Consider the following 130,066-nt stretch of genomic DNA (forward strand, 5'->3'; position numbering starts at 1 on the left):
AGATGTGTGCGTGTACACACACCACACACACACACACACATACATATTGCTAGCTGTGACTAGAGAGTCCCATTGCTAATTTAATTTCTCTTATTTGTCCCCTTTTGCTTCCTTGAAATTCTTGAGTTCCTTTGTATTTCCATATTTGGTTTAAGCTCTTAGAATGAAGGAAACTCTGGGGTTCCCCTCTGAATCGTGTTGTAACATAGGTGCGTTGCTTGGGGAAGGGGCCATTTTAATCTTTATTTTTAAAATCTCTTTTTCCACAATATTTTGTGATTCACCTGTCCTTTATAAAGAAAAGGACCTTGGGGGCCCCTACTTTCTTCCTCTGTAGGAAGAAAGGTTTTAATTCTTTCATCTCCAAATTAAGTCCTAGCTTATACCACCAAAGTAGAAACTGACCTTGTTTGAGAGTCAGCCCCTGAAGCCAGATTTTTACAGATTGATAAGAATCACTGTGGTAGTATAATCATAATTGTGTTATCTTTCCCCCTTGACACAAGACACTTAGAGTAATAAGCATTTATTAAATGCCTACTGTGTGCAAAGCTGCAGATAAAAAGCCAAAACAGACCCATATCTCTAAGAATTTATACTCTACTTGACTTGAAGGTCCTGGGTACTTAGGTGGGGGTGGGGAGATAATACAGAAAAAAGAAGAGGTTGGAATTAGGACAAATCTGTCCTATTGTATACCATTTTGCTTAATACTGGCTCTACTGGAGGGATTTCTCATAGTTTTTTCTTTTGGTTGAGTGGACAAGGCTGGAATTTGTTCTGTGAAGTTTGGATTCAGTGAAAGAGCTACACTTGAGGACCTAGAGGGCCACATGTGGCCTTGAGGCCGGCCGCAGGTTCCCCACCACTAGTACAGAGATTGCTGGATTTAGAGTCAGATTTTAGAGACAGCTTAAATTGTAAACAGCTGTGAAGAGTTTCATACTTAATTACCATATTTGAGTTTTGCCATAAAGTGTTCACATTTCCATCAAAAATGTAAATGCCAGAGACATTCAAATGAGATTTTATACTTCATGAAGTTTAATTGGCACAAATCACTCAGCGTGTTGGGATTTTCAATGTTAAAAACAAAACAAAACAAAAAAAAAACCATGTTTATTTCTTTTTTTTAAAAAAGACAATAGGCGACAATTCATATCTCAATTAAATCATGTTGTTTTGGGGAATAGACCTTGGGGAATGGAGGGAAGGCTCAGGAAGGGTAGGGAGAAAAGCGAAGATGGATGTCTGAGCTAACTCTGCCCCCACGCCCTGCAAGAAGGGGATGGGGGATGGAGAGTTAGGCTGAGACTTTCTGCCCAGGCCCAGGGTTCAAATTCTGAGTGTTACTTATGTATTTTTGTAAACATGTGTGACCTTGAGCAAATTTGTCCTTATTCAACCTCTTCTTTTTAGTACCCTCCCATCAAGCGAAATATAAGCTCTTTGAGGTCAGGGGCTGTCTTCTGTCTCCAGCCTTGTGCAGAGTACACACTGAACAATTGTTGCTGAATTTCATTCAATTATTACAGAGTCTCTCTTTATGGGGGAAAAATGCTAACAGGCATTAATGTTAAGACAGCTTAATACATTATTCCTCTCGTGAATATTTTCAATTTTAAAGGGAACCTTGGGCAAAGAGCAGTGGGTAATTCAGCAATAACTCTCTAATGGTATAATTTCCATTTCTGAATGACCTGGGTTAAAGAGAGAAGTTTGGGGATAAAGGAGACTTTCTCTTAATAACACTAGCCTTCTTTCTTACTTATTTGGACAGCCCTCGATGGGCATTAGAGGTATGATATACTTAATGCAGCCATACCCATTAAAAATGGCCTTTAGCTATCTTTGCTGAGGTACGAGCAAGACAAATGGAGAAGTAGATGTGAATCTCTTTGTATTTGCATCATTTTTCGCATCCTCAATGAGTTTATTCATTAATGACCCCTTTGGAGCATGTGTTACTCAAACTAAATTGGAAGTGCCTATTTGGGCTTTTTAATTCCGTTTCAGTGGAGTAGAGGTTTACTTACTGGATGCAGAACTGGGCTAGGTAGGAGGCCCTGCAGAAGATACAAGGTTTAGATAGACATGCGCCCTGTTCCTAGTGAGCTTGCAGGTGGAAAGGGCAGTCCACAAAGTAATATATGAGAGGTGTGAAGTCTGAGGGAGAAAGGTCATTGCTGCGAGGGGGAAGTGGGGAAAGGCACCATGCAAGAGGAGGGACATTTGAGTGGCCTTTAAGGGATGGGTTGGAATGAAGTGGGGAAGTGGGAGGGAGGGTGTTCCCAGTGTAGGTACCTGCAGAAGCAGGACAATGGGGCACGTGCAGAGGCCAGCTGCTTGTGCAAGTTGTGTTGGAATGTAGGAAACCTGGAAGGGTGGCAGATGAGAGAGTGCTGGAAAGGAGAAGAGGGGATTTTGTTATACACATCTGTCAATTCTGTCTTTCCTGTGTCTCCAGGTCTACCGATACTTTCCTGGATTTGATTGGTTCTTCCTCGACCCCATAACTAGCAGTGGGATTAAATTTGCAAATGATGAAAAGTAAGTGGCCATTCTTTCTTCTGAAGTTTTCTTTTCTTCAGTGTGTCTTCTGGGCAAAGGAGGTGTGTTGGGAGGCAAGCTGAAGTATCTGGTTTTTTTACTGCCAACTGAATAATAAGGCTGTTGGTTACCAGGCAGAAGCCCCAACTTTTCACATGCTCTGGGTCTGTAATGGGAGTGTTTTAAAATCTCAGTATATTTTGCATTCCAGGTGGGTCCGTGGAGTGTCACCAAATCTTTCCTTTTTTTTTTTTCCTATTCCAGAATTCACATTTTAGTATGACTAATAAACTCACAGATGTGTGCCTTAAAGAATGAGAGGGGGATTACAAATGTCTTTTGTGCAGCTAGGTAGTGTAGTGGATGAGTGCCAGGCCTGGAGTCAGGAAGACTCATCCTTCTGAGTTCAAATCTGGCCTCATACACTTACTACCCATGTGACCCTTGGCAAGTCACTTTGCCCAGTCTGCCTCAGTTTCCTCATCTGTAAAATGAGCTGGAGAAGGAAATGGCAAACCATTCCAGCAAATGGGGTCATGAAGAGTTGGACATGACTGAAAAATAATTGAACAACAACAAACAGCTCCTTACACAGTAGCAGAGGCAAAGAGGGCTGGGCTTAGATGGGGGGGGGGAGAAAGACCCTGGGTTCTGATCCCACCTCTGACACTTCCCAGCTGTGTGGTTCTGTCAAGTTATTTAACCTCATTGTCCCATGGGCACTTCCTATTTTACTGCTAAGGCATAGACATTTGGATCTGTGCATTCCCAGAAAACAGTAGGTGTATGTAAATGAATTTACTTAAATTTTCAAAGTGTACAAGGTGTGCCTTGATTTGAATGAACCTGAGCTTTCAAAGTCCCAGTTTGGTCCTGAAGCCACCTTAGAGAATGAACCCAGTACCTAGTTTATTGCATTGCACACAGTAGGAGCTTAATAAATATTTGTTGAATTGAAAGTGAATCACCATTCAGAAAAGAGACAAATTACATGATTCTTCACATTTATGAAAGGCGTCATAAGAGAATTCTTTTAAATACCAATCTCCCCTCATGCCTTCTAAAGGGTTTATTTATATACTTTATAGTAGTCTATTTACACAGTATTTTTGAGGACCACATCTATTTTTAAAAAGAGGAGGCTTGCAGTAAATATCCATATTTTATTTCTTAAAAAAAAATTGTAGGGACTGATTTTGGTGAAGATTTTTGACACGATGATAAAGAGCACAAACCACTCAGCAAAGGTAGAAATTTCTTATTTGAAAGAGGACATAATAAAATAATATTGAATATATATGTAATCAATTTGCTTCGCAACCATATCCATTTAAATGAAATTCAATCCATAAAATGCCCTAACTACTTTTTAGTTAGTCCCACTGTCTACATCAGTACTTCTGTCTATTTATTTCCATTCACTTTCCTTTCGCATGGTCATAATTGTTGTTTATTCTGTTTTTTCTGGCTCTGCATTATTCCATAAAGTTCTTTCCATGTTTCCTTTTAACACATATACTTGCCAATCTTAATGACATTGTAGTATTGTATTACATTAATGTGCCAAATGTTATCCAGCCATTTCCCCTTTTGTTGGACATTTAAGTTGCTTACCATTTGTTGCAATTATATGTAGTTCCACTGTGATCTGAGAGTGGATAGCTCTTTGTTGTTGTTGTTTTTTGATAATATTTTGAAGGTATATTAACTTAGACTTTCTTTATCAAACTTATGAAATCTATTTCATGTTCTCTTAAAAAAAAGAGATTTAACAAACACTACAATGTAGACCCCAATAGCATTATTGAAACCAAAATGTCAAAATTCTCCTTCACAAAGAGCCAAATACTTATAAGAGTGAAACTTTCCTTGTCCTTTCCCTGTCTGGGTCACTAGGGGCTAGAATGCTTTCTTGTTTTAGTATCTATAACTTTGCTGTTGTTCTCATTTCAGTGTGAAATACATATCATGCTCCTTGCTTATTCTTCATGCTGAAGATGACCCCATCGTGCCATTCCATCTAGGAAGAAAGGTATGTGGGCCTGGTTGGTAGGTTGGGAGAGGGTAAAACAGGCGGGTTATTTGAAAGAATATGGGTCCCTCAGGTAGTCAATAAAGTTACCTTTGCTACTTATTGATAAAGAGTGGAGAAGATCAATGGATCCTGGGTTTAAAAGCTAGAAGGGTCTTAGAGGGCATCGAGTCCAAGCCTGTTGTTTTTCAGGTGAGGAAACTGGTGCAGGAGTGTTCAGCGACTTGTCCAGGGTCTCAGATGTAGCATTTGAACCTACATCCTCTGACTCCAGAGTCAGGACTCTTTCCCTGTACTGCCTAGTTTCAAGGGACCATTGTATAAATGATGATGTGCTTTAAGCTACCGAAATTAGAAGTTGGGTTGCTCTACTGTAGTTGCTATGCCAGTGAGCAGATTCTTTTTTTTTTTTCCTTTTTGGTGAGGCAGTCAGGGTTGAGTGACTTGCCCAGGGTCACACAGCTAGTAAGTGTCAAGTGTCTGAGGTCAGATTTAAACTCAGGTCTTCCTGATTCCAAGGCTGGAGTTCTACCCACTGCCCCACTTAGCTGCCTGAAGTGAGCAGATTCTTAAAGAAAAATGAGGCTTTAGGGGAAACTGTTTTCACTAAAATAGCAGCTATGTTTGGAATTGGTGTTGGACTGGAAATGGGCCCTACTATCTCCCCAGCAACATCCAAGAAGAAAGTGAATGGGAATAAATACAGAAAATTACTTATGTAGACTTAGTGGGAGTAACTAAAAAGTAGGTTAGAATATTTTATGGATTAAATTTAAATGGATATTGTGGCAAAGCAAATTTAATTGATCATATACATTCAATGTTATTTTACTATGTCCTTTTATAAATAAGGAATTTCTACTTTTGCTAGATGGTTTATGGACTATGGAAAAGGCTGATGATGTTAGAGTTTGATTTAAAAAATTGTATACACATATGTATCTATATATGTACATATGTATGTGTGTGTATCTATCTCTGTATCTTCAAGGAAATAATTGGCTGCTTGAGTGATGATTAAGAATAATTTAAGGGGCAGCTAGGTGGCAAAGTGGATAGAGCACCAGCCCTGGAGTCAGAAGGACATGAGTTCAAATTCGGCCTCAGGCACTTGACATTTACTAGCTATGTGTGACCCTGGGCAAGTCACTTAACCCCAATTGCCTCACCAGAAAGCAAAAAAAAAAAAAGAAAGAAAGAAAGAAAGAAAAGACTAATTTAAAAATGTTTATTTGGAGATCAGCATAACTGGTTCATCCACAAGGAAATCTAATTTTTATTACCAAAGCTGGGGCAGGCAAGAATGTAATTACAGTGCGCTATGGCAGAAGAGCTTCCCATTTGTTGGCTAGAGCTGAAGGGGGTTTAGTTTAATCTCTACTTTGTAAGTCATCCCCGATGAGGTGAGATGGACTCTCTCCTTTAATACCTCAAGCCAATGGGTGTAATTAGGGAGGATATTCTTATACGCAGGGTCTGTGCTATTATCACAAGAATGACACCTCAGAGGTTTGGTCTTATGGCTAGTTCATGATCCCTTCCTTCCTGGAGGAGAAATGTTTCTAACAGGAAAGAGTTGATTCTGAAATGGAATGGAAGAAGACAGAGCAGACGGGCATCTTCTCTAAATGTAAAGGCAAGGTGCCATAGCTCCAAATGAAGAGCAGACCTTATTATAGTGATAGCAGTCCAGCTTTGAATTCTCTAATGTTTTATCTTTCTTCCACAGTGCCCAAGGCATTTCCAAAGATCCTCTGTGGAATACTTAAGCACTCACTTCAAATGGTGCTTTGTTGGGCACTGTATGGAGCAAATTAAACAGACCAATGCTTTTTCTTTCAGCATTTAATGTAGGGGCAGACATGCTTGGGATCATAGATTTAGAGCTGGAAGGGACCTTGAAGGCTATCTAATTGGCCAAAACCCCTCATTTTATAGATGAAAAAGTGAGGCCAGTGACAAGACAAGTAACCAGCAAACACAGATTAAATACAACCACTGATATTAGAGGGGAGTTGAAACAGAATAATATCAACTGTACGCTAAAAAGAATTATTCTCCTACTCTTATGACTCTTTGGCTGGTGGGGTAACAGTGTGGAGAATCTTTTGTTACACCACAGATAGTCAAATCAACCTTTCTTATTGATCCTCAACATTTCAATGGAAGTTGAAGGCATGTTGGAGAAACTGAGTCAGATTAAAAAAAAGATTTCTTTTTAAATGCTCTTCTGAAGACATCATAGCAATTCACTAGCAGTGCTGGGAGTTTCTTGACTCCCATTTTAGTGTCCTCAGCAACAGGTTAAATTTCCTTCCCTTAACTTGATTGCTCTGTCCTTACCTGTTGGGATGTGGTGTGATGGAAAGGAGTGAGTGCTGATACATTTGGATTTGATTCTTGGCTTTACTACTTACTTAGCATGCTCTCATATTTAGAATAGGTTAGGTACCTTCCTATTTCCAAGGGAGAAAGAATTCAGAAGAATTAAGATGGTCATTCTGGGGAGTGCTTAGTACTCCCCAGAGAAACATACTTACTGTATAATTAGGAAGTTCTGTTGTTCTTAATAAAGTCATTGTTAAGAGCATTGCAGGGCCTAGGAAGATAACTCTCCACTACCTACTGTCTCTCGAACAAGTTGAGTTGCTGCGCTGTTGTGGCCTTACTCTTGTCTCATTTTCCGCTTCTCAGCTTTATAACATCGCTGCACCATCTCAGAGCTTCCGGGACTTCAAAGTCCAGTTTGTTCCATTTCATAGGGATCTTGGTTACAGACACAAGTACATATACAAGAGTCCTGAACTACCTCGGATATTGAGGTAAGAGAAAGCAATTGCAATGAGGTCTCTTCTCCATTGACTTCAGGTTGCAACCCAGCCAAGAAAGAAAACAATGGGAGCCCATCTAGCGAGAGGGCCATACCTGTTGTATGTAGTGGGGTTACTATGTTGTTTGGAACGTGATGACAATGTCATTGTCTGATTATCATATATAATAACTAAAATAACTGTAACCATAATAGATTCACATTGTTCCCTCTCTCATTTGATCCCTATGGCAGCCCTTTGAGAGAAATGGGTCAGGCATTTTTTGTCCTCATTTTACAGTTGAGCAAACTCATAACTGTAGAGATTGTGAAGTCCCTATTAAATAGAACAGCTAGTTAGTGGGACTAGAACCAAGGCCTCCTGCTTAACAATTGAGTGTGCTTTCCACTGAACTTCATCTCTGAGGATGAAAGGCATCCAAACATCGAGAACTCCCAAAGACCCTCGTGGCATGAGTGTGACATGTAATTATTTCAGGTTTTCATGGGGTATTGGGGCCTGATGATTGGGGCGAGATATCCCTGTAGTTGGTACATTTTTTCCCTCTCTTAAGTGCCTGTGTATGTTTTATCTGGCACTCAGGAAGAAGAGCAAGGAGAAATTTAATCCAAACAATTCCCAAAATGACTTATCCTTTGTGGTTTCACTCCCTCTCCTTTCCTGCTTCCCCTCTCTCCTGTCCTCTCCCTTCTTCCCTCCTGCCATCCCCTCTCTCCTCCCTTCCTCTCCTTTCCTCCCCATTTGTCTTGTTCAGTTGTGTCTGACTTGATGTGACCCTGTGGGCTGTACTGTCCATGGGGTTTTCTTGGTTTGCCATTTTCTCCTCCAACAGATTGAGGCAAATGGGGGTTAAGTGACTTGCTCAGAGTCACACAGCTTGTAAGTGTCTGAGATTGGATTTGAACTCGGGTTTTCTTGATTCCAGGCCCAGTACTCTATCCACTGAACCATCTAGCTACTTCCTCCACATGTAAGGTTTCTAGTTTCTTTCTCAACCCTTACAAGGTGTGCCTTTCTGCCCACATTGCCCTTTCCCTCTTTGGCTCTCTTTGCCAGCCTTTCCTGCTGGCTTCAGGCCATTTCCTGAAGTGTGATGCTCCCCTCTGACCACATTCCTGTGCCATTGGGGCAGACTTGTCCACTCAGTGTGCTGGCCCTCAGTACCAGGTACAGAAGTTCACTTCTGAGGTTGGAATGTAGATCAAGAGAAATGCTGAGCCATCAGTGAGAAAGAGCAGAACAGAATCTTATCAACCCAAGCAGGGACCTCTAGAACTGATTCAGGCTGCAGGGCTGGTAGAGAAGGGGGCTGGGCCTTTGAAGCCCTGGCAAAGGGACCAAAGACAAGTCTCAGGTGCCTTGTCTTGGCCCAGAAGCCTCACCTTTCTTATGCCTATCCTGGGAGCCTTTGATAGTTTTTTCAGCTGCTCTGATTTGACTTTTGAAATGACTTGTTTTGTTTGGGTCCCCACAAGAGAAAGAGCTAACAGTGGAGGTTGGTACCTTTTTAAAGCAACTTCATGCTCTGGAACAACTCGAAAATGGAAATGAAATTTCCTCTTCCCCTAGTTCCCTTCACCAACTTACCAGGAAGCTTTGAAACACAGGTCATTTGACCCACAGGCCTTTATGGTTTAACTTTTCCTGGAACTTGTTTCCAGAAGAGGTGGAACATCCTGGGCTTGAATTTTATTTAAAGCTTAAACTAGTTCAGTAAGGAGTCTGAAGATTTCAGAAGTCAAAGTAATTTCTTCTGGAAGTCTGGATTTCTTTGTTAGCTGTCATCCAGCCCCACATGATGTTATTTATGGAGGCATACACTGAAAATCGAAGAGAGGAAGCATTGAAAAGCTCCTGCTGTGTGCTAGGCACTGTGCTAAGGACCCTATGAGCTGGGTGTGCTATTATTACCATCATTTTACAGTTGAGGAAGCAGGAAAGCAGAGTTTAAGTGACTTGGCCAGGGTCTCACAGCTAGCAAGTGTCTGAGGCCAGACATTTGAACTTAGCCCTTCCTGACTCCAGGCCAGCACTCTTCTCTGCTTAGTCACCAGCTACCTTTTGTCCGGTTGGCACCTGAACTCGATTGCCTTGTATTTGTCTCACAAACTGATTATTTTCCTTTCGTCTAGGGAATTCCTGGGAAAATCAGACCATGAGCATCATCACGAGCTACGTCACTGAGGACTGGCTGTGTGAAAGCATGAAGATCTCTTCCCCCATCCTTTTCTTTTCCTTTGGATCAGTCCACAGTCCTGGAAACCGTCAGCAGCAGATGAGTCTAGCACTCCAGCATCCACATTGCTCAGGAACCCTGGCTTGTCATCAAGCTTGCCTGTGGAGGGGACTCAAAATGATATTAGTTGGTTTGTGTGGCCCTGGTAGGAGTGGGAGGAAGCTTATACAGAGCAACTCAATGTGACCCCGATGGACCCAAGGATCCAACCAAGTGGCTGAAAATAGGAACCTTTCTTGGAAATGTAGAGTGGTTGGATGGCGTGGTTTCTCTCCACCCCACAACTTGAGCTTTCTGTTAAGCATAAGTTGGCCATGGTGAACCTGCCATAACTTGGTTGATCCTACTTCTGTCTTGCTTTTTGGTGGATATTTTTTTTTTTTGATGATGGAGACTTTGTTCCCTACTCACTTCTTCTACAAGTTTAACTGTTAACTCAAGAAGGTGAAAGGGACTCTTGCTGTCTCAAAACAAGGACTTCAACCTCTTAACTAAAGGAAGTGGTAGGAGGAGACCTGAAAATGAAGGATTTATTTGCGGTTCTTCCTATCTCTCCCTGGTACACCCATAATGAACTTTGGATGGTTTATTATTATTTCTCACCCTAGGCTTACTTGCACTCCATGGCCACTATTCTCTTCTCTTGGTGGTACTTTTGCTAATTCACAAGACGACTTATGGTGATTATTATTTGTACTTCTCTCAGTTCATTTCTCCTCTATTTCTCTCTCCCATCCTTTTAACTAACCTGGGTCTAAACTGAGCATTTATTTAAAAATAAAATAGTGGTGGTGATCTGTCTTCCTTTTTCTCTGCAAACTTAGAAAAATCAACCACACTAAGCACTTTGAGGCAGAAAAGTTTGTACCTTGAACAACTTCCTTGAGACTACTTTGCCCTGTGGTCTTAGCTACAAGATTTAAAGGCAGAGTGAGCTTTCCCAGCTTAGTGCTGTCTACCTAAAAAAGCTGGGGCAGAACGTGGCTAGTGAATGTGAATGGAGTTTCCTGATGTCTTCCTTCGTTGGCCTTAGGCAAGACTCAACCCCTAATCCAAGTACATACTAGAAGTGCTCTCTATGGGGAAGGCTGTTCTACAGTGGGATAGGAATGTTCCAGATTGCACATCAAGTTTCCATGTCTTTGCATTTCTGGTCCCAAGGTGAAATCTTGTAGCCTAAGGCACAGAATGTCCATTCCTGCAGTTGTATATTGAGTAGCATGAGCACATAAGCATGCGTGGGAGTTCTAGTTACAGGTGCATAATGTCTATTTTTAATGAATTTTATGCCATAAAAAAGATGGAGTATAGTTTTGGCCCGTGTTACTTATGAGCTGTGTGCCACTGAAATGCTACTTATTGGAGTTATTTATTGCACTGATAGATGTATTATTTGGCTTTTTTTGTACAACCAAATCAACATTCCATGAGATGCTGTTGCTTTCATTAGACACCTATTAAATACAATTCAACTTTAAATAAGAATATTGTCAATCTTCCCCAATTAACAAAAGATCAGATTCTCCAAAGCATGAACCTGATACTGTTTGTCTGTCACCTACAGTTCCAATCATTAGGCCAGTATTGTGTATTGAACTTTAAAGTAAAATCTCTCAAAGAAAAAAAAATGCATAATTTTAATAAAGTTGCCTTTGGATCACTCCATTGCTGACTCTGCCCATTTTGTGCTTCAGTATTAAATACACGTTTAATTTCTAGGATTCATTCTATCTTATTACGTAACACCACCCTGGGTTGTTCCAAAGTACCTGCTGTAATACCTCATGGGAACAGGCTTAATTCCTTAGGCCCTTTTAGTGTCTGTGGGGTTCTTGAATCTTGATTTATTATTAGCACATTGGGCTTGTGTGGAAAGGGGCTTATTTTATTCCGGGGGCTCCAGTACAAACCACTTCCAGGCCAGAAGGTTCAATCTACTACTAGTGTACCTTGTGGGGATTTAAATTAAAGTAATCCTTGTGTTACAGTCATGTCCTATAGACAGCGTGACTTTGAATAGAGGAAAGGGGACTGAGGCTGTGGTGACAATTGACTAGACCTGGGGAACTATATATGGGAGTGGAAGGAGAAAGAAAAGTCATTAACAAACATCAGTGTAAAGCACCAGCCTGGAGCTAGCTCTCACACAGGTCTAGGCCTGGCTCTGCTTCTGCACAAATAAAGTGAGTAAGTTGGATGGACTTGTTCTCTAAGGTCACTTCCACTTTATAATTCTCCAAATCTATGTACCTATTAACCAGAAACATCCTAGCATTTCCTACAATATTTTCTTGGCTACAATGGCTTTTCATTTGTCATGGGCAATAATACCCACTTTACTACCATTCTTAATGTTTACCAAGAAATCACGGAGAAGTTTAAACTCAGAATGCAGAATGGTGTGGTCGAGTTTCACAAGTCTGAATGCTTCTACCTCTGCTTGCCAGTAATTTGGGGGGAAGGGGGAAGGAGGGGGTCCAATATGTCACCAACCCAGGTCCATGGTGGGCTTTGTTCTTAGAAATAAAGATACCATTGTGGCATTACTGCTTCTAGCAAGATCTGAGTAAAGCCTGAATAATCAAAAGATCAATTGTTCCATGTGTTAAATGGTCTGGGTTTCTTTGGATACAAAAAACTTCATTAGTTCATATTATGAATAATTCTTGATTCAACCTGCAGCTGTGTGAACAATTTTAAAACAAGGCGGACAAAGCAAGTGTAGACTTCACGTTTTAGAGCCCCCATGGCATCCTTCATTATCAAGTATGTATAGGGACTGAAGTGAAGGTGGGTTGGAAAGTTATTGGGAGGGGAGGGGCTGGGAACTGTTAATAGAATGAACACCCTTGAAAATACGGCATATTTTCTTCCAACATTATACAATACTTAATGATGCCTTAATCTCAAGGAGGCTCTTTGAATAACTAGTTTTCAAGTCACTGTCACAGCATCTCAGGCATTTGGCTGAATGTCAGAAGGGGCATGACTGAAAGGTGGGCACCTCACCACCCTGGGTGTCAGCTTTGAGAAAAAAAAGTGAGTTTTCTCTCCCTCTCCCCCCACCATGATTGGAGCAGGAGTAGGGCTGAAATTAACACTAAACACTACTAAATTCCACATTTTCCCACTTATGTTTGTGACAAAGTAGTGGCACACCTTCATTCTCCACTAAGCCATTCTTGGCTTCTCAATGAAGAAGAGAATGAGCCTGGCATCTTCAGGCTGGGCTGCTCGTCTCCCCAACCTAATTTCCTCCACTACCACCTCTAGGGGTGAATTTTTAGCTGTAGCCACTAAGCCAAAGCAATGCTATATAGGCGCATGCTATCCTCAATCGGTGTTCTTCCCTGGCAATTGCTGGCTATGCTGCACTCCGGAGTGGAACCGGTGAGGATGCTTAATTAATCCTTTGTGGCTGCTTTGTTTGTTACTAGGCATAACCCAGATGAACTGGTAGTGGAGTCTGAGAACAGTTAGGAAAGAACAGAGGGCACTGATCTAACAAATAGGGTTTTGATTATGCATTTAAAAAAACAAGCAGTCTAGAATGTGTCCAATTAACCATTGACATAATTGTTTAATCAGTTTCTCACACACAAGGATAGTAACAGTGATCCACTACAGACAAAGTGATTTCACACATACAGTGCTGGCTTCATGGAATACAGAATCTGTATACACAAGGGTTTGGATGTAGCCAGGGTGGAAAACATTAGGACTCTGCCCCAGGGCCAAGCCAGGGTTTGATTTCCCTCCTGAACCAACCCCAGTGAGTTCCTGGAACCACACTCCCCACCAGGCATTCCTGACTAAGGAAATGCCCCATTAGGAAAACCTCAATTGCCTAGCATACTGAGGGTCTGGCTTGTTAAATGGCTATTCAAAAACAAAGACATAGAGCCACAGTAAGGCAACAGCTATCCATGCACCCAACATGCAAGTAAGGAAGCCTCCAAGAAGAACAGTTTGACACTTAAGGAATTAAAATCCGAGTTTGATCCAAATAACTGCTTCTCTTTCCAATGATCCAAAAAGGCTAACTGCAGCTTTCCCCATACTTTTTTCTTTGTAGACTTTCACTACTTCGGAAAATTAATGAGTATGAGATCTACTCTGGAGTGTTGGCATAGCCAGGGAGGCCTGTCCCTTACCCTCCCCTCAAAGAACAGGACAATATACTTCCACGACCAACAGAGAATGCTTTGGTCTTGGTGGTTCAGCAAATATAACAACAAAGAAAGACACACTCCACATTTGCTTTCAAGTCACAATCTCCCCAGTTTTCAGTTCTTTATGCCACTCTATTATAATGTGGTGGAGAATAGCAGAGTAGGACCTAAATCAAGGACCCTCATATTTAGTTTGAAAAAGGTAGAACATTCAACCTTATCTCCTTTTCCACTATGGGAAAACACATAGTATGACCCAATTGCTCAGAAAATGGATTGAGGAGAAGCAAATCTTGTTTAGATAAAAGCCCAAAATGTGAGCCAACATAAGCTAGGGGTCCAGCTACCTCCTCAGGGAGTCCTCAGGACTTGCACTTGTCCTACTTGCACTGTCCTTAGTCAAAGCATAAGACATGTTCCACTACACCCAATGGAACAGGTAGCAGTTGATGGGTGTCTGGGTGGGGTTCAACAGTATTCAGACAAGTGTAATTTATTCATGGCAAATAGCTTGTTTATAGTAAGCTAAAAAGTCCCATTTTCAGTTGGTAAAGAAGGGAAAAAAATATAGTTTCAGTTCCTTATTATTTTTTCTTGAAAAAAATAAAACCAGGCTAACCTTCAGTTAAACAGTCTTGTCCTTAAAAGATGTATACAGTCTGTTTATACTACATGGTGCCATGTCCTTCATCTTGTTCTACTTTTGACATGTCTAGGAAATGTTAGCCCAGATTATAACCACCCAAATGTGGGCAAACTGCCAGAGAAAGGACTGGTAGCTGCACCACAGCAGTGATTTGGGGACCCAGGGGACCTCCATGTTTCCTTATTCGCTTTGCTGGCCTGAACTCACCTGAAGCTATAGCTCTACCTGTCTTTGTTTACTTGCAGGCTATGAGGGCAATGCTAAGAGAATGTGTGCACTTGGCAATAGCAAAGGTTTTACCTGCAAGAAGAACAAGTAAGAACTTTCTGCACTTTGATAAGTTCTAAGGACGTATTTTTGACCAACATGGACTCACTTTGTCCACCTTCAACTAGGAAGAGATGTAGGAAACAAGGAAAGTTGGGAAGTAGGGAATATTTAATGCTAATTAATGTTGAATTTCTAAAACCCCTACCCAACATTACTAACTCAATCTTTAAGGCAAATTACAGCTTAAGTCAGTAATGCCTTCCTGATGACAAAGGTTACATGATCACTACCCAGGTCCAGAGACGACTGGACTAAAACCATGGATCTGGGTTTCTGGGCGAGCTAGACACTGGAATAAAGTGTTCTATCTGTCAAGGAATGAAGAGTGCTTTTTGTAGACAACAGAGCCCGCCCTGCTTAGCAAAAGGCCTTCTTCCCTCAGAGCCCCAAATATCCCTGGTCTGCTAAATATCATTCTTTACATGTTGGCACCATGGGATTTGGCCAGAAGTGCACCTTTTAGTACTTTCTTTCTTTTTTTTTTAAAGAAAAAAAATGCTCCTTATTTTCTTCCTAGTCATGACCTTGATTTTTTTCAATGGAGTTGGCTTTAAAAAAATCCAGACATCAAAACAATTCTTGAGAGACAGAATTATTCCCCTCCCGTTCATTTATACACAAAGAAGAGAAGACTATGTAGACTATGAAATGCTATGGAGATATTAAAGGTTTCACGATCCTACAGGGTTGGGGGGGAGGGAGGAGAGCGTGTGTGCGTGTGTGTGTGTGTGTCTGTGTGTGTGTGTCTGTATGTGTGTGCATGTGTGTGACAAAGGGGACTGTAATAGTCCTGGATGATTTTTAAAGAAGCCTGACAACCATTGCTACATCTGACATGTACTTCCAAAACTTTTGCTGAAATGCACATTCTCACGTCTCATCAAACCCATTTTCATACAGATAACAGGCACTGCAAGGCAGAATCCCAGCACCTTGAAGTAAAGAATCCAAACCAGCTGGAAGACAGTGTGTGAGTCTTCTGGAGAGAGGGCCAGGACAGCAAGCACCCCAAGAACCATGCATACTAGCAAGCAGGACGGAGCTGGCAGAGTGGCCATCCCACCCCTGTAACTATCTAGCAAATGCTCATTTTACTGAGGAATTTTCTCCTCTCTTCATAAAGCTGCTTTTTGGGGGGGGGGAAGGAGGGGAAATAATAGAAAAGGGGCACAAATTCCCAAAGCACCCAGCACCTAAGCTACCTCACTAACTTGGAAGCACAGGCATAAATCATGCCCTCATTCTTCTCCCTCAAGCCATCAACACCACCATCACTTTCTTCTCTAAGAAACACTATTTTATAAAGACAAGCTCATCCACTGGTGGTAAAGTGACTGCAAACTGCATTTGGTGCAAAGTTAACGAGAAACCAGAAGCACTTTCATCTTGAATCCATGAGACTGCTGTTCCCAACAGCGCCCCACTGACAGGACGTGCTACTCCCTGGGGATGTTAGGGGGTGGGATCTTCACATCTGAGGGTTCAACACCCCATATCTCCCTGGCATATTCAGTGATTGTCCGGTCACTGGAAAACTTCCCAGAGCAAGCGATATTCTTGATGACTTTCTTTGTCCACTCTTTGGGATTCTGCAGAACAAAAGAGAAGTTAGAAAAACCCATCAGTACTGATAGACTATGGCTGCAAAGGTACACTACCTGACAATGGTCCTACAAGCTGTAATTGTGGCTCTCAAGGAAGTTTTCTGATAAGTGAGGAGACCCTAACTCCTATATTTACTAAATGGGCCCCCAGAATGAACCCAGGAAAGTGACCTAAAAGGGAAATATACTGCTATTGGAAGTAGTCTGCTTGGCTTGTCTAGCTTTATCAGCAGAGGGACTGGGAACAGTACCTGGAAACCTCAGGCAGGAGAAGCCTCTTAAAATGCACTCTCTTTCCCAAGTGGGGTCAGTCATAAAGAGTGAGACACAATTAAAAAATGACTGAACAACAACAATTTCCTGTGACCACAAATAATGAAGTTTGTATGTTACTATACAAAGGGATGAAGCTTTCTTCGGGATAAGAGACTTGAGTAAACTATTTACTAGGTCCACTCTGGGGCCTTTGGTACCTAATCCTACTAGCAGATCATGTCGCCATACTGCTTCCCCCTGACGACAAGTACAGTTTGTGGTCGCCCACAGGAGAGAAAAGCGTAGCTCGCTGCTCTTTGACATCAGTACTAGGCCCTAAATCTAATGGCACACAAGGCTGACGGCAAGCAGCGACAAACACTTTAAAGAAACATTTTTTAACAGAAATTGTCACCCAAAATACGACAGACATTAAAAAAAAATTCCGGCACAAAATCCAGTCAGACTCCACATTCACTGTCTCTACATTGTTTTTAAATCATTTTCATTCCCAATGTCAACCTGGTGGGCTTTTTAAACTCTCGACTTCAATTTCTAAAGCTTGGGGAGACTGACCAGGAAAGACACTAAGCAGCCAGAACCTCTGCTGCTAAGAAACCCCTTGTAGTGAGCCAAGTAACCCCGGCGAAGGAGGTCCTGGGGAAAACCCTAAGGCTTAAGAGACACACAGCACGTGATACTGGAAGGACAGCCATGGGGAAGGATTTGATTTGTTCTCCTTGGATCCAGAAGGAATAAGTAGGAGCAATACATAAAACGTCAAAGAGGCAGATTTTAGGTTCGTGTAAAGAAAACTTCCCACCAACCAGAGCCTTCCAACCAACAAGCCTACTTACTCTGTGCTAGGCATGGTGCTGGGTGCAAGGGATACCCATAAAAATGGAATGGACTGCTTTGGGGAGGCGATGGGTACCCTCTTCACTAGAGGAAGCCAAAGAAGACCTGGGCAACCGTGTCGTGAAGCAGACTCTTTCTTGGTTAGAACACATGGTCTATGAAGTTCTTCCTTCTGTCAGGCCTTTCCTCTGAGATTACTTCCCACTCTCTCTCTCTCTCTCTCTCTCTGAGAGAGAGAAAAAGAGTGTAAATACACATTCACACACATATTTATATGTGTGTGTGAAAAACTTGCAGGCATATGGCTGCTTGCCTGTTGCTCCCCCATTAGAACATGAGGTCCTTGACATCAGAGGTCACATTTTGCCTTTCCTCATATCTCAGGGTGCTTAGCACAGCCCCGGAACATAGTAGGTGCTTAATATGTGCTTGGTGACTGAACTTCACACTTCGTGGTTAAAACCGACACTGAATATGAGAACAGCAAATAAAGCGGGATGGTGTCCTAATCCCATGGCAGCCTTTCTAACGGCTTTCAGAAGTCATCTGGCCTACCTATCTACTGTGAACTCACTCCCATCTATCAATGCCATTCTTACTTCCTCTTACCCAATCTCACTTGCTTCTTCTACTGATCTCTAAGACAGGGAAAAAAGAATCTGAAAATAGCAACCACCCAGCAGTTTCCCCTAGACATTAACATAAAACAAGTCAAGTGGGAATAGAAAGGTGCAGCACAGCAATTGTTATTGAGCCTATTTGAATTTTGTGTTCATCACTTCAGGTGATGCATCTGCTTCCTAAATGGTTCTCCTTCCCTCTAATTTCTGTCCTTTCCAATTAACCTGTGATATCACTCACTTCCCTGCTGAAAAACAGAGAGCAGTTTCTCATTACTGCCTGGTCTAAATTCACAGTCCTGAATCTGGAACCCAAAGGCCCAATAGGAAAGGTGTCCAGTCCCAGGTTCTTCTACTCCCCCAAGTACACTGCCCAATCTAACTAGCCTAGATTTTTTTTTCTGACTCCCCAAGTCCATTCTTGCTTTTATGTCTTTGCTCGTGCTTTTTTCCTACTAGAAATGCTTTTTCTCAAGCCAAATTCCAAGTGTGAGGCCCAGATTACCTCCTTCACCAGTTCTCTTAGACTAACTGCAATTTAAGCTATTTCTTTTACTCTGAATTTCTGCAGCCACAAGCACTGCCCTGAATTGTTTTCTAGCAGTTTCATGTATGTAAATCTGCTTCCTTAATTAGATTTCAAGAGGAGAGAGACCATTTTTTCTTTCTTTTGTATATTTATAGTGCCTGGCATAGTGCTGGCAATACAGCAAGTACTTCATAAACAGTAAGTTAATAAAAAGTAAAAGAAGGAAATGCCCCTATGAGCATTTTCATGGCTACTTTGTGGTACAGGTTACTTAAAAAATCTAATGAAAATACACAAATTGAACTAGGGGAGAGTGGTTTCCAGCACTGCTACAGTACAGTATCTATAACCTCTTGTCATCATATCTACAAAAGCTCTAAGGATGAATATCGGCATTAACATCTTCTCTTTCGTCTAAGGACCAACAGCTAAGGTATTTACCATCTCAATCCTAACTCTTCAGTCTAAGGACATGTGGCAAATCTCCCTGCTGGGCTCAAAGTCAAGTTAAGAGAAAGAATCCCTGCTCCCAACCATGCCAAGAACAGAAGAGACCTGGGCTGCAGGGGAATGAAGGGAGAGTTTGCGCATCGCTATGGATACTACAAGTGGAATGGACAAGGGAGAGGGTAACAAGGTACAGAAAGCAGAGCTTTTGGCATTTACAATCTCAAATGGAACAATTAAGCTGATCATCTGCACCCAATTATTTAACTCAAGTCTCTGAAACATTCCCAAATGCTCTAGCAACCCTGCGTGGGGGCTACAATTTAGTTGTGAAAATATCATTTTAGAGAATCCTTTTTGAAAATGAAAGCAACACACAGCAAGAGAAAGATGGTTTGTTTCTGCCCTTGATGCCAGTCGCTGGCCAGAAGACTAGGCAAAGGGCCTCACGGGCCAGACCTCTCACAGAAACGTCTCCTGACAGACTGTACAATATTTGGTTGTGCTACCCTGCGGGAAGCCTGGCTTTCTGAGCATCTAATGCCCCTAAGTTCTCAGAGGACATATGCAGTATTACCCTATATAACTGGTCCACTTTTGCTTGGCATTCTATATAGGCTTCATAGTCAGCAAACACTTTAAACCTAAAAACAGAAAACAGATTGTGATTGGAATAAAGTTGAGTAAAGCGAAAAAAAATACTCAGGAGAAATTTTATTCTACAACAAGAGGGACATGGGTAAATAGACAGAAAAGATGCAATGCTTTGAATTTTTAACATTAATTCTACTAGTTAATACTCATATTTAGATTTGGGCTATGCAACATAACACAAACATACTAACACATTCTTAGGAGCCCATCTACTCCATTATCCCATCTACTAATTTTACATAATTAGGGGAGACTATGACTAAAATTTTCCCTCTAGGAGGGATTAAAGAAAGCAAAGGTCACTCCTACAATTTTTAAAAGCAAAGGTTCTTTAGCTGGGGTCCACAGACCCTGGTCTATGAAGAGATTTTGGGGGTCCATCCATTTAAATCTCTATTTTTTTTTAAATCTTTTTTTTTTTGACAAGGCAACTGGGGTTAAGTGACTTGCCCAGAGTCACACAGCTAGTGAGTGTTATGTGTCTGAGGCCGGATTTGAACTCAGGTCCTCCTGACTCCAGGGCCAGGGCTCTATCCACTGTGCCACCTAGCTGCCCCTAAATCTCTATTTTTACTAACCTCTAACTGAAATTTAGCATTTCCTTCAATAAAAATTTTTTTCAAAGAAACACTGTTTAGACAAAGGGATCAGGACACAAAAAAACCAAGAGCCCCTACATTTAAAGCTAAGATACTCAGACTGCTGCTTATAATTAGGCCCTTAGTTCGTTTCAACAAAATTTAATTTCAGTTGTCATTACATTTACATCTATTACTATAATTGATCTTTATAATAAGCCTTTGGGGTAGGCAGGGAGCTGTTGCAATAATCCCCATTTCAGTGATAAGGAAATGGAGTGAAAAGGATGTGTTCTGACTTAGGTAAGGTCTCTAGACAAGCTGTACCTGGACAGGAGAGGAGGCAGGGGAAAAAGGAGGAAAAGCTGTTATCTATGAGGGTTTATGGGCATGACAGACAGCACTTTGACTAGAAGTTGGGTCATTTATTCCCTGGACCAAGTGCTCTGCCTCTCTCAGAGCTACAACTGTGTACTGACATTTACTCATCCTCCAAAATCACATATCAATTATTACTGAATTAGTCTTTACTGGCACCAAGTTTAGCTCCCCTTCTGGCAGTTTGAGGTTTGTTTATATATATGTATGTATGTATGTATGTATGTATATGAAGGGAGAGACAATGGAGGGAAAGATAAAGCTTTTTCATGAAAATTCATCTTTAGGTGGTGCAGTAGATAGAGCACTAGGTCTGGAGTCAGGAAAATTTGAGTTCAAAGTCAGCCTTATATACTTACTAGCTGTGTGACCCTGGGAAAGTCACTTAAACTCTTTTTTTTTTTGCCTCAGTTTCCTCAACTGTAAAACAGAGATAATAATTGCACCTCTATCTCAGGGTTGTTATGAAGATCAAATAAGGTAGTATTTGAAAATGTTTACTCAGTGTCTGGCATATAGTAGATGCTATATAAATGCTTATTCCTTTCTTTTTTTTACCCCTCAATATTTTGTTAAGTGTCAAAACAGATACAAATAAGCACCAGAGCAGAAGTCAGGAGGACCTGAGTTCAAATCCGGCCTCAGACCAAACACTTGACACTTACTAGCTGTGTGACCCTGGGCAAGCCACTTAACCCCAATTGCCTAAAAACAAACAAACAAACAAACAAACAAACAAACAAAAAAACAAAAAAACAGATACAGATAGAATGAGCTACAGATATACAAAAAAAGAAGTATTTCGCATTCAGTGGGTTATACTTGGACTGCAAATCAAGGAAATTTCTAGACAAGTGTGAAACAAAAGCTAATTTTCTACCTGTCGTGATACATTAGCATGTTCACAATATCCTTAAAGCAGTCAGGATCCTTAGGAGAGAAAAATCCACTGCTGATCTGGTCAATCACTTGCTTTAGCTCTGGGATCCGGTCATAGTAATCCTTGGCATTGTACCTGCAGAGGAAGTAAGTACAAATATTCCTGATGTTGACATATGAGTAGATTATGGGTGATGGGCCCATAACCAAATATGAGATCTCTTCCTCAATCCAGTAAGTGAACTTTTACTAAGTGAACATACCTAGGTTTGTGATGCAACGTTTACCAGTATTTCCTCCTCTTTTGCAAACTTTTATCAATTAAGGAACAAACTTTTATTAAGTTCCTACTATGTTCCTACTAGGTCCTATGGTCCTACTAGGCTTCATGCAGAAGGTGGTGCTTGAGTTGAGTCTTACAGGAAGGGAGGGCTTCTAGGTGGCTGAGGTGAGGGGAAAGTATACTGAGCCCCCGGGGCTGCCAGTGCAAAGGCACAGAACAGAGGGGAGCCAGATGGGCTAGTTGTATGTGTGGGAAAGGGGAAGTGTCTACATTTGTGTTTCCTTTGTGATATTTATGTACTGTGGTCTTTACTCTAACCAGAATCCAAGGAAAAGGAGCTCTGATAACCCCACATATTGCATAGGTAATAATTTTTTATATTATTCAAAAGTCATATTGTGTTCATCTCTGAGCCTTACCGTGAAGCTGCTTCTGCTCAAAAGTCTTTACTGGATTCATTTAAAAGACTAAGCCAAATTCAAATTCTTCTGCCTGTCAAGACCCTACACAATCTGGCATAATTTTACCAAATATAATGTCCCAAAGGACTTAACTCTTTCATCTCTGAAACAGAGTTCCTGGCTCCCTTTAGGACTCACTGTCCCTATTGCTGAGTTCCTCAGATGGCCTGCTGCATCGGGATAGACTGGTTTTAGGAGTTTCCCATTACTCCTCAGGTCATCCCTTCACCAGCTGTCTTCCCCTTCCCCCCACCCCTTTCCTGGTATAGAAACAAAATCAAAAAAATATATCAATCCTGCCACTGCTACTAGAAAAGGTATGACTATCCACTCCACTAAGGCTCCACTCACATCAATAAACCTTTCCAAACTAAAATGTCCCTCCCTAACACTCTCCTATATTTATTGTCTCCCTCTATTAGAATGTAAGCTTCTAGGGGCAGCTAGGTGATACAATGGATAGAGCGTTGGTCCTGAAGTCAGGAAGACCATGAGTTCAAATCCAGCCTCAGACATTTACCAGCTGGGTGACTCTGGGCAAGTCATTCAACTTCTGTGGCCTCAGTTTCCTCAACTGTAAAATGGGAGTAATAAAAGCACTTACTTCCCAGGGTTGTTGGAAAGAACAAATGAAATTTTTATAAAACTCTTAGCACAGTGTCTGATACATAGTAGGTGCTATATAAATGCTTTTTCCCTTCTCTTCCTCCCTTCCCCTTGAAGGCAAGGAATGTCCTCCATTTTGTCTTCGTATGCCCAGCAAAGCACTGTACTTGGCACACACTAAGTATTTAATAAATTTATATTTCATTCATTCATTGCCATATTCTATTCCCTACCACGTATATTCAACGTTCTGCCCAAACTGTACTGCAAACATACTCTGCATTCTCTTACCCCTCCCTCACCTGTTGAATTTCACCTATCTTTTAGATGGGTACCATCTAACTCAAATGCCACCTCTTTCATAAACCTTCTCTGATTCCTCCCCACTGGTAACAACCTTTTCCCGCACAAACTTAACAAAACACTTTGCTTAACATGTGTCTAAAGTGCTTATCACATAGTGTTATTGATCATATTCACCTGTACATGTATTCATTCTATCCTTATAGAATGTTGGCTCCATGAGAACAGGGACTATTCCTTATCTACACTCTGTCTCTTCTCCAATGACCAACAAAATACACTGCAAGCAGGAACTTACTGTTTGTAAAATTTAATTCTCAAGCTCAAGCAGTATCCAACTACATCAATGACCTAGAACTATAAAAACAGCAAAGATGCCATGCTTTATGGAACAAATAAAAGAAAATGGAGGAATAATTACTAAGCAATGGAGATGCACATACCCTTTCTTGTCCATGGCCTCCACATCTTCCACCCTCATACCAAAGATGAAAAGATTCTCTTCCCCAGCCTCTTCAGCCATCTCCACATTAGCACCATCCATGGTTCCAATAGTGAGGGCTCCATTCAGCATAAATTTCATGTTCCCTGTGCCTGAGGCCTCTGTGCCAGCTGTGGAGATTTGCTGTGACAGGTCAGCTGAAGGGATCACTGTGAGATGAGATGAAAAAGGGCAACATAAAACAAGATGAGTTCATTCAGCCATTCTTTAATCCTGGCTCTATCAAACTTAGTTTATCAGTCACTCCTAGGTCTGCCAGAGAAATAATCTACCAAAACCAATGTTGAACAAAAAGAATTTATTTCCTTAGTTTATAGAGGGAACTAGATTTCTAAAGTTTTTTAGTCCATCAGCAAAAATGTAAAAAAAAGGTGGATTCCCAGATGCCCAGAGGGCCCATTTAAATAGATAATATAAGATGATATCCCTTAGCAGAGTGATACTAGGGAAATACAAAGGGGATGCAGGGAGAGATGGCAGTCCAACACAGAATGGTTTTTGTTCATTGGCATTTTCCATGATGTGGCAGCTAGAGAGTTACCATCAGATCTTGTAGTTTTTATCCCCAGAGTGCTCTTAATTAGAATTTTCCATGATCTAGATGATAGAATAGCTCACTCTACTTTACAGCTTCTCTTCAACATGCTGGTAAGAATTGTTCTTTTGGCCTTTTGTCTTCCCCAGTAAGACATCTTAGTCTGATGTCATTGCTATTCAAGTTTGACAAATAAAAAGACAAAGGGAGCAGTTTACAATGTATCACTGCTTTTCATTGTATTATTGGTAATATTGATATAAAGAACAGCCAAGTCCAGCCCTTTCTCAAAGGAGAAAAAGCTAGGTTTGTAGGCCTGGAAGAATCACGGTCATTCCTAATGGCACAAGTAAGACTATGTCCAAGAGCTTCCCTAAGAAGTTTCTTTGAGAACATTATGACAAATCATTAATATTACTATTTAGAGAGTTATGTGAAGAATAAAAGAATATTTAGGCAGAACTCTGAATCCTAAACTATTACTACTACCATTCTATATATAGGATTGCCGTACATTTACTACTATATAAAGCAGAGATGGACACAGGAGAATTGAAAGAGAGGGAAAAATTAGACAGAGACTAGTTCATAATCTGAATGAGTTCCTTTATTTAGGGAGCCTGCAAAATTGCAACTAGCAGCTTATACTTAGTGAGCTTATAGCCAAGTGAAGCACCTGGGATAACTTAAGAATTTGGGGAATTCAAACCCCAGTTCAACCCCTTACTGGATGGTGCAAGTCACCTGCCTGCCAAATACCTGTCTTCGTATTAGGAAAACTAGGATTTACGTTTGAGATCTAGAGCCTTCATCAACCTGGAAGAAGTCTGGAAGGGCATTCCAAGGTCAGCATGCACACAGCTGACGCACATTCCTGCAATAGCTCATAAGAGAAATCTCAAAATTTTCAACACTCCTTCAATCCCAGTTGCAGACATATAAGAACCACTACTAGTGGCTGCCAAAATCAGAAGTAGCAGGTGAGGCCAGATACTTTAAGAAGAAAAGAAGCATCTAATCTCTGTGAAAAGTCAAAAGCAGTTATACTAACCCCAGGGGAGGTTACAAAGAAGGAATGAGAGGGATTTCAAAGAACTCTGCAAAACGAAGTGATGTCCTATATATTAAATACATTTTCTCAGTAAGAAACCGTATGGTTTTTCTATATATAAAGCAAGCCAGGTCAGACCTGACTGAGTTTTCCATTCCTGAATTCAAAAAGGAGGAGAATATTTTAGTAAGTTTCCATTCAGTATGAAACACAGTAGTAACTCAAAGCTATTAGGCACACGCCTGCCATATTGCCTTTGATTGCGGCTTCCTCCCATGGGGAGGGATGCCAGTGACACAGGTCCAACAGAGACAGACTAAAATCAAAGACTGGGGAGTGGGGAGGGAAGAAAAACTGGGAAAAATTCAGAGAGGAGGGAAAGGAGAAGTAAGGGATAAGCTTGAAGGGTAAGAGACAGGAAAAAGAAAGCCATGAGATAAGGGGAAGGCAGTGCTAAGACAGCCTGAAGATGCCTATCCCCCGTGGCCATCAAGTTCTCCTTCCTTCCCTCTGCTTCCTGGCTTCATTCAAGCCCCAGATAAAAGTCCACCTTGGACAGGAAGCCCTTCCAAGTTCTTCTTAATTCTAGTGCCTTCCTTCTTGATTGTTTCCAGTTTATCCAGGATAGAGCTTGTTTGTACCTAGTTGTTTGCATGTGAGCTCCCCGACTGCACTGAGAGCTCCTTGGGAGCCAAGAATGTCGTTGTACCTTTTTCAGCAAAGGAGACTCGATAATTCTCTAAGAAGATCACTTTAAGCCTGTCTCCTACAACTGGATCCTGATTGACGACATTACCAATGGATGTAACCAACTTGATGATCATCTTAGCCATGTGATAACCAGGAGCAGCCTGAAAACAGAAAATGATTAGATAGATATAAAAATACATGGAAGGCTAGAGGTCATTTAAGAGTGAGAAAAATAAGAAAATAATATTATTAGTTTATCAGGATAAATGCTCACAAACTAATACTTTTCTCTTGTAGGAGAGTTATTATTAACTGCTATTGAAATTAACTGAAACATTAAGTATGCCCTGATGAAATCACCTCATGTTATTACTCGACTTTTATGATAAGAATTTACAGCCTGAACCAGCCAAAATTTTTGCATTTGAAAACAGCCAATAAGTATGCTGGTGCACATAACTAATAAGCACCATTTATTACAGTAATGATTTGCATTTTTCAAAGGAAAATGATACCACATCCTCTCCCTTTCCTTATTCCAGGAGACAGTATAGGTTGGGGTTCCTTTTTCTCAAACTCATCCAAAACCGATCAGCAATGGCTTTTAAAAAAAGACTGAAGTACTCAATTTCTGAACCTATCACTTCCAGTTCAATCTGAATACTTAAGAAACCATTGATTACTTGACAGTCCTTCCAATCTCATAATATGCTGCTTCTACATCCATGCATTTCCCAATCAATCTTATTTCCAGTACCTTCCTCTATTGATTATTTTCTACTTATCTTGTATGTAGCTTGTTTGTACATACTGGTTATGTTGTTTCGTCCATTAGATTGTTAAGTTCCTCAAGGGCAGAGACTGTCTTTTGCCTTTCTTTCTATCCCTAATGCTCAGCACAGTGCCTGGCACATAAAAGTACTTTCAAATGTTTACTGATTATTGGATACAAATATCCACATAGAAAGAGTTTTGCATTTCTTGAGGTAAAAGTGAGGCAACTTCTTAGCCACAAGGCTCATATGATTTCTATCAAACTACTCCAGACCTACAGTTATTTGAAAAATAAATCCAATACTTCAATGTATTACATACTGTAAACCTTCAAAAACACATATAAACAGCCACAGGAATATTGAGCATTTTTTGATCTTAACTATTTCACCTCTAACACCAATCTCACATTTCTCAGGGAACATCAATTTCTTTACATTTGTTTATTCAATTTGTTTTCTCTACCTCATGAATTCCTTTTAGGAGTTTGGAAAGATAAGAAAGACAGACAAACAAACAAACAAATAGGAGGCCATCAGGCTGCCCAGGCCACAGAGTAAACAAAAAGCCACCAAACTAAACTTATATCAAGCAATGGTCTTATTGGGTCAGGAAGACCTGGGTTCAAGGTCTGACAGTGATTAGCCGTGTGACAAAGGACAAGTCACTTGATTGCTCTGAGCCTTATTTTCTTCCTTTGCAAAATGAGGCTAAAATAATAACAGTTACCTAATTCACAGAGTTACGGAGAGGTTCAAATGATATAATGTATGGAAAGTACTTTGTGAACTTTAGAAGATAAATGTTAATATTTATCTGTCTTTTTAAAAAAAAATTTTAAAAATTAAAAAAAAAAAACAAAAAACCAAACTCCCACCACCAAGGTCTCACTCTCTCTCATCTGGGCTCTGGCAATGCTTTTCTAATTGATCTCCCTGCCTCAAATCTCTCTCAATTACAAAGCATTCTGCACACCACTGCTAAAGTAATATGGCCTCCAGAATAGAGTCAAAACTGGTTAGCCTCCAGAATTAGGCTTTAATCCACTCTTGCCTCCTGCTACATCCTCCTGCTACATCCCAGCCCAACTATTATTCCCTGACTCCCAAATGTACCTTCTGTTTTCCCTGTTTTTGCTCCCTCTTGCTAGAACGCCCTTTCTCTGTCCCAATCTCCACCTGCCGAAAACCCACTCATCCAGAGCCAGCTCAAATGCCACCTCCGCCATGAAGCCTACTTCTTCCCCTCTAAATAGATGTAAGCCACCAGAGCTTACAGCATCTCTATTATGCTTTGTGTGATGGATGCTGATTGTGTACTTGCCATAATATGTATAAAGTGCTTAGCATGGTGCCTGGCACATGGTAGGCACTTACAAAGGATTACTCGCTTTCCGTCCTATCCTTCATCACAACGTAAGCTCCAGGAGCTGAGGGCTATGTTATTTTTATTTTTTATTCAATGAACAATCTAGCAAAACGCCTTAACGTCATAACACCTAAATAGCTAATGAACTGAAACAATACTACAAGGAAAAACCTCACAGAAATGATGACTATTTAATATACTTAAAGCCTATAGGATGTTCATCCAAGTCATTACATTGAGTCAAACAACAAATCACATCTCCTACGCTGATACCCTCAAATTCTAACAACCTGCTTAAGAATCTTAGGGAAAAAGAGGACTGCAGATTTCAGAGTCTAATGACATCAAGTAGGACCTCCTTAAATTGGCATCTTTCAAGGCTATAACATTTCATAAAGTGCTACGCTTTTAATGGATACTTTCCCTAGGAATGATTGCAAAACTGGTAGAAGGTTGTATTTATCTTATGCACAGATATAAAGTATATCAGAAGTTTGCAGAACCAGTAGGTGTATTTGTAATCTCTATTTTAGTCCACTGAGCTTTCCTGAAATAGCTTATATTATATAACCTAAGTACTATACACATTTAAAAATATAAAAAGATGGATTAAAGGGCAAATACAGCTTAATTTCCAATTGATAAGACAGCCACACCCTATACTTTGTGTCCATTTTCCAAATACTCAAGAGAAAGGGATGACTGAATTGTAAGAATGCTATAGTATGCATTTGCAAATGATTTGATCTGAGCAATTTAGAGGAGGAAATAACAAAGAGAAAAGAGAGTAGTATTTGCTCTAGCGTAAATGATCTAAATGTCCACGGTATAGCAAGCAAATAAATAGCCCAGGCTTGATCACCCTAAGTTAGCTATCCATGGGTAAAAAACAGTAAGTAAGCGGGTCCAAAGTTGAACTGCACTGCTACAGTGTCCTGCCATTGTTTATGTGTGTGATATAGCGGCAGTTAGGAAATTACAGACTAGGATTCCTTTATCAGAAGTTCTGTCAAAAGCCTCCTTCTTCTGATTGTGGAAGTAGGAATAAAAAAAAGGAAGGCGAGGTGCATTTAAAATTTTTTTTAAGTTATCCTGAATTATAAATCCAGGAGACAAAAATTGGCAGAGATGCTAATATCCTATTTCTATAAAGTCACGAGGTCCACATATGATTCACATGAATAATATGCTGAGGCCCTTAAAAAATGCACAAGTATGATTACTGATCCACTATCACAGATCAGCTACAAGAGACTTTAGCAGGCCTCTGGTTGGTTGCTGAATGACTGAACAAAGTATTTAATAAATGCTTGCTATTTGCAAAGCTCTGTGCTAAGAGCTAGGGACACCCAGAGAAAAGTAAGAAAGCCCTGCTCTCAAAGAACTCACATTCTAATAGAGGAGACAATCCATATGGAAGGTTTCAGCGGCAAATCAGATGGAAAGGTCTCATGGTCCATAGGGTACAAGATGGTACAAGATGGTAGTGATGAGGATGGGAGTTGAATCCCAGAAAGGAAAAACCCTGGATTTTCCCACATGGCCAAGTCTCTGGCGTTCACCTGAAGCTCTGGCCTTTCATTGTGGCTATACCCAATCTCCCAATTTTATTACCCTTAACCTAGCCTAGCCCTCCCTATGGCCCTGGGTCATTTCCCACACTTAATCCTAGTTAGGCTCCATTGTCCAGGTCCTAGGAGTTTGGTTCACCCCAGTTTACTGGCCACTCCCATCCAGATCTCTTTAGACCCCTCCTCCAGTCACCCCAAACTACTTGGCCACTCCTAGATCCCTCCCACAGTCTTTCTGTATATAAGGTCCATCTTGTCTCCATTAAGATGCTTAGATTCTTAAAATCTAGCCACTGGTCAGATTCTTATAATCTAGCCAATAGCTTACTAATGTTCAGACTCCGTAAGAGTCTGCCCAATATGATGGATGTTCTAATAAACCTTGTCTTTGGCTGAAAGAAGGCTTGGGTCGAATTCTTTCGAGCAGGACCCGTGTGTTGTGATTTTGGGGTCCAAGGACCCCCAAACCCTTAAAGTGCTTCAGTAGTGCTTCTTCATTAACATCATTTTCACTGATAAAATTATATCACTTTCTGATGCTTAACCATTTGACAGGCTCAAGGACTTTGGTGGCAAGAACTTTCTTAGATTCTGGAGTTGCCGCCCAGAATGATGGCTGTGAGGGCTGGGCTAAAAGCAGGACGGGTGGTCTGGGGGGTGGAGGGGTGGCAGCTCCAGGGACTTCTGTATTCATCTGACTGTTGTAGCTGCTGCTGGTGAGGAGGAAAGAGGAAAGAGATTTCTCTCCTCCGAGATAGCTACAAAGGCTGGTCTGGAAACATTTCAGGTGATTTAGGGGATACTACTATTCCCAATGCTCTTGGACTCAGGACCTCAGGCTGTTTCCACTGAGGTCTGAGGGAAGACGGTGGTCAAGGTAGTGGTAATGGTGGTTCAATTAGCCTGACACATGATGAGTTAACTATACATCCATATCTATATCTTTAAACAACATTCTCTTTTCCTTCTCATTAGAATTGCCCTTCCGTGTCTTTAGAATCTCACATTTTCCTAGGCTGACTTCCTCTGAAGATGCTTGCTATTTGTGTCATCTCTGGTAAGTCGATGAACTTCCCTCACCTGTAAAATGGGGGGATTGGGTTAGATGCCTCTGAGGTCCCATCCAGTGCTAAATCTATGATCTTAAGAATTTTAATTAATGAGATCCTGCCTATCTTTCCTCTGAACTTTTTAAAATCTGCTCTTCCCAAATCTAGAGTACCTGTCAAAACTATGTCTTTAACAGAAACTCTAAGAGGGCATGGTCACATCTCCTTCCCCTGAGGGTCCCATCATTTCCAACCCAGCAATCAGTTAATGACCCTTGAAAGGTCACAGAAAACAAAAGAAGCACTGCCTCTTGGGACTGGAGAAGAGCAAACGTGTTGATTTTCTTTCTTCTTTTCTTTTTAAATTTAATATTTTATTTTCCCCCAATTACATGGAAAAACAATTTTTGACATTTTAAAAACTGAATTCCAAATTCTCTCCCTCCCTCTCCACCCCCCTTATTGAGAAGGTAAACAATTTGATATAATTTATACACGTATAATTATGCAAAACATATTTCCACGTTAGTCATGTTATAAAAGAAAACATAGACCAAAATAAAAACCAAGAAAAATTTTAAAAGTATGCTTCAATCTGTATTCAGACTCCATCAGTTCTTTCTTGGGGGGTGGATAGCATTTTTCATCACTAGTCCTTCAAAGTTGTCTTGGATAAATGTGGTGATGTTCAAAAAAGTAAAGTGAACATAGGATACAAAATTCAAATTAATTTTTATGTGCTGATATTGTATAAAGTGCTATTAAAGGGATTGTGAATGAACATCCAGAAATGGAGTGATCATTAATAATGAGTATGGTTTTACCAAGAAACCAGCCATGATAGACTAACCTCATGTCCTTTCTTGACAGGGTATAAGACTGATGAGAAGCCATGTTGCGTAATGGATAGAAGGCTGCCTCAAAGCCAGGACGACTTGGATTCAAGTCTTCCCTCTAACACATCCTGGCTGGGAGACCATGGGCAGGTCATCTAACCTCTAACTACTCAACACAACCAAGAGATGCTCACCTCCCTAATGAGGGAATTTCCTTATATACAAGTTTTCTATACCAATGAGATCCCCGGTCTGGTCTCTGTGCTCTTAGTAGTCTAAACATCAAAGGAATACTGTAGATATAAGGGATCATAGATTTAAAGTTGGAAGGGATCATTTAGTCTAATCCCTACATTTTAAACATGAGGAAACTGAGGCCCAAAAAGGGTAAATGGCTCTCCCAAGGTCATCTAAGTAGCAAGTCAAAAGGCCAGGATTTGAATGCAGGTCCTGGGTCTCTTAAATTTAGCAGCCTTTCCCCTAAACCACACTGCCTCCTACGAAGTATGTAACAAAGGCATTCATGCTATTCCTGTAGGAAAAGACAGAGAAATATCTGCAGCAAAGTTGGAGCTAGCTAAATGATACATAAAGAGCATTCATTAAGGGCTTGATGTCACCTTGCCAAGGGGCCTCTAATGGAGTGCCCAAGGGATCTGTGCTTGGCTGTTTACTATTCAATGACTTGGATAAAGACATGAGGGGGGAAAAGACCACTATGGCACATCTGGGAAACAAGTGAAGAGACAAGCTAGGATTCAAAAAGAGCTTGACAGTCTCTGGCATTGAGTTGAATCGAAGATGAAATTTAAGAGACATCAATGTACACTCGGGTGCAAAAAATTCATTTCACAAGAATAAGACAAGGGATAGTTTGCCTAGAGAGCAATCTGACTGAAAAATAACTGGGGGAGGTTTAATAGACTTCAGGTTCAATGATATAGAAGTCACTAAGATGCACTGGAAGATAAATTTTTTAGCCACAGTAACTCTAGGAGACCATATATTAAGGCAGTAGATATTGCACAGACAAGCCATCCAACTAACATACAAAAGGATTATAATCTTTCCATCAAGGAAGCAAAGAGGTACAAATTCTACCAACATATATTTATGAAACTATAAGAAAGACACCTTACCTTTCCCCCGATCATGACAGTCCTTGGGACAAAGGATTTGCCTGGGTCTTTCCTTATTCCTACAGGGTTAACAAAGAAGGTTAAAATGGGACAATTACTTTAAAAAATCACTTCGTGGTACACTTGATTGATAAAGCCTTTTCTTCACTCCAATATACTTTAAATATCTAACAACAGAGGAAAACAACAAAATGGTATGACTAGAGAAGAAAGGATGGTTCTTCAATGTAGATGAAACATAAAATATGGCACAGTAATTGCAACTTAACTTGCTCAGAAAAATAATTTTCTTCCCCATTAGTGAAAAGTATACGCATTTCCTTTTTTTTCCTGTGTACAACCGAGGTTATTAACAATTGTTAATATTTAAGAGATAAATATAAAGACAGCCACCAAGAATACAGATTACATGTGAAATTTTTCTGAGTGGATCATTTTAACAACTTTAAAAAGATTTGGTCATAAACCTCTCATGAGAAACTCAAAGTAATTTGGGGGATGTTCAACATTACCTGAAAGCCCTTGAATAGACTGAAGGAGAATATTGCCACTGCCATTAAAAGCTCTATCACTAAACTATAATGGGATCACACATTTATAGCTGTAAAGGAACTTACTGGTCACTGAATCTGACTTTTTCATTTTATTTTATTTTTTTATTTTTTGACCTCCCCATTTTATTATTATTATTATTATTATTATTATCATTATTATTATTATTATTGGGGGGGCTAGGCAATAAGGTTAAGTGAGTTGCCCAGGATCACACAGCTAGTAAGTGTTATGTGTCTGAGGTTGGGATTTGAATTCAGGTCCTCCTGAATCCAGGGCCGGTACTCTATCCACCGTGCCACCTAGCTGCCCTGACCTCTTCATTTTAAATTAGGGTTCAGAGTACTGACCTGCTCACTGCCATACAGATAATAATTGATACAACCAGGATTTGCACTCAAACTCTCTGACTCCACATTTAAAGAATAATATTTAGAATCACATAATCCAATAATTTGTTTATACCTGCAAAGGCTCTTAGAGATAATTCCCTCATTTCAAAGATGAAGAAACTAAAGCCCAAGAAGCTAAGTGAATTGTTGTGGCTAATGTGGATAACAAGCAGAAGAGCCAAGACCAGAATTCAGCCCAGCTTCCTCATTTCTGGTTCTTTTCACAAGGTCACTGCGTGGGTATCTTAAATCCACCAATTAAAAAATAAAGATAAGCCGATCTCAGTTTCTCAGGCCCTATTCCATCGGCTTCAACCTGGGCTGAGGGAAGAGAACAGCCTTCACTATCCTCACCAACCATCAAGCTAGAAGTGGATGAAGGCCACATGCCAGTGACAGAAGGAAGATGTTTAATCATACAGCAAATCCACTGGATCAAGGAAAACATAACCTAAGGCCACCAGGAAACCTCAGCCATCAAAGCTGGATTGAGAAAACTACAATTCTTATCAGCAGCCAATGGGGATCAATGAAATGAAGGGCTGCGAGATCACTTCAGCCTTTAACAAGTCCACGTTAAGCAATGTCCCACATGCTTTTAACAGCTTTCCTTCAATATGTTACAATATAATGTTATAGTAAGACTTATAAAGCATTTTGTTTTTTTTTTAAATCTCATTTGATCCTAAGAGTTATGACAGATATTGTAATCCCTGTTTTATAGGTGAGGAAATAGGTTAAGGGAAGTTGTAATTTGCCCATGGACCCAAAGTTATTATAAAAGTGGGCTGTGTGGGGCAGCTAGGTGGCGCAGTGGATAGAGCACAGGCCCTGAAGTCAGGAGGACCTGAGTTCAAATCTGGCCACAGACCAAACATTTGACACTATCTGTGTGACCCTGAGCAAGTCACTTAACCCCAACTGCCAAAAAAAAAAGTGAGATGTGAACCTTCTTGCCTCAAAGTCTAGTCAGAGACCTATCTGTTACAGCTGACCCTGACCAATGTACCTTTTGTCATACTAAGTTTTTATATGTCAGTCTTCTTCATCAAATCTACTAAAGTATGCAATGTGATCTGTTTTATTTTAGTCCTTTTAATACCACCACCTAGCACTGTGCCTTAAAGATAGTAGGATAGAGCACTGGCCCTGGAGTTAGGAGGACCTGAGTTCAAATCTGACCTCAGACACTAACTAGCTGTGTGACCCTGGGCAAATCACTTAACCCTGACTGCCTCCAAAAATAGAAGACAGCAGGAGCTTAACTAATTGAACTGAAAATTACTCTGAACCTTCACAATAGACAATAAAGATTTCTTTATTTTTAGAAATATGTTATCAATTTCATTGAAGGGTTGTAAAGATTAACCCAACTTGTGGCAATTCTAAGGTATTTTACCAACAGAGAGCCAGTGGTCCCAAATAAGCTCCAAACAGTTGAGGGAGCCATGTCTACAAGACCAAGCTGCTGAAGGAATTCTATCTTTCTTACAAAGGTAATTTTCTTTATTTTTAATATGACTCCATCATATTTTATAGAGCCTGGTAAGCAAGGCTGGAAAAGTCTAAGTTAAGTACTTCTAAAGCTTAATAAACCAATTGTATATGGTTTTAAAAGAGAAAATGCCCTATAAAATTCAAATAGCTCTGAGAAGATTTCCTCACTGGCCTCACCCTGAATATGTCATGTTGGATCTCAATTTTAAGCCTATGCTCCTAGAATCCTCCTCACTGAAATCCTCCTCTTTCCCATCTATTGCAAGCCTTTATTCCAACCCTTACATTTTCAAGCACCCTTCCTGCTTGAAGCCTTTCCTGTCAGCTCCCATCCTTAATGATATTATTCCCTTTTCTCTGAATTCTCATGGTACTACTTACTGTCCAGATCATTTACATCTCAGGATCTGATTAAAATAAACACCTCGTGTTGTTAATGAATTATTTCACATGTGTAAGTTTCTGTAATTCTGACTAGATTTTTTTTAGTTCCTGAAGGCAGTAACTCTGTTTTACTTATTTTATATTCTCCTCAATGCACAGTAGTGCTAGGAACAAAGTAGGTATTCAATAAGTACTTTCTAAATGAATGTCTTGATAATTTTTTCAAGTTTTGTTTACATATTTTATCTAGAAAGCTGATATCTATTTATTGATAGATAGATAAAAACTTTCAGTTCAGGTCAAAATAAACTTAATTTTAGGAAAACAGAACATGTTCTTTGTTCCCCTATGAATCACTAAAAAGATCTGAGACCCACAAAAGTCGTATCTCACTTATGCCAAAAGACTCCATTCTACTAGTGGAGAAAAAGTAAGCACAACCATTCAACATTAAGGTAACAAGATTTGATATTTATTAATTAGAAAATGGTAATTTAATTTAAAAGACAATCTTTGACACAAAAGATCAAAAATATGAGGTAAAAAATTACCCTCCATTTCTCAGAAAGCTAACTTAAAACTGTGTAAACAACTATTAGCTGGCATTGGTGTAAGAAATAGCATAATTTCAATCTGGAACCTGATGTAGCAAAAAAAAAGGAATTGAATTTGGAGTGTGAATCCCAGATCTGTTACTGTGACCTTAGAGATGTTAATTTCCTAAACTGTGAAATGAGGTGGCTGGGCTACATGATAACTAAAATCTTTTCTAACCCTAGATACTATGACGCTAAAAGTGAAACACAAGTCTATTATCCCAAATTGCCCTCTCTTTGGTATGATCCACTGGTTGAGGGGAAATGACTGTTAGGCCACTATAAATGAACTATAAGAGAGAAGAATAGTAGAGGAACGACAAAATGAAATGAGAACTGAAGAGGCATAGGAAATTGTTGGGAACAAAGGGGCCCTAGAAGGAGGAAAATAATGAAGTTTTTAAACTATCACAATCATGAAATAGTTAGTGCCCCACTGAAACCTGAAATGCTAAAGAAGTCAACACTTACGGTTGTAGAGTGTGATGATGTGTAAGCAGTTCAGCAGCTGCCTCTTGTACTCATGGATTCTCTTCACATGCACATCAAACATGGAAAAAGGATTGATTTTCACCTTGTATTCCTGCTCTAAGAAGGCAGAAAACTTCAATTTGTTTTCCTAGGGAAAAGAAAACATAAGGAAACATTTGACTTTTTCTTGATTTTCTTTTTGCCTGGCAAATATTATGATGTTGTCCAACAACAGCTTTAAGGATCTAAGGATATGCCAAGTACCCAGCTATTCCTGTTCCCTAAAGGAAAGCATTATTGATTCAGCTCAGACACAGCACTTTTTCCCATTTTGCTGGAAATCTAATGGGGATGGAAAAATTCATAGATAGTCAAAGAAGGGTAGGGGAGACAGAACACTGTAAGCCTTAAAAGATCAGAGCTGAGAGGAAAAGATTAGACCAGGAGTGGGGATCCTGAGGCCTCAAGGCCACACATGGCCCTTTGACTGATCAAAACTTCACAGAATAAATCCCCTTAACAAAAGGATTTGTTCTGTAAAACTTGGACTCAGTTAAAGGGCGGCAGGATCCCCACTCCTAGATTAGATCAAACAGCAAGTGGGAGAAAGAGGTGCCAAAATAAAAAGGAATCACTGAATGTAGAAAAGAGGGCAAGTACTAGAGAATGCAAAGAGTTAAGAGAAAGAAGAAGAAACAATAATGATCACTTTAAAACAAAGTATCACTAGCATTATGTTAAGTTAAACATTTGGGAAAAAGAAATCAACTTTGTACTATGAAATTTTTAAAATGGAAGAAACACCATCAGATACAAATCAATAAGGAAAGGAATTCTGTTGTATTTTACTTCAAGGTAGCTATACAGGGATTCAGTTTTTAGTTTAAAAGCCTTCAAATTACATAAATTCAGCTTTTTATTAACATTGCCAAAGGTCACACTGTCAGCAAGTTTTTAAGATAAAACCAGGCTACAGTAAGAGACTGTTAAGATACGCTTTTTAACCAACAAAGCACACAGCCTAAACTACTACTCTTCAGTGGTTTTCCATAGCTATGACACAATTTCACTTCAAAACAAAAGGTGTTTATACTACTCAATCTGACAAATATCAGAGGCATCTAGGTGGCAAAGTAGACAGAGCAATGGGTTTGGAGTCAGGAAGATCTGAGTTTTAATCCTGCCTCAGTTGCTTACTAGCTGTCTGACTCCAGGCAAGCCACTTAACCACTCCTAGTCTCAGTTTCCTCATCTGTAAAATGGGATGATAGCATCCGTGTGAGGTGTGAAAGATACAAAGACAAAACCAAAATGTCCCTGCCCTCAAGGAGCAGAGTTGCTCCTTCAAGGAGTTTGACCAGGGGGATTTATGCACAAAAGCAAGAAATTAAAAGACTATGTAGAGCAATACAAAGCAATTTCAAGAGGGAGACAGTATGAAAAACTATGAGGATAAGGAAAAGTCTTATGTAGAAGGTGACACCTGAGCCACGCTTTGAAGGGAGGAAGGGATTCTAAGAGATGGAAATGAGGATGGAGTGATACGCAAATATGGGAGAATTAACTGAAAAATCCCAGGAGAAGATGGAAAGTTATACCCTGGTAATAGCTAACAGTCCAGTCTGGATGGGAATGCAGAGAACATGAAAAAGAATAATATGAAACAAAAAAGAAACGGATAGGTGGGAGCCAGATTACAAATAACTTTTAGTCAAAGGTTAAGGAGTTTATTTTTCCCAGAGGCAAAAGGAAGCCAATGAAGAGCAGGGGAATGACATAGTCACACCTGTGCTTTAAAATATCAATTTGGCAGCTGTGTGGAGAATGGGTTGGAGAAGAGATTGGAAGTAGAGAGACAAGTAGGAAGCAACTCATTTGAGAGGCGATAAGGATCTGCACGAGGGTAGAGACTTCAGCAAAGGGAAAAGAAGCAGACAATTGCAAGATATGCTACAAAAGTAAAATAGGTAAACAGTAAAAAAAAAGTAATAAAAAAAAGTAAAATAAAATTTATTAACTGACTCTGGATACCAGTGGAAATTAAGGGAAAGGAAATAATCAAGAGTATTATTATTGTTAATCAAGACTATAGGATTACAAATCTGAGTGACTGGAAGGATGGTAGTGACTCAATAGAAACAGAAGTTTAGAAAAGGGGTGGATTCATTCATTCAACAAGTATTAATTAGAAATAAGAGAATAAATTTTTCAGCAAAGAACTGTTTTTGTGCAAGTGTTACATACCAAACTTATTCACCAATCTGCACGCAGTAGATACTTACTTTTATTTTTCTTTTTAAAACTGAATTAGACTGTTAACCATAGTCCACATGGAGTAATTCAATTGCTGAGTTTCAAATGCTCAATGTACTGATTTCACAACTGCTATATATGCTATAAATATTCTAGAGTTAGTTAGGAAAAAGGAATTGGGAGTTACAGAGTAATTTAGAGTGAGAAAATGCCAGGAAAACTTTGTTCACACCCCTATTACCTGTTTGATTTTGGCCACATCCCTGATGAATGCTTCATCATTGATCAATGGCAAAAGCTTCTTCAGCTGACTTAAATCAGTGAGAAAATCTTCCCCAATTTTCTAAGAAATGCAAAAAAAGCATTAGTTGCTAAGAGTGGCTGTGCCTTTTGATACACTGAAAAGGAATTCAGTGCCAACATGGCATTCCTATTAATGCTGTTGAAACAACCACTTTCGTTGAGGCATTTCCCTTATTTTCATATCCCTTTAAAAGCGCCCAGTCCAAGCTACTTAACTTGCTGACGCAGCAGGTGCTTCCACCCCCACTTTATAATCAATAATTAATGGAGGCTGAACTTTTCTCCCACATTTTAACAAAAGACTGTTAACATTACCATGTACTCAATGCTACAAACCTTAGAGCTAGTCACCATGTATACTATTAGTTCAAAAAAGCTGCCCAATTAAAAGATGAGAGATTTCTTTTCAGTTTCAGCTAAAGACCTGAAACAAAAAAGAACCTTCTCAACTGGAAGAATCACCAACGTCTAATCCTGCTGTATCCTAAACTGCACTCACTTCTACTGACCTGTGAGTCTTAAGGGTAAGCAATGTAAGGTCAACTCTGGTCCTCACCTCCACAATGACCTCTGCCAGACCTGGATTGCACAACAGTAGCCACCGTCTGGGAGTAATGCCATTTGTCTTGTTCTGGAACTTCTCTGGCTCCAGTTCATAAAAATCTTTAAAACTAAAAAATAAAGGAAATAGAGAAAGGTCATAGAGTGGCTTTGTTTGGAACAGGATAAACAAGATCTTTTAAGACCCCTTTTGCTTAAAAAAAAAAAATGGCTTCCAGAACTCAAACATACATAAAACACCTAAGACGGAACTTCTAAAATTATCACCCTCCATCAGCAGAGCACTTCATTTATGTATGTGCATAGGAACGGTCTGGCCAACGTACTTTGGCATGCATTCTTTATGCAGATGAAACAAATCTGGGAGGTAAGTAGGGCAGGAATGGTGAAAGAAAGATTTGACTGTGTATACGGAAGGTGAATTTTAGATTGAGTTCTTATTGTAAATACCAGTGGAATGTTGGATTCTCTAAATGAATTCAAAAGCATTATGGCAGGGCAGCTAGGTGGCGCAGTGGATAAAGCACCAGCCCTGAAGTCAGGAGGACCTGAGTTCAAATGCGGCCTCAGACCAAACACTTGACACTTACTAGCTGTGTGACCCTGGGTAAGTCACTTAACTCCAATTGCCTAAAAAAAAAAAAAACAACCAAAACAAAACAAAATCATTATGGCAGCACCATTCCTGTTCTCTAGATTAGCCCTCTAGTCCCTCTAGATAGCCTTCCTACTCAGCATTAGAACGTAAACTTCTTGGGGGCAAAGGAATTTTTTCTTTTTATACCTAGCACAGTGTCTTGCAAATAAGAGTCATTTAATAGATACTGAGTTGAGGTAAACATTGTTTTCAGGCAGGAAAAGAAATATGGAAAGGTTATGGGTTATGTTGGTATGGCATAGTGCAAAGTCTGAGGTATCTGGAGCTAGAAGATCTGGGTTCAAGTCTTGACTCTACTTACTATCTGGGTTTCCTAGAACAAGTCACTTTATTTCTATTAGTCTCAGTTTCCTCATTAATAAAATTAGAAGAAAAAAAGAGAAAAAAATAAAATTAGAATTAGTCTAGATTATTTCTAATGTCTCTTCCAGTGGGAAAGTTCTATGGTCTATTGAGAAAGACAACAAGTCTCTCACCTACCATTACTCCAGAACAATGTGAAACTAGCTGATGGTCTCAATTATTTGTGGATCAAATTCTAACGTTAGCCACTACCTTGACAGTGGCTTCCCTTATCCACTATCTCAAGAGAAACAAAGGAGGATAAGAGGAAAGGGTTGAAAGAATCCCTGCCTATCTGACGAGATGGTTTCTTTAAGTTTAAGGGTAGGGAGGTAAACTGCTGGTTAATGGAATACTTAGACCACTGTACCACAGCAACGTCATCTTAATGGAGAAATACAACAACTTTCATTGAGATTTAACCCTCAATGAAATGAAACTTTATGCCAATACCTAAACCTTGGATCTTCCTGACCTGTCTGCTCCACTTAATAGCAGACAGCTATACAAAAGGCCATATTTACCACACTGAACTAATTACGTGTTTCATGACGTCAATAGGCTGTTATATATGTAAAGTACATGGTTCAATATGGTATGGTATTCTTGGTGACAGGAGCAGGGCACAGAAGTGGATTAAGTCCTTTAGATTTCAAAGGCATGTGTCTGGATTTAAGTCTAAGTACATTCAATGGCACTCTCCAGGCACTCACACAGAATTCTTCACAATCTCTGAATGAATTCTTGCTACTCCGTTGACAGCATGGGACCCAATCACACAAAGGTTGGCCATGTTAATCCTTTTACAGTCTCCCTCCTCAATCACAGACATCCTCCTCAGTCGGTCCACATCCCCAGGAAACATGGCAGCCACATTCTGTCACCAAGGTATAAAGAAACATTAGTGGCTTCCCTCTCTGAATCCAGAGCTCATAAGGATGACTAAATATTCCCTTCCCCAGACACATAGAAAGGATTTTCTGCTTCTCCCGCCAAAATCACAGAGCACAGTGGAGAACAATGGCAGCAAATGCTCTCAAGTATCTTACTAGAGTTGCCCACATCACGCCAACCCAATACTAAATGCTACTAATTCTGTTTTCATCATTTCCTGGCACTAATAGAAAAAACAGACTTGAGACTAAAATTTTAAAGTATCTATATTTTGCTTTTTCATACACTATTGAATACTACAAGGTATAATGGTTAAAATACTAGGTTGTGAGTCAAGAAAGCCTGCTTCCAAATCCTCCCTTTGATATTTACTAGCTGTGTGACCCTAGATCAGGGATGAGGAACCTGTGGCCTCCAGGCCTCAGGCTCCCCACCCCTGCCCTAGAGAAACCATTTAATCTCTATATGTCTGAAGCAACTTCCTTAGACTTATCTACTAAGTTACTGACAGTAACTGACAGGTTACAATGTGTGCAGGGAGGCAGAGTCCATACTACAAGTGCTCCATGCGTTCAAAATCACACCGCCTTTACATATTATATAATATATGCAAGACAGAAGCCTGCTGCCAGTACAAGGAACAAAAACACAATTAGTACTGGACCATGTAGGTCCAGTTTTAATCAGTATGGGATTCCTTCCCTGGCTCCAGCAAAATAAAGAAACAAAAACTAACATACAACTTCCTAAACAGAGTTCCTACTTTAATTATTATGGCAGCCATTTCAGAATTCTACCGGTAGGTATGGAGTTGAATCAGAAGGTCTATAGCTAAGGGCAGCTGGGTGGCGCAGTGCACAGAGCACCGGCCTTGGAGTCAGGAGAACCAGAGTTCAAATCCAGCCTCAGGCACTTAACACTTACTAGCTGTGTGACCTTGGGCAAGTCACTTAACCCCACTGCCTAGCCCCCCCAAAAAAAAAAAAAAGGCTTGATCATTAACTAACTATCCCTAACAGTACTATGACATATACCCTAAATATACCATGGGGGCTAAAATAACCTATAGCCTTTTAAGTCATCTCTCAGAGTTCACTTAAAGGAGAATAAGTTGAAGATAATTCCCCACCAAGACTAAATCATATTATATTTTCCTTTCCCCATCCTCTCAGCATGAGGGGTGGCCTCATTCTTACATCCAAGTGCTTCTGATTAACAGCATAGATAATCTCCAGGTGTCTGGGCAGTAACTTCTCAAACATGGAGACAGGCCAGCGCTCCAGGGCCTCAGGCAGGACGGTGTGGTTGGTATAGGCACATGTCTTTTTGGTGATCTCCCAGGCCTAGAAGGAGATTAGAACACTTAAGTTAAATACAACTTTTTTTTTTTAAAGTCACCTCTTTCCTCAGCAGGGTAAGACAAACTAAAACTCAGGAGAGGAAGAGTGGAGACACAGATCCAACCTAAAAGTATGGAAAAACTGCCACTGTTGACAGCCTGCACTGTTGACATCCTGGGCAACACTGCCCTCTCCTGAAGGATAAAGAGTATAACAAGACCATACATCAAAACCGGCATTGTGATTACAGGACTGCAGCCATTTCAGAGAGAATACCCACAAATTTATGGCTGAGATGGGTTGTTTTGGTACTCTGTAAATATAGGAAAAATCCATGTATGACTTCACAGGGTGATCCCTTTTTTTCTAGGGGAAAAGTCAACCACAGGAGCTTCCAAGGCTACAATAAGTGGGTCACGAGATCCAAATATACTTTATTACTTACTCTCTGAGGTTTCTTCCTCTTAACTCTACACTAAGGAAAAAGATGCAAGAATCCCTGACTAATGTGCCAGAATCCTTCTCCACTCCCCAAATGATTATATTGTTTGCTCTCATCTTTCTACTACATGTGTACTACTCAATAAGCTTTCCTTCCTTTCATTCACAAGAAAAATTTAGGAACTTTTCTCAGAATGATCTTTACTGTCTTCTCATTGACCATTTCTCTTTCCCAATAACCTCTTATTTCAATTATAGTCCTTCCCAGGAAGGCAACAGAGCTACCTCCTATTTCACAGAATCGAGAGACAGTAATTGAGGAATTCACATAGAAATGTTAGTATGTGGATAAGCTAAAGTAATTGCGCTATACTTTTAGAACACAGAAAACACCAACTTTCTTTCCCTGACCCCCGGGGGGGGGGAAGGGGGACCCTTGCTCTTACCTTATCCCAATCCACCTTTTCAACATCCACTAGGATTCTCATGAGTTCTGGAATTGAGAGTGCTGGGTGGGTATCATTGAGCTGAATGGCAACCTGGAATTGAAATCAATAATTTTGGACTATATTCATATCTTTCCTCTACAGTTCAGCACAAGGACCACAACTGACACAATGTGAGTTACTGACAAGAACTTCTACAGTAGCAAATGAACCCAAGGTTGTCAGGGAGCCCAGGAAGGAGGTAAAAACTCAACATGACATCTATGACACTAATCTGTTACTTTTGCCAGGAATATGAGTTGGGGATTAAGGAGAAAAGAGCAGCTTTCTCCTCCTGGTAGCAATACCACTGTCTGGAAGGCAGTGTTTGGAGCTAGGACACAAGATGCTAAGTTGGAGCTGGAGGGGACCTCTGAGGTAATCGAAGCCAACCTCCTCATTTTACAGATGAGAAAACTCAGGAAGGTCAAGTGGGTGACCTCTAGTCACACAAGTGACAAGTGGCAGAACTGGGATTTGTATCTAGATCCTCGACTCCAAATCCAAAACTCATTCCACTGTATCACGAACCCCCCCCCAATTAAATACATATAAGAATAACGTGTTTTCTTGTTCAGTCGTTTTTCAGTTATGTCTGACTCTCTGTGATCCCTTTTGGGGTTTTCTTGGCAGAGATACTGAAGAGGTTTGCCATTTCCTTCTCCAGCTCATTTGATGAATGAGGAAACTGAGGTAAACAGGTTAAGTGACTTGCCCAGGGTCACAAAGTTAGTTAAGTGTCTGAGGCTGGATTTGAATGAAGAAGATGGAGTGTTCCTAACTCCAGGCCTGGCATCCTATCCACTGAGCCACCTAGCTGCCCCATATACAAGAACAGTGGATGCTGACAAGTTTCCTGTGAAGCCAATTTATCATCACTTTGATGCTGGTGAATGATTATCAATGAGAGGATGAATGAACATCTGTAGTATCTTATTCCTGTCTCTGAATGTTTAAGTAATATTCTATCTAAGACATAATTTCTTTAAAAAACAACAAGTAGAAAAAAGGCCAAGGAAATAATTTTCCCCCCTTAACCTCAGCTCCCCATTCCTATGACATGGGAATAGGAGGTTTCCAGGAAAGTAACAAAGTAGACAGAAGACTTTAGACAAAGAAGTAGGTTTCTGCATTTGTCCTAGTATTCAATAATAGACAATGAAACCATCACTATGGCGTGAACAGTCAACCTGAAGAATTGAGACTATAGACACATTACACTGTGCAAAGGACAAAGCTAAATACCAAACATAAATAAATAAATAAATGGCAGGGTTACAAAGAAGAATTTAGGCCCAAGCCGTACCTTGTCTGGGAAAGTTTCAAAACTGGTTCTCACTGGATCCCGGCAGCCAAACTTGGAAGACTTGAAGCGGCGAATGATATCTTGGAGAGTAGCAGCCACCACAAAGTATTCTTGCTTCAGTCGGAGCTCTTTTCCTTCAAAAAACTGTATAGAAAGAAGTCTACCTGTGATTTGGGCTCTGCTGAAGAGGCTGAGGCAAATGAAATGACCAGAGCTAAACTCTAGGGGAGCCAGGGACGAGTGGAAAGCCAGGCAATCACCATGCTGATAGGGACAATCATGGCAACAATGGATTTCCGTGTAATGCTTTAAAGTTTCCAAAGTATGTGACATATCTCACGTGAGCTGAACAACTCTGCAAGGTAATAATACCTCAGGTATTATCAGTCCGATTTTATGAACAAGAAACTTGCTAAGTCATGAAAATTGCTCAGGATCACACAGTGTCAGAGGCAGGATTTGAACAAAGAACTTCCTGATTCTAAGTCCAGCATTCTATCCACCCTGCCAGTGGTTTCCAAAGAGGGGAAAAATCCCAAGAAGGCCGAAGCCTGACCCCAAAGTCTATGTGATCAACTACTGGCAGGGTGGGAGGATGGATGGACTCTGACTTTCCCCAAAATACCTCACCTTGCAGCTGGTCTCCACAACTACCTTTACCTTGAAACTCTCCTTCACTGTGCCCTCTTCCTCTGCTGTGCAAGCTCCCAATCTTCCCCTTTCTGAGCCAGACCCAACACTGACCTGAAACCCACAGGAGAAACTGTGTAGGGACCCTTGGGAAAACTCACTCTCCTCCTGCCCCCCAGTTACCCCCTGGCTGCAGCAAATGCCTTTTGGAAGGCACAGTCAGCACTCTGGGGCAATGGTCTGGGGGAGTAAAGGCCTGCTCCCTCCCCCTTTTCATTCTGTAGGGGACGGAGTCTTACAGGATGAACAGGCAGGGACAGGTTGTGAGCAAATCATTTAACTCCTCTATGCCTCAGTTTCCTCATCAATAAAATGGCAGTTTTACACAAGTTACAACAGCACCTATCTCACAAGGTTGTTGTGAGGATGAAATGAGATAACACCCAAAAAGCACCTTGCAAAGCGCTATACAAATGCTAGCTGTTACTCTTATTATCTTTCCCTGCCCCAGCCCCTGAATTTATACTTCTCCCCAACTTCTCCACAAATGTCAAGGACACCACCATCCTCCCAGTCCCCTAACACTCACAAGCTCACTATGATCCCAGACTCCTCATTCTCGCTCACCTCAAACATCCATATCAGCTGCCTAATCTTGTCCTTTCCATCTCCCCCTCTCATATCTGCCTGTCTTCCCTGTACTCACACAACCACCAGCCAAGTTCAGGCCCTCATTATCATCCCTCACCTGAAATACTGAAAAGGCCTCCTACTCAGTCTCTATGCCCCAAGTCTCTCTCCCATTCCAACCCAACCTCAACACAGCTGGCAATGTGATTTTCTTAACGTGTGGGTCTGGCTGACCATGTCACTTCCCTATTCAATACATTCCAGTGGTTCCCTATGAACCTTAGGATCAAATACTATTTCATCTTTATCCTCTCCTTTCTAAATTTCAATTTTTGTTTTATAATGTACATAATAACTAACGTAATGGTACATGTACATCATTTAAAAATAAGCAAATATATGTGTACATGTTCAAAAATTTTACTGATAAGGGCATGCAATCAAAAAAGTTTAGAGACTACTATTGTTCCATACCATGCTGCCCCTGAGGCCAAAAACCTGCAAGGCTGGGAGGAGTTCCTCTGCCTCTTTTCCAAACCTTATGGTGGCTTGAAAACCCTTTAGGGCACCCACTCTAAACCCAAGAGGCTCCAAGACTCTTCTGACTGTTATTATCCTTTTTTTTTTTTTCCATCTGGGGTGGAAGTGTAAGGTTGGAGTTGGGAACAAACCTGCCAAATTCCCTGGTCAACCATAAAGTCTTTACAAGAAGTCAAGTACTTAACTAAGTTTTCTTCTCAGATCTACTACACATAGGAAAATAGAGCCATCAAATATTTAATATAATAACAATGAGTACTCTTTAAAAAAAAAAAACTCAACCACCACAAAGAGTACTCCAAATAGGGAGCCAGCTACTCTAAATAATTATATTAACAATCAAACAAACCAAATATTCGAATCTTCAAAACACTGTTTTAAAACGTGATGATCCTGTGGGGTAGAAGAAGCTTCAAAACACTGTTCTCTTCCTACCAAAAGCAGAACTTATATAGTAATAGGAAACTTGCACACATCAGTGATACCAGGGACAACTTACTTAATAAATGAAAGAAGTGGAGGCCAAATATTTTAGGAACTTGACCAAAGGTTAAAAATGGGTCAATACTAGGACCCAGAGCATAGGCGAAGAGCCATGGGTGCTTAGTTTTATGCTCTCCAAAAGCCTCAAAAAATAAAATAAAATAAAATAAAAAAGGCCCAACAAGAGCTACTTCAAAAAGAAATGAAAATATATGACAAATTGAGCTAGGAGAGGGAGAGAAGTTAGAACATGAGAGAAAACTTTAGGATGCTTACTGGTAGCACAAGTAAAGAGTCACAAAAGGCACAGCAAGGCCATATTGGTAACAACAATTTATCTTGTAAGAAAAAAAAAAGCCCACTCTAATAGACCTCTAGTTAGTATTAATGTGAGACTGACACCTATGAAAAGCACAAATTATTATTACATTCTTCTTCAAGGTCAGCAAATTCAAGGCCTGTTGACCTCTAAAGATTTTAAAACCTTGCATTTTCATTTTTATTCACTTGAAAGATGTGCAATGCTACCACCTTGATTTATCATAGACCTGTGATTTCATCAGTGTCACTTCCACTGACATAGATTAAAGTCTGTCTATACTTTATAGATTCAGTGTTGCCTGAGGGGTCAGAGAACCTAAGTGATTTACCCATGGACCTAGAGTTAGTTTATTTGAATCAAGGCCTTCCTGATTTCAATTTAGTTCTCTACAGTGCAATGCTGCTTGTATAATGCTAACAATTAATGTCTACATCATGCCACTAATATGTTTTAATGCTAATAAGAGTAAAAGAAATTACTACTCACATTATCATTTGGATACAAGACCCTGGAGATGTTTTCAGCCAGATTTCTATCCAGAACAGCTTGAATATAGTCACCCACATTAACTAGAGAAAAAGAAAGCTCATTAGCATATGTGTTAATTTTCTCAAAATACTAACAGGGCTTTATCAAATGAGGACATTACTTTCTACTAATTTCTATGTTCTTATAACAGTCTAAGCCAAAGAACCATTTCTGAATAGTATGCCATTCTAACTAAAAACTGATTTTTTTTGCCTTCCTCTCAGCCCCATCTTTAAAACAGGAAAGACTCTCTAGATCTTTGCTTAAAATTCTTGAAGGCAAGAGATCCCAATTAACTATAAATGATGAGCTCAAGCCAATCCTGATGACCATGATTTGTCTAGTTCTGTGAATCTGGTGTTTGGCAGGCCAAAGTATGAAGTAAAGTTGGGGGACTTCATTTGAAAAGAAATCATTTCTGAAGCACAAATAAATCCTCTCTCTACAATAGAACACAATAGGACTGATTCCCAACCTTTCTAGTTACACAGGCGCTGGGTAAACAGTCTTCTGGACCTCAAAATAAAGTCCACCTATCGATAACAAGCATAAAGAGAATAAAATGATGAACGTCTGGACTGATTCTGAAGACAACGTGGTAATAAATGGTTAAGTGGGCAAACATCTGGAACGACCCAATTATAACTAGGGATAGGGACCAGACCTGTGATTTCATTAGTAGTGAACTCCCAGGTAAGGAACTCCTCTCCAAATGCAGGCTGGCACCCTCTCTGCAACTTAGAGAGTTCCCTAAGGAGGTTAAGTGACTTGCGGTGGGTCACACGGCCAGAATGTGTTGGAGGCAGTATCTGAACACGGGTCTTCCTGGCTCCAAATCCGGCTCTCTATTCACTAAATTTGGACCAGGTGAAAACCAAAGGCTTTTTACCTCAAAGTATGATAGTCTAAAAAGATAAGTTAATTGCAAAAAGTATCATAGTGATAGAGAATTTCAGAGTTGGAAAGGATCACAGGGACCAAACTAAAAAAAGAATCCTCCCTACAAAATATCGAGTAAGTGAAATTGACTGAAGACCTCCAATAAGAGGGAACCCACTAACCCCCATGACAGCCAACTTTTGGCAAGAACTAACTGCTAGAAAGTAGTTCCTTACATAAAAGGCTAAATTTATTTATGTGCTTAGTTCTGCCCTCTGAGTCCAAACAGAACTAACTAATCCTTCTTTGTGACATCCTTTAAATACATAAAGATGGCTATCATGTCCACTTCCTCACCAAGTTTTTTTCTCCAAGTTAAATATCTGCAGTTCTTTCAATTGATCCCTCCTCTGCCACAGCCTCAGGGCCCTTCAAAATCATGCTGCTCTTCTCTGGATGTTCTCCAGAATCCTAACGTGCTTGCTAAACTACAATGCCTAAAACTGAACACAATACACTAGATATAGTCTGACTGGGACAGAAGATAAGCTATGTCTTTTTTAATGTAGCCTTAGATTGCATTAGCTTTGAGCTCATGGTTCACTAAAACCTCTAGATCTTTCTCAGATGAACTACTATCCTATCCTATATTTGTGAAATAGATTTTTCAAGCCCAAATATAAATTAGTTATTTATTTTACTTTTTCAAATATCTTCGTGAAAATTTAGTTGAGAAAACAAAACAAAAAACCAATACCACCTCCGTTTCTTTTATATACTTAAGCTAAACAGCCCAATTTACCAGAACACTGCTGTCTACCTCTTGCCAACATTTATTTCCACAATAACCAATGACCAATACCCAATACCCACACTCAAACAAATAGTTCCTGTAGACTGTGCCTTGGTAGGTACCCATAGCGCCAGCTTATGAATGTTAAAACTGTTTCTAACCATTCTACATGTTATTTTAAAGCAACAAAAGAATTTTAGGAACAAGATAAAAAATACTTTGTAAAAAGGTGCCCAGTTATTGCTTATATCTCAGGTCAGGAGGAAAAAGGAAAAGACAGTAATTATTGGTGAAATATGATTATAATGATATGACACTCACATTCTTGAAGGTTGAAATCATTGGGTGCCTTAGCAGACCACAGCCTCATCGTGTTAACAGTGTTATTTTTGTATCCTGGCACTGGGGTATCATAAGGCATTGCAAGCACCACCTGTAAAGCAGAAGTCACTCCTTGTTTTTCATTTTATCAAGTTTAAGAAGCAAGGTCAACAAAAAATACACTTCATTAATGACTTTTCTAATCCTGATGCTCTAGAGAGTTGATTTTTTTTATTTAATGGAGATGGGAAGTGACAAGAAAAGATACCAAAAAATGATAGTTTTGTTTCTGGAGATAAACATGCATTAACTTAAAATAAGCTTGACACAAAGGAGAGGGAGCTTGCTGAATTTAAAAAAATCGTGGACTCAGGAGTCTAATGTTGACGTAAATTTCTGTCGTCACATATTTTCACCCAGCTCTCCAGCTCCAATCTCAACTAGTTCTAAGTTTCCTGGGATCTTTAGTAAAAACTATGGAGAACAAAGTTCTAAGCAAATGGACAGATATATTCTGGGTACTGTCACATTACAAGCTTCAAAGATGTTCCTGCTAACCATCTAATTACAAAAACTTTTTTTTTTTTACTAAAAAGAAAAGATGACTAATCTGAAACACTATGAAGGCCTTCCAAAGGAAAACTGCCCTTTTCTCAATCTTAATAAATATTTACTGATTGACGTGGAACTGTTTTTTCTCTTTATAAGGAAGATTCAATTGGAGGGGAAGATCTCCAGAAAGAACTGTGATATGAAAACAAAAATGTAAATAAAACTAATTTTTAAAAAGATCACCAGTAAGATTAGCCAAAATTTCTGAAATCCTCCAAGGAAGTAAATGAAGATAAGTAATAGTTGAGGAACTGCATCACTGAGAGGTCAAATATGTTGATACATAATCATTTATGATAAGACTAACATTTATATAGATTTATAATCAAGAAAGCCATTTTCTCACCATAATCCTGTGAGGTAGTAGTTTATGTACCACTGAGGCTTGGGGAGGTATGGCAGCTCTACCCAAGTTCACACCATTAACAAATAACAAGCCAGGTCCTGAGTCTGGTTTTTTAACCCCAAGTCCAAGGCTCTTTTCAACTTTACAGCACTGAGCTCACCACAACAAGGCCTCCCCCATCACTAAGATGAGGTAGATATGTATTAGAATTCAACCACTACAGAATCCCCAAATTATACATTAATCTCTCAATAAGTATTTTGTGCTGAAGTTCCAGTGGACCTAATCTAATTTTCAATCTTCCCCCAAAGAATGAATTAAATATCTAGGTGCTCTGCCATGAAGTGGAGGCTATGAGACAGGAGAAGAATTTAAGGCTCATTACAAGTGACTTCATCATCACTTGTTCTGGGCAGCTTTTTAGGGGACGCTCCATTGGAAAGCTGACATCTACATTTATTTCCTTCCTACCTTCCTACCCCAACCTAAGATGAACCCTCTGTCTCTGCCAAAATACCATTTTCTCTATAAACTCCAACAATAAACTAGATAATATATACATAACTGCTGCTTTATCACTAGTATTCAACCCCTAATAAACTATAAAGAGGGGATTCCTTTGCATGTTGAACGACTGGCTTTGTCTCCGCTAAACATTTTCTTCTAAGTGAAAAAATGTCCACGTTACAAGAAAAAGAAAATGTTCCATCTGGCCTTTGGTGCTTTGAGCTAAACCCTACATGGCTGTAGCAGATCTCATAAAGCACACAGGGCTGCAGTACAATAAAACTATACAACTACATCTTTGTACCTGGTTCATTTAATTCGACTCTATCTGACTCTACTTTTCTCCTACTACTTGTAATACCTGAGTATCCAACCATTTCACACCATCTGCAGTATGCTCCACTCGGCCATAGAAATGCACAGGAAGCATGTATTCAGGACGGGCCTTTTCCCAAGGGTTGCCGTAACGTAGCCAATCATCAGCTTCTTCAACCTAAAACAAAACAAAAAACACTCAGCAATCATTTCAGTTCCTCGAAGAATGGAATTATCTTTATTGTGTCCTTTGTACCATACCTAGGGCATTGATACAAACCAAAAAAATCAAGACATACTGGTGAAGTTGCTTAAAATTGTATCGTAACAATTGGTTTTAAGAATGATCTTCTTCTATGGATTCTTGAAGAATCCAAAGATTTTTTTTTTCCTGTGTAGAATTCTGTGTTATCTACTCAATGTACCAAGATGGGTCTCAAAATAAATACTTAGATGAATCCATGAGCTCTTCAATGCAGGTACTCCCTCCAACAGTACTAATCCCAAGGTAAAAGTAAGTCTCCCCAAACCTACCAATAAATGAAAGTGGCAAGGCAGAATTTAATATGGCATAATATATTAAGTGATAGTATGCAGTAGTTGTTTTTTTTAAGGTAAATTTATACTGCTTGCAGAAAAAAAATAGGTCTACTTTGGGGGAAAAGTGAGTAGAGAACTGAGGAATTTAAAATCAATTATATTTTTAGGCAAAGATCTAATTCTTATTTCTTTAAGCATGACACATGGGGTACTATAAGGCCTAATGACATGCTGCTGGGAGGAAAGTGATATGGGATAATGATATTCAGAAAAATATAAGGAAAGGATGAAGTTTTTGTCCTCTCATGAGTACTAGTTCCTCTCCCTCCATTCTTCATGTGTCTCATCTGCTGAGTGGCTCTCGTCCATGTCTCTCTTTCTCTATGCCATCTATCCCTCTTGAGCTTTGTTCATGTTATATCGTAGGTGATTTGAGTTAAGAAAAATGTAATTTGACATGCTGCACATCCATAATGAACCATCTGTGGTGGCTGACTGAGAGCCAAGAGAAATCTAGAAATGCACATTTATTTTAGCAATTGAAAGGGGCTTTATAATGTAATGCTAACATTCTCTAAAAAGGGAGATGCAACAAGTGTCCCTTTAGAAACTTAATATCTTCAAAGGGTATTGAGGGATTTAAATAAGAAAAACAAAGGTCCTGAAAGGTTTTGTTCTGAAGGTTTTAAGGGTAAAGAAGAGGGAGGATAAAAAAACACTAAGGGACAGAGTAGAAAGAAGGGAAAGGAACTTGCTAATGCTCATAAGTGGGGTACATCAGAAGAACAGTATACAAACATGGAGGAAGGGGTGTTGGGTGGACATCTGATGAACCACATTCTTATCTGAAATGGACATAGTAGGCTTAAACAAACAAATGTACACACACACATACACAGAGTTGGAGGTGAAAATGTGCAAATTCAATGGGAAAGCAAGCAAGAATGACGGGAGGGGAGTACAGAATCAAGAGGGAGGATAAGAGGGGTGGGGCAATAGCAAAAAAAGCTTCCTGATTCTGAAAGGAGGGTGGTAGAGAGGGGCAGAGGGGAAGGTCTTTAAGAAAAGAACTAAAATTTGAGAATGAGGTTCATCAGTTGGGGAATGGCTGAACAAGTTGTGGTATATGAATGTAATAGTATACTACTGTCATAAGAAATAACAAAAGAAATGATTTCAGAGAATCCTTGGTAGTACTAAATGAATCATCTGAGTGAAGTAAGCAGACATAAAAGAAAAATTTATACAAGGGCAACAACACTGTAAAGAAAAACTTTTGAGTGACCAACCATGTATCACACAGAGGATATATGTTGAAGCATGTTAACCTACCGCCTAACAAAGAGGTGAGGTACTCAAAGTACAGGAAGAGACATATATATATTTGGATATAGCCACTGCATGGATTCGTTTTGCAAGGCAATCATTTTACTCCTCCCTAACTGATTCTCTATCACCCCACAGCAGCTGTTCCAAACCTGTCTCCCTCTCAAGTCTCACATATCACCATCCTCCCCTACCTTCTCAGCAGAGGACTCCAACTCGTACTAGGTTATTCCCAGGGAACTCCCTCTCCCTTACTCTACATTTCAAAAACTCTTGACATCATTTCATATTCTCTCTACTTCTACTCCAAGTCTCTGATAAAAAGGTGGCCTTGCTCCTTGGCAAAGCCAACCCCACTCTATGTACCCTTGGTTCTATCCCCTTCTTTGGCCTCCAGCAGACTGTACCTATAATCATCCCTTCCTCCTCAAATCATCATTATTTCCCTTTCTGTTGATTCATTCGATACTGCCTATAAACGCACCTAGGTATCCCTCTTCTCTTTAAAAAAACAAACAAACAAACAAACAACCTTGCTTTTGCCTAATATTCCCTCGATATATCATTTAGTATCTCTCTTCCCTTTCACAGAAAAGACTAGCTAAACTCATTCGATGGTTTCACTTACTGTTCCCCCCACTTTCTTCCAACCCCTCTGGCTTCCAAGCTCACCAAGAAACTGTTCCCTTCAAAGTTACCAATGAAATCTTTAAAATTTGTTTTAAATTATTATATGACCTTTACTATATGTACATATATATAATACATAATAAAATTAGTATACAAACACACACATATGAACAAGGATTCTTTTATACACAGCTTATTTTTTAAGCATATACTAAATTTATCATGATTCCTCTAACACTGCCCTACTTGTCATCTGTGCAGGAATTTCTCCTAAAATTCCTTCAGCTCTCTTCTATGTATTTTGTTTTTGTGGTTTCACTATACTACCTCCCTTCAAGCCAGCCCACCCACAAAAACAAAAATAAATGCTCTCATGTTACAAATGAGCATAGTCAAGGAAAATAGATTCACACAATTACCACGTCTCAAAATTTATGTTTCTTTCTGCACTTCCAGTCTATCGACTAGCTACCAAGAGTTGAGAAACATGATTCACCATTAGTCTCATGGGATCATTAATTACATCAATCACAGTTCCAAAATCTTTCAGAGTTGTCTCTCTTCCTAACATTTTAGTCATTATATAAATTTTTCTGGTTATGGGAACCTCACTCTGCCTCATTTCATATAAACTCTCCAAAGTTTCTCTGAATCCATCCCCGTTATCATTTCTTACAGCAAAATAATATTCCATAACACCCATATACTACCACATACCATAATTTGTTCATCTATCCCCATTTGGGAGCACCTACTTTATTTACAATTTCTTGCTACAAAAAAAAGTGCTGATAATATTTGTGTACACATGAGTCCTTTTCCTCTTTCTCTGATCTCTTTGGGTTATAAATCTAGCAGTGGTGTCACTGAGTAAACAGAAAGGTATGTTTAGTTTAGTGACTTCTGGGGTCCAGTTCTAAATTGCTTTCTAAAATGACTGGACCAACTGACAGGCCTACAGTTTCCCTAACAATTATAACCCTTTTTGTCATCTTTGACCATCTGATGTGTTTGAAGTTGAACTTCATAGTTGTTTTATTTTGCATTTCTCTTATTAATGATTTAGAGCATTTTTTTTTCACATGGATATTGACAGCTTGACTTTCTTTTGAGAAATGCCTATTCAGTGCCTTTGACACTTTTATCTATTCAGAAATGGCTCTTGTTCCATCATTTCATATGTGTGCATACACATGCATGTATGTATGTATATGTGTGCATGTATGCATGTGTGTATGTATGTACTGGATATCAGACATTTTTATCAGAGACATTTGAATGAAAGATGTTCCCCCTAGTTAACCACCATCTTTCTAATTCTAACTACTGATTTCATTTGTGCAAAAGTTTTTCAATTTTGTATGATCAATATGTCTTTTTTATCTCTCTATCCCCTGCTGGGTCAAGAATTTTTCCCCTATTTATAACTGTGCTCCTCTAATATGTTTATAATGCGACCTTACCTAAGTCATGTATCCATCTGGAGTTTATGGTGTTATATACTATGGGACATTTGTTTCTGAGATTGCTTTCCAACTTTCTCAGCAGTTTTGGTCAAATAGTGAGTCTTTATCCCTAAGGTTTTCAAACATTGTTATATTCAATTGCTTCAGGATCATGGGTAATTAACCTGTCCAAATAATCAACTTTTATGTTAGTTAAGCAGTACCAGATAGTTTCGACGATTACTGCTTTGTAGTTCAGTGTGAGATTGGATACTACTAGACTCCCTTCCTATTTTTTTTTCTCAATATTTTCCTTGAGGTTCTTGATCTTGTTGACCTCAAAATTAGTTTTCTTATAATTCTGTTTACTTCTATATAGTTAGCCTCTGATAATTTGATTGGGATGGCATGGAATTGGTAAATTAGAATAATACTATTATTTTATTATATTGACAAAGTCCAACCATGACCAATTAATATCGCTCCAATTACTTATTTCAGTAGAGTATTTTGAAGTGGTATTCATATAATTCCTATACCTTGGAAAGTGGATTCCCAGATATTTTATCCATCCTATAGATATTTTGAAAGGAATGTCTTTTTTGTTTTTTTAGCTCCTCTTAAGGGATTTTCTTAGTAATATACCAAAAGGCTGGAAATTTACATGGGTTTATTTGGTAACCTAGCACTTCACTAGTCTTAATTAATTTTAAGTGACTCTAGTGTTCTCTAAGTAAAATGATCATATTGACTACAAAAAGTGTTTTTTCTTCTATGTCTATGCTTAGTTTCTCAATTTCTTTTCCTTGTCTTATTGCTAGAGATAGCATTTCAAGAACTCTATAAAATATTACCAGGGACAATGCCATCCTTGCAATATCCTTGATTTTACTGAAAAGGCTTTTAGCCTTTCTTTACTACAAATAATGCTAGTTCTTGGGTTTTGATATATAATATTTATCACAGATCTATAAAATTAAGCAATGGTTCATTTACTCCTACGCTTTTAATGTTTAACATTAATAACATAATGCTTTAACATAAAAAAATCTTTTGTCAAGTCTATTTCTGCATCGACTGATATAAATCATGTCTTTATTATTTTTGTTATTAATATGGTCAATTATACACATATATTTCCTAAGATTAAACCAACTCTGCATGTAAAGTATAAATCCAACCTACTTATAGTACATATTTTTTAAAATATGTTGCTGTAGCCACTTTGCTAACATATTATTTAGCATTTTTATATTGATATTCATTAGAACTATAGTACTATCATTTTCTTTGCTTTACTGATTCCTCATTTATCTATCAAGACTACATTTCTCACAGAATGAATTGGTAGACTCTATTCTTTACAAACAATTTATATAATACTGTAATTGGCTATTCTTTCAATGTTTAAGAGAATTCATTAATAAATGTATCTAGTCCTAGGTTTTTTTTTAAATTTGAGAGTTCCTTTAGGGTTGTTCAATTAATATTTCTAGGATTGGGTTATCAAAATTCTGTATTTCTTGTTCTGTTAATCTAGGTATTTAATATGTTTGTAAAATAATCCAACCACTTCAGTTAGTTATCAATTTTGTCAGCATTTAATTGTGTATAAAAGTTCAAAATTTCCTTTATTTCTTCATTTGTCGTGATTTTTCCTTTTTTATATTGGTGATTTTTAAAACATCAGTTTAGCTATCTATTTATTATTTCTTTTTTGTTTGTTTGTTTTTGCTAGGCAATGGGGTTAAATGACTTGCCCAGGGTCACACAGCCACTAAGTGTCAAGTGTCTGAGGCCAGATTTGAACACAGGTGCTCCTGAATCCAGGGTCAGTGCTTTACTCACTGTGCCACCTAGCTGCCCCCTATTTATTATTTCTTTAAAGCTCCTAGTTTTATTTCAATTGTATTTCTTTTTTATTTTTAGAATTTACATTTTTATACTGAGTTTTAGAAAAAAATTTGTTCATTACCTAGGGGTTTTGTTAGTTGAATGTTCAATTCATTCATCTGTTCTTATAGATCCCCTCCCCTAAGGACTGCTTTGGTTGCATTACAGAAATTTTGGTATGTTAAAACATTATTGCTATTTATCACTGATTAAATTACCCACTGTTGCTATGATTTGTTTTTTGACCCACTAATTCCTTAGGAATATTTAGTCTACATTTAGGTTTGAATCTTTTCTTCAAATACCCTCTAATGACCATTTTCTTGCATCATTGTAAGTAAAACATATGTATAATACTTCTACTTTTTTATATTTTTATGAGATTCTTATGTCTCTGGCATGCAATCTTTTTTTTTTCAAAAGTGTCATATATAGTTGAGAAATACATATATTCTATTTCCATTCAGCTATCACCAGAAATCTATCATATTTAACTTTTCTAAATTTTTATTTAGGTTCTTAACGTCTTATTTATCTTTTTGTTAGACTTGTCTTAATTTTGAAAGAGGCAAACTGATGGCTCCAACTGAGTTTTGCTACTTATTTCTCCCTATAATTTGATTAACTTGTCCTTTAAGTATTGAGATCCTGTCATTTGGTGTACACATATTAAGTAGCAATATTATTTCACTATCTGAAGTTCCCTTAAATATAATGTCATTTTCCTGCTCTCTTAACATACTTATTTCTGCTGTTGCCTTGTCTGAAATGATTGCTACTCTTCCTTTTCTGAATTTGTTTGAAATATTAAGTTTTGCTCCAGCTTTTCATTCTGTATGTTGTGTGTCAAAATTATATTAATTTGTGTGTTTATAACAATAAGTTAGAAATCAAAATCCTACTCAATGTCTCCTCTGGACATGAAAGTGACTCTAAGTTTTCAAGGTTATACTTATAAATGCTAAAAAGCTATAAAGGTTTTGAGTACAAGTCTAGTGATGGATTTAACTGTTAATTATTCTGCTACTATGGGGACCTGAATTCAGAAAGAGTTAATAGCACAAAGTCCACAGGTGATGCATATTTTAGTTATACCCACTCCCAAAGATAATCTAAGAGGTTGGAGTCAGTAAACTACAATTTATTATTTACCTACTACTATGTACCAAGCACCGTGCTAAGCACTGGAGATACAAAAAGAGATAAAAGACAGTCCCTTTTCTCAAGAAGCTCACAGTCTAAAGGTGTGGTAAAGTTACAGAGGGGATGTAATTTGTCAGTGAAGGGAAAATCCATAGTGAGGAAACCACTTACATAACAAGGACCAAAAAAAAGGGAAATAATGAGAGAAGCATACTTCTGCTATACAGGTAAGGTATTAAGTGGATTCAAGATAGAAAGACTCAGAAAAAAACCAAGTTTTATATTTTGGAGTAGGAGAATAAGATTACCCAATGACACTCATGTATAAAGAACTTTGGTCAAAGAACGTGTTTTTCTTTATAATCTTGGAAATGACAATGAAGAGAAAAGGTCAGGAAGGGTATTATTATAGGCAACTGATCAAAATCTGTTTTTTCTTAACTGGTTAAAAAATTAGGCAGTAAATCTGAATAACAATTTCCTACTATTGCCATTAACTTATTTATTCAAATTACAATCCTTAGGAGCAAAGTCCAAACATAACTTCAATTCAGATTTCCAGTAGCTGAGTACTTTTTAAAAGGCCTTTCTAGGCTTAGGTGAGATAATAGTGATGCCCTATTTAAAATATTCCTTTTTAACATGTATAGTCTATACCAGATTGTATGCCATCTTGGGCAGGGGAGGGAGGGAGGGGGGCCCTAGGGAGAAAAAGATCTGGAACTCAAAATCTTATAAAAGTGAATGCTAAAAACTATTTTTACATGTAATTGGAAAAAATAAAATGCTATTAAAATAAATATTAAATAAAATTTACTAAATAAATATTAAAAATGAAATACTATTTAAAAAATAAAATAAAATATTCCTTGAAACTTTTTATCAAGGGTCTTACAACCTGCTATGCAGGCCAAAAACAGGTCCAATGCCTCATCATGAATTAACAGTGATTTATTTGGGGACTCTAACTTCTTTAGAGAATAACTTTAAGTCAGCTCAGTGAGTTACAATAGGATGTTAATGAAATAAAAACCATAATATTCAACTTTGGATATACCAGTTGCTTTACACAAAGAAAAATTGCTCATGACCAAAGCTTGCACCTTTAACTTCATAATAACACTGCGCTCCCACAGTACAGAACAGTTAACAATAAAATCCCAGGAAGATAATGGAAAACTACTTAAAGTCAATTATAGATAATTAAAATCCTGTTAATATAAAAAGGATGTATCACATTGCAGTCCAGTAATTTTACACGTAGGTATGAAAGGCATCTAAGTTTATATCCCAGAAAAGTTGCTACAATTTCCTTGGACTCTTTTCCACCCTTACTCACCAGGCTGGTATGCATCCTTGTTAAATACTATGCTCCTTCAACACCCGTTACTCCTAGTCAGGCATCAATAAAATGATCCATTCGTGATCCCTAACCAAACTGTCTGGTCTTCAACACAGATTCTAATTACAATTGGGAATGAACAATGAAAAAAGTTTTAGAGACTGGGTCATTTACCAGTTTCTAGCAATAACAACAGCATGTTGTTACTAACAGAAAAAAATGTAGTTGAGGTATGTGATATCAATTCTACTTTATTCCAGTTTCCTGTTTTTAGTTCAATTGGCCTGCAGTCACTCCAGGAAAACACTGAATCATTTTAGAAGCCAGATTGGGAAATATTGATTTCTCATTCACACAGGAGAGCAACACTAATAAAGGAATTAGATAAACTAAAAGTTTCCCATCTACCAACATACCTGCCAGCCGTTGATAATCTTCTGATTAAAAATGCCAAATTCGTAACGGATTCCATAACCATAGGCTGCCAGTCCCAATGTAGCCATTGAATCCAGGAAACAAGCTAAAAATGTAAGACAAAAAAAAATTATTATCAATTTATAAATGTCTACAGAAACTAAATTATTATATCTGGCTCCATGTCAAAGTTCAGACACTCAAAAGTAAACTATTTGCTTTCGGAAGGTATTCTTCAAGTAAGGGATATGTGTAACTACAGGGAGGTTGTACAGGAATTACAAAGGCTAAATAGATATTGGTGGCAGCACCTATAGACAAGAATAGGTTAAATTTTACCTCCTTTAGGCCTTAGTCTTCCTACCACCACCCTCCCCCCTGGTTCCTTCCAAACTTGCGTTCTTCACAGGATTTATAATCTAAGGAACTTGCTTCAAATCCCACTTCTGGTTCAGTTTCTTCATATGAAAATAAGCCAGTTAGATCAGGTGACCTTTAAATTTCATTTCAGTTCCATAGCCTATGATCTGTTGCCATACAAGAGGAAGATGAACAATCTGGGGATTCAAAAATAAAAATATTTTGGAACAAATGCTATTGCGTATCATTAGGCGTCGCCTAGCTCCAGAGTCTAAATGACTCAGCCTTTTTCTTGTAGTGCAAAGCAAAATCCAAAACAACTTCCTGGTGTAGATTTAGGGAGAGAAGGTCTTTTTTGCTGAATGGATGAATATCATCAGTATCATTTAGACTTTATATTGTAACTTATCACCCTCTTCAAATTCTAAATGCTATGATCTCTGAATTTTCTACCTAAAAACTTAAGAAACCTTGAATTCAAGAAGGCATGTGACAGTCTTTCATGACACGCTTGTGGTGAGATGGAAAAAATGTGAGCTGACATATATAGTACAGTTGGGTGAATTCTCAACTAGCTGAACAACCATTGCCCCAAACTGCTGATTGGTACACTGTGACCTTAGGCAACCTGACCAAGTTTGTTACTCAAAACATATCTTAGACAGTTACTGCCCACAGACAATAAACATGGACCCAGAACTGATTAGGAAGAGGAGATTAAGCGGGATTACACACAATGATCTCATACCGATCAATGTCACAAAAGCCCATCATTTTAATTTGAATAGACTCCTAATGGTGCTGCATGGCTGCAAATCATGGAATACCACAATCTCAAAAGAAGTATAGTTGCCAAGTGAGCCAAAGGGAAATGCAAGGTTACACATAGTAGATATAAGTAGACTGTGGAGCTGCTACCAATAATGATTTTGCAAGTGATAAGTGATTAAATCATCAACCTCATGTACTACCAGAAAAATTGGTGGTACTTTATATAGTGCAAGAGATAACAGAGGGCAAATCCAAGGGCAGTGCTCAAATTCAAGAGATTTTAAAAGAACAAAAGGAAGGCTTCCAGTCTGTTGGGTGGCTTCTTTATGGAGGATATGTAGGAAAAATAACAGAATCTCAAGGTTGGACAAGTCAAAGAATAAAGAAAAAGATACACAGAATGAAAAGGTGTGGGTAGGCTGTCATCTATACTAAATGAAGAACACATACTATTAAGATCAGAGATCCATTAATGTACTGAGGTTTAGATCAATTTGAAAGGTAGTTTTTAGCCTTTCTTTAGAGCAGGGAATAACTGAAGGAACCCTTGCAAAAGGTGGCACAAGAGCACAATATGTCCTTTCTCATGTCACTCTACAAAAGGAAATGTATTCTTGTATCTTTGGATATTCTTAAGAACCTTAAAGCACAAAACTGAAATCATATCACATTATAGCTGCAATCTCTGTTTCTATTTTCTTAAACTATTCCCACAAAAAGTCATTTTAAATTTTAAAAGATGAGGAAAACTCTGAGCACGCTATCTCAAAGGAAAACAGTATTGAAAGGAAATTGTATCCTTCGAAGGAAAGCTATGGTACCCCAAGACAATTTATTCAATTTATTCACTCAATAAACATTTATTAAGCACCTGTGCCAGGCATTGTGCTAAGTACTTTAAGTATCCGAACCCAGAAGTGTTGGGCTAACATGTAGGAATAGTACAAGATACTATTTCACTCTGTTACAGTAACCAACGGTTAAACTAGGTAAAAGCTGGTGTGAATAGACCTGAATGGTAGGGGAGTCAAGAACAAGTCTAAGGACACAAAGTCTGATGACAATGAACCAAGTGGCTAAATGGAACTGTGAATGCTGTTACTTCATTCCCTTCCCAATCTTTTTTTTGGTAGGGAGATGTGGCGACATTCTAAGGATTAGTGACTTCTCAGCTTGGAATTAGGTTGGACTAGAAAAGAGGAAAAAAGATAATGATGAAAAATTATAACTACTAGTAAGAGGTAAAGGGAACAAGATTTAGAAGGGAACCCATGGATAAACAACATCTGTGTAGAACTAACCTTTGCTCAAAGACAGGAGCACGGGTTATTCTGATATAGGTCCTATACATGAAACACTGACAAAGGTGCTGAATAAATGTGAACCTGTTTATGGCACTTACATGTACACTTTAAAGTCTGGACACTAGTTCGAGATAGTTATATTAAGAAATTGATTCCATAAACCAACTTAACGGAATCTTTGTTTTTTGTTGTTTTTCTAGTCCTATTCCTGACTATAAGTGTACAGATAAAAAGACATCAGCCCAAGCCTAAGCAGGCCCTCACCTCTATACAATTAATAATAAATTGGTGTAATTAGTCAACAAGTATGTTAAATGCTACTCTCTCTTCATCCTCTTTTGCCCATTCAACCAATGGTAATTGTAAAAGAGCCAAACATATAAAACCTTGTCTCCCCATCAATCACTGCCCAAGAATCCTTGAGAAGCAAAGGAAAATGATGAAACAGCATCAGCCTGTCAGAGACAGGACTTTTTCTGCATATAAAATGAAAGCTAGGAAGCTATTTAGCTACTGTCATCCTTGGAATTAGGCCCACACATTGTGCTTCACAGGGGCTGGGTCACTAGCTGAGCTTTGACCGCCCCGTCATCCCTTTCCAGGTGTGGGATGCATGCCTCTGAAGTGGGCCAAGAGCAGGATTCGAATCCGGCCTTGCCGCTTCCCGGCTGGGTTACGTCGGGCCGTTCAAGAACGCTTCTCAAACAAGGAAACATGGAGAAAATAAGCTACAATGTGCTTAGCCTTACCATCTATATTTTATTTGTTTGTATCTCCAAATATCCTTCCATAAACTTGGCTCCTAAAATTTAAGTTTTATGTGTTGGCTATTTTTCATTTTATTGGTGTGGCTACTGATTTGCCACAAATTGCTGATTTTGAAAGCATTTACGTCTAAATGGCCAGACAAGTTAATAGAGGAACTTGATCATCTCTTCTCCCCTAAAAGCCTCTGTGAATTTCCAGGCTAAATTAACATGCTGATGGTTATAAAATGAGAACAAATAGCAAATAAGGCAGGATATTCAGAACTATTAATGAAGTGACAAAAGGGAAGGAGGCCAAGAGGAATAATGGGAAAAGCTGAAAGTGGTTTAATAAATATACAAAGTCCCTAGTTCTGATGCTAAAGGTAATCATGAGTTATGCATGCCCAAGAAGTCCAGTCCCCACAGCTTTTGACCAGAGCTTTATATACTCAACAAAGTACTTAGACAAATACAGGTTTCCACTAAGTTACTCCTCAGCTTTAAGAGGGAAGGTCAAAGAACAACCCTCTAAGCCACCTCCTAAATTTTGCCAGCTATTACTACATGGGTACAGTCTGACACTTAACAGAGATTAGGATTTTGAGAAGAGCCAGTGCTTGACATGGTATGACGGAAGGATTAGCTTTCAAATATAAAGATGAAACTAGTGGCACCCTTAGCATATATTAATTTTTTAAAATTAGTGGCTTTGGGTTTGAGCTCAATCTCTTTCAATCAGTTCTTTGTATAACTAATTTGCAATATTGTCAACCAGCAAAAAATATAGTAACCAGAAAATAAAGATCTTCTCTATGTAAAACTAGTTAAGCATACATGGATTAATTAATCATGATTTTAGCCTCATAAGCCCTATACTCCTCCATTAGACTACTATTCTGATACTTCATTATGGCTTGGGGTGACACTGGGTTCTTGAATGCTAAGTCAACAGAGTGCAAACTCTGGAAAACCCTACCAAGCTGGACAGGCTTCACGTGAGGGCTTAACAAAGGACTTTTTTTCTCTAGTCTGAGAACCAACCTAAATTTGGACAGAACCATGACCACAAGGCTGGCAATTAAGTTTTCAACAACAACATCTTACATAGACTGTCTATTAAGGTGTTAAAAAATTGCAATCTATGTTGGTAGAGGAAGTACCCAGTATGAAATCATGGACCCTTGAAGTAATGAATTAAATCAATCAATAAATACTACTATATGTTATAACCAGCAGAATTAGGGGGTTCATATATAACACTGACAAAAAACCCACAGAAACTTATAATTACCTGCCAGTCTCCCCAATCCTCCATTACCAAGACCTGCATCTTCTTCTATTTCCTCAAGTTCTTCCAAGTCTAATCCCAACTGAAAATAAAGAGAAAGTTAAATTTAATATATAACCAAAAAAGGAAAAGAAGATAATTAATTCTAGTTATTTTAGACCAGAAAGGTCAATGTATTCCTTTCTTAGGTTTTGACTTTTTGTTAAAAATAATCCATCTTAATTTCACAGTCACTGTAAAGTTTCCATAGACATTTCCAAACATCATGGGCATTCAAATCAGGCATGCATTAGTATATAAAAAAAAGTAGCTGGAAGGTTAAGCCATTTATAATAGACAAAACATTATTTTAAAATGAAGCTGGTTTGTCAGATTCTATAGTTTCTTGTCTTCAAATGAACAATGCTAGTTCATACTGCGTCGATGATATACTTTTGTTTAAAAAAGTCAATAAGCTCCAAGCATTTTACCTTTACTATCTCATATGACCTCACACAGATGCAGGTATTACATCCTGCCCATCCCAAAGATAAAGCAACAAAGTCCCAAATTACAAGGTTATGCTCAAAGTTATGGTTGGTCATGGTGTAGAGACTTAGTATTTATTTTTTTCAGTTCAACAAGCCTTTTGTTTTTACACTGTCTATTCTTTGGGACTAAGATTGATTATTACAATTACTCAAGTTCAGCTTCCCTCTAGCACATTCCAGGCAAAGGGGACTGTGCAAAGGCAGGAGACAGGAGATGAACTGTTTTGTATGAGAAATAACAAGTAGGGTGGTTTGGCTGGAAAGAGCAGTGATGTAAAAACAAAAGGCAGTCACAACTTATTTAAAAGAAAAAAAGATTCTGGAAGTGGGGGAGGGGAGGTCAAAGAAAAATAAAGCCAGTGAAAACTGTCTTGCAAAAGCACAAGTCACAAATGAATGGATGTCCTAATTTTTAAAATCTACAACATGCTGACAAACCTCAAAAACAAAAATCACCTCCAAAGATTTCCCAGTACCTCACTCTCAATCCTATTCTCAATGTAGCACAGCATGGTGTATAGGGCCATGGACAGGCAGAAAAGACCTGATTCAAATCCCACCTCATAGATTTAAAAGTTTTGTGACCAAGGATAAGATATAACCTCCATGAGTCTGTTTTCTCACCCATAAAATGAAAATGATAATAGCACCTACCTTAAAGGAAAGTTGAGAGTATAAAAATGAGATAGTGCAAGTAAAGTGTTTAACATACTTTGTTAAATGTAAACTATTATCATTAAACCTGCAATACTTTCCATTTCACTAAACTGATAATGGAACATTTTCTCCTTTTACAAGACCTTTATATCCAATCAATTGTCAAGTCTCAGTCTTAGCATATCTCTAGCATCTTCTCTTGTTCACTGAGCCCTACTCTGGTTCAGGCCCTCATCATCTCTTACTAGGGCTACAGTGTCAGCCTTCTATCCGGTATTAATGCTTCCATTCTTTTACTGGTATTCATAGTTCCAGTTCCTCCAGTCTAAAATCTATCCTTCTCCCCAGAAGCCAAAATATCTTTCCAGAATTATTTCATATTATTCTCCTTCTCAAACTCTACATTCTTGCCAAACTGGTCCACATACTGCTCCCCAAATTTGGCATTCAATCTCAGACAACTGAACAGGCTGGGGACCCTCTCTAGTCGTCTATATCTGGATCCAGATGGCTCCGAAGGAGAAAGTGAGTCTGGTGACTTTTCACAGTCCTTCCTCATTTAAATACAATTCAATTGCAAGCCATGGCATCACCTTCCTGATGTCACTGTCCTCTTCAAGAATGAAAGACAAACAACAACAAATGGACAGGCTGCCCCCACTCTTGGAATAATTTTCTTCTTCACCTCTACCTATTAGAATCCTTTGGGGCTCAGCCCAGATACCAACTAAAAACTTCCCATGATGTTCTAGGTTTTAGTGTTCTCTTTCTCCTCAATTATTTACAGACTTTTTTTAATCCCTCAATTCAATGAAAAGTTTTTCATTCTCATATTTGCACCTCCAGCACCTAGCATAGTTCTTGGCAATAAAGTACTCTTTGTAAATGCTTAAGTATCTTTAACTTCGTGAAAAGCTACATCTTGACTCCTATGCCCTAATTATCAGGTCTTTCAATTTCAAAATTTACAGGGATTCTACCAAAGTCAAAGACCAAGAAAAAGGAAGTAAAAATAAGTTAAGTAGCTCAGGAAGAGAATAATATCTCTCCTAAATGACTTCAAATACTCTGAAGGCAGGGGCTGAATGTATTTGTATGTCCAGCCCCTAACAAAGTATTTAGCATATAACACATGCCTTAAAAATGTTGAGTTTTAAAAATGTAGAGTTGGGGAAAGATCACTAAAAGGAAAGAAAAGGAAAGAATTCTGACTGATGAACTGAAAAACTAATAGTACTTTTTTTAGAGTACAAATATCAGGAAAGACAGGAACCTGACAGAAGAATGCTGCATATGTTGTCAATTGCCTAACTACTTGTTTGTCTTTGTAACAAGGAAGAGTTCAATTGGTGAGAAGAGGGGCAGTATATTTGGAGATGATTGCCATAAAAATAAGTCGGCAAGAAAATTTATTTTAAAAAAATTTCTTGAATTAAATATGCCTATCACTGAAATTAAAGACCATGATGACTTATAAGATGATGTTTTTTATGGCATACATAATCAAACTTTGGGAATTTGTACTCACTATGTATAAAAGCAAATCTAGAATGAAGAAGGATAAAACTTCTAAAGTAGAAATGCTAGTGCTATGTTTAAAAAATACAAGACAAAGTAAAGTAACACTTTGGGAGAGAAAAAAATCTTTGGGGAGATAGGAAAATTGGACATTAAGTTACTTGTTTTTCTAACAACTACATCGAAGATAAAAATAATTTTTTTCTGCTTATACTTTGTTATGTTATGGCAGCAATGGCAATATGTTTTAATGCAAGATATGGTAAAAATCTAATATCATTCAGAAAGCTAATGAGATGCTTTAAACAGAAAAAAATCCTGTGAATTATTGGCGGTATTTTCCAAAGTGAAAATACCTTTAAAGGTAGTGTAATTTTAGCTTGACATTTTCCACATAAAGTTATCTGGAAATAGCATTTATGAGGCAGCACGAAATAATCAAGACTCCAGGTAAGTAAATTAGTGTAAACCCAGAATATGAAAGAATCTGAGCTAAATCTTGAAAACAGAACAATAAAAATACAGAAGGTAAGCAAGAATTGATTGAAGCAAGATTAAATCATAGGACCTAAGCAGATCTCAAAGCAGATCTGTCTGCTGATATTCACTGACATTAATAATAAAAAAAAATTTATATGTGGCCTTATGGTTTCTCATAAAGCATTCACATACATTATCTTGTTTGATCCTCACAACACACGGTAGGCAATGCAAGAATGATTACACCCCTTTTTACAAATAAAGGAACAGGATACAGAGAAGTGAAGCAATATGCTGAAGGTTACAAACCTTGTTAAATGGCAAAGCAGGAGCACAGGGTTCTTTTTACCACACCAATTCGATTTAATTCAATAAATAATTATTAAGCACCTACTATATGTTAGGTACAGTGCTAAGCACTGGGGACACAAAAAGAGACAAAAGACATTCCCTGTTTTCAAGGAGGAGATAATATGCAAACAAATATATATAAAGCAAGTTATATATAGGATAAATAGGAAATAATTAACAGAGGGAAGGCACTAGAATAAGAGGGGTTGGGCAAGGCTTCTTGCAGAAGGTAAGAAGGGAAGTCAGGGAAGTCAGTAGTTGAGTGGAGGAAGGTGAGCATTACTGGCATGAGGAACAGCCAAAGAAAATGCCTGGAGCCAAGAAAAGGAGTGTCTTCTTTGTGGAACAGCAAGGAGGCCAGGGTCACCAATGAGAAGTATGTGTCAGGGAATAAGGTATAAGACAACTGGGAAGGTAAGAGGGAACTAGGTTACGAAGGACTCACAGAGACAAACAGATGTATTTACTCCTGGAAGCAAGAGGAAGCCACTGGAATTTAATGAATAAGGGATGACAAGATCAGACTTGCATTTAAAGAAAATCACTTTGGAGGATGTTTTGGAGTGGGGAGATACTTGAGGCAGGCAGATTCACCAGCAGGCTATTTGCAATATTCTAGGAATGAGGTGATGAGGGCCTGCACCTGGGTAATGGCAGTGCCATTAGAGAGAATGGACACGTTTGAGAGATGTGGCAAAGGCAATCAATGGGCCTTGGCAGCAGCTTGGATATGAGGGGTGAGAGATAACAAGGAATCCAGGATGACTCCTAGGTTTTGAGCCTCAGGGACAGGAAGATAAGGTTGTTTTCTATAGTAACAGGGAAGCTGTATTGGGGGAGGGGGACAGGAGAAGAATTTAGGGGAAAGATAATGAGTTTTGATTTGGACATTTCCCATCAATCAGCAAGCCAAAGAAAGAAAATACTTCTCTGTACCAATAATTTGCTAATCCCTGTCTCTGCAAAATAGAAAGGCAAGCTCAATCCAGTGGAAAGTACCCCCAATTAAGGGTCAGAGGATCTAGGCTCACTATCTGGCTTACTACTGGGCAAGTCATTAGGCTCTGTGGATTTTTTGTTTCTTCATCCATAATGGCAGAGGCAAGAATTAGATGACTTCTACAATCCCTTCTGACTCTATATCTAAGATACTCTGACTGCAGGATCTCTAATACACAAGAAAAGGTGATGTGCTGGGTCAATCATTCCCTACCAGTTCTTAATTAGAGAACAAAAAGTATCCTCCCAAGACTCTAGACTCTGAACTCCTGCTCCTTCTCCAGCATATTCTACACTTCTCTGAAAACCCTGACTGGAAGCAGTCTTTAATTTCCTTGTAAACACAGGCCATGATGGAGGAAGGCCGAGAAGGGGGATGTAGTACAGCTGTGGGAGTTGGGGGGAAAGCTGCAGGTTTTTCACACTTGGGAAGAATTATGGCAGATAAAGCAATGGACTTGAAGTCAGGGAAGTCGTGGGTTCCAAAAGTTTTACAATCATGGATAAATAACTTAATTTCAGTTTTCTTATCTGTAAAATGGGATGACATACTAACAATTTCAATGAACTGCAGTGAAGAAAGAGCTTTATTAAGCACTTTATCAATTTATTAGTATTATAAAAAAGGAGGGCAACAGGAAGACTTCCCTCCCCCATATATACACACATAGACACCAATACCACTACCCTCTCCCCCAAAAAAATCTGCTCTGCAGATTTTTTCAAGTAGGAATCAACTGGGATCTAAAAGAAAAAACTCAACTGGGGTTTACAATATATGATTTTGAAATTTAAATGTTCCCTAAGAGAGTTATTCCTAATTCACAGCTATAAGTCCTGCAAGAATAGGTTTCATATAGGTTGAGAAGAGGGAAGTAACATTTTGGGGCTACAGCAAAAATCTGGGTGGGATCTGAGATTAAGGACAGTCAGAAGTCAGGATAAACATATCTATATTATCCATATTCACTGTGCTTACATTAGAATATATTGTCATCGCTACCATCCTTGATATCTATGGAGCAAGAGCCAAAGACAGGCAGAAAAGGGGGTTTGAAGAGGGACACTGCAGGGGCAGCTAGATGGCCCAGTGGATAGAGCACCGGCTCTGGAGTCAGGAGGACCTGAATTCAAATCCAGCCTCAGACACATAACACTTACTAGCTGTGTGGCCCTGGGGAAGTCACTCAAACCCAGTGCCTAGCAAAAAACAAAACAAAACAAAAACCAAAATAAAATAAAATAAAATAAAAAATAAAATAAAATAAAATCCTTTTGGGGCAGCTGGGTGGAACAGTGGATAGAGCACCGGCCCTCAAGTCAGGAGGACCTGAGTTCAAATTCGGCCTCAGACCAAATACTTAACATTTACTAGCTGTGTGACTCTGGGCAAGTCACTTAACCCCAATTGCCTAAAAATAAAAATAAATAAATAAATGAACAGGGACATTGCCCTCCTACCCTTCTTTGGTAGAGGATAGGGTATGGAATATTGCACAAAACATCAGACTTTTCTGATATGTTAGAGGAATTTTGAGGAATTTTTTCTTTTTTACTTTTTTATTCTTTATATATATATATATGTGTGTGTGTGTATGTGTGTATATATATATATATATATTTTGGGGGGGGGGGCTAGGCAATGGGGTTAAGTGACTTGCCCAGGGTCACACTACTAGTAAGTGTTATGTATCTGAGGCCAGATCTGAACTCAGGTCTTCCTGAATCCAGGGCTGGTGCTCTATCCACTGTGCCACCTAGCTGCCCCTATTCTTTATTATATAGTAAGAAATATGTGTGTAAAAATAAAAAATATAAACAGAAAAGATATATAAGATATATTTTATAAAAAAGGAAGATGGCAGAAACTTTCCCTACTTCAAAACTCTGCCTAGAGATCCAATTAAGTGCCAATGTCTGATTTTAAATATCAGAACTCTTTTAGAAGTCTATAAACCTAAGTCTTTCTCAATTCAACATTTCCTAGGCCAATCCAATCCATTATCTTGGTCACCCAAATCCACCCTTCTATCACAGAAAAAAGAATCCTATGTCTATGTCTCACTCAGCCTTCATTCCTCTTCTTTTTTACAATCAGTACAATATTTGGTTTGGGTATTTCCACATTTCCAGAAGAACCTAGATGTATGCTACTGAGGACGAGAACGACTCTGCCTGAAAAACAACATACCTGATAAATAGCTTCATCACAAGCATTCTGGAGACCCAAATTCACCATTGTATTCTGTAGAGTCCGGCCCATGTAGAATTCCAGGGAAAGATAATAAATGCGCTGGGGAAACAGAAAGAAAGTTGTGTTTATTTTAATCCTTATACCTAGAAGCCCTATGAGTCTTAATTATTTACTTTGATAATATGATTTCCATGTGAAAATTCAATTGGATTTCTGTGACTATTTGAGTTCCTCTTATTATGTTTAGGGAACTAAAAGGGATATAAAAATGACTAATAATACTTGCCCTTGTGAGTTTAATTCAGTTGTATGTGATGGTGAGGTGTTTTGGTTTTTTTTTTGGAGGGGGGAAGGAGGGAAGATGTATATGTATATGTATGTGTGTGTGTGTGTGTATGTGTGTATATGTATGTATGTATGTATACACACACACACACACACGCCTCCCCCAAAAGTAGAATTATACTCAAATATTCACAGAGGTACAAAATAATGTGACAGTTTGAAAGAAAAAAAGGAGGTGTCTCTGAGGCAAGGGTTTAGAATAAGATCCAAAAGAGAAGGCTACCAAAAAAGTGTAGCATCTGTGATCAGCTTGGAGAATGATTTTGGAAGGAAATGGCCAGGAGTTTAATCTGGAGGCTGTTTCAGTGGTTCAAATCGATCAATCAATCAATCAATATTTATTAAGCAACTACTATGTGCCAAGTATTGTGCTGAGCACTGGGGATACAAAAAGAGGCAAAAGACAGTCTCTGCCTTCCAGAAGCATACAATCTAATGGTGTGCACAATATGCAAATACGCAAATACACACACACACACACAGAGCAGACTATATAGAGGATAAGCAGGAAATAATTAATGGAAGGAAGGCACTAGAATTTAGAGTGATTTGGAAAAGCTTCCTGTACAGATAAGATTTTAGTTAGGACTTAAAGGAAGCGAGGGAAATCACTAGGCAGAGTTGGGGAGGGAGAACATTTCAGGCATGGGGGACAGCCAGAGAAAATGTCCAGAGCTGAGGGATGAAGGGTCTTATTCATGGAATAGCCAGCAGGCCCGTATCATTGGACTGAAGAATATGTGTCAGGGAGTAAGGTATAGGAAAACTGGAAAGGTAGGAGGGGCTAGGTTATGCAAGACTTTGAATGCAAAACAGAGATTTCTATATCTGATAAGGAGTCAACTGAATTTATTGATTGGGGGGTGGGGGAGAGGGAGGATTTGACATTTTCAGACATGAGCTTTAGGAAATTGCCTTTGGTGGCTGAATGGAGAAGGGTGAAAACTGAGGTGAGCTGACTCATCGGCAGGCTACTTGCAATAGTTCAGGCATGAGGTGATGAAAGCCAGCACTGGAGCGGTAGCAATGTCAGAGGAGAGGAAAAACAGATTTGAGAGATGTTGCAAAGGTGAAATCAACCGGCCTTGGCAACAGCTCGGATACGGGGAGTGAGAGATCAGGAATCCAGGACGACTCCTTGGTTGTGAACCTGAGGCACTGGGAGGATGGTGTTGCCCTCAACAGCAACATAGAAAGTGTTGGGGTGGGGGGTGGGGAGTTAGGGGGAATGATAATGAGTTCACTTTGGACATGTCTAAGATATCTACTGGATGTCCAGTTTGAGATGTGTGAAAGGCAACTGGAGATGTGAGACTAGAAGTCAGCAGAGAGGCTGGGCAGGATAGGTATATTTGAGAATCGCCAGCATGGAGAAGACATAACCAAGAATGGAGGGAAAAGAGACAACAGAGCACTGAGGGACACTTTCAGTTAGAGGGCATGCTCTGGATGAGGATCCAGCAAAGGACACTAAGCAGTAGTAGTCAGATATGTAGGAGGTGAACTAGGAGAGGGTGGTGTCCCAGAAAACTCAAGAAGAAGCGAGTATCAAGGAAGAGAGGGTGATCAACAGAGTCAAAGCTGCAGAGTCAAGGAGAACGATGACTAACAAAAGGCCCCTAGGTTTGGCGACTAAGAGATCAATGGTAACTTTGGAGAGAGTGGTTTTGTGTGGAATGATAAGGTTGGAAACTGACCTTAAAGGGTTAAGGGTCAGAAGAAAGTGAAAGGAGAAAAAATGGAGGCACCTATTGTAGATGGCCTTTTCAAGGAGTTTAACTACAATGAGCAGAAGAGATACAGAATAATAGTTAGCAGGGATGGAAGGCTCAATTGCTGTACAGTAGTTTCTGACTCTGTGATCCCATCTGGGGTTTTCTTGGCAAGAATACTGGGGTCGTCTGTCATGTTCTTCTCTAGCTAATTTTACAGATGAGGAGCTGAGGCAAATAGGGTTAAGCAACTCACCCAGGATCAGACGCTAGTAAGTGTCTGAGGCAGGATTTGAACTTAGGTCTTCCTGACGCCAGGGCTGGTGCTCTACCCACTGTGCTACCCAGCTGCCCCATGGAAGGATCAAGGGAAGGTTTTTCAGGGCAGGAGAGACTTAGGCATGTTTGTAGGCAGCAGGGAATCAGTCAATAGAGAGGAAGAGATTAAAGATAAGTCATAAAGTAAGGACAACAGAGGGAGAAATCTGTTGGAGAGGATGGGATGGAATGGAATGGATTGAGCAGGGAGAAGAATTAGTGTGAATAAGGAGAGAGGCCACTTCATTATGTGATTCAGGAATGGAGGAGGAGATAGTGGGACCCAGAAGTGGGAAGCTCACGACAAATTTGCCTCAATAAGATATCAGGCGAGATGACTTCACACATCTAACAGATATCACATTGCTTGCCTTCTCAATGGGTAGAGGAAGCACAGGAGAGACGAAGAGAATTTGAAGCTCAAAAGTTTTTAAAATAATGTTAAAATTAATACAGAGTTAAAAGGAAAAAAAGATATGAGGTAAGGTTCTCAGCTGAGAGGGTGAGTGGAAGGGCAGCATTTCAGAGGTATGAGGAAGGAAGAAAAAGTTTGAAAGAGTTGCTACAGAGAGCAGGATAGTGAGTTGACAAGGGAGGTATAGTAGGATTGCCTTGCAACAGTGAGGGCCCAGTTGAGGCTATACAACATAAATTTGTAGTGGACCCAGTCAGAACAGTTGCATGATTTTCTCCACCTTCATTCTGCAATGCATCTGTGTAGGAGAGAAGATGGTAAATGGTGAGAGTGATCAAAGGCTGAGGCTTGGCAAGCAGGAGGTGATGAGGGCCTGAATAAGACTGATAGCCATGTAAGTGGAGAGTGGACATTGGATGTTAGAGATGTTTTGGAAGTAATATGCAGGCCTTGAATGATGGGTAGAATTTCAAAAGGGAAGAAATGGAGGTTGAGGGATTAGAAAGAGACAGAGCCAGAAGGAAAAGAATTTGGTTGGAGCATAGGATCATAGATTTAGAGTTGGAAGGGACCTTCGGAATTAATGAATCTAAGCCATTAACCCCTACTTTGGAGATTAAACAGAGGCCCTTGAGAGATTAAGTGATCTGACCTATATTATACAGGTAAAAAGTTTCTGAGGCAGAATTTGAAACCAGATCCTCCTGATATCAAATCCAATGCCCTTACTACAGCACACTGTCTCTCAACCCATTCAATGCTGTCTCAACTAGGGTGATTTGTGTCCCTCTCTTTCCAAAAAGTTTTTACAGAAAACTAACCACAAACCCTAGAGACCTTCATCTTTTTATTTTCATCTTTAGGGCACATGAAAAAGAGCAGTAAGAAATAGTAAAAAAAAAGTAAGTAGTAAGTAGATAAGGCTAGAAAGGTAGGTTGGAGTCAGAAATGTCAATTAAGATTTTTCAGTTCACCATGGGAATCACTGAAGGCTTTTGAGAAGTTATAGATACCCTTGAAATTATATAGGATAGAGTGGAGAGGGAGAGACAGGCTGCTGCGGATAAGTCAAGAAAGATGAAAACTGAGAAACGACCATTGTACTTAGCATTCAGAAGGTGATCAGCGACTCTTAAGAAAGGAAGCCCAGTAAAGCAGTGAAGATAGAAGCTAGATTTCAAGGGGCTGAAGAGAATAGGCGGTAACAAGTAGAGGCAACAGGTACAGAATACTTTTTCAAGAAATTTGGTGGGAAAAGGGAGAACAAAGATATATGACAGGACCATAGCTGATGAAGTAAGAAAGGTCAATGGAAACCAGCAGAAAGCTAGGGCCTAAAGATGAAGGAGGACTGAAGAAGATACAGACAGTTCTCGCTTTACATAAATGGACAGTTCAGCAGAAAGTGATTTTATGCAATGCGATTTTGCCTGTGGGGAAGGAAACTGAGAAGAGAGGAAGGAAGGGGGCCAGCACACAATTCGAGGACATGTAGGGGCTGGAAACAGAAACTAGAGCAGCAGGAGTGGGGGAACACTCAGGGCTTAGGACCAGTCATGTGGGGCCTGGCCAGAACTAAGAGGAAGAACATCCAAGAAGCAGACACATGGGAGCCAGATATGGACACAGACAAGAGAGGACCCAGTAGCTGAAAGCAGAAGACAGACCTACAGGCAGATGGGTGGGTGGATGCGTGGAACAGGACAAAGGTCTCTTCTCTCTGCAGCAGAGGTCTCAAGTCATCAAGCCACCCCTAACCCCCCCCCCCCATACTCCCATGGCTGTCTCTCTACATGCCTATTCTTCTGCTTTCTTTTTGAGGTTTTTTTTTTTTAGGAGGGGGGAAAGCTGAGGAGAGAGCACAATATTGTAAAGTTAACATAGGTGTTTTTTTAGAATACAGATTTTCTTTCAGAATTCTTTACATAAAGTCAAATCTGCATGATGTGAATTTATGTAAAGCAAGAATTGTCTATTTATGAGAGATAGTACAAATGCTGGAGCAATGTCCCGAAGAATGCAATCAAAGAAGTTTTGTTTTTTTTCCATCTGATTTGGAAGAAGAAATAATGAGTGATGGACTGAGGTATTTTGAGGCATGTAGGAAGAGAGCAAGAAAGCTCGTGTGTATGTGTGTGTGTGTGTGTGTGTGTGTGTGTGTCTTATGTATGTATATATGTATATATACATGACCTTCCTTACTCTTTTCCTACATGCCTCAAAATACCTCAGTCCATGTGGGGGCCTGGCCCCCACATATATGTGTGTGTGTATAATACCCCATATTGCCTGAGTGAAGTAGGGCACTAGTTCAATTTCTAGGGAAGCTAGGGAAGGGAAAGAAAAGAAATATAGTTAGGGGTTTGAGATGAGAAGAAAAGGTTTGGAAAATGAGACGGGGAATTCATTAACTGTAGAGTACAAAGATTGCCAAGAAACTGCAAACACTTGGCTAAGGAAGGTTATGTAGCATAAACTTCTAATGACTGAAGTTATAACTTCGTGAGAAAGATGAGAGGGTGTGGGCAAGGAGTAGGAAGTCTCCTGGTGACTCACAGCATTCTTTTAAGATAGATTCCTGTGGATGGGATGTATTATTAGGATAGTATACTTTAGCAAAGTATTAGCTAACAGAGTCAGCTAGTCACAAATTTTAAAAATCTGATTGCCTAAGTCAGTACTCTCATATTTATGCTTTTCATTATTCTGGTTGCTGCCTATTTCCAGAGTGGCTGAAATTTTACTGGACCCCATTTAGGCTAGGTAAAACAGAGCTCCAGGGTGAACACAAGCTTCTTGTCTTGTGATGGCATGCCAAACCTTTTTTAGCTACTCAGTGGGCTGAACTGGAAATGTCCTTTAATGGAATGCTTTTCCATCTTGTCTCCTTGGCCTTTTCACAAGACCAATATTATAATGGGCTGTTTTGGATAAGCAACTACAGTATTATGTGCAGCTGTGAGATGTGAGATTATTATGTGATACGCTCATTAATCACTTTCAAAAGACTAACTTTCAAATTAAAAATAAAGAAACCCTGGGACACATTATCAATGCACTTTGATATAACTATAATTCATGAAATGATCTCATCAGCTCCCATGGATTTAATTACTATCTCTATGCTGATGATTCTCAAATCTACATACATATTTTGCCCCAACCTCTGTACTGATCTCCAATCTCCAATCTCCAAATGTCTTGCAGAGATCTTGAAATGGATGGCCCACAGACATATTAAACTAATTGAACTCATTATGTTTCCTTTTAAACTCTACCCAGCTCCTACCTTCCCTATTACTGTAGAGAACAACATCATTTTCCCAGTTCCTGAGACTCACAACCTAGGAGTCATCCTGGACTCTTCACTACCTCTCACCCCACACATCCAAGCTGTTGCCAAGGCTTGTCAATTTTACCTTTGCAACATCTCTTGAATTTGTTCCCTTCTTTCTTCTGGCACTTGCCACTACCCTGGTGCAGGCCTTAATCACCTCGTTCCTGGACTACTGCAATGGTCTGCCAGTAGGCTTGCCTGACACAAGTCTCTTCTCATTAGAATCCATCCTCCATTCAGTTACCAAAGTGATTTTCCTACAGTGCAAGTCCAATTATATTACCCTCTTAATCAATAAATTCTAGTGTGTCCCTATGGCTCCCAGGATCAAATATAAAATGCTCTATGTAGCATTCAAAGTCCTTCATAACCTGGCCCCTTCTTACCTTTCCAGTCTTCCCACACCTTATTCCCTACCACATATAATGACACTGTTACTTCGAACCAGTCATACTATCCTCCTGGCTGTTCCACAAACAAGACACTTCATCTCTTAGTTTGGGGCATTTTCTCTGGCTGTCCCCCATATCTGGGATGCTCTTCCCTTTCCACTCTGACTACTGACCTCCCTGGATTCTTCTGAGACCCAATTAAAATCTCATCTTCTACAAGAAGCCTGTCCCAACCTCCTCTTAATTCTAGTGACTTTTCTCTGCTAATTATTTCCTATTATTCTGTAGATGGCTTGCTTTGTATATATTTGTTTACACGTTGTCTCCTCCATTAGATTGTAAGCTTAAGGCAGGGGCTGTCTTTTGCCTCTTTTTGTATCCCCAGTGTTTAGTGCCTGACACATAACAGGCAGTTAAATGCTTGTGGAGTGAGCAAATGAATGAATGAATAAATTCATGGATGGATGAAGTGCTATGCCCATCACATTTGATGGATCCTGTATGGAAGGGTATGGATAAGGTTTTGATCTGTACTCATGGAGGGAGTCGACCAATACCAGTGAGACTCAGTAATGAATTGTTTTTCTTTTTATATATGAAAGATGCTCTGTATATTAACACAGTATCTTTTTCCCCTCTGGCTCATCATCCATATCACGCTTCCAAACTGCAAGTGTTTCCCAAAGTTCTATGCTGAACCGTCTTTTCTTCTCCCACCATACATTCGTGGTAATCTCATCTGCTCCTATGGTTAAACTATGATCTCTATGCAGAGGATTCTCAGATCTATATATTCACCTTCAGTCTCTCCCCCAAGCTTCGGTCTCATATCACCAATTGCCTCTTGAACTGGATGGGCCAGAGACATTTTAAACTTAACACATCTAAAACTGGCCTCACTATCTTTACATTAAGTTTCCATTCCCTTGTCATTTTTACCTCTGTAATATTTCTTATATGCCACCTTCTCTCCTTTGATACTGCCACCACCATGGACGTACTCATCACTTCACATCTAGACTATTGGAACAGACTGCCTCAAAGTCTGTCCCCACTCCAGCCAATCTGCCATTCAGTTGTCAAACTAATCTTCCCAAAGCCCAAGTCTGATCGTGTGCCCACCCTTTATTCAGTAAATTCCAGTGACTTCCTGTTACCTCTGAAATCAAATATAAAATTCTGTGTGGCTTTTAAAGCCCTCCATAATTTGGCCCCTTCCACCTTTCCAGTCTTCTTACACTACTCCCTTTTCCACAGACTGCAATCAAATGACACTGGCCTCCTTGCTGATGTTTGTATAAGACACTCCAATCTCCAGGCTCTGGGAATTTTCCCTGGTTGTCCTCCACGCCTGAACACACACACACACACACACACACACTCTCTCTCTCTCTCTCTCTTCTTCCTCCCTCCCTCTCTCTTCTTCCTCCCTCCCTCCCTCCCTAAGCTACCACCTAAGTTCAGGCTCCCATTCATTACCCCTTACCTAGATGATCCCAACAGAATCCTAATTGGGCTCACTGCCTCTAGTGTCTCACCACTCCAGTCCATCCTAAATGTTGCTGACAAAGGAATTTTCCTTAAGTACAGATTTGACTATGTCATTCTATTCAAAAAACTCCACTGGCTTCCTATTACTCTAGAATAAATATAAACTCCTTTGTTGAGCTTTGAGAGGCTTACACAACCTGTCTTTCCAACCTCAAAAGACATTCCTCCCCCTCCTGTACTCTGCCATCCAGCCATATTGGCCTTCACTGTGTTCCTCACTCCACGTCCCATCTCCAAGTCTTTGCATTGGCCATCCCCCATTCCTGGAATGTACTCCTTCCATACCTCTGCCTAATAGTGCCCCTCTCTTCCTTTAGGTTGCGGTTCAGGCACTATCATCTTCATAAAGGCTTTCCTGATCCCCCAACTGCTGGTGCCCTCCCTCCCAAACCACCTTAGATTTATCTACTTTGAATTTATTTGTTTTTATTGACTTTATAGTTATGCTGCATACATTTTCATATGTACTTCTGGCTTCCTGCATTAGAACAGTATGCTCATTGAAAGCAGGGTTCTGTTTCATTCCTTGTACTTACATCCCCAGGCCTAGCACAGTATACATAGTACATAGTAGGTGTTTAATAAATACTTGTTGATTGATTCCTCAAGAAAAAAATGAGGGCAAAAATTACTTCCTCCACTTTCTCCCCAGGATTCTTCATAATATTATGACATACTCAAGAAAACAATACCAGAAATGGAAACCAAATATACTAATTTTTTTTTTTTTTTGGCTAAGCAATGGGATGAAGTGACTTGCCAGGGTCACACAGCTAGTTAAGTGTCAAGTGTCTTGAGGCCAAATTTGAACTCAAGTTTTTCTGAATCTAGGGCTGGTGCTCTATCCACTGCGCCATCTAGCTGCCCCAAAGTATACTAAATTCAACCCAGAATTGTTTCCACTACAAAGACTGTAACACTTATATACTGTATTGAGATACAAAAACCAGTTCTAACTCTCAAATCAAATAAGCTATTTCTTCTTATGTGGGGAACAAAAGTCCTATCTTCACTCTGCTTCAAGTTGGTCAACATCTAAGTGGAGAAAGCAGTGTGACACAGTGGGAAAAGCACTGATTCTGCAGTAGAAGGTCCTGGGTTCAAATCCTATCTCTGCCACTTAATTGCCAGTGTGACATTGGGCAAGTATCTTACCTTCTCTGGGCCTGTTTCCTCATGTGCAAAATAGCAAGCTTGAACTAAACAAATAACTTCAAAGGTCCCTTCTAGCTCTAAATAAAGCAGCTCTAAATGCCTAACGATACACATAATGTCTAAGCCTAGAAGCTTGCTGGGATGGGTCTGACGAAGGAAAGTTGTTCTTCTTTTTACAGGTAAGGTTGAAAAAGGCAAAGGTCCAAGACTAGAAAAGTCATCCTATTTAAAGGGCAAATCACTTTAATCCCAGTGGTATATTCTGACAAAACAGGAGCATGTACTGATTATTGTCCTTTACACTTTAAGGTGAAGTGTTAGTAGAGCTGTTACAGGGCCCTAATTTGGGCAACTTGCAAGTGTAGCAAAAAATAACTAAACATGCCTACCAGCTCTTTCCATTCTATAATCTGGGAAGTGCGCCTTTGCTTTTCAGCTCTTGTCACAAGTTGGCAGCACTTGTCACTGATGACAGTTCTACATAACTTCAAATAGAATGGAAAAGTCCAGATTTACTCTGACAGCACTCCCCACTGAAAGTACCAGAAACGTAATGAGCACAGCTTCAATAGTAATAGAGTTGGCACAGAAGCACCCGCATAAAAGCGGGACAGGTGAACATGATGACAATATTAAATGGCCACACATCTCAACATTCATTGATTCTAACACTTCACTGAAAGTCATGATCATTACAAGTATTCAGATTCCTATCTTATCACAAGTCACACCTCCAAGAAGCCTTTGGTATTTTAACATCTTAGTTTCCAGGATCTATGAGTAAACACTATTGCAGTCAGACTGTCTTACAGTGATACAGGTAAAATGGCAGACTTGGAAAAGGAAAGTGTCATAGGAATCTTATGTAATAAATCAATTCAACTGCAGTGGAAATAAAACCTAAATCAATAAAGGCAGGAAGGCATAAAAACTATTATGCAAATGGGAAGTTACAGTTTTATTCAGAAATCAAGCAGATATACTTATTACATACATTTCTATTATAAACTGCACAGCTCAGAGTACTCCAGTGGATCTGTGATCCAACATGACAATGCAGATCACTATCTATCCATCTCTGCCCATCCTATGTGACTTTTGTCCATGTCCAACCATGAGTCTATCCAGTGTGCTGAGATCCTTTCTCATTTTGAAGTGAAATTTTGAGGCTACCAAAGAAACACATTTAATAGTTATCTCTCTTGCTGTCACCTAATGACCAGCTCATCTTCTCTTTCATTCATACATTTCTTTGATGACATTCTTCATTCTACTTCACTGATGTAATTCCTTATTTGTAATCCGTTGTAGCGGGCTCACCTCCAACATAGGCCTCTCCACTGTCTTCTGGTGATTTTATACTCAATTTCAATTCCACTGAGGCTATAATACTCCATTATTCTCAGCCAAACATAACCACACCAGGTGACTCTCAGTATTATAAAGATGGGCCATTGTTTCAAGAAGAAGCTTAGGTGTTAATAAAAGTTTTGCAATCTCCCCAAAATAATTCAGCTTATTCTCCTCTCCTCTAGTTCAATTCTGCACCCAACACATAGTGCATTTGCAAATGTTAATATAAGATACACACACAGATACATACATACATACATATATACATACACACACACAGAGGCACATATGTCCTATCGATTATCCATTCAACTATATATCATAGTCTGGACAATAGGCATATTTCATCCACTTGGTTTTTCCTGTGTGGATAGTTAGACCATACACTTTCAAAGAGTTCTGGATATTATCCAGAAAAATTCAGTAGTGTTCTGGGGTTTGATGTAATCTGCACAATGTCATCACCAAATAGGACCAACTGGAGGAACATGGCATGGTATGGTGAAAAAGCGCCGCCTTTTGGGTCACAGGACTTGGGTTTAAACCCTACCTCTGATGAGTCCTACATGTGTGACCTAAAAGCTAGTCACTTAACTTCCTTGAGTCTCAGTTTCCTCACCTATAAAATGGGCAAATTAGATGGCCTTTACAGTACCTTTCAGCTCTAGATCTATGATCCTATGTATATCCTCCCTCAGAAATTCATATTATATTGAAAATAAAAATTGCTGTAATTTAGAAGCAAATAGTTGTTTCTGTTTAAAGGAATTTAGCAATATATGTGATGAGTGCTGGACTTTTGAACAAAACCAAAGTATTTATGGCTCCAGTTCCATGTCAGTTAGCCTCAAAGGAGAAACCCAATTCAAGCTTGAAAAATACAGCCTTATGGAAAACAAATACTTAAAATTAAATCCAATTATTAGAATTTTACCTTTAAAAAAATCAAATCTACTTTCCAGAATCTCAGGGCAAATATAGGACCTACATTATCTTTTAAATAATGAATGTAATTTTAAAACTCAACTGAAAGTAGAAGAAAATAAGAAAAATATGTTTTTCTAAAGTGGAAGAAAACAGAAAAAATAGTTTCTACAGTGAACCCTAAACACAAGTAACAGATGCTCTCTTATACTATTTGACTTTAATATTCCATAGCAAAATATCTCATCATGTAATAATTACCTACAAATCAAATACATCAAATCTCCATGAGGATATATGCAATGATGCACAAGCTAGATCTACTAATAGAGAAGTAGTATGACAGCAGAAATAGCACAGCAATAAGGGGCAGAAGACTTCCAGCTTTACTACTAAGATGACTAATCTCATAATGAAATAACAATCCCTTGTCTGTAGAGCAATTCTATGATACTGTGAATATCTACATGCTCACAATTACCCCCAAGTACTCAAATTAACAAAACAGACCACTAGAATTAAAAATATGGTCATATGATATACCCTCTCTATACCAGTAGCTCTCATCCCCCTAACTGCTACTCCCTGGAAAGCACACATTTACTAGTCCTCCCATCTCTCACTAATGATCTCATTTGCTTGGTATGGAAAGGGAGTGGGAAGTCGAAAGACCAGCATTCACTTAATGCCTCTGAATCTTAGTTTTCTCATACATATAAAAATAAGGATACATTTCTGGCTCTACAGCAAATTTTCAGTGGTTCACAGACAACCTATTTTTTTTTTCTAAAATGGAACTAAACATTTTCATACCTTTAACAGATTAGACTGCAAGTTCCTAGAAGGTAGAGACTTCTCCATTTTTTTTTATCCCCAATGCCATGTAATACCCCACACAGAGTTAATATATGTTTATTGAATTGGGTATAATTGGGTGAAATTTCCACACTAATGTGGAGTAATACAAATGAGTGTAAACAATGTTTTTCCAACAGATATGTTCAATAACACAAAAAAGGTGAAAAGCTAAGTGATAGAGCAACATAAAATCTTTACTAACAGAAGAATGACACATAACTTTTTGAAAACAACTTAAGCATTTCTGAAATCTAACAATGGTACTGGAGTTTAAAAAAGCAAACAGCCAATCCATTTTTCTTTCTATGACTGAGATGAATAGGGTTTATGGGAATTAAGACACTCTTCTCCCTCTCCTGAAAAAGTTTAAAATGAGATGTTTTGTTTTGCTGAAAACACAAAACATGTTAAAGGAAAAGAAGAGACTTTTGTCCCTTGGAGGAGCAAAACAAAAAACAAAGATAAAAGTAACTGATTTTACTATAAACTAATAAAGAAAAGCCTGAGGTAAATAATGACATTGTTGCACAGTGAAAACCAAAATTTCCAATAACACTATTAACATGACTTTTAAATCATGTGCTTAAGTGTGAAATTTATGGAATTTCAATCACTTTTCAAGACCAAAAAAAAAAAAAACCCCAAAATTCAAAAACTTATAACTCCAAAAGCAACCAGATTAAATATTAAAGGTTACTAGACTAGCTTTTAATTATTTCTCTAATGATGATAAGCACCTCACTAGTATCTACTGTATTTATAAAACTGTCTAAAACAAAAATCAAAATACCAACACTCACCTCCTATTTCCTTACACATTTCCCTTCCCCCAAAGAAATTCTATCCTTTAAATGAGAAAATCCTTCCATTTTGTGTCATATTTGAGTGCATCAGCAGACAGTAAAATTCAGGTTGTTTGGGACTAATTTGAGGCCATATATACTACTCTGCAAAATGCATATGAATATAGTAAATGTTATTTTAATAATCATACTACATTTGATTTGAAATTCCATAAGTTTTTTTACATTGTCTTTCTAACTATACTCATCAGGGAGGCACAAAGAAATGTTATAATAGTGTGGTATTGTCATTTGGAGCATACTATACCATCGGTGTAAAACTTGAATAGAAATGAGGGTGATTAATCCTTACCTAAGGAACTTTGCAGGCCACATACTGATTTAATTTTAAAATGTAATGTTATCCCTAAATCAAACTGCCTACCATTTTCGGAAGAGGGATGTGGAGGGAGGGAGAAAAATCTGGAACTTGAAATCTTGTAAAAATGAATGCTAAAAGTTGTCTTGACATATAATTGGGGAAAAAAATAAAATACTATTTTAAAATGTAATGTTATCTATGTTTTATTGCATTTTTATTTATTTTGTTAAATATTTCCCAATTACATTTTAATCTGGTTTCTCCCACTCAGGAGAGTAGCAGGTTACAGTGTTTGACTCTTCTATTGTAGAACAATGAACAGAAAAAGGAAACAAGCATTTGGGTAATAGATCATAGATCTCTGACAATGAGATATGATATAGAAGAGATGAGGCACTTCAAATATCCAGACATTTGCTGAACTTCTCTCTGCCAAAAACAAAGGAGCTAGTACTTTTTTGACTTAACAATGACAAACTGTATCCCTCAAAAATGAAGGAAATCAACCAGGGAAAATTATATTCTAATTCTGTTCTAGATCTGATTCTCACAAAGAAGGTATTATGACGAAAATGATGAGAACCTTAGAGGAATGTAACTGCTTCACCTTAGGTTTGTGACTGAAAAAAAAAAAAAAGAAACAGTCTTGACATGCACCCTAGATTTGGGGAGGGCAGATGTCAGAGTTCAGAAAATGTTTAAGTGTGATCCAATGGACTACAGGAAAGATTAAATCACAGGGATGGTAAACTTCTTTAAGCACAAGGAAGAATTCTGACAAGGAAGGAGCAAAAGGGAGAGTTGTTTAAAGAGCCAGCTATGATATACAAGGAACTCATCAACTTACATAATAAAAACATATGTACAGAAAGGTAGAGAAACAAAGACTGGTAAAAGAACACAAACACAAAAGTTTTCATGGCCCTATAAAGAATGGCATCAGGAGTACAGAAAAAGCTGAGATTAGCCAGAAAACTGCAAACAAGAAAAAGGGGGTAGACAGAATAATAATAGTGTATAGGGAAAAAAGAGAGTAGTCTGGACTATATGGAATAACAAATCCAGCTAAAAGAACACTGATATCCAAGATAAGCAAAAAAGATGCATCCCCTGATAAGTTCAAGTCACCAGGCCCAGATGAACTATATCCCAGAGTACTGAAAGAACAAACAGATTCGATGGCAGAGTCACTGTCAATGACCTTGCAAAGATCACAATTGGACAGGCATCACAGAACAGAAAAAACCCATGTTCCAGTTTTCAATAAAGGGCAGAGAGTAGTAAGCCTGACTTCAAATGCCAGCAAAATTCTAGCTCATATTATTCAATTAAATTCAACAGACATGTATTAAGCACTGACTACGTGCAAGGCACTATTACTAAACATCTAGAATGAGATTCTCTAGAAAATGAGCACTGCGATATCACAGAGACCATGCATGACTTCATTAACAAGAGGTCAAATCCCAGCTTGACTTGAAGACGAGATGAAAAAATGTTACCTTCCTCCTTTCACTGGAGGATAATGGCTATGGGACATTGTTTATACCATTAGAGTCAGTTGATATGTTGGTTAGTTCTGCTATTTTTCTCCTCTTTATTTTTGTTATAACGGATAGCTTTTCAAAAAGCAGAAACCAGGTCAAACTAACTTTATTTTCTTTTAGGACAGGGTTATTAGACTGATAGATCAAAAAACCCAATATAATTTACCTGAATTTCAGTAAAACATTTACAAATTGTTCCTGCTATTCTTGTAGAAAAGATAAAAGGGTTAAGTGCTAGATAGCAGCACAGGTAAACAGATCTATAACTGATTGAATAACCAAACTTAAGGTAAAGTCATTATTAATGGTCAGGAATTTATGAGGAGGTTTTGAGAGGAGAGTCTTAGAGATCTGTGCTGGGCCCTTCAAGGTTTTAATGTTTTTGTGTTTGTTTGTTTTTTTAATAATCACCTGAAAACATAGAAGGCTATCATATCTGGAGATGGCATCAAGCTAAGTGGGAGGGATAGTGAACAATAACATCCTCTTAACATTTAAGAGCTATAAAAAAAAATGGAATGGTTTGCCCCAGGGGGTAGGAGCTCCCCTCACTATAAATCTTCAAGCAAAAGTTACTTGGTAAATATCTCAGACAGGGAATATGAACATATGAGACATTCCATATGATCCCCTTATACAAAGAGATTCTTGTTCAAGTACAGGTTGGACTAGACAGCGTCTGAAATATTTCCAATCTGATGTTGTCTAACTTTATAATCTGACAAACAATCATCAGTTACGATCTACAATCCCAATGTAATTTTAAAATCTCACTTCTAAGCATTACTTTAATTTTCTAATTGATCTAATAAGCCTCTATATAGCAATAATCCTCTTTTAACTTCTCTCCCCAGCCTGTGGCCCCAAATCTCTGGGCTTCACACAGGATGGCCCCAATGGCTGCAATATACGCTCTCCTCATCTTCACCTCTTAGAATCCTAAATTTCTTTGAAAACTCAACTCAAATGTCACCTTTTCCATAAAGCCCTTCACACCCTTCTCCATAAGGTCCTTCCTGCACCATGCCACATCCTTCTCTCCCCAGTGGCTAGTATCTCCATCCAAATTTCCTTGTATTTATTTTGTATCTGCTTATATTTGTATATGTTGCCTTCCTGGACAGAATGTGAACGCAGCAACTGTTTCATTTTTGTCCATGTGTCCCCAGTGCTTAGCATAGTACCTGATGTACTGACGTACAAAGCGTGCTTAACAACTTGCTTATTGACTGACTGACCTTATCCCAGGCCTTTTCATTGAGAACTTAAAAGACCTCTTATGTATGTCTCTGGTTAAACAGTCTACCAACTGAATATAAGATTAAGCTCCTTGAGAACAAAGGCTCTTTTAAAAAAATTTTTAGGGGCAGCGAGGTGGCAAAGTGGATAGAGCACTGGCCCTGAAGTCAGGAGGACCTGAGTTCAAATGCGGCCTTAGACCAAACACCTGACACTTAACTAGCTGTGTGACCCTGGGCAAGTCTCTTAACCCCAATTGCCTAAAAAACAACAACAACAACAACAACAAAAAAAAACAAAACACTTTATATCCCTAGCACAATGTAATATGCTAAACGAATAAATTTACAATTAATAAATGTATAATGCTTAATAAACATTTACTGAATGAAACTGCTAACTCAGTATTTAAGCACTCCAACAATGTTCATGAAAAACAGTAATATTCACCTAGAAGAATTCCAATAAGGAATATGCCACAGCTATACTTACAAAGGAACAGGTCACCTATTTACATAAACATAGCAAGATTCCACCTTTCATTCAACCTGCTTGGAAGCACAACTAGATTGAGTCTTAGGAACCTCTTCTTTCTCCCCAAGATATTTCAAACAGGATCTTCTCCCTTTATTTAACCAAATTTAACATTCATAACACTCATTTAATCTCCAAATAGTTTTGAAAGAGGGAAAAATAGCTAGAAATCAGTTAAAGGATGAAGGATCCAATCTGTTTTATATGCACCTATACTTTTTAGTTCTGGAACATTCCCAACTTCTCTACACCTACAGGCACCTCCAAAGAGAATATCCGAAGAAACTTAAGCTTCACTACATAGAAGGAAGACCATTTTACGGTGCAGATCGTGACAAGTCTTTATGAAATGCTTATGTATCCAGTTCTGAGTTAGTCAGCCTATGCTGGGGAGAAAAATCTAGAATCCTAGACAACAGTCTGCATTGAAAACACCTCAAGGTTTTAGTAGACTGCAAGCTCAATATTAACCAAAAAGTAACAGCGCAGCAACGGAAACTAATTTGATCTTAGGCTACATTAAGAGGGGCAGAATATCCAAAAAAGGAGGTGATAGTACACTCTGCCTTGGTTAAAGTGCATCTGTGTTTTAGACAACATGTAGGAGGTCAAGTGCAAAGAAGAGCAACTGAAAACTGGAGCTCATGGCATGAGAGGTTCAGTTTAGTCTGGAAAAGAAAAGGCTTTAGGGGAAGTAACTGTCTGCAAGTATCCAAAGGGCCTTCATGGAAGCATGAATAGATTTATTTTGCTTGGCCCTACAACAATAGTTCTCAAAGGGTCTGATAGGAGGTTTGCTATTTAGAAGACAATAGTTCATATGCTATTGCAGGTAAAAGAAAATGTATGAATAATTTTAATATAAATTTTATTACTCAGCATACATAAGTACAGTACTCACAAAATAAATAAAACTTGCCTATTATACATGTACTATACACTAAACTTGAAACATATCAGACCTTGAGCTCACAAAGAAATCAACAATTATGGTTGCTCTTAATGAAGACAAAATAAGCACAGGTGATTACTCTGCCTTTCCATAGTGTTGCCAACTTAAACTTTCAGTGTGCTGTGTTTCCTTATGGAAAATACTACTGTGTTATGAGTAAAAAACATTTAAGAGACATCGCCATAGAAAGTAAAACTACTCAGAATCCAGAGACTATCACCCTCATTTTATGCATGGAAATACTTCCACTTCAAATTGTGGTAGATATCATCAAGGTTTTAATGTGCCTGTCTCCTCCAAAGTGTTAGTCTAGTCTGTTAGGAGCATGTTTTGTTTTTCTAAATCTCAGTTCTAAGAAGACAGCAGAATTTTGAAACTGAAATAGATTTTTCAAGATTTTGTCCCAGAGAAATCAAATCTATTTTTACTCTGATACTAAATATCTACCCTCTAGTCTCTGTTTCTAGTGAGAATTGTCACTTTCTATGCTATGTCCTATAAAATATCTAAATCCAAAGAGTCATGATTACGGAAATACAATTGTTCAGTCTTCTCTAACTTTTTTGTGACTCCATTTGGAGCTTTCTTAGCAGATACTGGATGATTTGCCATTTCCTTTTCCACTGATGCAGATGCAGAACTAAGGCAAACAGGGTTAAGGGACCTGCCCAGGGTCATACAGCCAGATTTGAACTCAAGAAGATGAGTCTTCCTGACTTCAGGCCCAGCACTCTATCCACTGCACCACCTAGCTGACCTTATGGAAATATACTTATCATTAACTGGTATGACAGTTCCCAACTAACTTAGAATGGTTGGTTTGTAATATGTCACAGTGTATTTATACCTAATGTGGTACTACATGTTTTCATCAGTCTTTCAACTCTTATATTAAACATTTCAACATTGGAGAAAGTCTCTAAAATAAAATGAAGTATTAGTTTTTATTATAGAAGATGATTCCACAAGAATCCAATAGAACAAAATGATTCCCACATTTTTGCTGGTTGAACAAACTTCCAGATTTCTACACTTGTTTTATCAAATATTCTCTAGGCAATTCACTTTGTGATGAAAAAGAAAAATATCTCTGCACCCTTATTCATTTTCTTTAAAAAAAAAACAACTTTGTTTAGAAACTGCATTATAATGTAGGGGGGTAACAAATGGTTTAAAGTTACTCTTCATACCAGAAACAAAATCAGGCACAATCATGGAAAAAATTATTTATGTTTTTGTCCCATTTGTAAAATGGTCTATTGTAAATGGCTAATACATTATCAAAAAGAACTTGGCAAGTTCAATAATACAGTAAAAAAAAATAGAACATATGTATCTTTTGTTCCATTCTAATAACCTTCAAAAAAGGTCACTGCAGACAGAAGTAACACTACTTATTAAGTGGGATGTGTGGTTTAATTAAAATACAAGTGAAATGTATTCCCTTCTCCTTCAAAATATTCCTAGGTACTCATTGGGGATCATAATTTTAACCAATATTCAGTAAGAAAGATTGTTTTCTAGAAATCACTAAAATGCTGCTGAAATATTCTGCAAGAAGCCCAATTACTTCTCTCAAGCAAATTATTTTAAATCTCAGCTCTTGTTCTAGCCCAGGGGTGGGGAACCTTCAGCCTGAGGCCACATGTGGCCTTCTAGGTCCTTGGGTGCAGCCTTTTGACTGATTCCAAGTTTTACCGAACAAATCCTTTTATCAAGGGGATTTGTTCTATGAAGTTTGAATTCAGTCAATGGGCTGCACTTGAGGACCTACAGGGCCACATGTGACTTTGAGGCCACAGGTTCCCCACTGCCGTTCTAACCTCTTAGAAAATGTTTCCAAACACTGACTCACAGAATTTTCGAACTGAAAAAGGTTTCAGAGATGGAATCTTTTTATGGATGAAGAAATTGAGTGGTACACAAAGAAGTCAAAGATCTGCTGAAGGTTGGCACCCAGTTAGCTAGGGACAAAGCTGGGTCTTCCACATTTCTTGCCTCTCAGTCCAGGGTCTGTCTCCTATACCACTTGGCTGATTATGACTATATTTTTTTTAATCACAGCTAGCATCTTCTTCTAGCCTTACTTATTTCCATTTGAGAGGCAAATTGCCATAGTAGATAAATGGACTTGAACTATGGAGACCTGGGTCCAAATTCAAGGCATTTGTGGAGAAGTCACACGCTCTCAGTCTGTTTCTTTATCTTTATAAAATGGAGATCAATCAATCAACAAGCATTTATTAAGTGTTGAGTTACCGTACTTACAATGTGTTAAACACTAGGTATACAAAGAAAAAGCAAAAACAGTCTGCCCTCAAGAAGCTTATAGTCTAACAAGAAAGACCGAAATCAGTATATGCAAAATATATGCAGAGTAGATAGAAGTAGTAACCTTAGAGGGAAAAACAATAATGACTGAGGGAGAGCTGGAAAGGCATTCTACAAAAGGTGATACTTGAGCTGAATCTTGAAAACAGATTCCAAAAGGTGGAGGAGGGGAGGGAAAGCATTACACGCATGGGACATAGGCAATGCAAAGACTCAGAGAGAGATTTAGTGTTAAGTGTGAGGTACTGCAAACAGGCCAGGATGGTTGGATTGTAAAGCTCATAGAGGGGATTAATAAGTAAAAACCTGGAAAGATAGAAAGGAGATAGGTTGTGAAGATCTTTAACAATATTTGCACTACCTACATGACACGGTTCTTGTAAGGAAAGTGCTTTGCAAATCTTAGAACACTTCATAAATTTTAAAGTATTCTGCCACGTGTAATCCTACAAATATTTGCCAGATCATCTGACTTGCCGAACAGCAGGTACACTAGAAAAATCTTCCTTAGACAATATTAACAAGAAAGTAGTAGATAGAACTAGTAAATAGTGAAGAGGCTGTGGAAAGATGGACACACACACACACACACACACACACACACACATTATTGGTGGAACTAGAAATTGGCCCAATTAATCTGGAATGTGGTAAGAAAATTCATATTGTTTGATCCATCAATCCCATTATCACTATATACCCTAAGAAGATTAAACACAGAGAAAGAAAAATATGGTATAAACAAAATATATGTAGCAGTACTTTTTGTGATAGAAAAAAAGGAGAAACAAAATGAGTATCCATCAATTCAGGAATATCTGAAAAAACTGCAATATGAATGTAATGGAATATTACTGTACTGTGCCATAAGAAACAATAAATATGATGAATTCAGAGAGATAGGGGACACCTTAAATAAATTAATTCTGAGGAAAATAAGCAAAAAAAACCCAATATCAATCTTAACAAAAAGGTACATTGATAGGAAGCCAAACTCTGAGTAACTGTAATAACTAAGTTTGGTCCTGGATAAGAGGCAATAAAACTTACCTCCCTTCTCATGGTGGGCACCTATGGTTATAGAGTGCTGCAATACACTATTAGATTAAGTCACTGTGTGGGTTGGATTTAATAGACTTCCTTTGTTACAATAATAAAAATAATAAAAAAGCTTATATTTGCATAGCTTTCAAGTTTACAAAGAGTTTTATATACATTACTTTATTCAAGCAAAATTTTCTCTGGAATAATCCTTAGAGTGTTGTTATGTGACTGACTACAAAGTATAAAATACTTTGAAATAATTTGAAAATAATTAAGGTCATAGTTGAACCCAAAAGGAAATGAAGGAAAGTGTGACGGATATAAGCAGGCTGCAGCATGTTTTCAAGAAAGAATTGTGCAGGGGAAGGAATATGAAAAATTTTATCAAATAAATGTATGTTCAGAAAAAAGGGTAGGTTGGTCCAAGGACTGACTGCTGTACGTTATCCCGTCAAATTCAGCAGTTCCAATTTCTGCAAATTGTCTTTAATCCCAAAGTTAATCTCTTTCCTGATTAGTTTTCATTCATCCTTAGTTTATTTTTAAAATATTTCAACTGTCAAAACTAAAAACCAAATTTCTCAAGGAATCATGCTGGAGAAAGAAATTGCATTTTTCTTTTCCTTCCACATCTCTTCTTATTCCTCGATTTCATGGTTTTACACACAATTGCTACAGTGGTATAGTTTACTAAACCAGGTCAATAAGACCTACAATGTCCTGCAGACTACTATTCACCACCTTTCAGCACATTAAGACTGCCCAGGTTTGGCTTCCTGTATACACACCCACAAACATTACAGCAAAAAAAAAAAAAAAACACCCAACCCAGAAGATTAATCCTGCCGTGAAGCACTTTGATAAGTCTTTTGCAGAGATTTCAGCAAGACTTGCTAAAACTGGATATCAGATAACTAAATAGATATTAGGACAAGAATAAAGAATCCTATCAACTTAGCTGTATAGTCCATCCCTACAGACCCCAGATATTCTGAAATGCATGTCAAAGTTGACATTTTTAAAAGAAACTTCCTGGGAGCAATGTCCTCTGTCAAGGAAGGGTGAATTATGAGATCACACAATTAAGGAAGTTCAACCCTTTCATTATACACAGATGTACCAAATGAGGTGCAGGGAGGTGATTTGCCCAAGGTCACACTGTAGTAAGTGGCAGAGCAGGGCTTTGAACCTAGGCCTTCTGCCTCCAAATACAGGGTTCTTCGTTACTTAGGCCCCTTCCAGCTCTACATCTATTTCCATAGGTCATTCTAGCTGTGCCTCAGAGGGAGCTACTGGGTTGTCTAGAGGAAGCAGTGGGGAGGTTCGGCTGGAGAGATAGAGGGAGGGAGGAAAGGGGGGAGTGGGTATCGAACCCTGAAAGCTACAGCTGAGCTGGGCTGGGCATCCAGAGTTTGCAGGATGGAAAAGCCCTGAGGTTGACCAGATAAGTGGAGGATCCAGGAGGGTGGAGGCAGTTTTGTGGCTAGCGGAGGAGACTGGGAGGTGGGGTACAGACCAGGGGAGCGATGCAGCACGGGGTGCGGGGGCAGTATAAGACGGAGGGAGGGGCGCAGGACCGGGGGAGGGGTGGAGGACGGGGCGGGGAGGTTATGCGGGACGGGTGCAGCACGGGGGTCAGTACAATACGGAAGCGGAGATGCAGGACACGGTAAGGTGGAGATGCCGGCTCGGGGTACGGGACGGAGAGGCTGCAGCACAGCGGGGCGGTGGAGGACATAGGGAGGGGCGCAAGACGGCAGTGGGGAGGAGACGCGAGGAGGGGGACTCACCTTGGGGTCCTTCTCGTAGTAGTACTGCTGCGTGCGGATCCAGCGGCCCACCAGGTGGTCGCGCACCGTGTGAGCCAGCGCGAAGAAATAGTCTCGGGGAGTGGCCACATTGCGGTCCTTGACCAGGGTGAAGTGGAGGTGCCGGTTGAAGCTCTTCCTCACCTCGGCCACGTCGCCCAGCCCGGCGATGCCCCGCACGCTGATCTGCTTCCGCTTTTCGCTGTCGGTCAGGGGCACGGCCATCGTGGTGGTTGCGGGCCCCGCCCGGCGGGGAGAAGGGACAACGGGCTCGGACGGACAAGGAAGAAGATGCTGCAGCGGCCACCGCAGCCAGCGATCTGAGGGCGACCTCCGAGAGACGGCACTGCGCCTGCGCAGCGCTCCAGGGAGGCGGGGAAGGGTAGAGCTGGGGGCGGGGCGAGAGCGGAGAGGGGTGGGGCGAGGGAGAGAAGGAGGCGGAGAGTAGGAGGGGACCCAGTAGCAGGAACCCAGGGGGAGGAGGGAGCTGCTCCTCCCTCCCTCCTCCATCTCCCCACCCCCACCCCCGCCCCCCAATCTGCGTTGGGTTTTGTTTGTTTTTAAAGCGGTTTATGACAGGGAGAAGCCACTTGGTCATGTGGATGGAGAGCTGGAGTGCCGCGGCCAGCTCTCTAAAACTATTAACTGCAGCAAATAATAATAGCTAACATTTTTGTAGTTAAGTAGTTTTTCTGTTGTTTCAGAATCTCCGTGACCCCATTTGGGGTTTTCTTGGCAGAGATACTGGAGAGGTTTGCCATTTGCTTCTCCAACTCATTTTACAGATGAGGAAACTGAAGCAAACAAGGTCAAGTGACTTGCCCAGGGTCACACAGCTAAGTGTCTGAGGCTAAATTTGAACTCACGAAGTTGAGTCTTCCAGACTTCAGACCTTACACCTAGCTGCCCTAGCTAGCATTTACATAGCTCTTTTTAAAGTTTGCAATATGCTTTACAAATATTTCATTTTATCCTGACAACTCTAGGAAGAAGGTGCTATTTTGCAGATGAGGAAGAGAATGAGAAAGTTAAGTGACTTGCCCTGATCAGATAGCGTCTTAGTGTCTGAGGCTGGATTTGAACTCAGATCATCCTGACTCTAAGTCCGGCCCTTTAAACCATTTCATCACTCAACTGCCTACCTGTATTGATAGAGGGAGTTTCCACTTCCAGGGTTATTGTGAGGATCAAATGAGAAAATATTTGTAAAGTGTTAAATGCTAACTATTTATTATGAAATGACAGAATCAGTTCCCATCTTATCCTTTATTGTGTAAGAAACATTGTGCAAGGCCAGTGGATAGGCTCTTAGATTTTGATTTTAGAGTTGGAAAGAATTGTAGTGGTCATGTAGTCCAGCCCCTGATTTTACAGAACAGGAAACAGAGGCACACTGTTTCAAAGTTTGCAAAGCACTTTACCAGTATTATCTCATTTGAGCCTCTCCAAAACCCCAGGAAACAAGAAACCCTGGGAAACCCTTGCCCAGGGTCACATAGGTAGTAAATGGCAAAAGAAGAATTTGGCCTTCTAATGTCTTCTAAAGAGCAGCTAGGTGGTTCCTGGAGTCAGGAAGACCTGAGTTCAAATTTGGGCTCAATAACTTACTAGCTGTGTGACCCTGGAGGCAAGTCCCTTAACCCTGTTTGCCTTAGTTTCCTCATCTGTAGCTGGAGAAGGAAATGGTAGATTGCTCCAATATCTTTGAGAAGAAAAGCCCAAATGGGGTCATAAAGAGTAGGACAGGACTGAAACAACTTGGCAATAAATGTTACAATATCATATTCAGATCTATTTTCTTTAGATACTCTAGAGAAAGTTAAAGGAAAGATCAGGACTCTTTTCCTTAGGAAATTCTTTTGGTGCATTTATTTAGCTGTCTAGACCTATCAGTTAGATAGAACTGGGAATAATTCAAGAAAGGTCGTTAGGTGGTACAGTGGATAGAGTGCTGGGCCTGGTTCAAATCCAGCCTCAGGCACTTACTAGCTGTATGACACTGGGCAAGTCACTTGACCTCTGTTTGCCTCAGTTTGCCTCCTCTGTAAAATGGGAAGAATAATAGCACCTCCCTCCTAGGTTGTTGCAAGGCTCAAATAAGATAATAACTGTAAAGACCTGAGTTCAAATCCAGCCTCAGACACTTGAGGCTTACTAGCTGTGTGACCATGGGCAAGTCACTTAACCTCAATTGCCTTACCAAAACAAAAATATTAGCTATTTATATAATAATTATTATCATTAGTGGCGCAGTAGATAGAGCACCAGCCTTGGAGTCAGGGGTCCTGAGTTCAAATCCAGTCTCAGACCAGACACTTGACACTTACTAGCTGTGTGACCCTGGGCAAGTCACTTAATCCCAATTGCCTTGCCAAAAGGAAAAAAAAAAGAAAGAAAAAAATAATTATTGTCATTATTGGATATCCCAGAGTGCTTCTGAATTGTGTAGTAATCTATAATCTATAGTAATCTAAAGCTAAAGCCTTAGCATCTGGGGCAGGGCCTTACAATCTAGTATAGTAGCCCATACCTCTATGGTATATTGGGCTGGGAGGTCTTAATGGAGATATACATAATAAAAGAAAGTGGACCAAATTTTGGTTCTTCCCTTTATAGTGCTACATACATAATAATAATAGTTCACAATTATATTGGCTCCGAGGTTTATGAAACCTTATTTTACTCACAGCTACTTTGAGGTAGTTCTTGCAAATGTTATTATCTCACTTTCTAGATGAAGAAACTAAGGAAGTGTGAAAGTCAGGATTCACAAATCCTTGAAGGGAACCTGAGAAAGACACCTACTCATCTCCTTGACTTCATCTCCTCTCTCTCTCTTCTGAATCTTCTGCAAGCTGGCTTCTAACCTCATCGTTTAACTGAAACTGTTGTCTCCAAAGTTGCCACTGATTGCCAAGTCTAATGGCCTTTTCTCAATTCTTTTGACCTCTACGAAATTTGACACTTTCTCTCCTGTCTAGGTTTTCATGTACCACTCTCTACTGTGTGACAGTTTCTTCTCAGGCTCCTTTGCTAGTCCTACCCACTGACCCCAGTGTCCCCCAAGGCTCTGTCCTGGGTTGTCTTCTCTTTTTCTTCTATACAATTGGCATAGCTCAAAAGAAATGTAAGATGTGCAAATTTAGAGACATCTCCACTTCAAATGTTTATATGGATTACTTGTGCCCAATCTGAAGTAAAGCCTTCTAAGCCAGTATTGATCTGATCAGCTACAGTCAGACAAGTCAATTTGGTCCTCTTTGAGAACAAAGAACAACCACCATCATTTCCTTTGGTGATTTAATTAGCTCCCATGGGTTCAATTATCAACTCTATGCAGATGATTCCTAGATCTCTATATCCTCATCCCTGAGCTTCAGTCCTGCCTTTTGGACAGCTCCAACTGGATAATTCTTTAGGCATCTCAAAGTCAACATGACCAAAACAGTACTCATTAGCTTTTCTTCAACCTTCCTTCTTCTGATCTCCTCTGTCACTGTTAAGAACACATCCTCTCCATCATACAGGCTCACAATCTTGATTTCATTCTCGACTCTTTACTATTACTCATTCCACATATCCAATCCATTGCCAATTCTTGCTGTTTCTACTTTCTAACAATCTCTCCTCTTCATCCCCTTCTCTCCTGTCACACAGCTGCCACCTGGTATAGGTTCATCACCTCTCACCTGCACTATTGCAAAGGCCTTCCAGTTGATCTCCCTGACCCAAGTCTCTCCCTGCTTCAATCTATTCTCTAGAGGTTCATTTACCAAGGTGATTTTCTAAATCATAAATCTGTCCATTACTCTGTCCTCCCACTATTACCTCCAGAATCAAATAGAAATTCCTCTGTTTGATATTTAAAGCTTTTTGTAATCTGATCCCTCCTGACTTTTGCAGCCTGCTAACACTTTTTTTTTTTTTGGTTAGGCAATGGGGTTAAGTGACTTGCTCAAGGTCACACAGCTAATAAGTGTAATGTGTCTGAGGCTGGATTTGAACTCAGGTCCCCCTGAATCCAGGGCCGGTGCTCTATCCACTGTGCCACCTGGCTGCCCCCTGCTAACACTTTCTTCCCTCCACATATATTGCTCTCCCGTGGCATGGGTCAGCTTGCTGTTTAGTCCACACAATACTCCATTTCCCTCTGTCTGCCTTTGGATTGGTTGCCCTGCCCTCCTCATGTCTGGAATGCTCTTCCTCCTTAACTCTCCCTCTCCAGATTGCAGATTTCCTTCAACTTGTTGTTATTGAGTCATTTCAGTCATATCCGACTCCAAGTGACCCTATTTGGGGTTTTCTTGGCAAAGATACTGAAGTAGTTTGCCATTCCCTTTTCCAGCTCATTTTACAGATGAGGAAACTGAAGCAAACAGGGTGACCCAATAAATTCCAACTTCTACTGAAGACCTTCCCCAGTCCCTCCAGCTTTAGAGCTTTTACTTTTGAGATTGCCTTGCCTATGCTTTTGTATGTACCTAGTTATTCACTTATTGCCTCCTCCATTAGAATATGGGCTTTGTAAGGGCAGGGACAGTTCTGTGTGCGTGTTTTTTCCTTTTAACATCTCCAAAACGAAAGCTTTTTGAACACAAGAATGAACAAGTCAGACATGCTTTCAGAATGTAAATTTAGCAATCGTGTGGAGAAGAGGAAGAGACTGGAGGCAAAAAGACCAATGAGGAGGTTATGTTAGGTGAGAGGCTTTGAAGGCCTGAATTACTGGTAGTTATATGTGGAGAGAAGGGGACAGATAAGACAGACAGGAAGCCTCGTGGAGAAAGAAGGAAGGATCATCTAAAAGAGAGGCTTCATGTCAAATTTAGAACTATCTCAGCACCCTCATTTAAGGGAAGATTATACAGGGTTGTCACTACGGAAGAGAGCCTTGTTGAGAGAGTACTAGCCAGCACTGACAAATTGTTCCTGGCATGCTTTTTGTCCCCTTTGACTACTGTCCTGGTTCTCCAATTGAAGATATCCCACATTCATACTCTACATACTCCCAAATCCCTGTAATCCTGTACATATCTGCTCCCCCCTACCCCCAAAGAAAAACCCCAGAACAAAAAACCAACCCTGACTTGTATTGCATTGTTCTATTTTGTCAGGGCATGTATTTGTCTCCCTAGGTGACAGCTAGCTATTTGATAAATTACCTGAATGAAGAAACCTCCTACAAAATAAATGATTTTATCTTGGGTCTCAAAGGAAAAATTCTCACACTAGAGAAGTGACTTAGCAGGAATTTCAGGCATTAGCCTGGCCGATAAGGGATATTGTGACTAGTCACACTCCTTAAAGTGGGCTGTAGCCCACCATGTATAAAAGCAGGCCTGACTACAGGTCAGGAAGCCCTCTGATACCTACTGTTGGTCCCATTTGCCTCACCATACAATATTGCTGGGTTCTTGTGATACATGGAAACTCCCTCAGAATGTATGAACTCTCTTTCCCTTTCTCTTTGGCTTATCTCCTGAGATCTTAGGTATGCTCTTTCTTTCTATATTGGATCATCTGGCACTGCCTCATTGTACCCCCCCACCCCCATAGTATCTAGCATAATTCTAAGTATGTAGTGAGTACTCAAGATTTTTTATTGACTTAATGAACCCAGTGACCAGTTAGAGATTATTCACTGATCATTATTACGTCAATTATTTCCCTCTAGTCAAAGTGATTAGTGTCTTCTATCCTCTCACCCCTAACAGCAACAAAAGTAAGACAACAATCAATAAATCAACAAGCATTTATTAAGCCCCTACCATGTTAGTCACTATGCTAAGCTCTGGAGATATGCAGGAAAAAATGACCCAGTCCTTGTCTCTAAGGCGCTTGTGTTCCATGGGGACTGGAGGTAGCAGTGGCACCAATACATGTACCCAGAGAGGTATAGTATAAGATAGGAAGTGACGGGAGTCAAGGAGTGATCCAAAGTGCTCCCAGGAAAATTTGAGGAAGGGGAGAAAACTTTCCTCTGGAAGAGATTTGGGAAGGGTACCCAGAAGAAAGACAAGATTCTAAAAGGCAAAGATGAGGATGGAATGCATTCCCAGAATGGGGAATTGATGACTTGTGGGAATGCATAAGTATGGGACATGGCATGCTGGGTTCAGGGAACAAATTAATATTTCAGTTTTTCCAGACTATGAAGGAAAGTGACATGAAATAAGGAGGTGATTAATATATGTTTATTGAATTGAATTGATATAAAACTGAATTAGATAACAGAGACAAGGGAAAGTTAGTCAAGGTAGGAGCTCCCACCCCCACCCCCACTTCCAAGGTACAGCATATCGGGGGCAGTAAAAAAGAGAAAGACAATTTTTGAAAATTAAAAAAATGTATAAATTTGCTTTTTTATTGCTAGAAAATTCTATTCTGTAGCACTTAGGTATTTATTTTGTGATAAGCAATAAATATTATGGACAACTAGGTGGCAGAGTGGACCTGGAATCAAGGAGACTTGAGTTCAAATCTAGCCTCAGACATTTACCAGCTGGGTGGTCCTGGCTAAGTCACTTAACCTGTTTGCCTCAGTTTCCTCATCTGTAAAATGAGCTGGAGAAGGAAATGGTAAACCACTCCAGCATCTTTGCCAAGAAAACCCCAAATGGGGTCACCAAGAGTTGAACATGACTGAAAAATGACTGAACAACAATAAGGCCTACAGTGAAGGCTCAGAATTTAGTGAACTTCTGAAGCAGAGGACATAATTTTTTTCTTTTTTTAAATTTTTAGTTAATTTGTTTTGAATTATCAAAATCACTTCCATAAGCTTTTGAGTTTTAAATTTTTCTCCTCCTCCCTCCGCACCTCCCTGCCCAAGACGGCATGTAATCTGATATAGGCTATACATATATTCCTATTAAACATATTTTCACATTAGTCGTGTTGTAGGTAAGAATTAGAACCAATAGGGGAAACCACCAGAAAGAGGAAACAAAACACAACAGAAGAAAAAAAATAGCAAATAGTATGCTTCAATCTGCATTCAAACTCCATAGTTCTTTCTTTGGATGTGGATCGCATTTTCCATCATGAGGCCTCTGGAGATGTCTTAGATCCTTGTATTGTTGAGAAGGGTTAAGTCTATCAATATTAGTCATTGCACATCGTGGCTGTTACTGTGTACAACGTTCTCCTGGTTCTGCTCATTTCACTCAGCATCAGACCATACAAGTCTTTCCAGGTTTTTCTGAAGTCAACCTGTTCATCATTTCTTATAGCACAATAATATTCCATTACATTCATATACCACAACTTGTTCAGCCATTTCCCAATTGGTGGGCATCCTCTCAATTTCCAATTCTTTGCCACTACATAAAGAGCTGCTATAAATATTTTTGGACATGTGAATTCTTTTCCCATTTATATAATCTCTCTGGGATATAGCCCTAGAAGTGCTATTGCAGGGTCAAAGGGTCTGCACATCTTTATAGCCCTTTGGGCATAGTTCCAAATTACTCTCCAGAATGGTTGGATCGTTTCACAACTCCACCAACAATGCATTAGTGTTCCAATTTTCCCACATCTTCTCCAATATTTATTATTTTCCTGTTTTGTCATGTTGGCCAATCTGATAGGTGTGGTGTGGTACCTCAGAGTTGTTTTGATTTGCATTTCTCTAATCAATAGTGATTTAGAGCATTTTTTCATATGACTATAGATGGCTTTAATTTCTTCATCTGAGAACTGCCTGTTCATATCCTTTTACCATTTATCAATTGGGGAATGACTTGTATTCTTATAAATTTGACTTAATTCTCTATATATTTTAGAAATGAGACCGTTATCAGAGAGACTGGTTGTAAAAATTCTTTCCTAATTTTCTACCTTCCTTCTAATCTTGGTTGCATTGGCTTTGTTTGTGCAAAAACTTTTCAATTTAATGTAATCAAAGTTATCCATTTTGCTTTTTGTAATGTTCTCTATCTCCTGTTTGGTCATGAATTCTTCTGTTCGCCATAGATCTGATAAGTAAACTATTCCTTTCTCTCCCAGTTTGCTTACAGTATCAGTCTTTATATCTAAATCATGAACCCATTTTGACTTTATTTTGGTATATGGTATGAGATTTTGATCTATGCCTAGTTTCTGCTATACTTTTTTAGAAGATGTAATTTTCAAACCTCATCTAGAGCACAAATGTCTTGCCTTAACTCTAATAGTAAGATAATATTTTTTAGTGTTGCAAGGGACCTTAAAGGTTATCTAGTCCAACCCCTGACTTTGTAGATAAAAAAACTGAAGCTCTGAAATGTACTATTAGACTGTGAGCTCCTTGAGGGCAAGGACTATCTTTTGCCTTTCTTTGTATTCCCAGTGCTTAGCACAGTGCTTGGCCCATTGTTGTCATCGTTCAGTCATTTTCAGTCATGTCCAACTCTTGGTGAACCATTTGGGGTTCTCTTGGCAAAGATACTGGAGTGGTTTGCCATTTTCTTCTCTAACTCTTTGCAGATGAGGAAACTGAGGCACACAAGGTTAAGGTACTATGGGTCACACAGCTAGTAAGTGTCTGAGGCCAGGTTTGAACTCAGATCTGCCTGACTCCAAGCCCGCCACTCTGTCCACTGTGCCACCTCCCTGCCCCTTGGCATATACTTACAGCTTAAGTAATGACTTGATGACTTAAATAATTTGCCCAAAGTTATGCAGGTAATAAGCCGCAGAGCTGGGATTTGAACCTAGCTCTCTCACTAAATCCAGTCCTTTTCCCACCATACCATGCTCCTGTATTTGGTTCCTTTAAGAAAAATTCGTGCATTTATCAAAGCATTTGAATTATTCATCAGAAGCAAAGCATTATATAAAATAGCAACAAAGTAGGGGGACAAGTAATACATGAGACAACATATAACTAGAATAATACAGTTGAGACAAAACTGTGCTGCTTGCCTAATTGCAAATCATTTACAATCCTGTTACTCTGATTAACAGATAATAATGCAAATTTTCCTGACAAGGTTATCACATGATTCCTCTTTACTTCCTTTAGAAAACTTAACAAGAGAGGTAAGGGGTATATACCTTATTTTTGGTCTCTGATTTTGGCCTCTTTTATGTAACCACATTGCCTACAATGGGATGTTCATTTTCCTTTAAAGTCCTAAAAGAAAAGTAATCATTCAGTATTTATTAAGTGTCCACTATGTGCCAGGCTTTGTCTTAAGTGCTGAGGATACAAGGAAAGGCAAAAAGACAGTCTCTATCCTTAGGGAGCTCACCATCTAAGGGGGGGTGGGAATCACTTGCAAACAATTATGTGCAAACAATGATACAGGATAAATGAGAAATATTCAACAGAGGGAAGGCTTGAGAATTAAGAGGGTTGGGAGGGTTTCCTGTAGAAAGTGGGATCTTAGTTGGGACTTAAAAGTTAAGTCAGGGAATCCAGCAGGCAGAGATAAGGAGGGAGAACATTCTGTACATAGGGGACAGGCAGTAAAAATGTCTTGTTTGAGAAGCAGCAAGGAAACCAGTGTCTCTCGATCACAGAGTACATGGGGATGAGGTGAGGTATTAGGGATAAGAAGACTAGAAATGTGGTGGGGGCTATATTATGAAGGGCTTTAAATGTCAAACAGATGATTTTATATTTGACCCTGGAAGTCATAAGGAACCACTGGAATTTGTTGAGTATGGAAGTGATATGGCTAGACCTGCTTGAGGAAGATCATTAGGTAGCTGAGGGGAGGATGAAGTGGAGTGGGGAGGTTTCTGGCAGGCAGATCAACCAGCAGTGAGTGCAGAAGTGAGGTGAATAGGACCTGTACCAGGGAGGTGGTAGCATCAGAGGAGAGAAGAAGGGATATGAGAGAAATGTGCCAAAGGTAAAAATCAGCAGGCCTTTGCAACAGATTGGATATGTGGGGTAAGAGAGAGTGAGGAGTTGAGGATTGAACCTAGGTTGTGAGCCTGGGGAACTGGAAGGATGGTGATCACCTAGACAGTAATAGGAAAGTTCAGAAGAATCTGTGGGGAAAGATAATGTGTTAGGTTTTGGACATGTTGAGTTCATCCAGTTCAAGATGTCTAATAGGCAGGTGGAGATGCAAGACTGGGGGTCAGCAGAGAGTTAGGACTAGCTAAGTAGATTTGAGAATTATCCACAGAGACAATAACTGAATCCATGGGAATTGATAAGATCATTAAGTGAAATAGTATGGAGGGAGAAGAGAGTCCAGGACAGAGCCTATGGGACACCTGTGGTTAGCAGGTGTGACTTAGATGGAGATCCATCAAAGGGGGTTAAGAAAGATCCATCTGATTGGTAGGAGGAGAACCAGGAGAGAGTGGGATCCCAAAAACTCAGTGAAAAGAAAGTATCAAGGCCCGTTCCTACCTTTTCAATTTTATCATATTCTAGTTTCATCCGAACACTCTACCACCTAGCTCCATTGACCTCCTTACTGTTCCTCACATACAACACTCCATCTCCTGAATCTATTCAGAAGGTAGTTTCCTCATCTGTAAAATGAGCTGGAAAAGGAAATGGCAAATCACTCCAGTATCTTTGTCAAGAAAACCCCTAATGGGGTCATGAAGAGTCTGGCATACATGACTGAAAAATGACTGAACAATAGCAAAATAGTAGTTTAGCAATTACATCTTCCAGTTCTTTCAGTATCTGAGGATTTGTTTTATCTGGTTACTTGAACTCATCAAGGGAAGCTAGACATTCTTTTATTATTTCCTTTTTTTTCATGGGCTTCAATTCCCTATTAACCATTTTTGTTCTCTTTTCCAATCCAAAGAAGAGAAAGCAGAAGTTAAGTAAGAGCTAAATAGTTCTGCTTTCTTCAAATTATCTGTTATCATTTTATCATCCCATCTGCCTGAAGAGCAAGCAGTCCTCTCCCTTCATAGAGACTTTTCTTTTTCCCAGCATAGCTAAAATTCCCCAAATCCTTCTTTGTTGTCCATTACATTGATGACCAGCTTAGTATTCTTGACTCTGTTCTTACAGGACCATGCCATACTTGTGTATTCATTCTCATTTACCTTCCCTTGCTTCTGTAGTCAGATGCAGCCACGTAACCCACTCATACTGGCAGTATAGTCTTTCTAAAAAAATTTTTTTATTTATTTTTAGTTTTGAACATTCACTTCTATAATTTTTTGAGTTTTAAATTTTCTCCCCTTTCCTCTCCTCCTCCCTCCAAGATGGCATGCAATCTGATATAGGCTCTACCTATACATTCATATTAACCATATTTTCCCATTTTTTCTCATAGTCCCTAAAATGCTGATTTTTAAATACATCATTGAAATTTACAAAGATGAAAACAAGAACAAAAACAAGAGTTTTTTTTCTCAAAGATTTTAACTGAAAAACTGCTGAAGACATTGGTAAAGATCCTTGGATTAGGTGACAGGTGGTGAAGAGATTATACCCTTATACCATTGTAGAAATCTATGATTTCTTTGGCAACAGTTCCTTCTTCTGTATCTGCATCTTTATCACCACAAGATTAAAGCCCAGAGGCTGTTCTTCCATTTGCTTTAATCATAAAGACTTATGTTTCTATAACAATTTAAAGTTCAAAAAGTGCTTTCTTAAAGGTGGATTCTCATATCTATTTAGCTAGTCCTCACTCTCTGCTGACCCCAGTCTTGCATCTCCACCTGCCTATTAGACATCTTGAACTGGATAAACTCAACATGTTCAAAACCTAACTCATTATCTTTCCCCACAGATTCATCTGAACTTTCCTATTATTGTCCAGGTGATCACCATCCTCCCAGTTCTCCCATGAACTGATGCTGAGTGTAGTGAGCAGAACCAGGAGAACATTGTACGCAGTAACAGCAACACTGTTCGATGACTGACTTTGTTAAACAGCTCTTCTCAGCAATGCAATGATCTAAGACAATTCCAAAAGACTCATGATGGAAAATGCTATCCACATTCACAGAAAGAATTGTGGAGTCTGAATGCAGATGGAAGCATACTATTTTTTCCTTTTTTTGTTTTTTCTTTCTTGTGATTTTTCCCCTTTGCCCTGACTCTTCTTTCACAACATGACTGATGTGGAAATATGTTTGATATGATTGTACACGAAGGAGGGGGAGAAATTTTAGAACTCACAATCTTATAAAAGTGAATGTTGAAAACTAAAAATAAATAAATATTTTTTAAAGTGCTTTCTTTATATCCTTTCTACACAGGGTATGTAAGTGAAAATGTTGCTATCCCTTTTTGGTAGATGACTAACTAATTGGTCAAGTGCCCATGATTACACACCTAGTGAATATCTGAAAAAGGATTTGAATCCAGTTTTTCTTACTTCAAATCTAGAGTGCTATCCACTACTCCACACTGCTCTAAACTAAGGAAGTAGTGAGCTTCTTAACTATGTGTAAGCAATTTTTTTAAAAATTGAAGACAGCCTTTAAGGTTATTAAAAGTCCTAAACATTGTTGATACAGATAAACTTATCAGTTGACATCAAGGTTAAAGTAGGTCTCTACTTCTGCAAGCATTCTTTATGTTCCCAGTACTATAAATAAATATACACACATATATGTATGTATATATATATCTATGATATACACACATACATAATTGTATATATATATACATATAATATAGCCAATGCATAGAGAATTGAGGGTTCCAAGTAAAACAGCCAGATTTGATTGAATAAGGCGAGGAACCAGATAAAACCAGATAAAAAGGAGCAAAATCAAGTGAGTATTATTGGCCATCTATGGAAATTGTCCTAGGAAATAATATGACCCAAGAAATAATTTGCAAAATGTGTAACTAGGTAATTATATCAATGATAGCTAGCATTCATATAGTGCTTTGAGGTTTGCAAAATCTTTTATGTGTACATCTCTTTAGAGCGTCACAACAGCCCTGTGAAGTAGGAGCTATTATTATCTTTATTATTTTATATATTTATATATTATATTTATATTATATATTTTATTTACATATCATTATATAGTTGTTTTATTTTATTTTATATATTTTATATGATTTTATATATTTTATTTTATATATATTTTATTTTATTTTATATATTTATATATCATTATTATCATTATTATTTTACAGATAATGAAACTAAAGCTGAGAAGTTGTGACTTGCCTAGGATCACCTATCTAGTAAGTATCTGAGGGAGTTTTTGAATTCCAATTTTCCTGTCTCTAAGTCCAGCAGTCAACCACCAGGAGAGGAGGGAGACAAGAGAAGGGAGAGCAGGGTTTGATAGATGGGATGGTAGACTGGGGGAGGTGGTGGTCAGGAGATATCATTGTAATTGCGGAAACTTTTGCTGATTGACAAGGAATATTAAAAAATAAGAGATTGGGAGAATAAGAATCTGTCAGCCTTTCTCCTGCACTACTAAGGAACAAATTGCTCTGATTCTAGCTAATACCTTGACTTTAGACAGAAATATCCCTAGAGTAGAAAGCAATTCATTAAACTTGACCAAAATACCCTTGAAGAATATCCAAATCCTTTCCTCTATCTTAATTTTATTTTCAGCACACAACCTTTTGATCCATAATTTGGTCTTCTGGGGAGAGCAATTACTAGGATTTTTGTACTTGGGGCAAGCAGCATGAAGTGTGCACTCAATGGAAGGGGCCAGTGGACAGATGGAGACTTGGGGAAAAACTACTGCTAGAGTGGCTGCCTTGATAGGGAAAGGAAGGAGGGGATTGGGAAAAGGAGATACAGGGTGGTGATTGCTATCTAGTAACTTCATCCTGGCTATGAAGGTGCTATGTTCTGTTGTTTCTATGATGCTGAAGAACTCCAGGTGTTGGCAGCACCCTCAAAATTCAGTTCTTTCTAAGTCTGGCACCTTCGAATAAGGTTCCAATCATTTTATCTTAGTTCTAGTTTATTAGGAAGGAATGTCCAGTGCAAAAGACATTCAATCTGAAATAAGGTGTGTGGCTCCAGAAACACTGGGCTTCCAAAAACAACTGACTGAAGTTTGGAGAAGGTCAAACTGTCACTGTTTGTTATGGTACTCATTTGCAAGAAGGAATTTACAACTTTACATAGTTTATATTGGCAGTGTTTCTCCATTTGTACTATCCAAAGGGATGTTACTCATTGCCCTAATGTTGGGGGAGAAAAACAAGTAGTTCACTGTTTAATGAAGCTCGTCCAGATCATGCTGTCTTACATGCAAGACATTAATTGGGTATACTATCTACTTCCCTGGAGAGATAGGGCTAATTAACCTAAGCAGGTGGGAAAATTTGGAAGTGGAAGAGATTCCCTGAAATTTCCCATTAAACTTCAGTGGGACAATGGCAGAAACAGAAGCTGAAAGTAGACATAAGGACATGACATTTCCTCATTCTTTAACTTCTAGGAAGCATACCTTCTCCCCCATCCACCTGCTATCCTTTTAGATTTTCCTGATTGCTGCCCTAACAGATAAACAGCTTCTTTCTGTTTTCCTTTGAATATTGCCCATGGCACACAAAGACTATAATACTCCACTGATCTCTCATCCTAAAATCCATAGCAATCTCTAGTCAGCCACAGATTTCCAGAATTTAAATCTATGTTCTCTCTAATTATTTCTATTAATTTTTTTTATGAAGAAAAACACAGTTTAGTAACAAATGAAGCCAATTGTGCTTTCCAAGATAGTGTAAATCTGGGAGTTACAGCTTAGGAAATTATAGTAAGAAAATGAAGAGATTTTGAATTTCTGTTTTTTATCATATTCTATCTCTAGGAAGAAAATGAGTGGGGTTAATTCTCTGAGCACATCATAATGTAATTGCCAGTTCAAATAGAAGAGGATTTAAAGTAACATTGGCACACATGCATTAAAAAAAATGTAACATTAGCCTTCTCATACTTAATGAAGTTTCCTTTTGGACCCATCTCTAGAGGTGTGCTGCAAAGGTACTAAGTCAAGTTGGAATCAACTGGACATCAGGGAAGTTAGCAAACCTATTTGTTTTAGCTATACTTTTTTATTATATAACCACTTTTATTTGCTAGTGTTGGTTTAATCCCTTAATGGAAAGTTCATTAAGAAAACAGACAACAGTTCTGGGCTTGATTTAAAAAGAAATATAATAAAGTATTTGTTAACATTCTTTTGGAGCAAGGCCATCATCTCTATCATATGTGGCTTTCAGTAGTACTGGAATTGATTGGTTTTGAAGAAAAACATATGAAGAAAACAAGTTACAACTTAGTATGTTGGAAAGAGAAGTCAGAATTTGGATCTGGAGTTAGAAGACATGACTTCTCTTTCATCCTCTGCTATTTATTACCTGTGCGACCTTGGAAAAGTCACTTAATTTTGTTAGTCCTACTTTTCCTCATCTGTAAAATGAAGGAATTGGCTTAGATCATCTTTAAATCCTAATTTAGATTTCTATCTATTCTAACCCTAAATTTTATGGCATATCTATGAATTAGGGGGAAAATAGAGCCTTCAGACTGGAAGAAAATAATGGGATGCAGTTGGACCAAAAATAAATGTTTTATAATGCCATCCATTTTTCGTAAAACTGCTACTATCCTAGAGATCTGAAATTTTCTTTTATAAATCCTCTGAAATCTCCTCTCCAATTCTTCTTTCTTGTGGTTCTTCCTATTGGTTCTAATTCTTTACAACATGAGTAATGTGAAAATATGTTTAATAGGAATGTGTATGTAGAGCCTATATCAGATTGCATGCTATCTTGGGGAGTGGGGAGGGGAGGGAAGGGGAGAAAATTTAAAACTCAAAAGCTTATGGAAGTGAATGTTGAAAACTAAAAATAAAATTAAGAAAAAATAAATTAAATAAATATAAATTAAATTTATAATATTTAAATTAATTATTTATAATATTTAAATTAATTTATTTAATAAATTAAAAATAATTAAATAAAAATAAAAATAAAATTAAGAAAAAAAAAGCTTCCAGAGCTTTGGAAGTCAGAAGACCTAGCTTATGTTCCTATCTCTTCCAATATTTGGTCTATAAAACTTTTTTTTCAATTAACAAACATTTATTTTTTTCTCTTTTCTACCCCCCACCAATGTAAAAAGAAGAAAATAAAAAGAAAACTCTTATAACAAATATTCATAGTCAATCAAAACAAATTCCCACATTGGTCATGTCCAAAAATGTGTGCCTCATTCTTCATCTTGAGTCCATTGCCTCTCTATCATAAAAGAGGTAGGAGCATGCTTCATCATATGTCCTCTGGAATCATGGCTAGTTGTTGCATTGATTAGAATTCCTAAGTTTTTCAAAGTTGTTTGTCTTGATAGCGTTGTTATCGTATAAATTTTTCTTTTGGTTCTGCTCACTTCCCTCTACATCAATTCAAACAAGCCTTTCCAGGTTTCTCTGAAAGTGACCCTTTCATAATTTCTTACAGCATATATTTCATTACATTCCTATATCAAATTATTCAGCCATTCCCCAATTGATGGGTACCCCATTAGTTTCCAGTTCTTTTCCACCACAAAAAGAGCAACTGTAAATATTTTTGTATATACAGTTCTTTTTCTTTTTATTTGATCTCTTTGAGGTAGAGGCCTAGGAGTAGTGGTATTTCTGGATCAAAGGGTATACACACTTAGTGACTTTGGGGACATAGTTCCAAATTGCTTTACAAAATGGCTGGAACAACTCAGCTTCCCCAGCAGTGGTTTAGTGTACCTGCTTTCCCATAGCTCTTCCAAATTTGCCATTTTCCATTTTTGTCACTGTGATCGCTATGAAGTAAAAGCCCAGAGCTGCTTTAATTTGCATGTCTCCAATTATTAGTGATTTGGAGCATTTTTTAATACAATTATTAATAGCTTGGATTTCTTCCTTTGAAAACTGCGTATCCTTTAACTATCCTTTAACCGTTTTCATGCCAAGGACAGCTCTTATTCTTGTAATTTGAATTAGTTCCTTATATTGCTTGGAAATTCAACCTTCATCAAAGCAACTTGTTGCAAATATTTTTTTCTCCAGTTAACTGTTTTTCTTATTTTAGCTGTATTGTCTACCAATGATTCTTTATATCACCTTTACTCTTCATCTAGTTCTAGCCTCTATGTTCCTCTGAATTCTGCCATATTTATCTTCAAAACCAGACTAACACATGGATGGTTTGTAAGTACTGTTAGTAATAATGAAATCATGTTTATAAAGAACCTCTGAGAAGATACTGTACAAGTACAGGACAGTATTAATAGCTCACCTCATCTACCCTGTATTTATTATGCCCTCCTTTCACTTATCTGGTATTATTCTGACCTTTGTATAGGCAAGGAGACTTATATGGTTGGACTTGCTCAGAACTATATAAATAATTTGTTTTTTAGATTTACAGGGTATAAGAAGAACTATATAATGTACTGCAGTTCTTAAACAAAAACCTTTTATCTACTAACAATAAAAACAGAAAAAGAAAGACCCATGGGCATTCACATGCTCAAAGGTCTGGAGGAAGTCCAGTTCACATTTTTTTGTTTTAATCATTGTGAGAAATAAGAGTTAAGTTTCCACATAAATAGATAAGAAATCAGCACAGACAGGCTAACTTCTCCATCCAGGCAGGGAATGGCAACACAATTGTAGGCACAAAATGCATGTTAAGGAGTGGGAATCACATGTATATAAAATATATGAACAGGGCATATAAGGAAGATTGTAACCCAGAAGGATGAGGACCAATCCTGATCCAGAAGGGAGAGTTAGGCAATTACTAACTATAAAGCTTGTTTTTGCTTCTGTACTCGGCACACTCTCTCCTTCAAAGGAGGTGTGCCCGCTTCTCATGAGAATCGAAAGGATGCACTTCAACCTCTTTAATAAAAAGTCTTTGAGACACCAGTCTTCGAAACTGAGTCTGGGGTCTTCTTTATAACAATCATTAACTTTAAATTTTAAAAAAAGTTATTGATTAATTATTTTAATTTTAATTAAGTAATAATTATTAATGATGGTATTAATTATTATAATTAATTATTGATAACATTTAAAAATATCATCTTCATTTCCAAATATATCTCTCTGTTCCCTTCCCATAGAACCTTCCCTTGAAATAAAGAATAAAAAAGAAAGGGAAAAAAAGTAGTTCAGCAAAACTAAACAACACACTGACCAAGTCTGACAGTACATACAATGTTCTGCACCTGTAGTTTCCCACCTTGTCAAAAAAAAAAAAATGAGAGAGAAACATTTTTAACTCTCTTCTCTCCTCTCTTCTTTGGGCTTGCTCATTATAATTACTCAGGGACCTTTCCTGAGGGACAGCAAAAAGGACAGCATGCATGGAGGGGGCTAATAAGTAATAAAGCTTGAAAGGTAGGATGGGGACAAATTGTGAAGAACTTTAAATGCCAAATAGATGTTTCTATGTTTGATCTTAGAGGCAAAAGAAAGTCACTGGAATTTTTCGAGTAGGAGTGGGGTGAGGGGGACATGGTTAGCCTTGAGATTTAGGAAAATCACTTTGGTGGCATTTGGCAGGATTCCTTGGTAATATCAGTCACGGCCTCAAGGAGCGTGTTGGGTTTAGAGGTCTTAGCTCCTGCTCTAGTGTAGGGGGTGGATGTTACCCTAGAAGTAGTTCTCTTGTTATTGCTGCCTTCCTCTTAGTGCTCTCTTGGTTGTCTCCAATTACACCATGTGACCAATGCCACAAATAAAAAAGGTCTATTGTTTTCATCAGTAGTTCTTCTGTGAAGCCCCTTTAATTACTAGCAATGGGCCATAACAATTGGTACCAGGAGTGAGGGAAGGGTGATGAGAGGAGAGTTTTAGACATCTTGATTTTCAGTCAAATGCTAGACACCTAGGTCGAATATTTAATGGTAGATGGAAATGCTCTAGATCTCAGGATACAGGATGGAGTAGGAGAGAGAGAGATTTGGAAGAGATGACCATAGAAATGGATGAAATTTCTAAAGGAGGAAGTTTGTGTAGAAAGGAGAGTACAAGAGGAAGAAGAGAAGCCATTGAAAGGTTCAGAAGTGGGAGTGGGAGTGCCTGAAACCAAAGAAATTCAGCAGCATTAGGAAACAGCCAGAGGAACAAACTACACATTGTGCAAATTGTACCTTTTGATTACAGGTATTCCTTGGTTAAAAGGATATTGGTAAATACTCTACATTGTCTGTTTTTTAGAGCTACTGCTAACCTTCCTTAAGAAGCCCAACTATCCAAGCTCTTATGTTTTATTTGAACAAGGTCCCTTCTTCAAAACTATTGAAGAAATTTGTAGGGAACTTGACCTACCTTCCCACTTAAAATTAACAATGAAGGAATGAAGCCTCTTTTTTTTTTCCTCTCCTACTCACATTTAAAACAACCAGAGCACAGATAACACAAATGTTGTATATGCTTTCTGTTTTGTAGAAACTTCATGAACATTATGCTAGAATTTTACCACAGCAAGAAAATTTGGCTAAAAAAAGTCAACCTACCTGTAATTTTGTGCAATTTTTCAGCTAAGAGATAACTACCTAATTTATTTATTCCTGAAACTATATCAACTGAGCTGGAGGTGGGGAGAAGGGGGTCCAAATTTTCCCTCCCTATTACACTTATATAGCAAACTTCCAATATATCTATAAACAAATTACTTTACACTGTATTAGAAGGTTTTGTTCCTCTACTTGATTTCCCTATTTCTTTTAACCCCACTATCATTTCCCCAGCCACTTAGGTTTAAAATCTAGGAATCACCCCATTGTTCCTTCTTGCTTGCCTGTCACCTTCCATGTTCAATCATTCATCATTCAATCCACATCTCTATAATGTTTTACAGAACTACCAGGAGCTCTACTGCAATGGTGATCATTTTTCTGGGGAGGCAGCAGTCTGTTAAATAGAGGGATTTGGGGCAATATTCTGAGCAATATCATCATTTCCCTTTGATCCTGCAGGAAGAGCTTGACTTTGGAAAGTTAGGAAGTAGGCTTTTGTTTTTGTTTTTTCCTCCAGCAGAAAATGACTAAAGAATGTGTCCAGCCTTGCACTAGTTGAGAGCTGACTTGTAATGTTAATGATCTCCCCATCTTATTTCATAAGGGAAGCCAATTTAATGCAAAAACTCCTTAGAATATAGTCTTTAAAGGCTAATAATAATTTTTTTAAGGTGATTGGGGTTAAGTGACTTGTCCAGGGTCACACAGTTAGTACGTGTCTGAGGCCAGATTTGAACTCAGGTCCTCCTGAATCCAGGGCTGGTGCTCTATCTACTCTATCATCAAGCTGCTCCTAAAGACTAATAATAATAATTAATAGCTAGCATTTTATAAAGTGCTTTAAGGTTTGCACAGCACTTTATAAATACCATCTCATTTGATCCCTACAACAACCCTGAGAAATAGGTGCTATTATTATTCCCATTTTACACATGATGAAACTGAAGCAGACAGAAGTTAAGTGACTTGCCCTGGTCACATAGCTAATAAATGTCTAAGGCAGGATTCAGACTCAGCTCTTCTTTACTCAATATCCAGCGTTCTAATATCCACTCTGAGAGTATTATCTGTATTGCAACTCTGAAAATATTGGGCTTGTGGAATACTACTGTGCTATAAGAAATGATGAGCTGGTTGGTTTTATTTATTTTTTTGTGAGGCAGTCGGGGGTCAAGGGACTTGCCCAGGGTCATACAGCTAGTGAGTATCATGTGTCTAAGGTGAGATTTGAACTCAGTTCCTCCTGACTCCAGGGCCAGTGCTCTATTCACTGTGCCACCTAGCTGTCCTGAGCTGGTTGATTTTAGAAAAACATGGAAAGAGTTTCATGAAACAATGAAAAATGAAATGAACAGTAACGAGAGAACATTGTACATAGTAACAAATGCTGTCTTCAGGACAGCTTTAAATGACTAATTCATCTTGAGTATCATAAATACTGAAATCAACAAAGGATCTATGAAGGAAGATGCTAGTTATTTACAGAGAAAGAACTGATAAATAAAAGTATGTATAATATGGTTTTACATATGTATATTTGCATATAAGTGCAGCCTTCTCTAGGGTGGGTGGGGAGGAAGGGAGAAAAAAAATGCACAGCAAAGAACAAAAGAAAACTTTAGAAAGATGCCCAGAAAAGTCAGGTAGCTTTGAAAACAATGTGTAGTATTTATTTTTTAAGTAAACAGTCTGAAGTGGAAATTCATGGTTTTATATTGAATCCTTTTTTTATGTTGTGTTGTGTAAATGGAAATGTTTTTTTTTGTCTTTTTTGTATTTAAGTTCAAAATGAATAAAAAATTAGAAAAAAAAAAGTGTTGAGGTCAAAGGGCCTTACTCTAAGAAAGCTATTGAGTAATAAAATTACACCTCTGGGATGACTATAGGATGCTTTATTTAGAAAAATCCCAGAGAAGCAGCAACCCCCCTCCCCAAGCTAATTGAGGTAACAGGTTCAGTAAAGTAGCAGGTTATAAAATTAACCCACAAAATCAATAGCATTTCTATACAGCAATAACAAAATCTGGGAAAAAATAATAGAAAAGAAGTTATGTTCAAAATAACAACAAAATGAATAAAATATCTCAAGAATTAGTCTTTGTAAGCTTACACAACACCTGCATAGTTACAAAGCATTCTTCTTTCTTTCTTTCTTTCTTTTGGCAAGGCAATTGGGGTTAAATGACTTGCCCAGGGTCACACAGCTAGTAAGTGTCAAGTGTCTGGTCTTTGAGATCGGATTTGAACTCAGGACTTCCTGACTCCAGGGCTGGTGCTCTAGCTACTGTGCCACCTAGCTGCCCTCAAAGCATTCAAAGAGAGAAAAAAAATCAAATAACTGGATAATTTAGTGCTCATGGCTGGTCCCTATAATAAAAATGACATATTACCTTAACTTGCAGATTTAGTGCTATACCAGTCAAATTATCAGGTGCTCTATAGAGGTAGGCAAAATAATAAAATTCATTTGAGAGAGCAGAAGATCTAGAAGCTTAAGGGGAATGAGGAGGGGAAAAAAGTAGGAATGAAGGAGAAGTAGCACTTCCAGAACTCAAATTACACTATTAGGACCAGCAGGTATCCACTGCCATAGGGCAGTTTGACTGCAGAGGACTTTCTTGCCAACTGGAGAGGACTGGAGCTAATCCTTCCAGACAACCTGTTTCCCCTTATCAGAGTAAGCTGCCAGCCAGACTTTCCCTTTTTATCTTTACTCCCCTCCACCTTTCTACTTTCTCTAGTCAGTCAGGTGCCGGAGATTGCTTAAGGCCACCTCTGCATTTAAAGTCACCTGGATCCAACACAATTGAAGAGCTGGGTTTTAGCCTTGGGGTAACTGTCCTCTCAGGTGAACCAATTAAGACTTCGTATCTCCCAGGAGTGGGGAACCTGCTGCCTGGAGGCCAAATGTGGCTTTCTAGGTCCTTGGGTGCAGCCTTTTGACTGAGTCCAAGTTTTACTGAACAAATCTTTTTATTAAGGGGATTTGTTCTGTGAAGTTTGGATTCAGTCAAAGCGCCGCACTTGAGGACCTAGAGGACCACATGTGGCCTCAAGGCCACAGGTTCTCTATCCTTGGCTCCAGGCACTGTGATAAGCATTGGGAATACAAAGAAAGGCCTGGAGGTCTGGCAAAGATGCAGAGAATCTGGGAAGCTGCTTCCAAGCTGTATAAGGGCAGTGCCTTGGAGAGACTGTGGCCTGTGGATAGACAGACATTCTGTAACTAGTTCCTTTTGGCTAACCGTATGTGGAAGAAGAGGATCTTTGGCTGTGGAATCATGGCAGCCCTAGCTACTGTTCTTTTGCCTCGTGTGATCTTTGGAGATGGATCTTAAAGAGTCTGTCATGGCAACCTGGTGAGAGACCATTCTGTGAAGGGAATGGAAGAGTCTCTGACTTTGGGAGTCTTCAAAGGTCAGGACAGTGAGCCACGAGAATCAGTGTCGGCTGGGTTTTGTAGCTATCCCTGCGTCAATCCTACGAAGATCAAGGAGCAACCTTTGGAAGTGGCCTTCAGGACTCCAGCCCAGACGTGGTTGAGACACATGTGTTCATCTGTTCATCGTGCTGTATCTGAATATGAACTTGGTGGGACCAATGCTGTATAGAAACTGAGCTAAATGTCAAGTTCACTCTTCCAGAGACTGAGGTGACATAGGGGACAGTATGTCCTGCAAGCATTAAGGGGGATGTCTGTATGTCTTTTCTTGCTCTGTCTTTGAAATAAATATTCCTTTGTAAAAGCTAGCATACATTAATCGGTTTACTTAAACAGGGCACTAGTCACAGGCCCTTAACAATGGGGGGGAGAACATAGCTGTCAGGGGCTGAATATGGAGGCAGTAGAAGAAACACCCCAATCCCTTTGGGTATCCTAGGACCCCAAAGGGAGGTGTAACCAGCCTGGCTCTGGAAGAGAGCCAGAGCAGATGCACTACAAGCACAAACATGATCCCTGCCCTAAAGGAGCTCATGAGCTAATGGAGATTACATGCAAACCAATATGTACATACAAAATATATACAGGGTAAATGGGAGATAATATGAGAAGAAAGGCACTGTGGGAGAGGGACCTAGAAAGATATCTTGTGATGTGAGATTTGAGCTGTCTTGAAGGAAGCTAAGAGGTGGATGTGGGAGGAGGAGGGACATTCTAGATGTGGGGGACAGACAGTGAAAAACATGCAGTTGGGAGACAATGTTATCTCTGAGAGACAGTAAGTAGGCCTGGGTAGTTGGATTGTAAAGTATGTAGAGGGGAGTAAATAATAAGATGGGAAGGAGCCAGCTGTGAAGGGCTTTTAAAGCTAAACCAAAAATTTTATATTCGATTCTTGAGATGATAGGGAACCACTGGAATTTCTTTAGTGTGTTTGTATGTGTAGTAACATGGTCAGATCTTTGGTTTTGAAAAATTAATTTGACAGCTGAATGGAGGGTAGACTGGAGTGGAGAGAGACTTGAGGCAGGTAGATCAGGCAGCAGGCTGTTGCAAGTCCAGTCATGTGGTGATAAGGGTTTGCATCAGGTGGTGGCAGAGTCATAGGAGAAAGGGGCAGCTATGAGAGATGTTACAAAGGTATTAAAAATAGGACTTGGCAGCAGATTGAATTTGAGGATGAGTGAGAGTAAAGAGTCAAAGATGGCAATGTAAGTTGTGAACATGGATGACTGGGAAGATGGTGGCATCCTTGACATTAATAGGCAAGTTTGGAAGAGGGAAAGGGGTTTGGGGGAAAGATAATGTTTCTGTTTTGGGCATATTGATTTGGAGATGCCTACAGGACATACTATTTGATATGTCCAATAAGCAATTATTGTTACAAGACTGGAGGTCCAAAGAGAGGTTAGGGCTGGATATCTGAGAATCATTTGCATAATATACAACTGTTGAAATAACGATGTGAGATAGAAAAGACTAGAAGAAGAAGGGAAGAGAATTCAGAACTGAGCTTTGGGAGGCACTCATGATTAATGGGCATGACCAGGAGGAAGATATAGCAAAAGACTGAGAAGAAGTGGTCAGAAAGGCTGGAGGAGAACCAGGAGAGAGCATTTTCATGAAAACCTATAGATGAGACAATAACAGAGAGAAAAGGATGATCAGTCCATATGGATCCCTTTATCTGCTATTTTGAGGAACTTAGTAGACAAAAGATAGTACTAACTACATCTTTCTAGTCCAAAGTCCACAAACCAAATCTGGATAGAGGTGTAATCACCTAACCTTGATAATTCTGTGTGTTTAAGTTAGCTGCTGGCATCCAAGCAATTAACTTCTTTGTATGCAGTTAGAGCCTACAATAAAAAACAATTAATTAATTTTTTTTGTTATTGTAAAGATAGTGAAACATGGGCTAGACAAGAAATAAATGAATTCTAAGCAAGTTGAATGGCTGGATCCAAAGAAACAGATAGAGCGCTGAGCCTGGAGTCAGGAAGATCTAAGTTCAAATCCAGTCTCAGACACTTACTAGCTCTGTGACCCTGGGCAAGTCATTTAACTTCTGTTTCCCTCATTTCCTCATCTGTAGAATGGGGATAATAACAGCACCTACTTCCCAGGGTTGTTATGAGTTGCAAATGAGATAATAATTGTAAAGTGCTTAGCACAGTGCCTGGCACATAACAAGTGCTACATTAATGTTAGTTATTATTATTAAAGTATTATGTAATCTTGGAAGGTCTCCATGGAGTAAGCCAGAGACCTGTGTTTGGCCCTATGATATTTATCATTTTTATCAGCGAGTTGGATAAAGGCAAAGATGCTATACTTATCAAATCTGAAGATGACCCATTTAGCTTGAGAAAGGACCTCAGTGTTTGGAACTTTATCTTGCCAGGTGATCTTCATAATCTTCCTATGACAATTCAAATGGAAGCAATTCAGTTTCCTGGCATGGTGCTGGTTATACTGTCCAAGTTTCACAGGCATACAACAATGAGGTCAGCACAACAGCCTGGAGACCTTTAGTTTGGTAGCAACCTAATACCTCTTCTCATTCACACTTTCCTTTGGAGCCTCCCAAACACTGAGCTAGCTCTGGCAATGTATGGGTCAACCTCATTGTCAATGTGTACATCCCTGAAAAGTACACTGCCATGCTAAGTGAACTTATCCATTGCTGCAACCAATGTGAAGATGATGCAGTGTTGGCTGATTGAGAACCTCTTGGTGTTGTCAGGTGTTGTGCCAAAATTAGCACAAGCAGCAGAGTTGATCCATACTCTATGGCATAATGCACTTGACTATGAAGTTAGGATTCAAAAAGAATTGGACAGGCTAGAAAGTTGGACCACAAATAATAGGATAAATTTTAGTAGGGAAAAATGTAAAATCTTACACTAGGATTCAAGAAATCAATTTCAAAGGCATATTATGGTGGAGGCATAGCTAGATAGCAATCTATCCAAAAAAGATCTGGGGGTTTTAGTGGACAGAAATCTGAGTCACAATGTGATATGACAATCGGGAATGCTAATAAAATCATAAACTGCATTAAGAAGGGGCATAATATCTAGCTCTGGGAAGATGATTGTCCGTCTATGCTCTGATGAGACGAGGAAAAACTTTCTAAAAATTAGAACTACCTAAAAGAGGAATAAACTGCCTTTTAAGGCAGTAAATTCTTCCTTACTGAAGGAAGACTTCCTTACTCATCAAGCAAAGACTCCATGACTATCTGCTGGATAGAAGGGATTCTTGTTCAGTACGGGTTGGACTAGATTGGCTTCTGGGGTCCTTCCCTAGTCCTAGGTTTTTTGATGCAAGGTCCCATGAGATCCATTTTTTGGACATTTTTGTTATGAACTTAATAGTCATTAACAAACATTTCACTACGTAAAGAAGAAAAATGGAATTGTGTATGAATTGTAAGCTTCCGTTACGTAGTTTTAAAGGCAGCTAGGTGGTGCAGTGGTTGGAGTGCCAGCCCTAGAGTCAGGACCTGAGTTCAAATGTGACCTCGGACACTTACTACTTGTGTGACCCTGGGCAAGTCACTTCACCCTTTTGGCCTCAGTTTCCTCATCTGTAAAATGAGCTGGAGAAGGAAATGGCAAGCCGCTCTAGTATCTCTGCCAAGAAAACCCCAAATGGAGCCATGAAGAGTCAACATGACTGAAAATCATGTAAGGAAGTCTTCCTTCAGTAAGGAAGAATCTACTACCTTAAAAGGCAGCTTATTCCTCTTTTAGGTAGCTCTAATTTTTAGAAAGATTTTCCTCATGTCAATTCTAAATCCACCTCTACCTTTTCCTAGTTCTACTCACTAGGGTCAAACAGAACATGTCTAATTCCTCTATCATTATCATGTCTTCCCTAAGTCTTTTCTTCTCCAGGATGAATATCCCCAGTTCCTTCCATCTATATTCTTATATGGCATGATCTCAAGACTCTGTCCCCCTTCCTCTCGCCATTCTGGCTACCCTCTTCTGACTGCTCTCTATCTTATCAATATCTTTCGTAAAATGCGACTCCCAGAACTGAACATAATACTCCATGTATAGTCTCATCAGAGCATAGAGGGACAATCATCTTCCCAGAGATAGACATTATGCCCCTTCTTAATGCAGTTTATGATTTTATTAGCATTCCCAATTGTCATATCACATTGTGACTCAGATTTCTGTCCACTAAAACCCCCATTCAGTGAAAACAACTAAACAATAGTTACCCTGTTTGTATCTCCTTCTGGTTTCTTTTTGTTTCGTGTATTTTAAGTGGTTTTTGGTGCTCTTTTCTTTTTCTTTTTTGTATCTCTATTATGACTCATTAACCAATCCCCACCACCAAGCCCTCCTTTATAATAAATAAGTATAGCTAAGCAAAACAAATGAGTACGTTGGCCATTTCTGAAAATAAATGTCTCATTCTGCACCTCTAGTTCATCATCTCTCTGTCAAGAGGCAGGAGGCATGTTTTACCAGCAGTCTTTTATAGTCTTTACTGGTCACATCTTTCTTGAGAGTTCTGAAGTCTTTCAGAATTGTTATCCTTTATAATATTGTGATCATAGTGTAAATTGTTCTGGTTTTGATTACACATCAGTTCGTACAAATATTACCAAGTTTCACAGAATCTGTAATATGAATTTCTTTTGACACAATAACATTTCATTATACCCATATGCTATGGTTTGTTCATTCATTTTCCCAATCTCACTGTTTCCAGCGCTTTTTTTTATAACAAAAAGTGCTATTATAATACATATGGGTCCTTTCCTTCTTTGGCCTCCTGGGAGACCCTCCAATTTTACGGATGAGAAAAATGAGAACCAGGGAGAAGTGACTTACCCATGCTCACATTGATAGCAGGTAACAGAGGTAGGATTAGAACCTAGGTCCTCCTACTCTAAATCTAGCGTTCTTTCCCACTGTACCATATTGCCTCCATGCTGCCAAGGTCTATAACTTGGGAGTATGAGTACTCCACTGCTGCAGGTCATAATCCCTTTATAATTTCTTAGATAGTCTTTAGGATTTGCTATATGTGAAAAATTCATCATTCATCCAGTCTAGTGATGATACTTCTGAACTTTCCTGGGCTCCTCTGTGGACAACAGACACACAGTTGGGCTTATTCTTAAAGCTTTTCTAGACAGGTATAACTTGCCAGAGCTGGTAGTCTACTGATCTAGCTTTCAGAAACTAGGTGCACTTCTAGACCATGATGAAGCATTAGAGGAGAGCTTTAGTGGAGCCTCAATAAATAATGCAATATATATTAAGTTAAAATCCTTTACAGACCAATTAAACATTTCCCTTCTCTTTCTTTCCCTTCCTTTCCATCTTCCTTTCTCCTTTTTTTCCCTTTCCCCTTCCTTTTCCTCTTTCCTTTTCTCCCTTCCCTCCCCTTCTCCCTTCCCTTCTCCCTCCTTTTCCCTTCTTTCTCCCCTTCTCCCTCCCCTTCTCCCTTCCCTACTCCCTTCCCTTCACTTCTCTTCCCTCTCCCAAGTTTACCCAGTTGTTATAGTCGAGTTTACAATTTGACAACCAGTAAAAAGAAGTCATCACAATGGAAATCATTAGTGTTGGCACAGAGAATTTTGTGGAAGGAAACTACTATTGCAGTAGGTTTCCCCATACCATCTGAGTAATAAAGTGGAAAATTGTAAACTAAAAGAGTTCTAAAATAAAATAAAGCAAAGGTTTGTCTTTCCTATTCCAAAGAACAGTGAAAGTAGAATGACTCAGAGATTTTACTGAAGCATGAATCATTCCATGACTTGTTTGATGACCTTCTCGGAAATGTTAATGCATTTTTCAAATGCTTTGAAATTAAACTTGGTGAAAATGCAAAAAAATCACAGTCAAATTTCTAGCTTGCTTTAAATTATCTTCCTTTCTTTTCCTCATCTAAAAATTTTCCTCAACATTTAATTAGTTGGCTATGGTGGGGGGAAGGGAACTGGAAGTCTTAGAAAGAAGTCAGGGTAAGATGGTTGTGCTTGTGTGGCAGGACTGTGTTAATTTCTCTATGACCTAGCATAGTAAAGGCTTACAATTTCAAATGACATTTAAGAGGAAAAACATCCAGGTGCCTACAAAGAGAAAATGCTTACAGACCACATCACCTTAAATCACTGAAGTTTCAGACTACAGCACCCTGAAACTGGAAGGACAAAATTTTAGGAGAGAATCATTGAATATATGATAATTATTCCACTTGTTTTGCAGTTTGCCTCAGTGAAAAATCATCATCTGGCTAGAATTCATTGGAACTCACACAAGCCTGCCTGTCCTAACAAGAGATATGAGGAAGCATAAGAGTTCACTTCATTAGCTTGGATTCTCACTATCTCCTTCCTGCCTTCCCTTTCCCCAAACCCAACCCCAATGCCCATCTTCAAACATACACTCTCTCTAAACACAAACACACCAGCTACACACACACACACACATACCCACAGATACTTTCTCCCTTTCTCCCTTCTCCCCTTCCCCAACTTCTCTATTGCCTTGCAATAGTTTTCTAAGCATGGAGCTCCCTGAGCATCATGAAAACTATACCTTAACACCTCTGTGCCTTCAACTACTTATCTTCATTGAAATTGTACAAGGAAGAAAGTATAGGCTGTGTTTGTTGTTTAATTGTATCTAACTCTTTGTGACCCCCATTTTGGGGTTTTCTTGGTAAGGAAGCTGGAGTGGTTTGCCATTTCCTTCTCCATCTCATTTTACAAATGAGGAAATTGAGGCAAACAGGGTTAAATAACTTGCCCAGGGTAACACAACAATAAGTGTCTGAGGCTGGATTTGAACTCATAAAGATGAGTCTTCCTTCAGTGCTCTACCTGCTGTACCACCTAACTGCTCCATAGGTTGTCTCTAGACTTTGTATAATAAAGACTGAAGCATCTAAGGAAGTATCATTTTGCAGTGAATAGATTATTGCATTTTATAGGCAGTAAACTTGAACTTAAGTCTTGACTCTGCCACTCATTCACTGTGTGACTTGGGGCAAATCACTTAACCTCTCAACCTTAGTTTCCTCATCTGTAGAAATAGAAATATTTGTACTATTTATCTCACAGGGTTGTTATGAGGTAAATTCAATTTATTTATTAAGTACCTACCACTCTAGTGTTTCATTGTGCCATGGAGGTGACCTTGAATGCTACCAGAACACTAGCTTTCATAGGGTTTGGACAATCTTTAATTTCTTAATGTAATTTGAAATATAGATTCAGACCTTGAGGTTCATTCAGATCAAGACTCATTAAAAACTACTAGGTAGGAGGATTCTGGGAAGATGGTAAAGTAGGTCAGAAAATTCCAGGCTCTCCAGATTTCCCCCCTAAATGAGTTAAAATCACGCCTCAGGACTAACAAAAAAATAAATAACAGTAGGGGCAGAACAGTGGTCCTCCTGGGACCATTGGAGAAGATCTGAAGAAAAATTCCAGGATGAAGTTTGGTCCCTGTGAAGAATAAACACCTCCAAGCTAGTTCAGCTTAAACAACAAGTGGGAAGCCCTGGGTTGGGAGGCTGCCTAGGCCCCAGCCTCAAGAACTTTTACCCCCGGGACAGTGAGAGGAGTTGGGTATCTGAGCTGGAGAAAATCAAGGGAACCTCTGCTGACAAGGAACGCCAGAACCAGCTGTGTTGCGTAGACATGGCTCTTGGTGAGAAGGAACAGCACATGCCAGGTGAGTGATGAAGCAGTGGGGCAGGACCACTGCTGGCTGTGGGCACTTACGGGAGGCTGGAGGTCTTGGTTTCAGTTCCAGGCCAGAGGGGAGAACTGAAGGAGGATCTGAGGCCAGAGGCTCCATCCCCTGTGCCCCAGGGCTAGAGGTGATTATAAAAAATAAGCTTCTACAAAAAACCAAAAAACAAAAAACAAAAAAAGAAAAAAACCACGAAGGCAAAGGAGAAAGAATTCAGCATAGAAGGTTACTATGGGAATAGAGAGACTGAGATTCATCTTCAGAGGAGGATACTAAAGCAAAGAAACCCTCTTCTGTCCTAAAGAGTAATGTCAAATGGTCACCCACCCAAAAAGAATTCATAGAAGAACTTAAAAAAGACTTTACAAACCAAATGAGAGAGATTGAGGAAAAACTCAAAGAAAAAATAAGAACAATCCAAGAAAAACAATTAGATTATCAAATGAAAGTCAACCAATTAGAAAAGGAGATCCAGAATCTTAAGGAAGAAAATGGCTCCTTGAAAATCAGAATTGGGCAAGGGGAAGCCTTCTCATAAGGGGAAGAAAAGTCATAAGAGATCAAGAAATAATAAAACAAAATATAAAGAATGAAAAAATAGAAGAGAATATGAAGCATCTCTTAAGAAAAACAACTGATCTGGAGAACAGATCAAGAAGAGAAAACATAAGAATAATCAGACTACCTGAAAGCTATGATTAAAAAAAGAATCTTGATATAATAATACAAGAAATAATTAAAGAAAATTGTCCTGAAGTATTGGAATAAGAGGGAAAAGTAGAAATAGAAAAAATCACCACCTGAAAAAGATCCTATGAGGAAAATCCACAGGAATATCATAGTCAGATTCTGAAACCCTTAACTCAAGGATAAAATATTATGAGCAACAAGAAAAAAACAATTTAAATATGGCAGTGCCACAATTAGAACTACACGAGACCTAGCAGTGATGACACTAAAAGACTACAGATCTTGGAATACTATATATCAAAGAGCGAAAGAATTGAGGTTCTGGCTGAAAATATCATACCCAGAAAAGCTAAGCATAATCCTGAATGAAAAAAAAAAACATGGATATTTAATGAATTGTCAGACTTTCAGGATTTTGTTAAAAAAACAAACAACCTGAATTTAATAGAACATTTGATATATAAGAGCCAAGAGAAATATAAGGTACATACCAAAGACTAATTACAAGAGACTCAGTAAAGACAGACTGTTTACCTTTTTTATGAGGAAATATAAAAGGTTTGTCTAAGATTGTTATTAGTAATTGGGTAGTTCATAAGGAAGTTTGGGGTAGACCTGAGAATGATATGATTTTAAAAAGTAAAACCATTTAGGAACAGCTAAAAAGAGTAATTATCTTATACAAGTGAGGTGTGAGAGGAAAAACCAACACAGAAGAATTAGATGGGAGAGGAGGGCTGCTAGTTCTGGAAACCTACTTTCATCAGGAATGGGTTCGGGTGAACAATACATATATATCTAGAAGAGTATAAAAGAGTTCTAAATTCAGAAAGAAATAAAATGCTAAATAAAATAAAATAGGGCGGGGGGAGAGGATAAGGGAGGGATCTTTAGAGGGGAAGTGAGGGAATAGGTTAAAGGGGGAGGTGGGTTAAGTAAAGTAATAGGAAGGCAAGGTAGTGGGAAGAAGTATAGGAGTCAGGAGGGATAGGAAATAAGAGATACGCACAAACAAAATAAAGCTCAGGAGTAGAATTTGTCAGGGAAAAAGGAGCAGGGGTGGTAATCATGATCTTGGACAAAGTTAAGGCTGAAAGACTAAAACAATTAGACAGTATAAGGTTGGAATATTGCTGTGGTGTAGGAAATGATGAGTTGGTGGATTTGGAAAAATATGGAAAGACTTGGACTTAGGAAGAAAGAGGTTATCTACCCTCAGAGAAACAGAGAACAAATAAGTAGAATACAGTCTTACTTAGATGCATATTAATGTATATGCCTATATATGAGTATGATTATAGATATCGAAGTATATGTATGCATAAGTGTATGTATGTACAGGTATATGTATGAATATGTATATTTTGTGTATATATGTATAAATATATGTATATGTGTCTATATACACATATACATTATATATTATATGTATTATATATGTGTCCATTCTTATATATGGACACATGTATATGTGAAGGAGGAAGGAGGAAAAAAGAGCAAAGTAAAAAGTACACAGCAGAGAACAAAAGAAAACTTACAAGGAAGTAAAGAAAAGATGGACAGCTCTCAGAACAATGCATAGTATTTATTATATAGGATTTCTTGAAATGGAAATTTATTGCCATATACTTTGAAGCCTCTCTCATGTTCTGCTCTGCACATGGAAATGCTCTTTTCCCCCCTTATTTTGTATTTAAGTTTAAAATAAAAAAAATTTACAAAAAAAACTCAAATCAACTAGGTACTTTCTTATTAACTGTCTTGCCCCCATCTATCTCAGGATACAGTTTTCTCTTAGCTATGTTTGTTTTATTCTTTTAGGGTTTGAACAGATTTTTCTTTAATAAAGACACAAAAGCAAAACAGAGATAAAGAAGTTCAGTTTTTTTTTATTATCTCTAATCAGCACACTGTCTCCAAACGATGGGTGTGCCTCTTTCCACTCTTCTTACTCTAAGCAAATCTTTTAAAACCGTCTTTCATTGTCCCAGTTTTTTTTTTTTAGAAACCTCAACTTTCTGGACTTTAGTCCTCTTAAAACTAGTCTTGAAGTTCCATCTCGATTCCATTATATTTGTCCTTATGTAGCTATGCTTCCATCTTTAGTACTTACTTCGACAAATCCATGACTTTATTGATGTGGGAGGTATTCTCTCCACAGGTACAGACTTTCTCATCCTATGCAGTTCTTGTCTATGGCTTTCCATAAATCTCCCAGAGAAGCTACTCAAAGTATTGAAGGCTTCTGTTTCCTTTTAATATTTCATGGATACCAGGGTAACACTCAGTTCATCTATCAGTTTTTACTTATTCTTGCTACATTTTTGGACCACCTTCTTTTTTGGTCTTCTATATCCCCAGCGATGTACTTAGCCATATTAAAAAATCTACTTACATCCATAATACATCTTTTTATTTTGCTTTGTGTTCTTAAAATTCTGATTTTTTTTGAGGTCAAAACATTTAACGATTCACAGTCATACAGCATCATCAGGAGAATATTGTTATCAAATAGATGGGCTTTGATGTCTAGAATAAGTTAGGGATTAGATATAACACGCAGTTTCCCATGTTCAATTCAGTCCCAAATCTTTGTATTTAATTCTGGGCCTAGTTCATTTTCCACTTATAATATCTGTCCAAGATAGAAATATTGAAGGACTAATTCAGACTGTTCATCCAATTGTACATCATAATTTGGACAATAGATATTTCTTATCCACTTGGCTCTTCCCATGTAGATTCCAAGGCTGATCTCTTCTGAGGGTGACTCTCACTGAGGAGACCTGCTGCATAATATCATTTGTAAATAAGAACATTTTGTTTTTTAGGCAATTGGGGTTAAGTGACTTGCCCAGGGTCACACAGCTAGTAAGTGTCAAGTGTTTGGTCTGAGGCTGGATTTGAACTCAGGTCCTCCTGACTTCAGGGCTGGTGCTCTATCCACTGTGCCACCTAGCTGCCCCTAAATAAGAACATCTTGAAAATTTTCTTATTTATAATCCCTTCTACTTGGATTCTGCATAAAACTTCCCTCCTCAACACTGGTGAACACCTTTGGCAATCAATCAATCAATAAACATTTATTACATAACCACTATGTACCAGGCACAGTGCTAAGCAAACACATATCTCCTTATTTTATTCCCCACTTCATACTCAGAGGCTTCCTGATAAAAATTATATACAGCTGGCATCTTTCATGGATTCTTGCATGATATTAAAAACTGTGCAGAAGGAACCTTGTTGGAGAAAAGCCTTTAAACTGTTTTGTCCTAATCAGTTAGTCAATAAACATTTATTATGTGCCTACTATGTGCCAGGCACTATGCTAAGTGCTAGGGATAAAAAGAAAGGCAAAAGACAGTCTCTGCCCTCAAGGAGCTTGCAGTCCAATGGGGAAGACAACACACAAATAACTATTTACAAACAAGTAATATACACAACAAATTAGATATAACAGAGGGAAGGCACTAGAATTAGGAGGGATTGAGAAAGGTTTACTATAGAGGTAGGATTTAAACTGCAACTTGAAGGGAAGCCAGGAGGTGGAGATGAGGAGGGAGGACATTCTATGCATGGGGCACAGCCAGTGAAAATGCCCAGTGTCTTGTTTGAGGAACAGCAAGGAGGCTGGTGTGCTAGATGGAAGAGTGTGTGTGTGTGTGTGTGTGTGTGTGTGTGTGTGTGTGTGTGTGTGTGTGTGTGTGTGTGTG

At 38.8% G+C, this 130,066-nt stretch overlaps 2 protein-coding genes across 8 annotated transcripts in view; one reads left to right on the plus strand and one right to left on the minus strand.

Annotated features, from left to right (window-relative positions):
• The window catches only part of ABHD12 (abhydrolase domain containing 12), a 140,350-nt gene extending 129,038 nt beyond the window's left edge, over positions 1 to 11,312 (plus strand). For all 6 annotated transcript variants that reach the window (XM_027853905.1, XM_027853902.1, XM_027853900.1 and 3 more), the window contains 4 exons: positions 2,468 to 2,550; positions 4,504 to 4,582; positions 7,277 to 7,404; positions 9,546 to 11,312. In XM_027853905.1, the coding sequence (XP_027709706.1) occupies positions 2,468 to 2,550; positions 4,504 to 4,582; positions 7,277 to 7,404; positions 9,546 to 9,597 (342 nt within the window). In that variant the 3' untranslated portion in view covers positions 9,598 to 11,312. The remainder of the gene's footprint in view (positions 1 to 2,467; positions 2,551 to 4,503; positions 4,583 to 7,276; positions 7,405 to 9,545) is intronic.
• A 1,892-nt stretch (positions 11,313 to 13,204) lies between these two features.
• PYGB (glycogen phosphorylase B) lies at positions 13,205 to 95,387 on the minus strand. Of its 2 annotated transcripts, XM_027853898.1 has the most exons (20): positions 95,044 to 95,387; positions 72,080 to 72,181; positions 65,357 to 65,435; positions 60,884 to 60,987; positions 52,195 to 52,326; positions 50,369 to 50,480; positions 48,334 to 48,416; positions 45,243 to 45,386; positions 43,898 to 43,990; positions 42,867 to 43,013; positions 41,490 to 41,653; positions 39,772 to 39,886; positions 39,154 to 39,255; positions 36,660 to 36,807; positions 32,768 to 32,826; positions 26,050 to 26,191; positions 23,696 to 23,903; positions 21,601 to 21,735; positions 19,688 to 19,754; positions 13,205 to 16,386 (listed from the first exon to the last, which is right to left on the minus strand). In XM_027853898.1, exons 1-20 carry the CDS (start codon positions 95,284 to 95,286, stop codon positions 16,234 to 16,236), a joined length of 2,532 nt encoding a protein of 843 aa, XP_027709699.1. In that variant the 5' UTR covers positions 95,287 to 95,387; the 3' UTR covers positions 13,205 to 16,233. The 2 variants fall into 2 exon arrangements, with proteins under 2 accessions (XP_027709699.1, XP_027709700.1); XM_027853899.1 differs by lacking the exons at positions 65,357 to 65,435; positions 72,080 to 72,181; positions 95,044 to 95,387 and adding an exon at positions 61,221 to 61,303.
• Between the last annotated feature and the right edge of the window lie 34,679 nt (positions 95,388 to 130,066).

This window comes from Vombatus ursinus, unplaced genomic scaffold (genome assembly GCF_900497805.2).
Source record: "Vombatus ursinus unplaced genomic scaffold, bare-nosed wombat genome assembly UNPS02010219.1, whole genome shotgun sequence".
In the NCBI taxonomy this organism is placed as follows: domain Eukaryota; kingdom Metazoa; phylum Chordata; class Mammalia; order Diprotodontia; family Vombatidae; genus Vombatus; species Vombatus ursinus.

What these genes read in the sequence shown, in the direction of transcription:
- PYGB (XM_027853898.1), bottom strand. Translation starts at nt 95,286, where the DNA reads ATGGCCGTGCCCCTGACCGACAGCGAAAAGCGGAAGCAGATCAGCGTG. An exon ending in CTGTCATGATCGGGGGAAAG is followed by an intron (nt 26,192 to 32,767) that starts GTAAGGTGTCTT and finishes TTCTGTTTTCAG; the next exon opens with GCTGCTCCTGGTTATCACAT. An exon ending in AAGTGGACCAGTTATATAGG is followed by an intron (nt 16,387 to 19,687) that starts GTAATACTGCAT and finishes TTTGTTCTGCAG; the next exon opens with AATCCCAAAGAGTGGACAAA.